Consider the following 144,179-nt stretch of genomic DNA (forward strand, 5'->3'; position numbering starts at 1 on the left):
GAGAGCAGAAGACCCCTTTCAAGGTTATCGGTTCTGCCCCATGTTGCAACTTCCTCCTCCAGATCTCTAACGCAAGTTTCCAGAAGGGCAACCCGCTCACATCTGTCACAGAGGCATCCATCCTGGAGCTGTTGCTCCATTGCTGCATTCATGCGGCACACTGTGCACTGCACCAAACCTTCCACCCTGCTAGCACACATTATCCCAATTACAATATTAATAGGAAATATCAGTTGTCACTTACAGATTAGTAGACTCCAGTTATAATCTCCTGTTTTCCACTCTGGTTTTTTAACTCTACTTATTAAATGTCCACTTAGTCAAACGTCCAACAAGCAAAATACAGGCAAGCTCAAAAATAAGCAAGTGTAAGATTGCTTTATTAAAATGTTAAAAACAGCAACTGCCCAAATTGCGCACTTACATTTGGTTAACACACATGCTTTCGCCAGCCCTCTTCCAAGATGGCCATGTGTTACAAACAGCAGATGTGATGTCACAGGTAAGCCTCACTCGTGTTTTGTCTATTGGGTGCCTGTTTCTGAATATTCTACTGTGTGCTTTCTTAGTGCTCTAATCCTATACATTTGTGATTGGTAGCATATGTGTTTTTATAAAGTCTTATTTGACACAAAACTAAATTTAGTGTGGTTGCCACCAATGTATATCTTGTGCTAGCTTCTTTTGTTTCTTGGAACACCATTGGCAAGACATCTCCAACAGAATATTCGGTTCTATGTCTGCAGAAATTAGAAAAGCCACAAAGAAGTTTTATATTCAATTACTGTGAAATTAACAAATATTCAGAGTGTATGGAGTATTCTTTCTTGAGTAACACATTATGACCTTGTGGGAGAAAGTGGATACAAACAAATACTAAATGCAAATCTCATTATTGGTATCACCAAGAGATATAGGAAATTTAAATAGTTTTGATGTAAAAGTGTATAGGTAGATCAGCTCAGCTCCACCTTTCCCCAGAATTAAGTCTTATGATTAAGACATTCTTGCAAAATGTGTCAAGGCACTTCTAATCATACTGTGTGGTTTTGGTTTGTGTGGTTTTTGGTTTTCATTGCTAGGAGTCAATGTACAGTCTGTTTATTTTAAATACATTTTCAATTGAGTAAAACATGTTTCATTTATTTAGTAGTTTTCTCCTTAATTCTCTTTATTATTATTTCATTTAAATATGTACAAAAATGTTACAATTACAATTAAATGTATTACAGTTTTATAGCTTCACTTCAAATCAACTGTAACCAGCAACACCCCAACCCCCCCCCCCCCCCAAAAAAAAAAGAAAACACTCCCCTGGGTCCCATGTCCAGCTATACAATCATTACATGATTCTTTAATTACTAGCTCCCTAATAAAAGCCCCTCACAGTATACTAGCTAGGGAAAATACCCAATAATCTTGTATACGTGTTCCTACTTATTATATTTCCTTCATATTCATGTTCTCCTGTATTCAGTATTTTGGTAAAAAAAATGTGCATGCAATTCACATTCATGATCTGTCAGAAATGTATTTCTAAACCTCACCTTCTGCCCGCAGAGTAGCATTGGGAATATTTAATGGTCAGATCATGCTCCAGTGTATCTGTCCCTCACCCTGCTGGATCTTTTTTCGCAGGAATGGACATGGAGATTAAATGATTTTTTTACTCCGTGACAAACCTTGTATGACTGATTTTAGAACTACTATAGATAATTTCCTTGTGGACTATCATAATAATGATACCCCTGCTTCTATTAAGTGAGAGGCGCTGAAATGTGTGATATGCAGTGTCTTTGTTAAGCATGGGTCCTGCCTCTAAAGGGAAAGTGCCTCTCAAGTTAAGGATCTGTAATTTTTTTATTGCTAGACTGGAGAAAAACCACAAACTGAGTCAATCTCAAAGTACTCTGCTTCAGCTCTCTGATGCTTGGCTCTAGCTTTTGGAGCCCCTTGACCTGAAAACTAGGTCTATCAGAGATATACTGCAGAAGGTACAGTATCAGGGGTGGACTGACCATTTGGGCATTGCCTGAGGACCAGGGGTCAGAAGGGGGCCCGGTGAGAGGCTCACGGGCACTATTCACTAAGCAGTATCTTACCGCATCCAAATATGCGGTAGGATACCGCATAGCATTTTTTTAAAAAAAGTTTGAATTCAGCAAAAAATGCTACTAAAATACCGCATGAGTTATTTTATGAAGTCATGCGGTATTTTAGTAGTGAAAACCATACGATAATGTTTCAGCTGTCAGTGGGGTTCCCCACTGACAGCTGAATGTAACAGGAAGAATTGCCGTCAATTCAGGTCTGTTATGGATTTACAACCGGTGGTTGTGGGGGTCTGCAGGTGGGGGCTTATCGGAATCTGCAAGCCCACTTTAGCAAGGGGGCCCCAGATCCCCCCCCATGTGAATGAGTATGGGGTACATGGTACCCATTCACAAAAAAAGTGTAGTGTAAAAAAAGACAGGAGACAGTCTTTGACAAGTCCTTTATTAAAAGAAGAAAACTAAAAGAATGTCCCCCGAAGTAGATCCAATGTCAATCACGATGCCTGCCACTACCCAAAAAAAGAAAAAAAATAGAAGGCTTCGCTTCCAACGCTGGCTCCTGGCCATCTGACTGCTCTGCTGGCTTGACAGTTCTTAAACATGTGGGAGTCAGGGCCACCCGGGGACATCACGTGTGTCACACTGCCCCTTGTGGCATCATCAACCGGGGCATGCTGGGTCAATGATCTCACAAGGAGGTGGGGCCACATGCGTAATGTCACTGGGTGGCCCTGCCCCTTACATATTTAAGAACTGTCAAGCCAGTGGAACAGTCATACGGCCGGGAGCAAGCATTGGAAGTGGACCCTTCCATTTTTTTCTTTTTCGGGTAGTCAGGACTGTGGGGAAGAGGCCCTTATCCCCATAAACATGGGGACAAGGTGCTTTGGGAAGAACCCCCTCAAAGCACCCCCCCATGTTGAAGGCATGTGGCCTGGTATAGTTCAGGAGGGGAGGGTGGCAATCGCTTGCCCCCCATTTCCTGATCTGCTGGGCTGCATGCTCAGATAAGGGCCTGGTATGGTACTTTGGAGGGACCCCACTCCATTTATTCTTAATTTTGGCATGGGGGTTCCCCTCAAAGCCCATACCAGATCCGATGGGCTTGGTATGGATGGAGGGGGGACCCCACGATGTTCTTTTATTTTTTAATATATTTTTAATGTACTTTCTATGCAGCTGAGCTGCGATATGTAGGTGGGGTGTTGTGTGGGTGTGGTTTTGGCTTTATGTAGGTGGAGAAACAGGGGGCCGCATTATCTCTTATTGCCCGGGGGCCCCATGAGTTGTCAGTCTGCCCCTGTACAGTATGTTCACACTAACAAACCGGCCAGATTGTTAGTTTGGGCCTTACATGCTGAAAATGGCCTTCCCTCTACCCCTAAACTTAAAGACTGCAAATGACAGAAGAAATGAACGAGCGGTGGATAAAAACCAAAGAGCAGCTAGCATGAAAGGCAAACCACAAAAACCTTCGTAGTAAATATATACATAAAACATGCGGCGCTAATAAAAACTAAAGATAAATGAAGCATAAAAATCATAAAAATCAACCAACAAACTCATAAAAACTCGGTCCTCTACATAGAGGGAAAAGTGACTAAATAGTAATGAGAATATAATGGAATAAAATGACGCTCAATGGCCTAATCAATAGTGACAAGTGCAAAGGTCCAGAATCAGCGTTATACAGTACACAGTGATAACGATGATAACTCTCAAGGCAGAGTAATGAAAACTGGTGACACTCTGTGTGATTTTTATGCTTCATTTATCTTTAGTTTGTATTAGCACTGCATGTTTTATGTATATACTTAAAGACTGCAAAGACCGGATTACTCACTATCCTAAATAAGTTAACGGTTTACTTCATGCATTTTATAATGACCTATAAAATTTACCATCCTGCCCCCCTAATTTGACACCGGAAGAATTTACCTCTCGTATCATTCACTACATTGCCAAAACTGCCCTCCCAACTCTTCCCAACTCGACCATACAAGACCTTGAACAACCATTTTAAAAAGAGGAGATTGCTATTGTGATCTCCCCTCTTTAAAATAATAATGGTGCAGGCCCTGATGGGTATACTGCTCAATTCTACAAGAACTTTCATACAACCCTAATACCAATCCTTCTTAAAACTGACAATGCAATCTTGCTTGACTCTCCTTTTCTGCTGTAGCCTCTAGAGACCCATGTCATCGTTATACTCAAACGAGGCAAAGACCCCATTTTATGTGGGAGCTATCATCCTATTTCCTTGACCAATATTTATATATGTTTATGCTCTGAAATGATAACTACCCTTACTAATGGACCTGATTCACCTTGATCAGGTGGGCTTTATCCCTGACAGGGAAGCAAGGACAATACCCTTAAGAAGCTTCTTCTCATGTAATATGCCCAAAAATGTAATATATCTGCATGTCTAATCTTGGTGGTTGTCAAAAAGGTATTTGACCAGGTTCATTAGACGTTCTTGAACACACATTACAATAGATACTGTAGGTCTAGGCTGGAACCTACTTCAAATCTTAGCCCTTTATGGATGTCCATCCGTAAGACTCTGATCTAATGGTCTTCTTTCAGATCCTATTTCGATCCACAATGGCACATGCGACAGGGATTCCTCCCTTTCTCTCCTGCTGTATGTTCAATCTATCAAGCACCTTGCCATTGCTTTGTGACAAGATGCCAATACTCAAGGTCTCTCTGTAGAACAGTACCAATACAAAGTCTTACTTTACACTGGCGACCTTTTATTATACGAGACGAACCCCCAATTTCGATCCCTTCAATAATAGACATTGTTTTATTATGCATATAATCTCAATAAATATGATTAAACATATAAATGTACCTCACAATAAAAAACAGATTAACCTCTTTTTTTTTCTTTTTAATATCCAAATAAATATTTTTTACATTTTTTTCGAGCTAAGTATTAGTTTCAGCAGTTTTGTTTGTGAAGCTTCTTTGGTCAGTTTTAAAGCGGTAGTACACACTGCTTGTTCACTTGTACCTACAGGTAAGCTTATAATAAAGCCTACCTGTAGGTATTTATTTATTTAATTTACTATTTATTACAGGTACTTATTTAGCGCTGTCAATTTATGCAATTCTTTACATATATAATGTACATGCACCCTCAAGGGGCGTACAATCTAAGGTCCCTAATTTACATTCATACATACACATACTAGGGCCAATTTAGACAGGATACAATCAACCTACCAGCATGTCTTTGGAGTGTGGGAGGAAACCGGAGTACCTGGAGGAAACCGATTTATTTTTCTTCTATGTGGGTAATGTGCTAGTAAGCAATGCATACTAGCACAAATACAATATTGCCATGTGGGGGGAGATTTTTTTCTAACAGCCTTTACTACTGCTTTAACCACCTCAAATTTAGAAAATTAAAATTTTTTGAAAAAGGGAAACTCATCCAGATGGTTTAATTTTCAATTTTGTGCCATTTTAATGTTATTTACCCTCCATCTCTGTATAGCAATTTCTCATGTTAAAAATAATACTTACTTATAATAATTACTTATTTCACCAACCTTGATAGGCCCTTAGATCTTCTGAACTGATTTATTTAGCATTGTCTCAACACGGGTGTTTGAGGACATTTTTTTCAAACTGTAAAAAAATTATCCACTACAGAAACCTCTTCACTTTTTTTTATAGTGCTAGAAAACAAAATTATTAATTTAAAACAAATTTATTGTATATTTGAGGGGACTAACATGCTTTAATATATTATTAGTCTAGACACACGCTTACATATTAGGGATATCCTATTGTAACATACAGCTTAATAGGGATATCATATTGTAACATATAGCTTAAAGTGGATGTAAAGGCTAAAGTTTTTTGTTTGTTTTTTTAATACGTCGTAGTAAAAAACCTTTTGAGTTCAGCTCCCCCCAGCCCCCCCTCCAAATACTTACCTGAACCCAATCTTGATCCAGCTCTGTGCCCAAGAGAAGCAGTGCTGCTCTCTCTTTCTTCAAAGGTGAGTGCAGCAGGAGCCATTGGCTACTGCTTCTGTCAATCAAATCCTGTGATGAGGAAGCTGGGGGTGGGGCCGGGCTGCACTGCGTGGGTCAATAGATACACACAGCCCAGCTTGGGATTGAGCCTGCATGTGTGCTAACATTGGAAGCAACTTTCTATAGTGGCACACTGAGAGGAGGAGCCAAGAGTGCCAGTGAGGGACCGAAAAAAGGAGGATGGATTGGGAAGGATCAGAGCAGGTAAGTGTAACATATTTGTTTTTAAAAAAGAAAGAACCTTTACTATCATATTACCCTTTGTTTTTGTTTTTAAAGTTTACATGCATTTTGAACTTGTGGGTGAGCATATGGCAGCTTGTTAACCCATGATTACAAGCACTGCCCTTGGATACCTGCCATGTGCTCAGCCACAGTTATAGAAACATGACTGAAGCTGACTCTCCCAACAGTATGGGGGAGATTTGCTAAAACTGACGCCCACATAATCTGGTGCAGTTGTGCATAGTAAGTAATATATCAAAGATAGAAGCAGACACGAGAGGCTGGGAAAGCTTGGGACAGTGTTTTTTTTCCCCGGAGGTAGAGCATATGTTGTTTCTCTCTATGGAATAAAGGTATTGCTGTATTTTTATATAACCCTGCCTCCACTGCACATAGACACTACTGCTGATGTGTGATTTATTTATCTAAAACACCATGTGCTGCATACACCTTCTGCATGTTGTCCAGATACTTGATGAAGAAACATGTGTTTTGTGCATTGTGTTGATTTGTTCAACCAGTGGGTTGAAAGAAAAAAATTGTCTCAATTCCCTTACCCACACTCTCAATGTGGATGTGGAAATCCTCCCCATCTGAGTGATTGTATTTTGACAGTGGGGAAACTTCTCTGTTGTCAGAATACACTAATCAGTGTTGTAGGCTGTGAAGGAGATCAGAAATATTATTATATTTTTGTGTTGTTTTGCTGAAATCATCAAGTGTGTCAAGCAGTCAGCCTGTCTGCTTAATTAAATCTTGGAGTTGCTGTGCCCCACAGGGGGTGAGAGATGAGGTTGATCTCAGCAGGAGGCACAGACAACATGGTGTCCTGCAGCTGGGAAAAGCCAGACATGTCGGCACCAGGTGTTTGGTTTGGTAGAATTGAATGCACAATATAATGTCCCTATGCTGGCAGAAAGGGTCAGAGAAAAGCGTTCAGAGCTTAACCTCTTAGCGTTGGCGCCAATTAAGAGTTTCAGAAGCCGGGAGGCGGGCAGGGTTTTAGGGTCATGTGACCGCTGTGATTCGCTGTCACGGCCATCACATGATTGGAAAAGGTCCCGATCAAAAGTGGAGATCGGGACCTTTCTGTGAGTCTGGGAGAGCGCAGGGCGCGCGCTCTCAGCACATATGTATTTTCTAATTGCATGCAAATATGCGGTCGCTCGGTGTCAAGGTCCAGACGCCGAAAGGCCGCATAGTTGCGTGCTCTTGGCGTTGAGGGGTTAAGTCAGTGATGGACAGAGGAGCTCATGGCTGCAGGCCTTGCTAGGAGATGCATTGAACTGCTGAGATAGATCTGTATGGGCTGTGTGGCTTTCTGGACACCGGGACTTTATTCTACCCTCTGCTCTTCCATCAACTGTTGTCTGTGTGGTCTTGAAGCTGCAGCCAGGATACACCGCCCTCTGAAGACCCATGAGGAGTCTGCCCGCTGGACCTCCTTCTTCATGCCTATCTGCCTAGACTTCCTCTGCTGAGGCCACTGTTGACTAGTGAGTGTTTGAGTTGCTGCCCTGTGCCCCGGACTTTGCTGTATCAGTGTGTGACCTGCTACTTGTGGGCCCGTAATGGTGATTTTGATTCTGGACTAAGCCCTGCTGTACTGGAGTGCCACCCCGTGCCAAGGATTTTGCCCTGTGTGCTGGACTTAACCCAATTTTGCCCAGAACCCTTTGCCCTGTGTGCTGGACTTAACCCGATTCTGCCCGGAACCCTTTGCCCTGTGTGCTGGACTTAACCTTATTCTGCCCAGAACCCTTTGCCTGTGTGCTGGACTTAACCCGATTCTGCCCGGAACCCTTTGCTCTGTGTGCTGGACTTAACCTTATTCTGCCCAGAACCTTTTGCCTTGTGTGCTGGACTTAACCCGATTCTGCCTGGATCCCTTTGCCCTGTGTGCTGAGGACTTACCGCCCTATTGTGCCCTCACTGCTCTGCCCTGTTTGCCCTGTGGACTACCTGCCCTCTGCTGCCATCCTGAGAATCATTCTTTATTGCGGTGTCTTGTGTTGTTCTGTGGACTAGTTTTCAATTGTCTGTACCCCGAGTCTTCCCAATAAATGCCTGCACATTGGGTTTCGTGTGACCTGCCTCGATGTGCTCTCTCTCTGCGCACCTAGTTCATCACACAGGCTATAGCTTGCAGCGCTTATTAAGCGGATAGAATCTGACAGGGAGGTTGTACAGAAGCCAATCAGTAGATCGACTTCTGTACTACTATAGTGCCCATACATGGATAGAAATTCAGCCAGTCCCTGCTGAACCAGTTGAATTTTGATCTGTGTATGGCCAGCTTAAGAATTGAAGACAGTGCTCAATGTCCAGATTTCTATTCCTTCAAATGTTCTTTTTTAATCATGGGTTAATTCCATCAACATGGTCAACAAAGTCAATGCAGGATAATGTTTTCTGCAGAGAACACGCATACAGTATATACTATATATATGGTCAATCTATACCTTTACTGACTGAGCTTGGTAGGGTGAAGCCTAGAAAATTAATGGATGTACTGTATGTAACCTTGATTTCCACATTATTTGAACCATTATATAGTTGCTGATAACAACTTCAAGTGGCAAGTCTTCACAGACACCAAATTTGCACTCGATATCACAATTCATATATACATTTTAGCTAGAAATAAAGACAATTATCCATGGTCTCCTTATATTAATGTATTATAGAAAGTCTGGAAAAATGAAATGCATTCAATATATACAAAATAGTCAAGGATCTCTCCAGCTTGAGACATGGGAATAGGAAGCAAACTGATCCAATATGGTTACAGCACTCTTGCTGCCACAACTTCCATCCTATTGTGCTCTCTCCAAATTGTGGATTAAGGAATTCTAAAATAGAAAGCAAAAGAAAAAGAAAGAAATCACATTGATGGACAAATTTAAGTAAGATGCACGCATCTTCCACAGCTAATAACATAAATGAAAATTACTTTTTCTTAAATTCAAATATTTGCTACTTGCTTGTGGCTAAATGATGCATCTATTTTTCCTATCAGTTGCTACCACAAAATTAGGGAAATTGCATTTTTGCTGAAAAACATGGGCAAGTTGTCCCAGTCGTTCTTTTTTAACTTCTTTATGACTGTTTTTCAGCAGCTTTCACATTACTGTGCATGTGTGATGAACTACTGTATGTAGTTTGCTGTTGACTTGCCCACTATCAATAATGCATACTAGCATAGGATTGGATTGTTGTTAGATATCTAAAAGGAGAAATAAAGTGTCAATATTTATTTCAGAACAGGGTGTTCTGGTGCTGGAAATAGCTCTATAATAATCCCAGCAACTCATCATCTTAATTGTAATGTTCGCTCACAATGTCTGTGTCAATACATAACTTTAACCACTTCAATACTGGGCACTTTTACTCCCTTCCTGCCCAGGCCAATTTTCAGGTTTCAGCTCTCTCACACTTTGAATGACAATTGCACGGTCATACAATGTTGTACCCAAACTAAAATGTTATAATTTTGTTCACACAACTACAGCTTCCTTTTGGTGGTATTTAATTACCACTGGGGTTTTTATTTTTTGCTAAATTAACAAAAAAGACCGTAAATGTTGGAAAAAAAAACAAGTTTATTTGTTTCTGTTATAAAAGTTTGCAAATAAATAATTGTTCTTCAAATTTTAGGCCAAGATGTATTCTGCTACATTTCTTTGGTGAAAATAACCCAAATCAGTATTTATTATTTAGTCTGTAGGAAAGTTATAGAGTTCACAATCTATGGTATAGATCTGAAAATTGATCAATCCTGAAGTACTGACGGCCAATCTAATTTCTTGAGGCCCAAAAATGTCAGAACAGTACAGATATCCCCCAAATGACCCCTTTTTGCAAAGTAGACAGTCCGACGTATTTCATAAGAGGCATGGCAAGCTTTTTGAAGTTGTAATTTTTTTGGCATAATTTTTGGGAAAATTAAGAAATGAAAAAAATTATTTTCACAAATTTTTTTTTTACATAATGTCACCAGTGCAGTACAGCATCATCATATAACTGGTATGGCAGTGATCAGGAACACTGACTGGTGACAGTGCAAAAAAATTGATAAATTGTTTTTAATTTGTTATTTTGTTTTTATTTTTTATTACTTTTTTTCTCTTTTTTAAGATTTTTTTCATATTACACTATGACCAAAGTAGTACAATGTTACCATAGTAACATTGTACTACTTTGGGGAAGTGATCAGTATTTTTTTTTTACACAATTTGATTGCTTATAGCAAAGAATTTCTTTGCTATAAGCAAGCATTTAACTGAATGAAATAGAATAATTTAGGTTTTTTTGTTGTGATTGGCTGTGATTGGCCACGGCTAATCACATGACATAGATGGGCTGTGATTGGCCCAGCCTGTGCATGTGATCACTGTGACCATTCACAGCTAGACACACTTGTATACAATGGATGGCATGAAAGGTAGCCATCCATTGTATACAACTGTCATGTGACCTAATGTGATTGGTCACAGCAGGTCACATGGTACTGGCAACAGCGCTGGTACACAAATCTGTCATCGGCCATGTCAGAGGTATATAGCCGGTGACAGATCTCGCCACAGTGCGGCCCTGCGGGCAAGCACAAAGCGCAATCCGGTAAGGATGTCATATGATGCCCTACTGAAGGGATGAGAGGCTCGCCCGGCCATCATTTTACTATAGACCAGGCCGGAAGTGGTAAACAATATGATGAATATGCAATATTGTCATATCACCTATTCACTGTGCATGTCACTACAGGAAAAGCATCCCCATCTGTAAACAACAAAAAGCATGAGAACACATGTAAAATGCACAAAAATGCAAGAAAGAATGCAATGACAGTGGCAGCAGACAGAGCCGTCATCATTTTTTTCATAATCTTCATTTCTCATTGCTGTAAACATAGCAAAACTTGTTTACAGTTAAGAAAGGAAACGCCCTATAACACATATGACAACACAGATGTACAAGGCATGATGCTTTGATGGTTCAACCCTTCTAGATAATGAGTTTATGTGAAATCTACATTAACAGATGTAAATAATATTATAATTAGAAATATATTTTAGTTCGATGGACATGTACAGTATTTAAAGTGTTACAAAACCCAGGATCCTGAATTCACTATATGTGGTCTCCAAAGCACACAGAACATGGAAATGCAATTATTTTAGTAAATATAAACTGCTAAATACCTTTTCTCATCAGCAGTTAAGAGAGGTCATGTGACTTCTATCAGTGTTCAGCAGAGCACATGTTAAAGCTTGTAGGAGGAGTTTTCATGCTGCTCTAGGAGGATGCAGGACCCCTGATCTCTGTCTGGACAGTGCTGATTGGCTCTGTGCTGATCACATGCACTTTCCCAAGCAAAAAAATAAACCTCTCTAGCAAAACACACTAAACCTGGCATGTGCAGAGTGTCTCCACACGATATGTCTTATCAGGAGATAGGAGGGGGACACTGGAGGATCAGAGAAGTCAGGATCAAACAGAGTTTTTAAACAATGCAGAGGATTAACCCCTTAGGTTCCACAGTGAGTGTAACAAGCATGCTTTACTGCATATACAGACTGATTTTACTGTTGTGGGTTTAGTAATACTTTAACCACTTCTATACCAGGCACTTTTACCCTCTTCTTGCCCAGACCAATTTTCAGCTTGAAGTGCTCTCACACTTTGAATGACAATTACTCATGCTACACTGTACCCAAATAAACTTTTTATCATTTTTTTACACAAATAGAGCTTTATTTTGGTGGTATTTAATCACCACTGTGTTTTGTTTTTTTTTGAGGCATAAGCGAGAAAATACTGAACATTTTGAAAACAAAATAAGTTTTTCTTAGTTTCTATGATAAAATTTTGCAAATAAGCAATTTTTCTTCATAAATGTAGGCCAAAATGTATACTGCTACATTTCTTTGGTAAAAATAACCCAAATCAATGTATATTATTTAGTCTGAGTATATAGAGTCTACAGGCTATGGTACTAATCATTGAAAATGTATCACACCGGATATATTAAGGGCCTATCTCATTTCTTGAGGCCCTGATATGCTAGGAAAGTACAACTAGTCCCAAAATGACCCCTTTTTGGAAAGTAGATAGTCTAAGGTATTTAGTAAGAGGCAAGGTGAGTTTTTTGAAGTTGTAATTTTTTCCCACAATTCTTTGGAAAATGAAGAAATTATTTTTTTCCCCACAAAATTGTCACATTAACAAGTTATTTCTCACACCTGGCATAGGCATATTTGCAATTTCACCCTAAAACACATTCTGCTACTCCTTCTGAGTATGGCAATGCCACATGTGTAAGACTTTTCTACAGCCTGGCCATATACAGAGAACCAACATGCAATTAGCACCTTCTAGGAGCATAAAAGTGGCACACATCTAATTTCCTGACTACCTATCACAGTTTTGAAGGCCCTAGAGCACCAGGACCGTGGAAACACCCACAAAGTGACCCAATTTTGGAAAAAAAACATCCCACGGTATATTCTATCAGGCATAATGAGTCTTTTGAACATGTGATTTTTTTGCAAAAGTTTTTGGAAAATGTGGAAAGAAAATTAAAACTTTTTTTTTCACACAAAATTGTCAATTTATAAGATATTTCTAACACACAGCATGTACATACCAAGAATTATGCTCAACTTTTTAATACCAGAAGAGGGACATCCCCCATGAATCAATTGTAATTGTAGATACACTCTGGCTTTTGGATGGGACCTCGTCTACCGTGAATTTCCACCATGGTGTTATTGTGGATGGTGGACATGGCGTAAACATCTCTCCTATCCCTCCACTTCATGGTCAACACTTCCTCGTTCCTCAGACTTGCAGATTCCCCCCTCTGTAACCATGTGTTGACTAGATTTTGTGGGAAGCCCTTCCTGTTTGTTCGAGTGGTACTGCAAGCCATCGTTTTCTCAAGGTACAGGTGGCCGAAAGAAGGTAGACTTGTGTAATAATTATCTAGGTAGATGTTATACCCCTTTTGGAAAAGTGGAAAAGCCAGGTCCCAGACAATTTTTCAACTTGTGTCAATGTAGGTTGGGCTACCAGGGGGCTGAAGTTGGGAGTGTTTGCCTTCATATGCGCAGCAGGCACATATCCGGTAGCACTTTTACAGGGTTTGTTGAGCTTCAGTCCATACCAGGAACTTTTGCTTTGAATGGATTGCTTGATTTCCCGGTCAGCCAATAAAGTAGACGAGATTCGTCCACACAGATATTTTGGTCAGGGACATTAAGTTCAGCAAATATTTTAGAAAAATAAATTAATTAGTGGGCGAATTTTATAGAGTTTGTCATAGCCGGGCTGATGTCAGGGAGGGTACTGTGAATTTTCCCTGAAATGCAGGAAGCACATTATCATGTCATAGTGTGCCCTGAACATTACAGCTGAAAAGATGGAAATGTGATGGATGGGGTGGGTAGACCAATATGAATGTAATTTTTTTTTGTAAGCCCTATGTTGACCATAAGGCCCAAAAACAATTTACACTCCTCTACTGTTAGGCATCTCCATTCAAATGGACGGACATAGCATGAATTGGGGTGGTCTGAGATAAATTGTTGGTCAATAAGGTTAGTCTGGTCAACAATAAATTGAAGAAAATTATCAGGAAAAAATACATGTAAAAAATCGGGAAACATTTTCTGTGTTGGGCTGCACTCCTGGCTGTTTGGTGAAAAGAGGGATTGTAGCTGATCCTGAGCTGGAAGGCAGCCATAATGGGTTTGCCAGAGCATCTGGGAGATATGTTTGGGCCCTGACTCTTGGGGTCTGGAGTGATATTCCAGTGCTGGTACTAGGCCTTTCATCCTGGGATCTAGCTTTGTTGGCATTTGCCGATTGACCATTGGGGTATCTGGTGATGCTGGTGCTTGCCTGCTCTTCAGAGCATCTTATTCTTTTAGGAGGGACTGCTTCCTCACCAATCCTTTACTTTCTACTGGCTCGTATTCTGAATCGGAATTGGATGCTGCTCTCATCTGTCATATTTAGGATTTTAAATGCCTCCTCACTAGTGTAATATTTTTTGGACATCTTGGCTGTATGACAGTTAAATTGCTGATGGGCAGCTGTGATGGGTACACTGCTGATGGATGGCAGTGAGGGAGGCTCTGTGATGGGTACGCTAATTAGGTTGCACTGATGACAGGTACACTGATAGGCTGCACTGGTGTATGCATTGACAGGTATACTATTAGGCTGCACTGATGGATGTGCTGACATGTATGCTGATGAGCTGCACGACAGCTACACTGATGGGCTGCACGACAGCTACACTGATGGGCTGCACGACAACTACACTGATGGGCTGTGCTGACAGATACACTGATGGGCTGTGCTGACAGATACGCTGATGGCCTGTACTAACAGGTACACTGATAGGCTGCACATAAGGTACACTGATGAGCTGTGCTGACAGATACACTGAATGGCTGTGCTGACAGGCTGCACAACAGGTACACCGGTGGGCTGCATGACAGGTACACTGATGGGCTGTGCTGACAGGTACACTGACGGGCTGTGCTGACAGGCTGTACGACAGGTACACTGATGGGCAGCACTGCAGGTACACTGATGGGATGCACGACAAGTTCACTGATGGGCTGTGCTGACAGGTACACTGATGGGCTGTGCTGACAGGTACACTCATGGCCTGTACAACAGGTATGCTGATGGGCTGTACGACAGGTACACTGATGGGCTGTGCTGACAGGTATGCTGATGGATGTACAACAGGTATACTGACGGACTAGCGACAGGCACACTGATGGGCTGTGCTGATAGGTACACTAATGGGCTGTGCTGACAGGTATGCTAATGGACTGGCAACAGGTACACTGATGGGCTGAGCTGACAGGTACGCTGATGGGCTGGTGACAGGTATATTGATGGGCTGGTGAAAGGTACACTGATGAGCTGGCAATAAGTATGCTGATGGGCTGTGCTGACGGGTACACTGATGGGCTGGTGACAGTTACAGCGATGGGCTGGTGACAGGTACACTGATCTGATGGGCTGCTTTGTACACAGGGCAATCAGGGCAGTGTGGTGCACAGTACAGTGTTTGGCAACTCACTGTTCCCCTTCTCCTCCTCAAGGAAAAGGTGAGACCGTTGAGTTGTGTGTTGCATCATCAAACTATTTCTAGTGTCCACACTGGTGTTACTGTAAATAGTTTTCCACTTTAAGGTCTGGCCTTTGGTTGTCCCTTATCACATCTTATATGAGTTGCAAACAATATCCTGCTTTGAATCCTCCAGTCAGGCTGTGCTCAATATACATTTAATAATTGACACAGAAAGAAGGTGAGAATATAATGCTTTGTCTCCAAGCTGTGGACTCTTTGCCTTGGACACACAGTAGCCAGCATGACCAGACCTGAAGTTCTGAGATATACTAATTTAATAAATTTATATTGCAGGTGGAACTCCCAGATCTAGTTGTGTATATGTAAATACTCCTACAATGATTGGGATGTACTCACATATACACATAACCTAGAATAGGATAAGAGACCTCAGCGCAATCACTCTAAAAGAATTTTGTGAAATTATCTGTAAATGTGCAAACTTAAAAAAGAAAGACAAATGAGACTATTCCTAATCTTTAGCGTTTGATGTTGTGTAACTAATGTTAGTAATGCTGCTCACACCATTTTTGTTCCCATAAAACAGCATAAACAATACAAATGAATAAGTGCTGCGCAGTACAAATATTAAAATATGTGATAAAACATAAAACAGTATGCTGTGCGCTACTATAAAGGCATCACATCTTCTATCTCTATCTATCTTCTATTCCACCATTTACTGTGATGAAGCATAAAAGGGTCCCATGTGTTCATATATTCTCATATATATCCTTCTTGTCCAATAATCCAACAGTGCCATCAATCACTCTTTCATTTTGTGTTAATCATTCTCCTTTTATATAGTCACCACATGCAGATAACTCTTCACTGGCAATAGTATGCTCTCACCTTTTTAATAGACCTCACAAGTAGGTCTAATGTGCTGTAGTGGGGTCTCCTATACCACAGATGAGTTGGCTTCCTCCAATCCACTAGTGCTTCTCAATTTATTTCCATCCTTTGCAATCCTTGGGTGGATTTTGGTAATACACTCAGAATAAAGAAGAAAATATAGTGCTCAACAAAATGGCCGACCATATACTTCCAATTTGTGCAGCATGATGTCACTGGCTCCTCTCAACATGTTACGTCATTGATCATGTGACTTTATCAGAGGATGTTAACAAATTTAAACACGTTAATTTTTACAGCTGTCAGGATTCTATCTAACTTCATTTTACTTCTCACTTACATTTTTTAAATAAACAGGAACTAAGCGCTGATCCTTTTTTCTCTTCTCCCCTTTTTTTTCTTATTCTATTATTACCCTTTATTGGTCTATCGTTAAAAAACCTCAACAGGATGAAGACACAAATACTATGTCGAGTCAGTGTATACATGTTTACAAGGGACATGATGTTGGACGTTGCACAAAAACCGGTAGTGGCGGAGCGGCCATCTTAAGTGAGGTTATACTACATTTGGCATTCCAGGAAGCTGCTTGAGGTGGAGTAATGGGAATATATGCGTTTTAACTATTTCTAAATGTAAGCACATTAATTAAAGTCTGAATCTTTCTATAAATCAAATATGCTACACTATATGGCTGTTATTTCTTCTATATATGAGTGACACGGAGAGAAATGAAGGCATGAGTATAAAGGATTCATTTGGGATCTGAAGGTATTCCTTTGGGAAGTTTGATATTGAAGTGAGGTTCCACTGGATTACTATCTCTGGATTACTATCTTTGGAGAATTGTTTAATATTTATTTAAGGTAAGGGTATGTTATTCAGCCACTTAGATGTATTCACAGAGTGTTCACAGATGAATGTGTATACAGAAGTGTACACAGAGTGCTTCACTATCACATGTGTTTTTTCACGTTTTTGTATTTTTCGATTTGCACATAAAAAGTTTTTCTTTTTGGATTTAATTATTATAAATATGATTTAATCACTGTTTATTGAGGATAATACGCTATTCGTTTTTTTTCTTCTTTTGGAGGTACAAGGCAATTTTGGAGTTACACAGTGGTTTTGAATCAGAACTTGGATGAAGAATTTTAGAATTTTGAATTTTGTGAATTTTTTAGTAATTTCACTGACACTGAAAAGGTTTATATACTAAGTTTACAGAACCAATACATTTTTTTCTCTTTTTTTTGGTCTGTTGCAGATTGAGTGTTTTTTGTTTCAAATGATGGTAATGGTAAATGTCTATTAACTTGATGGGAGCTGGACTAAATATCTGATTGCCGTAAGATGTATTATTTACCCGGGATCTGGTAAGATTAAATAAAGTCTTTTTTAAAAAAAGTGCTGATCCTTAAGAACAATAAACCATAGCAACAAATCAGAATTCATTTTGCTAAAGTTATTCCAATACATTATTGATTTTGATTTGTTGTCAAGGGGTTTTGTATGAAAGAACTAATTTTTTTAGGTTGTGCTAAGCTGTCTGACTCTTCTTTGCAAGGTAAAAAGCTCATTGCTGATGACTCAGGATAAGCATTAACAGAAAAAGGCTATATAAGCATTATGTTTGGTTTATTGCCAAAGAGTTAAGCTGTCAAGCCCCAGTGCTTGATTTAATTTTTATTGTGGAAATGCGGTCCCAGGTTGCAAAGTGCTCGCTAAGCATCTCCTTACCAAATATTATACAGTGAGTTTATATAAAATGATAAATAAGGGATTTAAAAATTCAAACTGCCATCCTTAGTTGTAATGGTGGTAGTGGAGGCCTGGCAGGGTGAAAGAAACTAGTTCATGAATTATGATGACCACTAAGAGAAGGCATAAGAGAGGAGATAGAACCAATGTGTTCTGACCATAGAACTATGTTTAATGATGTAGAAGAACATTGTGGTGGTAATAGGACAAAGGATAAAACCGTACACACAATACACAGTTTGCAATGTGCAATGCTAAGCATCGCCTCACCAAATATTATACAGTGATTTTATTTAATGTTATCAGTACAGGTGTATGGGTTCTAAAATTCAAAATGACATCCTTAATGGTAATGATGGTGGGTGCAAGGAAATGGTTTATGGATTGTGGTGATTACTAAGAGATGACATGAGAGAGAAGATAGACCCAGCACAACATGTTCTGGCCATAGACCTGTATTTTAAAGTGGTTGTAAAAGCAGATTTTTTTTTACCTATTCATTTACCTTTTTTTACCTATTCATATACCTATTTTTTTACCTATTCATGAAGGTAAAAAAACCTTCTGTGTTCCGCTCCCCCCACAGCTCCCCTAATACTCACCGAAGTCCCCTCTCAATCCCACAATGTCCAAGAGAGCCCCTCCTCATTGTCTGGGGCAGCAGCGAGAGCTATTGGCTCCCACCAACTCTGTCAATCACAGCCAGTGAGCCAATGAGGGAAGCAGGGGACGAGTTCAAGCTGTGGCTCTATGTGTCTTATGAACACATAGAGCTGGGCTCGAGAATGAGCATGCACTAGTGCCCCCATAGCAAGTGGCTTGTTATTGGGGGCACTGGTCAAGGAAGAGGGTCCAGGAGTGCCGGCGGGGGACCCGAAAAGAAGGGGATTGGGGCAGCTCTGAGCAAAACCATTACACAGAGCAAGTAAGTATGACATGTTCGTTAATGAAAAAAAAGCTGAACATTTAATACCACTTTAAGCATATAGGAAAACAGTGATATAATAGGACAAAGGCTGAAAGTGTACACATGCAGTACACTCTTCAACCCATATTTTATTTAATGTGAGTATAAGACATTTGGCACACAAGGGTTAACAAAACTGTGAATTTGGTTGCATGTAAAAGAATAAAGGTCTGATCCCCACACATAAAGATTCTGACTGTACATTTTAATGCCTTTGGGAACATTCTATGGGACTGTGTTTTAATAATTCTACAGTTTTTTATGATTAAATTAAAATCCAGTCTCTCCATTGTTATTTTTTTTTTCTAGAATGCAATCTTAATTTAATAGAACATTCAATGTGAATGTTCCAAGTGATGTCATCTTATGGCCTTTTTCTTTTGTGTGTTCCCTCTGTAGTTGGAAAGCAAAGAAGACAGCGCAATCCTGGTTCCACAACACTTCAAAATTTATTACAGAAGACTGAGAACATCAGGATGATTCCATTTATCAAGTGCTTAACGAAAGAAACAAACCCAGCCCCAATATGCTGTATACAGTATCACACATGCAACAAAGTGCAATTGACAGCCTGGCAAAGACCAATGTTTATTCAGAAGACTTCTCCTAATCTTACATACCTTCCTTTATGTGTCCTACAGCACAATAAACAAAACACTATGATGTATTAACATAGCTAAACAGTAAAAAGTTCAGGAAATACAGTGCCAAGTAATTGAAGCATATTAAATGTAATTCACACACACACAGCTCAGGAAAAACACTGATAGTTATAGTCTTCATTGTAGATAAGGTATAACAATTATGTCTAAATCTTGCATTTTAAATCAGCTGCTTGGACCAATCATGTAAGTAACATATTATATTCGCTAGTTTAATATGGTTTTGGGATATCTTTTAATTTCAGTAGAACTGGGTACCGTAACGAAGTCTGCTTCTTATGATGACACTGATACTAATTTAATCACATTAAGAGATGTTAGGCTTGTTCACTAGTGTGGGTTCTCGCAATGTGTAATGTCAACATATGGTTTGGCTCATGCATTTAACATATCAATAACACCTGTTGTTAAACAGGCAGCATCATTTTTTAGATTAATATTATGACACTTAGACGTACAGTTTATAATGTCATTCTTAATGCTAACCCTGGTAATTAAGACATAAAAGTCCACTTTTTGAAGAGATCTCCCAAGTGTTATTTTTATCCACGAGATCATTATATCATTTTTAGAAAATATACTGTAGTCTTTTGCATTCTGTGAGGCAGTATACGGGTGAGTATCTAGGCAATCTTTCAAATATATCACATCATCAGATAAAAATTCCCAAAAACAAAATTTCTACAACTTGGAAGCAAGCAAGCTTTAACAGCAGTGTAGTTTTTATTAGAAGAGAACAATATCGGACCATCACATTGGTATCCAAAATGTGTACATTCTTTATTAACCGAAGACTAAAATAAAAAATGACATAGATGTTATACACTAGCATACATCAATGTTTTTTCAATCAAGTTCCTTTACATTATAGTCAACTCTTAGTGAATGCAAAGATTGTATTAATTCAGATTGAACAGTCTTGATTGAGTCTTTAGCCTACTCAATGGGATTTTAATGCTTTCTGTGATTGTATTAAACCATTTTATGTTGGTCATTTTCTTCTTCTTTTCTCTTTCTTTTCCTCTTTTTTTCAAGCTTTATTGTTTTTTATTTTTTTTCTAGTGATTATTCTCATTATACATCAGACATAGAACAGCTTCAAAGTAGTCATCTATATATGAATGGTTGGGATTTATTTGTTGAAGGGTCCATGTGTTTGTTTTCTTTATTGTCAATGCTATTCTTAGAAATCTTCAGCACCACCAAAGTTCAAAGACCTCAGTACTTTTTCTGTCTTGCTTCTTCTTTTTCCAGCTTTTACATGGACAGTTACAGAAAATTTCATAGCTTGGAGAATTCTGATATTTGTTCTTACAGTCACATCTATACATTTGACGATGCTCTTCCAAGTAATCACCATATTTCTTGACTGACTGCTTGATCCTTTTTTTTAATAATTGATCCAAGAAGCAGGAGCTTTTTACTACTTGAACGTCTTTATCAGCAATTCTAATTTTTTTTAAACTTTCTTCATGAGGTTCCCCAGGTTTTCTATATTTTCAGCTATGAAAGTAGTGTCATCAGTATATCAAAGGTATGTTTTTTCCACTAATTCTAAAACTTCAATCATCTTGTTCCTGTCCTGCTTCTCTTACTATATTTTCAGCATACAGGTTAAACAAGTGTGGTGAAAGTATGCATCTAATTTTCGTATCTGGAACCAGTCCGTTTCCAGTTTTGACATGACTGCAGCTTCTTGATGAGTGTAGAGTCTCAGAAACATTCAGATCTGAAAAAATGCCATAATTTTACAAAAGTAAAAAGTCAGCACATGTTGACTACTTTCTTTTACTTTTTGCTTCTTAGCTTTTTAAACCCTCTGACATGCATTTACAATAATGTCTCTAGTTCCTCTGCCTTTTCTGAATCCAGCTTGTACACTTAGTAATTCTTTTTTCAATGTAAGGTTCTAGTATGTGTTGAGAAAAGGAACTGGAGAAATGCCTCTAAATATAAACTCACAGACAATTTATTTGGATCAAAAGGTAGACAACTGACATTGTAAAAAGAACAGAAAGGCTCATCCATAAAAATCACCAGGGCAAAATCACCAATTCTCTGAGGAGAACACCACAGGTCTTGTAGTATGCCACTGTCTGGTAAGAGGAGGCAGGCTGGGAACCATCCAGCATTCGGAACTGAGGGCTGGAATACACCGCTAATGTACACTGCTGACGTAATGAAGTCAATGGGGAAAGAAGCAAAGCATTTCCAAGCATTCGCACTGCCTGTAGTGGGCTTGCGTGTTCCTTTGTCACACTGATGAAAGGGAACTGATAGAGCTATATACACAACATAATAAGACCTGACCTTGAAGTAAATTATGTATTATGCTAACAAGACTCCCAATAATTTGAAAATGTTTGAAATAAACAACCAGGTACTCATTGACTGACAATTTTGTGTGTATGATATGATATATTTTTGTCAGTCAATGAGTAGCTGGCTTTCAAACATTTTAAAATTACTGGGATTCTTATTAACATAATACATATGTATGATGATATATGTTTATTTTTAATACTGACCATAGTGTTAAGTAGGTGTTTGAAATAAAAAATAATTTTATCATGATATCAGTAAAAGCATAATAATAATGTTAACATAATTATTTATAGGTTTATTTCAACCCTTGATTGTCATGGGTCGTCTGGTTTTACAATTATGAGTGGTCTGCTAACATAAGCAGATCAATAGTAAGTACAAACAACATATAATACATATTATGCATTTGATGTGTTTATAATCTGTTGGAATTTTCTTAACATATCTGCTATACATTTATACTACTTCCTTCAAGGTCATATTTTATTATGTTCTGTGTTTTTTAACTGTAATTGACCATTATGCTGGGCATTTAGTCCCGAGGCCAATAGAGTTTGTTTTAATCTAAACATTTTAAAATATTTTTTACATGTATAATATTTGTTATTTGTTTCAAGGTCACATTGTATAGTTATGAAGTGCCATTGGGGTCCATTTTTAAAGTATGAATAAAGGCAAACAATTTTTAGTTTTGGATAGGATGCAGGGGGATTAGAACACCTGTCAGATTTTATTGCTGTCTGTGCCCCCATTAAGGATATTCACCCTCTCTATTTGTCCTGTTTGTGAAAGTAAGAGAAAATCCTGATTTTTCTTGGGTTTGTTGAGTTGTAAAAGTTTTTTTCTAATTATCTACACTCCCTTCTGACACCACCAACTGTGGAAGGGAGTTCCACATCCTTACTGCTCTGACTGTAAAAAACCCTTATGCTGTTTAAGGTTAAACTATTTCTTGCCTAACTTCACCCAGTGGATGTATGTCTTTCTAAGTTACCTGAGACTGAATAGTTTTCTCCCTATGCTAGGATCACCATTTAGATATTTGTATATTGTGATCACATTTTCTCTTCTCCAGGGAGTACAAGTTTATGCTTGTAGTCGTTCCCCATAACTGAGGTCCTCCAGCCTCTTTATTAGCTTTGTTGCTGGACTCTCTCCAGTTCTAGCATATAATTCCTGAAGACTGGTGATCAGAACTGGACAGCATACTCAAGATGTGGCCAAAGCAAACTTTTGTAAAGAGGTAGAATTATAGTTTTATCTCTTGAATAGATAATTTAATTAATGCTAATAGTCTGCTAGCTTTGCTTGCTGCAGCTTGGCATTGCATGCTATTGCTGAGCCTGTGATCTACTAGGACTCCCAAATCCTTTTCCACCCTTGTTTCCTTCAAAAGGTCTCTCCCTAGCAAGTAACTTGCATTTAAATGTTTAGTCCCTAAGTGCATTACATTTTTCAATATTAAACCTCATTTGGCATGCAGTTACCCACTCCTTTATTTAATCAAGGTATTCCTGTAAAGTGTCTATATTCTGCTGTGAAGTTATTGCCCTGCTTAGCTTTGTATTGTCAGCAAACACTGAGATTGAACTACTTATACCAACCTCAATATAATGTATGAACAAATTAAACAGAGTTGGCCCCAGGATAAAGCCTTGGGGTACCCCCACTTACCAGACCATTTAGTATGTACACTATTTATCACCACCTTTCCCTTCTTCCACCTTGCCTGTCCCCCTGATCAAGGAATACCCTTGGACAGTCATGAACCAGTAATGAGAGCTGGCAAACAAGGTTTCTGATACTCTCATGAAGTCGAAATCCTCCTCATGTATCAGCAGTTCCAGTTTTTTCATTTTATTAACTAAAATTAATTTACAACATATTCCTGATTTTAGCTTCTCTTCTTTCTAGGTCAACTTTCAATACATCTTCTGTCATCAACTTTTCTTGTTTTGGTGATGTTTTAATTTGAATATTAATTGATATCGTATGGCAGGCAAATTTCCTTGTTTTTTGTATCTGTTTATTATCTATAAAATCTAACAAAGTGGATTGGAAATAGAATAATTGATGATGTACAGTATTTTGATAACATTCATGTTTCATCTGGTTCCCTATCAATTATGTCTAATATCTGAAGTCTATTTCTGATATTGTGGGCATATCTTCCAGACTGTATCTTGGAAGACTCATAGTTTTGTTGTGCTTTTTAATTTTACTTGAAGCTTGCACATGAAAAGTTCATGATCTATTTGATAACCTGTTCCAGACCATGTATTTGCAATTACATTTGAGTTCTTACAACATTTACATATTTAGTCTGCTGAAAAAAGACAAATGTTTATCTAGGTCACCCATAAAAAAAAGTAATAATCCTGTACCCACAATTGATTCAGAAAAAGGCAAAAAAAAATCCAGGAAAGCAGGAACGAATTTGCTCCTGCAGGGGAAAAAATTCCTTCCTAATCCCTGAGAGGCAATCGGACATTCCCTGGATCAACTTTGCCTAAAAATGTTAGTATCTAGTTATATTATGTGTGTCTATGAAAGAATCCAAACCTTTTTTAAAGCAATCCACTGAGCTGGCCAGAACCAACTCTTGAGGGAGTCTATTCCACATTTTCACAGCTCTTACTGTGAAGAAACCTTTCTGTATCTGGAGATAAAATCTCTTTTCTTCTAGACGTAAAGAGTGCCCCCTTGTCCTCTGTGATGACCTAAGGGTGAATAACTCTACACCGAGTTCACTATATGAACCACTGATGTATTTATACATGTTGATCATATCCCCCTTAATCTCCTCTTCTCAAGAGAGAATAAATTCAGCCCCTCTAATCTTTCCCCATAACTGAGCTCCTCCATGCCTCTTATCATTTTGGTTGCCCTTCTCTGCCCTTTCCCCAGTTCCCCAATGTTCTTTTTGTGAATTGGTGCCCAAAACTTAACTGCATATTCCAGATGAGGTCTTACTAATGATTTGTACATGGAGGAAATGATCTCTCTCTCTCCAGAGTCTATGCCTATTTTAGTACAAGAGAGGATTTTGCTCACTTTAGCTTTGCATTGCATGTCATTATTAAGCTTATGATCTACCAGAACTCCCAGATCCTTCTTCATCATTTATTTCACCCAGTTGTACTCCCCCTAGTATGTATGATGCATGCATATTCTCTTAGATTGTGAGCTCCAAGGAGCAGGGCCCTCCTAACCCTCTTGTATTGAACAGTATTGTTGCTGTATTGTCTCTCTTTAAAGCGCTGAGAAAACTGTTGGCGCTATACACATCCTGTATAATAATAATATTATTCTTAGCCCTCAAGTACATAACCTTACATTTATCAACATTAGATCTCAATTGCCACATAGTTGCCCAATTAAACAGTGCATTGAGGTTGGCTTGTAAGAACGTTATTCCACTGCAAAGCTTAGTATCATCTGCAAATACTGAAACAGTATTTTTAATCCCAGACCCTATATCGTTTATAAATATCTTAAAAAGTAAGGGTCCCAACACTGAACCTTGGGCACAAAATTTGGCACAAAGAATATAGTCTATTTGATTTAAAGGCGGTTCTGGTGATCTAGTGATTTCCAGGTATATAGAGAAGACTGTGGTTGCTTAAAGAATGTACTGGTAATGAAGAGGTCATTGTAGTTATAGAAGCTGTCTACTCCTTCTCCTAATTTGATTCTTTGTCCATTACCATTTGTCTCCAGTTGCCAATCACGAGCATTATATTGTCCTCACATGTCTTGTGAATCTAAGCCTAGTTCTGATAATAAAACTGTTCAGCTTCTTCTTCATCTGCATCAGTTGTTGGGACATACATTTGTATAACTGTAATGTTGAATGGCTGTGCCTGAAATTTAAGTTATATTAGTCAATTATTCCTGGCATTATGCCAAATGACAGTTTTGCTAATGTGTTGCTGACTATGAAAGCCTCACATTTTCATCTTTGTTTTTCATGAACAGAATAGTAAATTGTATGGTCTTCTGACTGAGATTTTATTAGACACTCTCTGATCATGAAGACAATGATGTTTAAATTATCTTTTTCAGCCTTCACCACATTTTTGCTAATACTTTTTTAAAATTTTCCCATTTTCTGCTCTATGGAACTATAAAGATTATTTTATATTACTATTAGAGTATTACTCTATTTCTTGTTTTTTTTGTAGTGTTAAGAAAAAGCTAAGCCTTATTAAAAGCTGCAAAACTTTTATGAATATATTATCCTGTCTACATGTAGTGAAAATGATCATGAAAAAAATACCAGGAATAAGAAACAATTGAATAATTGCGATTTTCATATTTATTTTTAAAGAAAAAATATTTAATAAAAAGGGGGCATTCTACAAAAAAAATTGAATCATTTTACCACTTGCCCTCCAGAGGATTTCCCCCCCCCCCCCCTTCCTGACCAGGCCATTTTTCACGATACGGCACTGCATTACTTTAAGTGACAATTGTGCGGTCATGCAACACTGCATCATATCAAATTTATGTCCTTATTTCTCATTAATGGAGCTTTCTTTCGGCGGTATTTGATTGCCTGTGTATGTTTTATTTTTTGCACTATAAACAAAAAAAAAGGACGATTTGAGAAAAAAAACAATATTTTTGACTTTTGCTATTAAACACGTCCAGTAAAAGAATTAAAAAAATCAAATTTTATCATAAATTTAGGCCAAAATGTATTTTGCTACATGTCTTTTCTAAAAAAAAATCTCAAAAATGTGTAAGTTATAGTGTCTACAAATGGCATTTGGAATTTTTTTTCTATACTAGTAATGGCGGCGATCAGCGACTGATGATGGGCATTCTGACACTGGGGAGGAACTAACTAACTGTCATTGACATCCCTAGTGACTTTAATACAGTGATCAGTGCTAATAAAAAGCACTGACACTGTACTAATGGCACTGGGCAGGAAGGGGTTAACATCTGGGGTGATCAAAGGGTTAACTGTGTTCTGTGTGCTGTTTTACTGTGTGCTGTGTTTGTCTTTCACTGTGCTGTGTTTGCTGTGTATTGCTCTGCTATGCTATGCAGAGCAATACAAAGCAATGTGCAGGAGATGACAGGGAAGAGACAGCTAAGGCCGTCAATGGTCAAGCAGCTGCATCCAAGCCTTACATTACCAAGTACAATGCAAAGCGTCGGATGCACTGGTGTAAAGCACACTGCCACTGGACTCTAGAGCAGTGGTGACATGTTCTCTGGAGTGATGAATCACGCTTCTCTGTCTGGCAATCCAATGGACATGTCTGGGATTGGCAGGAGAACGGTACTGGCCTGGCTGCATTGTGCCAGGTGTAAAGTTTGGTGTGGGGTTGTTTTTCAGGGGTTGGGTTTGGCTCCTTAGTTCCAGTGAAGGGAACTCTTAAGGCGTCAGCAAACCAAGGCATTTTGGACAATTTCATGCTCCCAACTTTGTGGCAACAGTTTGGGGATGGCCCCTTCCTGTTCCAACATGACTGCGCACCAGTGCACAAAGCAAGGTCCATAAATACATGAATGAGGAACTCACAGCCTTCACAGGGTCCTGACCTCAACCCGATAGAACACCTTTGGGATAAATTAGAGTGGAGACTGTGAGCCAGGCCTTCTCGTCCGACATCAGTGCCTAACCTCACAAATGTGTTTCTGGAAGAATGATCAAACATTCCCATAGACACACTCCTAAACCTTGTGGACAGCCTTACCAGAAGAGTTGAGGTGTAAAGGCAGGCATCCCAATACGTTTGGCAATATAATATAATATAATATAATATAATATATATATACAGTGGGGATCGAAAGTTTGGGCACCCCAGCTAAAAATTTGTATTAATGTGCATAAAGAAGCCAAGGAAAGATGGAAAAATCTCCAAAAGGCATCAAATTACAGATTAGACATTCTTATCATATGTCAACAAAAGTTAGATTTTATTTCCATCATTTACACTTTCAAAATAACAGAAAACAAAAAAATGGCGTCTGCAAAAGTTTGGGCACCCTGCAGAGTTAATATCTTGTACTGCCCCCTTTGGCAAGTATCACAGCTTGTAAACGCTTTTTGTAGCCAGCCAAGAGTCTTTCAATTCTTGTTTGAGGTATCTTTGCCCATTCTTCCTTACAAAAGTCTTCCAGTTCTTTGAGATTTCTGGGCTGTCTGTCACGCACTGCTCTTTTAAGGTCTATCCATAGATTTTCAATTATTTTGAGGTCAGGAGATTGTGAAGGCCATGGCAAAACCTTCAGTTTACGCCTCTTGATGTAATCCCCCGTGGATTTCGAGGTGTGTTTAGGATCATTATCCATTTGTAGAAGCCATCCTCTCTTTAACTTCAGCTTTTTCACAGATGGCATCAAGTTACCATCCAAAATTTGCTGAAATTTTATTGAATCCATTTTTCCTTCTACTCCTGAGATGTTCCCTGTGCCACTGGCTGCAACACAACCCCAAAGCATGATTGATCCAACCCCATGCTTAACAGTTGGACAGAGGTTCTTTTCATTAAATTCTGTGCCCCCTCTTCTCCAAACGTACCTTTGCTCATTCCGGCCAAAAAGTTCAATTTTAACCTCATCGGTCCACAGAACTTGTTTCCAAAATCCATCAGGCTTGTCTATATGTTCATTTGCAAAGTTCAAACAATGATTTTTGTGGTGAGGACGTAGAAGAGGTTTTCTTCTGATGACTCTTCCATGAAGACCATATTTGTACAAGTATCTCTTTATAGTGGAATAGTGTACCACAACTCCAGTGTCTGCCAGATCTTTCTGGAGGAATCGTGCAGTCAAACATGGGTTTTGAATTGTTTTTCTCACAATCCTGCGAGCTGTTCTGTCTGATATTTTTCTTGGTCTTCCAGATCTTGCTTTAACTTCCACTGTTCCTGATGACTGCCATTTCTTAATTACATTCCGAACAGAGGATATTGACATCTGAAAACGCTTTGCTATCTTCTTATAGCCTTCTCCAGCTTTGTGAACTATTTTCAGTTTCAGTTTTCTAGACAACTGCTTAGAAGAACCCATGGTGCTGATTGTTGGGGCAAGGTCAGATGAGTCTGGGCATTTAAAACCTTTGAGATTGACATCACCTGGTCTTCCCAGACGATGATTGAGAACAATCCATGACACTGGCAGGTCTCAGCTTTGCAAAGGGGGCAGTGCATACTATAAATTCTGCAGGGTGCCAAAACTTTTGCAGACGCCATTTTTTTGTTTTCTGTTATTATGAAAGTGTAAATGATGGAAATAAAATCTAACTTTTGTTGACATATGATAAGAATGTCTAATCTGCAATTTGATGCCTTTTGGAGATTTTTCCATCTTTCCTCGGCTTCTTTATGCACAATAATACACATTTTTAGCTGGGGTGCCCAAACTTTCGATCCCCACTGTATATATATATATATATAGTGACAATTTAATACCCGGAATGCCAACGATGCAGCACCTTAAAGCACACTTCTCATTCACAGCTCAAAACCATGCTGGTGTGTTTTTTTTTTTTATCACAAAGGTATAGTTCACTATGCGTTCATACAACATGGCACAACGGTCAACCAACATTTTTACTTAGAACTGTTCAGAGGAAAACACTGAAACTCTGGCCTTACAAGTGGATTCTCCATCACGATAATGTTCCTGCACATGATGCATTAAGTGACACACACACAGCAAAGTCGGTCCAGATGAGTAGTATGAATCATCCACTGACCATTAGAGTTAAAGTACACGCACAGCTTGTCTGTGAAACTGCAAGGTAAAGAACATCCAGAATCTACTGCACTCTTTAACCTTTAATGGTTATTGATAAAATCCTTATCAGAGACAGTGTCAGGGATTTTGAGCGCGCCACCTACCTAGAAATGCAAAATCATGTTAATATACGTGATTTTGCACAGCCCTGCCATCCTGTAGCAGTATTTCTGCTATAGTGCGGCGGGAAAGTGGTTAAAATTTATTCAGCTAAAATGTAACAGTATTGATGATAATAGTAATAATAATAATAATATACAGTATTTTTTTTATGTAATCTAAAATTGTAATAGTTTTGAACAAAGTATCAAAGTGGTTCTAAAGCCTAAACATTTTTTTAGTTTAATGCCTTCCCTGCATTAAAGTAACAAAAGGTTCCAGTACCTGTAGTAATCCTTAACCCCCCCCCCCCCCATTATACTTCCACAGCACTATGCCCATCTGTATCTGCTCTTCCTGGTCTCCCAGGTTTTGCTGAGGCAGGAGGAGCCATTGGCTTCCACTGCTATCAGCCAAATTCTGTGACAAGGGATCAGAGGGCAGGGCTAGCCCAAAAAGTGTGCCATCATAGGAAGTGACTTTCAATGGTAGCACACAAAGGATAACTGTGTCCAATCTGTGCAATTCTATTACTCACCATGCTTCTTTTCAAATTCCTTGGGGTGTCTACTTTCCAAAAAGGGGTAATTTGGGGGGTTTGGTGCTATCCTGGCATTTCAGGGCCTCCGAAACTGTGATAGGTAGTCAGGAAGTGTAATGAGGAAATAAAGCCCTTTAAAAGCCTGAAGGTGCTTATTGGATTTTGGGGTCCTGTACTTGGCTAGACTGCCAAAAAGTCTCTCACATGTGGTATCCCCATATTCGGGAGAAGTAGCAGAATGTATTTTGGTGAGTAATTCCACATATACCCATGGCATGTGTGAGCAATAAATCATTTAAGTGACAATTTTGTCTAAAAAAAACTATTTATTTTTTTAAATTTTCCAAATCTTGTGGTAAAAAAAATTAATTCTTCTATTAACTCAACATGAAAATAGTTTGGGGTGTTTACTTTCCAAAAAGGGGTCATTTTGGGGGGTGGGGGTATTTTATGCTCAGCATTAGAAGTTTATGCCACACATCACTCACTCTTCTAACCACCTGAAGATCAAGCTTTTTCTGACATTTTTTGTTCACGTGAAAAAAATTGTGTTTTTTTGCTAGGAAATTACTTTGAACCCCCAAACATTATTTTTTTTCAACGCAGACACCCTAGTGAATATAATGGTGGGTGCTGCGAATTTTTATGTCACATAGTACTCTCGCAGCAATTTTTCAAACACAATTTTTTTTTTTAAATACACTTTTTTTACTTTTTATGCACAGAAACACAATAGATTTGCCAATTATTTGGTAAATGATAAAAGATGATGGTGTGCCAAGTAAATAGATACCAAACATGACATGCTTTAAAACTGCACATGCCCCTTGCAATGGCACAAACTGCATACATTTTTAATATCCATAGGCACATGCCCCTTGCAATGGCGCAAACTGCATACATTTTTAATATCCATAGGCAAGCCTTTAAAAGCCATTTTAGATTTACAGAGGAGGTCTAGTGCTAGTACTGCCCTTGATATGACTTTCGCAGCGCTACCTCACATGCATGGTGCAACCGCTGTTAACATACAGACACGGGGTCAACGCTCGCGCACGCCGGTGCACATGTGCGGGGGGTGGGTTTCAAGTGACTTAGAATTTTTTTAATGATTTTTACACTGTCCCTTTTGTTTATTTTTTTTTGGATCACTTTTAATGCTATCACAGGGAATGCAAATATCCCCTATAACTTCAATGGGCATTGTCATATATTCTTTTTTTTAAAATCCGGGGTCTATCAGACTCTGGATATCTCCTCCGCCCTTACATTATCTAATCTCACCAAGATCGGTGTGATCAGATGCTTTCCCAATTTACAAATGGTGCTGTTTATATCCTGCAAAACTAAAGTGATGAAATGCTCGTAGCTTCCGATTTCTTAGACTATAGAGATGGTTGGCACCATTCTGGTCTCCAATCAGCTCTATGGTCAGCTGGCAAAAACACCGGCTGCATTCTCAGGTTCCCCCGATGGCATGGGATTGCCTGATAAGGTCATGGAAGGCAGCAAGGAAGGGGGGGCATCTTCTCCCGCTGCTTGTAAATGCAATCCTGCAGCTAATTAGCCACTAGGATTGCTTTTACATGAAAGCTGATCGCTGGCTGAAAAAAACTATGTCAGAATGATGCCTTCTACTCAACATCTATAATGCGGCATTTATTTCTCCCATAGAACGCCAATGATGGGGCATTTATTCCTTCCATTGCCACCAATGATGGGTTGCCTAATGTACACAATGAGGTTACTTTACTAAAGGAAAATAGAGAGCTCACTTTGCAAGGGAATTTTCCATCAGTGAATGTTGTGAAAATTCACTTCAGTTTTCCATTAGCCAATCACGAGCAAGGGAAATAAAACACAGAATCTTTGCTTGAAAATGAATGAATGATGGAAGTCAGCAAAGCTGAGGCTGAGGCAAAATTCCCTTGAAAAGTGAAAGGTCTATTTCCTATTAGTAAATTAACCCCAATTAATCAAAAATCAGACTTGCTGCATTTTTGACAGTACAGCATATGTATGTGTTACTGCCCTTTGTATAAATGTGTGTGTTTCAAGAGTGCAGTGGTGTAGGTGATAAATAGAGATGAGCGAATTTCTCAAAAATTCGATTCGGCTGATTCGGCGAATTCCAGTGTGAAATTCGATTCGATGCGAATTTCTTCGCTACGAAGATGACTTATAAAAAGGGTTTCTAGGCTTCAGAGAGCCTTTAAATTAGTGCAGAACACTGTACCTTTAATTTAAATGCCCTTGGAGATGAGGAAAGAGAAGGAGAAGGAGAAGGAGAAGGATGAGAAGAAGGAGAAGGATGAGAAGAAGGAGAAGGAGAAGGATGAGAAGAAGGAGAAGGAGAAGGATGAGAAGAAGGAGAAGGATGAGAAGAAGGAGAAGGAGAAGGATGAGAAGAAGGAGAAGGATGAGGAGAAGAAGGATGAGAAGAAGGAGAAGGAGAAGGATGAGAAGAAGGAGAAGGATGAGAAGAAAGAGAAGGATGAGAAGGAGAAGGATGAGAAGAAGGAGAAGGAGAAGGATGAGAAGAAGGAGAAGGATGAGAAGAAGGAGAAGGATGAGAAGAAGGATGAGAAGAAGGAGAAGGATGAGAAGAAGGAGAAGGAGAAGGATGAGAAGAAGGAGAAGGATGAGAAGAAGGATGAGAAGAAGGAGAAGGATGAGAAGAAGGAGAAGGAGAAGGATGAGAAGAAGGAGAAGGATGAGAAGAAGGAGAAGGATGAGAAGAAGGAGAAGGATGAGAAGAAGGAGAAGGATGAGAAGAAGGAGAAGGATGAGAAGAAGGAGAAGGATGAGAAGAAGGAGAAGGATGAGAAGAAGGAGAAGGAGAAGGATGAGAAGAAGGAAAAGGAGAAGGATGAGAAGATGGAGAAGGAGAAGGATGAGAAGAAGGAGAAGGAGAAGGATGAGAAGAAGGAGAAGGAGAAGGATGAGAAGATGGAGAAGGAGAAGGATGAGAAGAAGGAGAAGGATGAGAAGAAGGAGAAGGAGAAGGATGAGAAGAAGGAGAAGGAGAAGGATGAGAAGAAGGAGAAGGAGAAGGATGAGAAGAAGGAGAAGGATGAGAAGAAGGATGAGAAGAAGGAGAAGGATGAGAAGAAGGAGAAGGAGAAGGATGAGAAGAAGGAGAAGGATGAGAAGAAGGAGAAGGATGAGAAGAAGGATGAGAAGAAGGATGAGAAGAAGGAGAAGGATGAGAAGAAGGACAGTTCTGTGACAGTTTCTGTCTATTTCTGACAGTTCTGGGACATTCACTTCATACAGCTGTTTCAACCGCTGTATGGAGGGAATGTCATGGAACTGTCAGAAATAGACTATTAATGACAGTTCTGGGACTGTCCTTCCATGCAGCGGTTGAAACATTGTATGTATTTGTTTCCATAAATGGATCCATTTATGGAAACAAATAGATACAATGTTTCAACCGCTGTATGGAAGGACAGTCCCAGAACTGTCATTAATAGTCTATTTCTGACAGTTCTATGACATTCCCTCCATACAGCGGTTGAAACAGCTGTATGGAGTGAATGTCCCAGAACTGTCAGAAATAGACTATTTATGACAGTTCTGGGACTGTCCTTCCATACAGCGGTTGAAACATTGTATGTATTTGTTTCCATAAATGGATCCATTTATGGAAACAAATACATACAATGTTTCAACCGCTGTATGGAAGGACAGTCCCAGAACTGTCATTAATAGTCTATTTCTGACAGTTCCATGACATTCCCTCCATACAGCGGTTGAAACAGCTGTATGGAGTGATTGTCCCAGAACTGTCAGAAATAGTCTATTTCTGACAGTTCTGGGACATTCACTCCATACAGCTGTTTCAACCGCTGTATGGAGGGAATGTCATGGAACTGTCAGAGTCCCAGAACTGTCATTAATAGTCTATTTCTGACAGTTCCATGACATTCCCTCCATACAGCGGTTGAAACAGCTGTATGGAGTGAATGTCCCAGAACTGTCAGAAATAGACTATTTATGACAGTTCTGGGACATTCACTCCATACAGCGGTTGAAACATTGTATCTATTTTTTTCCATAAATGACATTCTGCAGATACACTTAGAGGAGCGCTGCAGATACACTTTTTGCCGGCTTGGAATTATTCTTATTTTCATCCTACTTCTTCTTTTTCTTCTTATGAGGATGAGGATGAGGATGAAGAAGAAGAAGTAGGATGAAAATAAGATTAATTCCAAGCCGGCAAAAAGTGTATCTGCAGCGCTCCTCTAAGTGTATTTGCAGAATGTCATTTATGGAAAAAAATAGATACAATGTTTCAACCGCTGTATGGAGTGAATGTCCCAGAACTGCCATAAATAGTCTATTTCTGACAGTTCTGGGACATTCACTCCATACAGCTGTTTCAACCGCTGTATGGAGGGAATGTCATAGAACTGTCAGAAATAGACTATTAATGACAGTTCTGGGACTGTCCTTCCATACAGCGGTTGAAACATTGTATCTATTTGTTTCCATAAATGGATCCATTTATGGAAACAAATAGATACAATGTTTCAACCGCTGTATGGAAGGACAGTCCCAGAACTGTCATTAATAGTCTATTTCTGACAGTTCTATGACATTCCCTCCATACAGCGGTTGAAACAGCTGTATGGAGTGAATGTCCCAGAACTGTCAGAAATAGACTATTTCTGACAGTTCTGGGACTGTCCTTCCATACAGCGGTTGAAACATTGTATGTATTTGTTTCCATAAATGGATCCATTTATGGAAACAAATACATACAATGTTTCAACCGCTGTATGGAAGGACAGTCCCAGAACTGTCATTAATAGTCTATTTCTGACAGTTCCATGACATTCCCTCTATACAGCGGTTGAAACAGCTGTATGGAGTGATTGTCCCAGAACTGTCAGAAATAGACTATTTCTGACAGTTCTGGGACATTCACTCCATACAGCTGTTTCAACCGCTGTATGGAGGGAATGTCATGGAACTGTCAGAAATAGACTATTAATGACAGTTCTGGGACTGTCCTTCCATACAGCGGTTGAAACATTGTATGTATTTGTTTCCATAAATGGATCCATTTATGGAAACAAATACATACAATGTTTCAACCGCTGTATGGAAGGACAGTCCCAGAACTGTCATTAATAGTCTATTTCTGACAGTTCCATGACATTCCCTCCATACAGCGGTTGAAACAGCTGTATGGAGTGATTGTCCCAGAACTGTCAGAAATAGTCTATTTCTGACAGTTCTGGGACATTCACTCCATACAGCTGTTTCAACCGCTGTATGGAGGGAATGTCATGGAACTGTCAGAGTCCCAGAACTGTCATTAATAGTCTATTTCTGACAGTTCCATGACATTCCCTCCATACAGCGGTTGAAACAGCTGTATGGAGTGAATGTCCCAGAACTGTCAGAAATAGACTATTTATGACAGTTCTGGGACATTCACTCCATACAGCGGTTGAAACATTGTATCTATTTTTTTCCATAAATGACATTCTGCAGATACACTTAGAGGAGCGCTGCAGATACACTTTTTGCCGGCTTGGAATTAATCTTATTTTCATCCTACTTCTTCTTCTTCATCCTCATCTTCATAAGAAGAAAAAGAAGAAGTAGGATGAAAATAAGAATAATTCCAAGCCGGCAAAAAGTGTATCTGCAGCGCTCCTCTAAGTGTATCTGCAGAATGTCATTTATGGAAAAAAATAGATACAATGTTTCAACCGCTGTATGGAGTGAATGTCCCAGAACTGTCATAAATAGTCTATTTCTGACAGTTCTGGGACATTCACTCCATACAGCTGTTTCAACCGCTGTATGGAGGGAATGTCATAGAACTGTCAGAAATAGACTATTAATGACAGTTCTGGGACTGTCCTTCCATACAGCGGTTGAAACATTGTATCTATTTGTTTCCATAAATGGATCCATTTATGGAAACAAATAGATACAATGTTTCAACCGCTGTATGGAAGGACAGTCCCAGAACTGTCATTAATAGTCTATTTCTGACAGTTCTATGACATTCCCTCCATACAGCGGTTGAAACAGCTGTATGGAGTGAATGTCCCAGAACTGTCAGAAATAGACTATTTATGACAGTTCTGGGACATTCCCTCCATACAGCGGTTTCCGGCAAAAAGTGTATGTGCAGAGTTCCTCTATTCTGCAGATACACTTAGAGGAGCTCTGCAGATACACTTAGAGGAGCTCTGCACATACACTTTTTGCCGGCTTGGAATTATTCTTATTTTCATCCTACTTCTTCTTCTTCTTCTTCTTCATCCTCATCCTCATCCTCTTCTTCTTCTTCTGAGGATGAGGATGAGGATGAAGAAGAAGAAGAAGAAGTAGGATGAAAATAAGAATAATTCCAAGCCGGCAAAAAGTGTATGTGCAGAGATCCTCTAAGTGTATCTGCAGAGCTCCTCTAAGTGTATCTGCAGAATAGAGGAACTCTGCACATACACTTTTTGCCGGCTTGCAATTATTCTTATTTTCATCCTACTTCTTCTTCTTCTTCTTCTTCTTCTTCTTCATCCTCTTCTTCTTCTTCTGAGGATGAGGATAAAGAAGAAGAAGAAGAAGAAGAAGTAGGATGAAAATAAGATTAATTCCAAACAGGCAAAAAGTGTATGTGCAGAGCTCCTCTAAGTGTATCTGCAGAATAGAGGAACTCTGCACATACACTTTTTGCCGGCTTGGAATTATTCTTATTTTCATCCTACTGCTTCTTCTTCTTCTTCATCCTCATCCTCATCCTCAGAATAAGAGGATGAGGATGAGGATGAAGAAGAAGAAGAAGAAGAAGAAGAAGAAGAAGAAGAAGTAGGATGAAAAGAAGAATAATTCCAAGCCGGCAAAAAGTGTATGTGCAGAGTTCCTCTATTTCTGACAGTTCTCTCACAGCTTTTTCACATGTACAGCGGTTGAAACATCTGTATCCTAAATGGAAACTAATAGATACAAATTGTATCTATTAGTTTCCATTTAGGATACAGATGTTTCAACCGCTGTACATGTGAAGAAGCTGTGAGAGAACTGTCAGAAATAGAGGAACTCTGCACATACACTTTTTGCCGGCTTGGAATTATTCTTCTTTTCATCCTACTTCTTCTTCTTCTTCTTCATCCTCATCCTCATCCTCTTCTTCTGAGGATGAAGATGAAGAAGAAGAAGAAGTAGGATGAAAAGAAGAATAATTCCAAGCCGGCAAAAAGTGTATGTGCAGAGTTCCTCTATTTCTGACAGTTCTCTCACAGCTTCTTCACATGTACAGTGGTTGAAACATCTGTATCCTAAATGTAAACTAATAGATACAATGTTTCAACCGCTAAACATGTGTTCCTTCTGTCAGAGAACTGTCAGAAATAGCGGAGCTCACTGCAGGGACACTTTTGCCGGCTGATCGGGAAATGTTCGATTCGCGCACCCGAAGTAGGCAAAATTTCGGTTTCGCCGCGAATCGAATATTTCCTGAAATTCGACTCGAATTCCGGTTCGCCTGGTTCGATTCGCTCATCTCTAGTGATAAAATGCACTACAAAAACTGATTGCATCCATGCATAATAATGATCAATACATATAGATTAGTGTTACAGGACTTATGAATGCTTAGACCTGAGAAGGGCCTTGGGTTTGTATTCATATATTACAAGGACTCATTTAGAAAAGTAAACTTATCAGCGGTGTAAAGTTGCAGAATATTGTCAAATTAATCATGATTTCAAAATCAAAATGTACGTACAAATGTTTAAGTAAACGTCTACTTTGATCTGACATCAACAACATTGGTAAATATGTAGCTAATTAATTGAGAGTACCTTTGAAGAATTTTTTCTCATTCCAGTCTAGCACACATGGAATACCATGCTTGTGGACAAGCTTTAATAGTGTTATAATATGTTTATATACTGTAAATTGTGAATAATATATAGAATTGTTCTATTTTGTTAGAAAGTGAGCCCTGTACATTCTTGGTCTTTTTTTTTAATTTCACTGTTTTTTTACCTAACATTTTTCCAAAAACTTCCACGATTTTGCTGAAAAATAGTGCAACTCCTTGAATTTATTTATCTTTTTAAATATTATTAATAATAATCTAGAGGTTAATTTTTGTTTTTAATTTTAACCAAAAAGGATGCATTAAATAGTAGTGCTGTGTATACTGCATCACACTCCTGGCATGTGGCCATAGTCCTGAGTGGATTTTGAACTTTGCTAGCCTCCATCAGATTCATGTTTAATGGACTGGATTGTATATGTGATTTTGCATAAAATGGTTTAGGATTATCTCTCTGTTATGAGCCATTGAAAAAAGGATTTATCCTGAAATAGTCTACAACAGTCTTCTGAATTAAATTTTGCACTGCAGGCTTGACAAGAAACTTAATACTATGAAAGTGAAAGAGATAAAAGTGTATTTAAAATCAAAACCTTTTTGTTTTGGACAGAGTAGGGAAGTGATTAGTCCCTGTCAGGCTTTTATTGTTGTCTGTTTACCTGCTAGGGAGATGTAAAAATTTACAGTTTTCTCCATAGCATGGTTAATAGTGGAATTTGTCCAATGGGGACATCTGTTAAAACTGTCAAGAAGGGATTTTTCCCTTACTTTGAAAATATTGCATTTCACTTCCTGTTGTGTCTACAGAACAATAATTGAAGGGAAGACTTCCCAATAGGACACAGACTGAAAATAAAAACAATGTGACAGAGATTTTAATAGCTTTCCACTCTACAAAATGTGTTTACATTACCGATGGCCAGCTTAAGGTATATCTAAAGCCATCATACAATATATACACTATATTGCCAAAAGTATTGGTCAGTCTGCCTTTACACGCACATGACCTTTAATGGCATCCCAGTCTTAGTCCGTAGGGTTCAATATTGAGTTGGCCCACCCTTTGCAACTATAACAGCTTCAACTCTTCTGGGAATGCGGTCCGCAAGGTTTAGGAGGGTGTTTATGGGAATGTTTGACTATTCTTCCAGAAGTATTTATGAGGTCAGGCACGGATGTCGAACAAGAAGGCCTGGCTCGCAGTCTCCGATCTAATTCATCCCAAAGATGTGCAATCTGCTTGAGGTCAGGACTGTGCAGGCCAGTCAAGTGCCTCCACCCCAAACTTTCTCATCCATGTCTTTATGGGCCTTGCTTTGTGCACTGGTGCAAAGTCATGTTGGAAAAGGAAGGTGCCATTCCCAAACTGTTCCCACAAAGTTGAGAGCATGAAATTGTCCAAAATGTTTTGGTATGCCGACGCCTTAAAAGTTCCCTTCACTGGAACTAAGGGGCCAAGCCCGACCCATGAAACTTCACATCATAATCCCCCCTCCACCAAACTTTACACTTGGCACAATGCAGTCAAGCAAGTACTGTTCAAACCCAGACATGTCCATCAGATCGCCAGACAGAGAAGAATGATTCATCGCTTGATTGAACACATCTCCACTGCTCTAGAGTCCAGTGGCGGCGTGCTTTACACCACTATGCACTGCACTTGGTGATGTAAGGCTTGGATGCAGCTGCTCAGCCATGGAAACCCATTCCATGGTGCTCTCTACACATTGTTGTTGTGCTAATCTGAAGGCCATACAAAGTTTCGAGGTCTTTAGCTATTGACTCTGCAGACAGTTGGCGACTTTTTGCGCTGACCATGCTCTGTAACTTTATGTGGCTTACCACTTCGTGGCTGAGTTGCTGTTGTTCCCAGTTGCTTCCAGTTTGTTATAATACCACTCAGGGGTGTATTTACCACAAGGCAAACAATGCATTTGCCTAGGGTGGCATTTTTCAGGGGGGCAGTGGCATTTGCCCCCTAAAAAGGAAGGGATGGAAGCAGGGACACATGCAGCATGGGAACCGGGTAGGATCTGAGAGGGGCTGCTTGATGATGTATGCAGAGCCTGACTCTTGTTCCTGGGGATGTCCGAAACTGTGAAGGTGAGTGTCTTCTCTCTCACAGGGTCGGGGGGAGAGTTGCCAGTATATGTGGGGCGGTAGTAGTGGAAGGCTCTCTCGGGTGGGGTCCACGTTGGTCAATGTCAAGCTTTCTTTGTGAGGGAGGAGGGTGCTGCTCGGTGTCAGGGTCTCTCCGTGGGGGGGAGCCAATTTTTGTGTTGCCTGGGGCAGCACGACACCTAAATACACCGTGGATATCACTAACAGTTGACTGTGGAATATTTAGTAGCAAGGAAATTTCACGAATGGACTTATTACACAGGTGGCAACCTATCATGGTACCACGCTTGAAATCACTGAGCTCCTGAGAGCAACCCATTCTATCACAAATGTTTGTAGAAGCAGTCTGCATGCCTAGGTGCTTGATGTTATACACCTGTGGCCATGGAGGTGATTGGAACACCTGAATCCAATGATTTGGTGGGGTGTCCCAATACTTTTGGCAATATAGTGTATATGAGGAGATTTTCTGTATATTCCCATTGTGTCACTGAAAGAAAATGAGGAAAATCTGTACAAAGGGACACAGATTTAAATCCAAATACATATTCACTACCAGCAAACAGGTACAACCTTTTTTGGTTGTAATCATAACATGCTTTTTTATATAACATTTTTTATTTCATTTGTTTTCATGTCGCATAGTTTGTTTCTTACATCCTCCTGAAGAAATGCCTTCAAAATGCAAATGTGTTTTATGTTTTATGTACAATCCATGTCTAATAAACATCCACTTTAATGAAGAAGCAGTTTCCATATATATCTCTTACTGATGGGTGCCTCCACTGATAGCACTTTGCATTTCTTTGAGGACAAAAGATCTTTCACTATACATCATACAGATGTCCACAGACCAGGCAGCTAAAGGATAACTGCGCTATCATGGGAAAAAAATAGCAAATAAAAAAAATAATATTGCGTATACAATTGCTGCACAAGTCATATTGTAATTGAATGTTATTAAGAATTAACTTTCCTTTTCAATCTGCAATGCTGTCATTTTTATAAAATGTAATGCAATATAGCAACCTGGAGGCATTCTGTACAGAACACTCCTCAGAAATGTCATTTCCTTCTTGGCTTACTGATTTTCCTAGAAGTCTGCACTAAGATGCAAGTCAGATTTTGGGCATTCCCTGCAACAAAAATTTAATTTTTGGTGAGATACTCCCAAAGAGCAATCACATCTATGTAAATGCAGACCCTTACACTTTCTTCATTAAAACTCTCCAAGTGTAGCAATTAGAATTCTCCAAGTGCAGTAGCTGATTGATAATTAAAAAGCCACTCCCATTCACATTCGTTTTGCACATAGACACAGACAAACAAACAACTATTTTTTTTTCAGGATAACAAAGGGTAGGAATCTGCAACACAGTTTGTTAAAATCTCTGCAATGTTTATATATCATTCAGAGGGGAATGCTTTTTCTCAACAAAAGTGGAGTTACTGTTTAAGGATTGTCTGGATTACCTGACAATCACTGAATGCAACCTTTCTCTGCATGGAGACAGATATTTTCGGCAAGAGTTTATATAAGGTTATCTGATTTCTTTCAAGTGTTCAGCATCCTCACAGATGTCAGTACACTATTTCACACAATCGCCTATCTATTTTTTTTACTTTTTATGCACACATTTCAACTACTACACTATAAGGAACTCTCCTGTGAGTTTTAGTATTTTTTTTTTCTTTTCCACTTTATGAGATTTTCAAGCTACACAGAATACATTTTATTGGGAGGAACTGTTTGAACATCTTTTGGGTTTTTCTTGTTACCTGTGTGCACATTGAGGAGATTTACAAGAAATGTTAGGAAATCTCCTCATTAGGGACAGAGACAGCAATAAACATTCAACAGAGGTTCTAGCTCTTTCCCTTTCTATGCAAAACGATACAAATTGTTTGGCTGGAATTTTAGTTTAAAACTCAAGTACAGGTGAATATAAAATACAAAATTAATGCAACTCTGTAGCCATTGACACACAATTAAATGTATTTTTGAAAGTGGTTCTAAAGGCTTAAGGTTTTTTTTACCTTCATGCATTCTATGCATGAAAGTAAAAAACCTTCTCTATGCAGCATCCCCCCCAGCCCCCCAATACTCACCTAAGCCCCCTCTCAATCCAGCGATGTGTACTGGAGTCTCGGCTATCTCAGGACTCCCTCTTTTCATTGGCTGAGACAGAAGCGGGAGCAATTGGCTCCCACTGTTGTCAATCATAGCCATTGAGCCAATGAGAAGAGAGAGAGGTATGAATGGATCCTCAGAGCAGCGGGTGCCCCCATAGCAGACTGCTTGTTGTGGGGGCACCCGACAGGAGAGAGGGGCCAGGAGAGTCTGCAGGGTACCCGAAAAGCTGAGAATCAGGAATCAATGTGGATATGCTTTTGTGAAGACAAAATAGTAATATTGTAACAACCTTTTTTTTTGCTGTTCTAATTATGAATACTATTTAAGTTATACCTATTCAGTAATGTGCACTTAAAAAAAAATGCTTACTACCCCCACCCCTATTGTTTCTTTAGAAACCAGGAGGTGAAAACCCTATCTGATGTTTACCTGTGGCCAGGGGCGGACTGACCATTTGGAAACTCGGGCTCTGCCCGAGGGCCCGGGGTCCCCATGAGATGCCCCTGGTACCTTTTTCGTAGGCTTTTTTGAGTTTGGGCAAGGACACAGGGGCCCCATGATCCCCTATTGCCCGGGGGGCCCATGAGTTGTCAGTCCGCCCCTGCCTGTGGCTCCAAATATTGGTGGAATACAGACAGCTTTATGCATTTTTATGGCACAGTGCAATACAATAAAAATTCCTATGGTAATTTTTATCTCAAGGGAATTTCTTTATCCACTTCATCATAGGAGACATAGATCAAAGTCTTAGTGGAAAAAAAAGGAATTAGCTAAACAAATGATTGAAAAAAGAATATATATACACACTGTGATATATATATATATATATATATATATATATATATATATATTTTTTTTTTTTTTTATTAATAGATATATTCAGTGCATTTTTAATGTAATCATTTAATTAGCTAATGTATGTGCTGTGACATTCCACAACCTTTTACATTTTTTATTAACATTCAAGTTAAATAACTAAATTGTATTCAGTTATATATAAAACATATTAGGGAATTCTATACAGCTGCTGCACCACTTTTCTGGCATTAATCCCTCTCGTTAATGTATTGTGCCAAATTCATGAAGCATTTTTGACACATTTGGTCCTGACTGCGACTAGTGCACCAAATTCAGGTAGTTCTAGAATGTGCTACTTTTACATTGTTTCACATTGAATGTGGCACTTTTACATTGTGTCTCATTGAATGCGCCAAGTGTAAAAGTGGAATTAATTAAGACCAACTCTCTTTTGGCATACAGAGACAAGAACTGGCTCAGATGGATTTTGTGAAAGTGTCTTGAGTGCATTCTAAATGTGGTGCAGCATAAGCCAAATTCAAATATAAGTCCTAGACATTCAGCACCACTTTTACAAATATATGAATGCTAGATTGTAATTTAATTTTATACATTGGAAAACACATTTCTGAACTCTTGATATTAGTAATTTACAAATAGGAAAATGGGTTCATGTGCTTTGGGCACTTTTTCTAGATTATCTGCATAATACTTAAAAGCACCCAATCTGTTACAGTGCTTTTTTCAACTTTTTTAATAATGCTTGCACAATCATACTGTAACCTGTATATGGCTCTGTTGAACATTGTATAGTGTAGCAATATCAGAGATATTAGTCTTTACTATTTATACTGTTATCATAGACTTACATGTTTAAATTGTGGTTAAAATAACTAAAAAGGAAAGTTTAAATTCAAGCACATTAAATATGTATTCAAGTAAAAATGTAGGACTAATTTTCATGAAGATGGCAAGATACTCAAATTTTACCAGTAAAATGCTTAAATTCTAGTTGGAAAATAGGTAGCTTGCAAAATGTCCATATCTTCCCAGTTCTTTAGTGTAGGGTGATTTTTGTGTGATTTATGTTGTGTAGGTTTTAATTTTTAATTTCCTGATATCCTCACAGATAAAATAGGTTCTGTCCTATCTGAAAGAAATGCCAGTGACAACTTGGGTTTATTGGTACAATCATGGTAGTTGGTATAATTAGGACACAGCTAGAAACACTCGGATAACCCTTCCTCAACACTTTTATTGAAAATTCATGATTGTTACAGTGTATTTGTGCTTGCGCCTGCCAAAAATCATGATGAACAACTGAAATGCTTGTTTCTTTGTTGTAATTCATTCTACCCAGCATATTAATGCTCCTTATGTCTGGAAAAAGTAAAACGTGGTTAGCTCCAAAAAGATATTTGTACAACTTTTTTAGTTTAATCTTTGGATTTGTGTAAAAACCATGTCTCTTACCTGCTTCTTTGTCAGTTGGGGACCTGCTGGTTTCCCATCTGCTGGTCCCTGTTACTAAAACTTCTAGTGTCCTCCTATGCACATGACCTGCTTTTACCTTCAGATGTTCCACACAGATGCATGTTGAGTATGCACCTAAAGGGACTACATGAATATGCATAGCTGGTGATTGGTAATACTCTACACGGCTATCAGACAACAGAGTTTGGTTTCCTGCTATACAGCTAAGCTTCTCAAGATGTTTATTCTGTGATCCCACCTTTGTCCCTGTCATTTTTCCCTTTGTCCCTGTCATTTTTCCCTTTGTCCCTGTCAGAGTTGTTCCTCCTATGCTTGCCTTATTCCTCATCTTATCCCTGTTCTCCTCCCATTAGTACCTGACCTAGTCTCTTGTGTTCTGCTGGTGCAAATAAAAGGAATGCAAGCTCTCCACTCCACCAGGAGGGACAGTACCTGCGTCCAGAGGAATATACAATACCACAGCAATCTTTACAGTATGAACAGGGACAATTCACTAAGCAGTATCTTACTGCATCCAAGTATGCAGTAAAATACCACATAGTTTCTAATATACCACATGAGGTATATACTATGTCATGCAGTATTTTAGTAGTGAAAACATTCTTTAATGTTTTAGCTGTCAGCCGGTATCCCCACTGACAGCCGAATGTATAAAGAATTGCTGGCAATTAAAAAAAAAAATTTAAACAGTGTGGGGTTCCCCCCCAATCCATATCAAGCCCTTCGGATCTGGTATGGATTTTGACGGGAACCCCACGCCAAAATTTTAAAAGAAAATGGTGTGGTGGTCCCCCTAAAATGCATACCAGACCCTTATCCCAGCATGCAGCCCAGCAGGTAAGGAAAGGGGGGGATGAGTGAGTGCACCCCCTCCTGAACCATACCAGGCCACATGCCCTCAACATGGGGGGTGCTATGGGGCAGGGGAGACTCCTCCCCAAATCACCTTGTCCCCATGTTGATGGGGACAACGGTCTCTTCTCCACAAGTGTGACTGGTTGTTGTGGGGGTCTGCGGATGGGGGACTTAGATCCTGGAAGCCCTCTTTAACAAGGGGGCCCCCAGATCCCAGCCCCCCCATGTGGTACCGGTACTCATTCACAAAAAAAAAGTGTAGTGTAAAAAATGACAGAAGACAGTCTTCGAGAAGTCTTTTATTAAAAACAAAAATGCTCAGCTCTCGAAGCTGGCAACTGCCATCTCACAGATACGCCGGCCTAACAGTTCCTAAATAGTGTGATGATATCACAAGGGGTGGGGTCACCCAGTTGTCTCTGGGTGGCCCAACCCCCTTGTGATGTCATCATGTGCTGTGATTAGCTAAAGCATTGCACCTGACCTGTGGTCAGGTGCATTGCTTTAGCTAATCACAATGCACTGTCAGGGTGTAGTGGACGAACAGCCTGTTGAACGCCCTTACCATTCATGTGTTCGACTCTAACATCAAGCCCAACTCTACTCAGGGCTAATAATAAATATATTTGCCATTAATAATAATTATTTCTAAATATGTTTTAAACATGTTATCATCAAAAACATCAAATCTATTAATATCAATGGTAAATTATTTCAAATATGTTTTTTTATTAGCCCTGAGAAAAGAGAATGCAGATCCTTAAAACACATTGTTTCTCTTGGAACATTCCAAAATTATGGCATTAAGATGTTTTCTGGCAGGGGTGTCTTCTCCAATTTGATACCACTGAGTATGAAAAATGTGTGCAAAACAATGCAGGAGGTGAGTTCACAACAGAATAAAAGAAAGTGTTGCTAAGCAATATAATGATTTTCACTAATTCTTTAAATTACTTAGCTGTAGACAATTGTCATTACATTGAGTTAAAAATAGTGGTACAATGTAAAAAAGCCTTTATATTTGGGTATATCTGAAGTCTAGCTCATTTTAAATTTACCTACTTTGTTTAATTTTCTTCATTATTCAGTTCCACAATCTGTCTGAGCACGATCTCACACTTTAACCAATGTATAAGCAATTTCCCAGTCTTGCTCTGTAATGTATATGTGCAAACTTCTGAGGTTTGCTGGCAAGCCATCACTGCCAGGCATTTCTTTGATAACCCTGTGAAAAGATTCCCTTTTATGATGCAAGGATGGTTGAGAACCAGTGCCAACCTATCTAACAGTATGCAGAGTTTGACAACCATACTCTTTTCAAAATCAATAGGAACAAAAAGAATAGGAAGAGGGGAATTTAAATATAATTTAAAATGATATTTTAACTGTCTATAATTGCATGTATGAGATCCAGTTTATGCTATAACTACTTCTACAGTAAACAAAAGTTTACTTGTAAATATGGTAAATGAAAGGATGCATCTTGGATTTATTTACCAAATGTACAATTATACATTTTGGTTTATTATTTTACAAATTGAGCATGATTCTGATTTAAAGCAGACCTGACATCGGGTATATTTTTATATTAGGTGCATGCATACTAAATAGTGTATAGTATTTACAGATATTTTTGATCTTACATGAAACTCTCAGTACTCCTCCTAACATTGCCTTTATATTTCCTTGTTATCAGAGGGTCAGAACCATCTTTTTTTCAATAATTATGCAGGATCAGCATCTACTGCTTGGATCAAAAATGCTGGCTGAGATGACAGGATCATGTAAATTCAGACGTCTGTGTAGTTGTCATTGGGGATGATTTTGTAAAGGAGTAAGGACAGTTCATTCTTGCAAAGGGAATGTATGCTTAGCTTAGTAAATAATGTGAATCTGTGTTCACTCTGACTACCTAGTCATGTGAAAGGAGAAAAAAATCTGGATTTTTGCTTTTACATGATATGATGATTGAAGTGAACATTGCTTGGCCTTATTTACAAAGCGAAGGGAACATTTACTTTGGTTAGTGAACAGTCTCTACTCATTTAGTATATCAACCTCATCATCTTTTTGGCTGTGTGTATATAGCTAACACAGCTAAGCACAATCATTTATACTGCTTTCAATTTAAACTAGTTCATAAATAAAACATATTTCACAACAGTGAAACATGAGTTCCACCAACTATTTACTCAAACCACGCCTGCATTTTTGTTCTCAGGGATTGGATCTGCCAATTCCCCATTGTTTTTTCTGTTACCCAAAATCAATTGGCTCATGCCTAAATTGGTATGTATATATATGAATGTAAGTTAGGGACCTTAGATTGTACGCCCCTTGAGGGTTAGGGACTGATGTGAATGTACAATATATATGTAAAGCGCTGCATAAATTGACAGCCATATATAAGTACTTGAAATAAATAAATACCTTTATACCATGAAAATATTAGCCCAATGCACCAAGTAAATAGACTGATATCTCCCTAAAAAGGGGGCTGCATGTATGAACTAGGCGGTATGCTCTTTTCATCAGCTTTAGAAAGGGACTCGGAATAGTAGTGACCAGGGGTGGACTGACAACTCATGGGGCCCCCAGGTAATAGGGGATCATGGGGCCCCTGTGTCCTTGCCCAAACTCAAAAAAGCCTATGAAAAAGGTACCAGGGGCATCTCATGGGGCCCCCTACTGACCCCGGGCCCTCGGGCAGCGCCCGAGTTTCCAAATGGTCAGTCCGCCCCTGGTAGTGACACAAAAATGGGGCTTCCTCTTAAAACCCTAGCCTACTGATGAATAAACTCTCAATTTTTGCCCATTATACTTAAAATTATTACTTATCATACTGATTTTGCAACAAGTACAGTAAAACTACTGAACATACAACAACATATTTTATAGGCCAAGTATAACACACAACTTAAAGTGAAAATTCAGCCAAAAATGTGTCCACCCTACACTTTTCATCACTTTGACAGTGGTTAAGACAAACCGTGAGCACAACGCTGCTCTAACTAGAAATAAGTTGTCTGGTATGGAGTAATACAGTAAGTGCCTTATAAATATGGTTTAGCCAGAAATCAATGTTAAATGTACAAATCAACAGCATACTATATAGCATGCAATAGAAACAAAGGTGGTGATGTCCCACCATTTAATAACCTTGGTGAAGATGTGGAGAGCAATTTTTAATAGGCTACAGGGGAGAACTGAATCCTGATAGGATGTTGTTTCTGTATTTTCACTGCTTGTTTGTCAGAGTGCTACAGGAATAAAGATGACTGTTTACACAGCCTCTGAGACAACATAAATAATCACATACAGTAGTCTCTTATTTCAACATATAGTGCATTTGTCAGCATTTTAAAATAATTCTAGAAAATGTTGCTGCTGAGGCATTTTGCCATCTAAGCACATGACACTGTCTCAAAAGGCAACATTTCTAGTTTTGACAATGCCAGCTCTTAAATATAGACTTTCAAAGATAACAGATTAGGTGCTATATAAGGTGGGGGGGGGGGTCTATGATACAGTCTATCTCAGGGATGGAATAATGTTTACAATGTGCCCTGTGCTTATATTTACTAAAATAAATTAAGTAAAATAAATCAATAATCTAAGTATGTGATCTTATTTGTGTCCTGAATCATTTGTGTGTGTAACACCTTAATGCATATACACCTATATCAAATTGCAAACAACCATTTATGCTCTATAAACAATCCACGTAATCAAAAATTAAAACAAAAAACATTAACAGTGTTTATATAAATACATTTGCAGTATTTATACGGAAAAGTACATTCCCACACTACTTATTAATTAAAGAACTCTTGTGTTCGCAATATTATTTGTTTTTTTTTTTGCTGTGATTAAAAAACTCACCCTTGTCATTTGACCAATTATTAAAAGTAAGATCAAAATGGATCCACCATGGATAGCTATAATCCACCGCCATCTCTGGCTTATTCCTCTTTTGGAACCATAAATAACTTCTGTAAACTCCACCTCCAGTTGGTCATTCACAGTTTCAAGTTACATACATAGGAAAAAAAAACATCTGCATAGTAAAAAAAAAAACTTTAAGATTTTTCTTATTAAACCCCTAAATGTGATTTATTTATTACAGGTACTTACATAGCGCTGTCAATTTATGCAGTGCATTACATATATATTGTACATTTACATCAGTCCCTAACCCTCAAGGGGTGTACAATCTAAGGTCCCTAACTCACATTCATACATACACATACTAGGGCTAATTTAGACAGGATCCAATTAACCTCCCGGCATGTCTTTGGAGCGCGAGAGGAAGCTGGAGTACCTGGAGGAAGCCCCAAACTCCAGGCAGGTGGTGCCATGGCTGGGATTTGAACCAATGACCCTAGTGCTGCCAGGCAGAAGGGCTAACCATTTGGCCACTGTGCTGCCCCTACATATCCTAGTCCCCTAATCAGCACTAGTATAAGCATTGTAGTATAAGCACTAATATAAGCATTTGTGCCCCACAGTAAAAATCCACACCTCTGGAACCTGGTGCAAACTTCCAAGTAACATAATGACATCACTAGACCTCATATCTATGTGTTCCTTATATAGTTGCATAGTTATTGAGGTTGAAAAAGGACACAAGTGCATCTAATTCAAACAAAAAGTATGATCCCATTTGCTCTAGAGACAGGGAAAAAATCCTTCCTGATCCCCCAGGAGGCAATCGTATATTGACTGGATCAATTACCCCAGGTGTTATTACCTATAGATGTTAGTATCCAGATATGTTTTGTGTATTTAGGAAAGCATCCATCTCTTCTTTAAAGCAGTCTACTGAGCTGGCCAGAACTAGTTTGTGAGGTGGTATATTTCACATTTTCACAGCTCCTACTGTGAAGAAACCTTTTCTTATGTGGAGGTTACATTTCTTTTCCTCCAGACGTAAAGAGTGCCCCCTTGTCCTCTGTAATGACCTGAAAGTGAATAACTCTACACCAAGTTCACTATATGGACCACTTCACATTCACTCCCTCAGTTGCAGCATCACCATCACCCCCCTCCCTCCCTCTTATGCATGTTTGGTCTGTCCATACGCCTCTCCTTCTTTTCCTCTATTAAATTAACAAACGTATTTCCAAGCTTTTATTAACCATAATTTATGTTATGTAATTAAAATTTTAGCATTTATATCTGTTTACATATCAAGGTGGTTGATAAACTGCATTAGGAGAGATTTGTTTTATTTTTTTTTTAGTTTAGGTTTTCAATGTTAAAGTAACACATAAAGAACAGACAGCAAGCATTAGATTAGAGTCTTTCTATTAGAGGTGGCACAAAAATGTTGTCATCACAGCTAAAAGAAATTGTATTGAGAGCACAAGAGAACTAAAGTTATTAAGCCCTGGGAAAGTGTGCTTTTTCAGTAGAATTTAAATTATAAATACTGTGTATGTATGTGCATTAAGGTGTACACACACAAACAACACGCGCACAAATAAAGTCACCTAATAATTTATTTTATTGTTTTACTTTATTTTTATTTACTCAATATAAGTGCTGAGTACATTGTAAACACTATTTTAACATATGCACAAATAAGAGCAGCTAGTATTCTTTTAGGGTGGAGTCACATTATTTTAGTTTAGTGCATAGCCACACCTAATAAATGAAAAGAGAAAGAATTTGCCCCTTCCCTTATATAACTGATGACAGATTGGGGAGCTGTCATTTGGCTATGAGTAGAATTGGGATCAGTCGTGTATTCTGAGTCATTGGGGTTTTGTTTTTCAACAAGTTGGTGGGTGACGAGCATCATGATTCATGATGGGTTTACAATGAGGGACATTCTTGGGAATTTTATTTTTTTTAATAAAGACCTTTTTAAGGTATAGGTGTTTTTATTTCTAGTTTATATCTTTTTTTTTAGAATGAATAGGGTACTATGTACCCCATACTCCTTTGCATGGGATGACAATATCTGGGGGGCCCCTATTATTAAACGGGGCTTCCATATTCAGTTAAGCCCCTTGCCCACAGATTCTCACAACCACTGGCCAGGGTTTTAGGGAAGAGGTCCTTGTCCAAAAAGGTTTGGGTGGGGCTACAGTACAGTGGGGATGCACACACAGAACAGAATATGCCATGCAGGGATGCCTACATGTTTATACGCATATCCTTAGTGCTGGGCAAACACTTATGGAATGTGAATGTTTTATGTGTTTTTATGTTTGCTATAATAAATACAGTTTAGTGCTATGGTTGTCTCCTTTCTATAGTATGTTACTTAACATTTATGTACACACACCAATGGAGCTGTATATACTGGAGGAATGAGTGGGGAGAAGTCCTCTTATACTGTGGATGCAATATGTCCTTATGCGTGGTTAGACCTTCCTATTAGTATAAGTGATCAGCATCTGGTGAATCAACCTCCAAAGAAGCTGGAGTGTGTTTTTGGTTGTTGATGGTGTTTCAGAGTGGATTGGAAAAGATGAAGATTTGATCACACTTTGTGCAAAATCACACACAAGGAATACAGCTAATTTGCACAAAGGAATTGTTTGGACTTATTTATGCACACCCACACACATATATTGTAATGTCTTGTAAATTATTTTGTAATTTATTTAATTTTTTTTTTGCTATTGTACAGTAAACAGTAATCAATTTGAGAGGTTGGAAGCATTCACAGAGACACTTCTGTAGTATAAATATATGTATTCTATGTGAATATTTAAACAGTGAGGGAATTCTGTATATTCTGAATTCTGAATGTATTGCAATATTAAGGTGCTGTAAAACAGAAAGCCATTCTTAGTTTATACATAGAGAACATAGATTATGGCAACACTATTATGATTTCTAATTACAAAATCTATAGTATAGGCTTCTGTTCTTTGAATAGATATAATAGTACAACCAACATGAAATAGTTTGTAGTGGCATTTTGTGAACAGGTAACTTCCAGTGAAAGCCTGATGTATAAACCTGAATCATTTCTGGAAAACACTTGTATGAGGCAGATAATGTAAAAATAAACTGGATGATGGGCCCCTTTTAAAATTTTGTCCAGAATTTTACAGAGCTTAGACAAATTATACATCCTTAGCTAATGTTGCAGACTGCTGAGAATAATATGCTCTTAAAGCAGAAGATGTTCAACACAGAAAAACATCCAAGAGTTTTACACTCACCACCACTCACCCTCTGCAGAACAACATGAGACTGATTTACAAAAGAAGTTGAGAATCTCCACACAAGCTATTTGTTAGTATTTCTTTTAATTATCCAATCATGTGCTGATGATATAAGTAAACAAAAGTTTGCTTTTCACATTGCTGGATAATAGAAGTGAAACTTTTCACAATTTATTGTGCGAAGGTTCTCAACCCCTTAAGTATAACAGCATCTATGCATCACTATAGAGCTCAAAAGTAAAGGGAAAAGTATCAGGGTCCCCTATTTAAGTAGTGTTCCTAACCTAAAAAGTTAATCAAAAGTACCTGTATCTAACCATGGCTTGCCTGCACAGGCCTGAAGCAGAGTATTTAGAGTATTGTGGTAATTAAATAATTAAAAGCACTGTACTCAGTTGGTAAGGAAATTATATATATAAATAATTATATATATAGGTCCATTTATATTTGGACACAGGTACAACTTTAGTTTTTTTCAGGTATTTACTAAAACATACTCAATGCAGTTGATTCTAAGTGTGGTATTTGCATTTGGAATCTATTGCTGTGAACCTGCATCATGCGTTCAAAGGAGCTGTCCATGCAAGTGAAACAAGCCATTGTAAGGTGTCAAAAATGAAACAAATCCATAGCAGCAACATTAGGAGTCATCAAATCAACAGTTTGGTACATTCTGAGAAAAGAAGAATGCACTGGTGAGCTCAGCAACATAAAAAGGCATGAACGTCCACAGAAGACAACAGTGGTGGATGATCTCAGAATCCTCTCTATGGTAAAGAAAAACCCATTCACAACATACAGACAAGTGAAGGACACTCTCCAGGAGCTGGGCGTATCATTGTCAAAGTCTACAATCAAGAGAAGACTTCACGAGAGCAAATACCACCACAAGGTGCACACCTTTCATAAGCCTGAAGAATAGAAAAGCCAGATTAGACTTTGCCAAAAACAAATCTAAAAAAGCCAGATCAGTTCTAGAAAAACATTCTTTGGATGGATGAAACTAAGATTAATCTGTACCAGAATGATGGGAAGAATAATGGGTGGAGAAGGCTTGGAACAGCTCATGATCCAAAGCACACAATATCACCTGTAAAACATGGTGGAGGCAGTGTGATGGCATGGTGATATACAAAATCTTCTTGCGCTCTTTTGTTAGATAATATTGGGAAAAACAATATATATAATAAATATACCTGTAACTGCTGACATCTAATCCTGTACCAGTAGATCTAATTGAGTATGCAAATAAAAAAATGATGTAGCGCTTAAAAAGGAATAGATAGATACTCTTATGAGATTACAGTATCATAATTAAGAAACACATAGTCAGTACAAAAACACACTTCTTAGTCTGTAAAAAGGAGAAGTAAGTGCGTAATGGAACTAAATATGTGAGGTCTTAAACACATGTGAAACCACTGCACACAGTGCACACATAAAAAAGTCCGGTGATCTGTGTCACATTCCTTCTATTCATGCAAAGTCAATGGAATGTGTATGATCCCACACACCCTGAAGTGTAATCCAAAACCGGCTGAAATGGCCTCTCACCTCCTATCTGCGACCCTGCAGGGCCGTCAAACGCGGCATTACGTGGTGACGCACTTTCGGCGTGGTGCCATCTTGGAACACCCTTCAGCCACATGTTTACACCCATGGTATGGGAACAAGCTGTATTTCATCTTGCTGATGTAAGTGTGCATTTTACATAGTTCAAATGCAGTATTAAAGCGGTTTTACACTATGGAGGATGTCTTCTTCTTTTATCCTATTGGGATTTGAGCTGGGATCCATCCTGCTCATCTGACCGTCAAGGATATTATAGGAGAGGTGGAATCAGTGTGTTGGGGATATATCTTCAAGTCATCTACTCAAGAGGAAGGTTGTCTTGATCCAGTGGTGATAGTATATGCTCTGTGGCCCTGCAGGGTCGCAGATAGGAGGTGAGAGGCCATTTCAGCCGGTTTTGGATTACACTTCAGGGTGTGTGGGATCATACACATTCCATTGACTTTGCATGAATAGAAGGAATGTGACACGGATCACCGGACTTTTTTATGTGTGCACAGTGTGATGGCATGGGCATGCATGGCTTCCAGTGGCACTGGGTCATTGGTGTTTATTGATGATGTGACAGAAGACAGAAGCAGCCGGATGAATTCTGCAGTGTTTAGAGATATACTGTCAGCCCAGATTCAGCCAAATGCAGCAAAGTTGATGGGACGGCACTTCACAGTACAGATGGACAAAACACACTGCAAAAGAAATCCAGAAGCTTTTGCAGGAAAAGAAGTGGAATATTCTGCAATGGCCGAGTCAATCACCTGATCTCAACCCAATTGAGCATGCACTTAACTTGCTGAAGGCAAAACTAAAGGCAGAAAAACCCACAAAGAAAAACTGAAGACAGCTGCAGTTAGAGCCTGGCAAAGCATCAGAAAGGAGGAAACCCAGTCTTTGGTAATGTCCATGGGTTCCAGACTTCAGGCAGTCATTGCCAGTAAAGATATCTCAACAAAATATTAAAAATCAACATTTTATTTATGATTATATTAATTTGTCCAATTACTTTTGGTCCCTTGAAAAAGGGGGGATGGCTACTCTTAAGAGCTGTAATTCTTAAACCCTTCCTCCAAATTGGATGTACATACCCTCAAATTAAACTTGTGAGTTTGCACTTTCAGCCCACATCAATTATATAACTATAGCTTGAATATGTTTTGGTAAAAACCTGAAAAAAAAAAACTAAAATTGTGCTTGTGTCCAAATATATATGAACCTAACAGTATATATATATATAGTGACAATTTAATACCCAGAATGCCTACAGTACACCACCTCAAAGCATACTTCTCATTCTCAGCTCAAAACCATGGTGGTGTGTTTTTTTTTATCACAAAGGTATAGTTCACTGTGCGTTCATACAACATGGTACAACGGTCAACCAACATTTTTACTTAGTTACATAGTCTGGCTGAAAAAAGACTGGAACTGTTCAGAGGAAAAGACTGAAACTCTGGCCTGACAAGTGGATTCTCCATCATGATAATGCTCCTGCACATGATGCATTAAGTGTTTGTGAGTTCCTGGCCCAGAAACCCTTTCCAAAACTTGACCAATCACCTTTTTCCCCTGACTTAGCACCCTGCAACTTTTGGTTGTCTCCAAAATTTAAAAATGCTTTAAAAGGACATAGATTTGATGACATTTTGGACATCCAGCATTCCTTGTTCCAGAAAATAAATTCCAGAAATGTTTTCGGCCAAGGCACAGTTCATTAGAAAAGTGACTCAGTTCACAAGGGAACCACTGTGAAGGTGACGACAGTTGCTAGTGTACAGGCAAGCAAACATTTTTTTTACAGTCCATTCCTTGTGCTTGGAGGGATTTGATGGGGAATTTGTGTTAGGAGGGGGGATTTGAGGGGGTTGAGCTAGGAGAGGGGATGGGGGGAGGGTTGGAGCAGAATTTGTACTAGGAATGGTGATTGGGGAGCAGGGGTTTTTTTTGCTGGGGAGGAGGAATTTGGGGGTTGTGCTAGAATGGGGAATTTGGGGGGGTGGGGTGCTAGGAGGGGGTATTTGTGCTAGCAGTGTGAATTTGGAGGGAGAAGAGTTAGAACCTAAGATCATTAAACATTAAAAATATAAATGTGCATACATGCGCTCAGACGCACCTCGTGGTGTAAACAAGCCCTCAGACTGGTGTGCCCCAGGATTGTACACAGATCTAAAGGGTGCCTTGCCTGAAAAAAGGTTGAAAAATGCTGCTTAAATCTGACCTGGCTGCACTAAACAACCCAGCAACGTGCGAAAGTGACTGGGTTGAGATTGATTTTCCAAAGGAGTAATGATTATTTACTTAGAAAAGTGAAAAGTCACAACAATCTTGCTTTCTCTCTTTTCCTTGCACATATGGAGATATTCTTTGCAAAGCTTCACCTCAATCACTAAACTAAAACTCACTTTTTCAAATAAACATGCTCTAATCAATCCTAATTGATTGAACTGTAAAGGGCAAGTCATAGAATTGCCAGCAGTGCAAATTATTGATTATTTTCTTATCTTTTACTTTTATAAATCATTTATAGACTTAATAAGAAGTAAGCAATGTGCAAACCTCAAATTAAAATCCCCATTGTATCTTTCAATGGGGATTTTGTTTGGATTTCTAGTCAATACAACTATTTAAACAAAATTAACTGATACCCATAGCGTATGGCATCATAATCCTCACACACGAAAATCTGAAAGAAAATTAGACTCAGTTCATATGTCAAATAATAAACAAGCACATCAATTACATATTTTGAGACCTTTTATTTTTCATATTATTAGTTCACCATTTTTCAACAGACAATTGCAGCATATTAATTTTTAAAGCCGTGCTTCACGTAAAAATGTCTCCATTTTCTCCTGTGTTTTTCTGCAATTCCCATAAGAATATCACTGAAAAGTTGTGCTGAAAAATAAGACACAAATAATCCTTTTACAAATAGGCGTCTACTATAATGAGGCTGAATATAAATGTGGTGGAGAAGCAAGTCCTCGGGGCCACAATGTTACAAACAACTCTCTAGAACACAGACATTCAAATGATTCTTTGCATATTCATACATAATAGTTTCACTAGCTGGAAAGCTGCATTGCTTCTCAATGAGCCACACACTGGGCAGAAGGAGGCTATGGATCATCTAGAGTTGAGCCCATCTCTGAATAATGCATTAAAATCAAATTCCAATAAAATTTCAGACAAACCTTTCTGTAGTATATGTTTTGGTATATACATATAAAATATATATGCATATAGTAAATAAACATAATTATACTATCATTATTAATTAAAACATACTACAGGCATTTCTAAACTATTTATCTATTTACTATTGCCAGTGTCCAGAAATACAACATATTAGGCTACAATGTTTGATATTTTTGGTTTTGTCTACTGTAGTTTGTGACTGTCAACATATTATCATTAGAATCTTAAAGTGGTTCTAAAGTCACAAGGTATTTTACCTTAATGCATTACTTGCATTAAGATAAAAAAAAACTTTGACTAAATGTTTGCTTTCCCCTCTTCCAAAAAATACTTACCTGAGATCCAGTATCCATCCAGCGCTGTGCCCCTCTTCAGCTGAGGTACTTTTTCTCCCTTGCCTCACAGAACAGATAGATAACAGCTGGAACCATTGGCTCTTGTTGTCAATCAAATTCTGTGAGGATGGAGCAGTGGTGGGACCAAGCCGTGCTGTGTGTCTATGGATGCACAGAACCCGGTTTGGGAGCAAGCCCCCATTCCTACCCCAATAGCAAAAGGGCTTGCTATTGCGGCAAACACAGAAGAGGAGGAGCTGGTGGTGGACCCCAGAAGAGGAGGTTTGAGGCCACTCTATCCAATACCAGTGCACAGAGCAGGTAAGAATATTTTTTTTTAATTTCAGGTAGAAAAAAGCAAATATAGAGTAGAAATCTTCCAATAGGGACACTTGTTGTGGTGACTCTGGTGATACCCAAGGATTTCCTCACTTTGGGGGGAACTCCCCTTACCTCCCATTTTGGATATGGGACAGGAAGTGAAGGGAAATCACACAGATGGGAAAACAAACCTGACAGGAGTTATAACCCTCCCTTACTGTATCTAAAATTAAGAAAATGACTTTAGTTACACTTTAAAGTACCAATAACCACTAACATTAATGTTTTCACTACCATTGATGTATGACTTACATTGGTGGGAATAGCTGCTTTTACATACACTCCTGAATGAGATAGCATTTAGGAAAAAGTATGTACTTCACAAGCCAACTGTTGGTTCTCTGGTGGAAGCGATTTGGGTAATGATACTGCCAGTTTTAAAGCTTAACATGGGGGGTATCTCATTTGTTATATTTATTTTACCAAAGAAATAGGTAATATATTGTTTCTGCATACACTAAAATTAACTTTAATGTATTTTTACTGAAAATGTTAAATTGATAAACCATTGCACTAATATCATGTGAAATAAAAATTTCAACTACCACCATTTTATTTTCGAGGGTCTCTGTTACAGAAATTGTATAATGTATAATAGGGATTTTAACTTCAGGCATAAAAATGTGTGTTTTAATATGTGTGTAAAAAAAGTCAAAAACAGCTCTGGCAGCAAAAGGGTTAAAGATATCTAAACCTTTGCATGGATGTCTGCATTCTGTTCCCTTTTCAGGCTAAGAATATTTTCAGCAAGTACAAAAAATATCTATGACTAAGCACCTGTGTGTGTGAAAATGTTAGAAGTCTTTGCTCATCCTTATTAATCAATTTTATAGATCAATAAAGAAGTTGCTTTGGAATTTATTGGTGTGCTGCTATTCATCTTCCTGTAATGATGATTGCCAGCGTGGACTAATCTGGAGGGACAAAATGGTATATTAATACAAAAAATACATGTTGATCTTCCAGAAATGCAGTGTCCCTTACACTTTCTGTGAGCTGAATTGAAAGCACAGATAATGGTATCCCAATGTCCTTTTGTGAGCTACTAATACACACATTACATTAAATGGAGATGAAGAGTAGAAGGCATGTTTGAAGTCCAACCTTAGTGACAACCATGGATCCCTCTATAGAAACAATGGGCTTTATTTGCTAAAGCCAGGAGTGCCATTGGGGGACCCAAGAAGAGGAGGATCCGGGCTGCTGTGCGCAAAACCACAGCACAGAGCAGATAAGTATAACATGTTTGTTATTTTTTTTAATTGCCTTTAATGTCACTTTAAGGGAAAAAAATCCAAAGCAACAAATACTAGATGCACACAAGACATTTTATGAACTTAACGATACACCAGATATATCCATACCCATTCTATGGTCAACTTATAAAGCATACATGAGAGGTATTTTGATACAAGTAAACGCCCGCATCACCAAAAATAGAACCCAAAAAATAGATGAACTTCTCGCCTCAATCAAAACAAATGAAGAAAAAAACAAAAAATCCCCAGACCCATCAATCTCTTCATCTCTTACAGTAGATAGAAACAAATTAAGATCCCTCCTACTTTACAAATATGATCTAAATCTCCCAAAAATTAAGGCAAAATTCTACTCACTTGGTAATAAAGCCAGCTCATTATTATCCAAAACAATAGAACAAAAACAGCTGAAATCCAAAATAGCCTCAATTAAACACCCATCCACGAATACCCTAAACACAAACCCGCAAGATATAGCTAACGCTTTTGCAAAATATTACCAAAACATATACAACCTCAAGAATGATCCAGACACCATCCAACCAACAAACGCATCCATACAACAATTTCTCTATACGACCAACCTCCCTCAACTATGCCCAGCCCAAATTTACACCATCTCTATCCCAATTTCCCCCAAGGAAATAAAAACGACCATTAAAACACTCCCACTCAACAAATCTCCAGGAAGCAGTTTTCCACAGACCTATCACCATACCTGACCAAACTCTTCAACCATGCTGCCACCACAAGCTCATTTCCCAAAGACATGTTACAATCCATCATAACGACTATACCAAAACCTGGCAAAGACCCACAACTTATCCAAAACTACAGGCCAATCTCGTTACTTCATACCGACATAAAACTATATGCGGAAATCATATCCCGAAGAATTCTCCCATACCTCCCCACCCTAATCCACCCAGACCAAGTAGGTTTCATCCCAGGTCGCCAAGCACCCAAAGCTACCAAAATAATTATCTCCCTCCTACACAACTTAGAAAACACCAAAAGCCCCTCCTTACTCTTATCTTTGGATGCAGAGAAAGCATTCGACCGGATACATTGGCAATTTATGCAACTCAATTCGGTATCACAGGTTGGATGCTGAATGCCATCCTGTCACTATATTCACATCCCTCCATCAGAGTGTTGGCAGATGGCACATTATCTGACCCCTTTGACATCTCTAACGGCACCAGACAAGGCTGTCCACTCTCCCCGATAATATTTACACTCCTTATTGAACCCCCAGCATCCAAACTCAGAGACGACCGGTCATTTACAGGAATCAAACACCTCAACGTGGAACACAAAATTAGCCTATTTGCGGACAATATTATATTAATGGTGACAAATCCAAAATCGTCCCTTAAAACGATTCGCTCACACCTCTATACCTACTCAACAGTCTCATAATACAAGCTTAACGAACCCAAATCTTCCATACTAAACCTTCGCATCTCACCCCAACTCCAAACTCTACTAGCTAAACAATTCCCATTCTCATGGAAAACGAATAACATTCCTTACTTAGGAATCAGACTCACACCAACAATGGACCAACTATACACCGCAAACCATAAAACATTACTTGAAACTATTCCCTGACAACTAACCACACTCCGCACCTCAGAACTCTCCAAACTAGGTCGAGTGGCAACCCTGAAAATGTACATTCTACCCAAAATCTTATACATATTCCGTACACTCCCCATACCAATCCCTAACTCATTCTTTCTAGCCTACAAACAATCCTCACAAAGTTCTAATGGAACTTGAAAAAGCCCAGATGTACCACCATCTCTTAATGCGCCCTACAGCTAAAGGAGGAGCAGGACTCCCACAGTTACTACACTGCTACTCTTTTAGACCAAATATACTTTTGGTGGAACCCATCGAAAGAAAAAATTTGGTCCACAATGGAAACCCTTCCTTTTCACCCGCTTAAACCCCAAAATATAATCCTAATTCCACCAACCAACCAAATAGAATACCAACTAAAACACCCCTGCATACAAGCTTCCCTACAAGCTTGGCGTGACCTCCTATTCACTAAATTTAAGGACATCAAACATATCCCTATTCCAACCAATATATTACACCTTCTTATACCCTCGTTAGACCTATCTCATTGGACAAAACAAGGTATAACTAATATAACAGACCTCTACACCAAAAAATCTATATGCCCCTTCCAAATTCTCCAAACCAAGTATAATCTCCCTACTACTAAGTTCACATACCTAAGAATTGCTCACTGTCTACAAACAACAATCTTACCCCACACCACTAAGATACCAATTACAGCCTACCTCTTCCTCACCAAACCTCAATACTTAGGTAAGGGTATCTCCACTTTCTACACATACCTCACAAACTTACAATTCACACTACAAACAACTTCTCTAACCAATTGGGAAAAAATCCTGTCAGAACGAATAACTTTACAATGTTGGGAAAACGCCTTCAACATTACTTATAAAGCTACCCAATGCAGCTCCCACTGGGAGTCATATCTAAAAATACTCCACCAATGGTACCTGACCCCGGTCAAACTTTCCCTCTACTACCCGAAACAGTCTCCTACATGCTGGAGACAATGTGGTGAGACATTCTCAACACTACATATTCTTTGGTCATGTAAGTCACTTAGATTCTTCTGGAATACTACCTTCCAATTAATATCTGACATAACCAAAATTTTGATAGTCCCGAATCCCTCATTAGCACTCCTACATATCGGGATCGAGAAATTCCCTCTTCACTCCCGAACAATTATTACCACACACTTTTCGCTGCCAAAATAAACATCACCAGATTATGGAACACAAATAATATCCCCTCAATTACTTCACTAATTACAGACCTCAACACCCAATGTGAAATGGAGAAAAAATCCGCAATCAACACTTCCTCTCACCATAAATTTAATCAGCAATGGACCCGATGGTTAAATCACCCAAAATGCTCTGTACAACCCTGATGACATTTAAACAGTAAAAATTACCTCCTAAACCTAGACTGGTATATTCTCAGTCACCCAGTTATATATTTTCTCCCCTAATCCCTACCTCCCTCATCTCCCCCACCAATACCCCCCTAACATCCCAAGCTCCTCACCAAGGTTCATCATACACATATGAATACCTCTGATGATATTGCTAAATAAGACCAATGCCACCACCGCCCAGTGAATGGAATAAAAACAAAAATGCTCAACTGTATAACATTTTATTGCAATACTGTATGAATGAACCATATCTAATTTTCTTGTTTATCTCTGAAAAAATTCAATAAAAATATTGAAATATAAATAATAGTATATATTTTTGGTGAGCACATAGTTATTTTTGCAGTGTTTACCATAAAGTAATGGAAATATATTTGTTCTTGTAATAAATGTAGGGATTTTTGAACATTCACTACACTGATTTCACCTGTCTAGCAGTTGTTGTAATAAGATCCCAGTCACTCTGGGAGTGTTGTTGGATGACTCATTGGGGTTGATTTACTTTAACTGGAGAATGCAAAATCCGGTGCAGCTGTGCATGGCAGCCAATCAGCTTCTAACTTCAGCTTGTTCAGTTAAGCTTTGACAAAAAAACAAAATTAAAGCTGATTGGTTTCTATGCAGAGTGAAACAAGATTTTGCAGCTAGCAAGTGGTAGGAAGAAGCGATCAGGGCTGCGGCTTGTGGGGAGGATTCTCTGTATTCCATTGCCATCCTCATGGTTGTGTGGTCTGGCACCAAATCTGCATAAGGATTAGTCCATATCGAACACCATACAAGTATTGGAGGCATGTTGGGAGTTCCTATTCCTTAGCTTACGGCCATAAACGAGTGCTTCTGGAGGGGAGTTATTTTCTGAAAGGATGGTCTGCTATATGACCGAAAAGTGCATCTGACCACCTTAATTGGGGTCAAAAGGTCTGGTGAGTGAGAAATCTTTACTTTCTCCTGCTGGCACGTGGTGAAGATAAAAGTCACTTTTTCTGGTTTGGGTCACAGTATAAAGAAATTGAAAGGACTGTCACTTTTACTCTGAGAATCTATTCAATTATAGTGGTTCTATTTAGTGGCATGTAGTGATACTAGCCTATTAAGTACTTGCACATTTCACATATTTATATGTAGTGCCTACCTATTTATAATAAACATTTGCACCAGCGTACTCATCCACCATATTAGGGGCAGCTTCATATTTTATATATACATATATTTTTTCCACATTTGGCACCTCAAATAATTATTATTTTTGTTCACTTATATCAATGTGAACAGAGTGTTCACAAAAGAAAAGCGGTTACATTAAGGACAAAGCGATACACAAAAATGTAATCATATAATGCTTTTATTACAAAATTGCAGTATAAAACAGTTTAATGAAGACTGCATGATAGCCATCACCTCAATCAATGACAATGCAATACAACCTAAAAACAAAAAATAAAAAAGAGAGACATTATGGCTAGTCCAAATACAGAATATGCTGAATAGGCAACTGCTAAATAGTCTTCTGCCAAGACAGCAAACAAATCGGGGTGCACCACCAGGATAAATATATATAATGTAACAGCCAGATACATACCAATCTAACCAACATTTGCTGCTTTTTCTGTTGAGCTAATGAGTTATGAGGGTCATACAGTTTGACATGACATTTCCTGCTAGGATTTCCAAAAGGTCAGTGGATACCCAATGATAGGGAAGTTGCAAAATTAATCCTATGTGTCTACCAGTCAATCCATGTTTGCTGTCTGTCTTTACATAATACTTATTTTGGTCATGGCCAGCCTACCCTTGGATGACAGCATTAAAAATACTTAACAGACATAAAACCAAATATTATCTTTACAATGCATTCTACAAATGGCTTCTGATTTTAAATCCAACTTATATTGGTCTTTATTAACAATATATGTGAGTATTTTTATATTGTGCTATCATTTTATTGTCATGACATACATGTATACTTTCATGTTAAATACATGTGACGGTGTTATACTCTTGTTTGTACAATTGCAGATGTTGTTCCACAAGTGGAAATATCAAAGTACAGTGATTGATATCACATGTATGAAGAAGCCAAATAAAGATTCCAAGAGGAGATTTTTCACACTCATGAGCATATTTAATCTCTTTGTTCTGGTCCACATTACCCACAGTAACCAACACAGAAATGTATCAATACATTTTTTATAAGTCTGGCACCAATCATGATAGTTACATACACAAGTTCTGAAGAAAACTGTGTTTGGAGATACATTTTATGACTTGCATGTTTTAAAAGTTAACAATTCAGAAAAAAAACATATAATAAGAACAAAAAACCCTTGTTTTCTTGCTTTTTCTATTGTAATATATTGTTAAAGAGAGCAGAGTTTGTTTCATAAAATGTCATCTTTTACTAGGAAACTGTCTGATGCAATCTACTCTTATTGCAGGCCCTAACTGATGAAATTGTATCTCATATCAGGCTGTGATCACTCTTGAGAAATTGCAAAGACATCAATTTCCTGATACTGCACCTAGCAATGAACAATTGAGTTCTAGCTGTAATGTTGAAAGCAGTTTGCACAAGCAATGTTACTAAGCTTGAATCAACAAAATTCTAAATATGAAGCTAAGTTTATTTATTGCTACCAAAAATTGGAGAGCAGGAAAATGTATCAGACATTCTTTTTTTACAAAAATCGCACTTGACTCTTCTCTTAACAAAGCAAAGGTTAAAAGGTTGTATTGTTATTTTAACCATATCAGAAATTTCATTAAGATTTCATTCTTTTATTATTACAAAGCAGGTGCAAATACAAACAACAATGCATTGTATTCTTTGGCTAGACGCCAAGGTGGGTTTGAATAATAATAATTTCATAGGGACTGCCTATGCAGTATCTGTCATGTAACTAATGTTTCTTATATACAAACTAGAATTCTCTTTACAATTACCTTCCATAAATCTAAAACATTTTAGGAAATGTATAACAAATTTAGCCATCTGGGTTAAAAAAAGTCAGCATATTAGAATGAGATCGTAATTCTAGTTAAAAAAAAAATCCTGCAGTAATTTAAAAAAAAAAAATTATTGTTGCAATACTCACCTATCTCCGCTGTCCTCTGCAGACTCATGGTCCTTTATTGTTTGAATGATGCCCAACATCTAGGACACAACCTAGTAGGAGAGTCACTAACTGCCCTGGAATCACAGGGGAAAAAACACTGTCATTGTGTAGCACTATTATCTGCAGCACTGTATACCTGACCACTGCTGGAGGAAGTAGAAGAGGACCCTCAAGTCCTATAACTGAACAGAAGACTGCTGGAAAAATGTTATGTATTTGTTGTCCTGACTTAAAAATGGTAAAACATGAACCTTTATTGGATCACATGGGTTACTGCTCTTAAAAACAAGCTTTATTTACAGGCAGAATCATGTACAAAAAGCTGCAATCACATAGTTTTTATATATTTCACAACAGATTCCACAATCAAATATATGGATGGCCACTCATATTTCTAATTTTTCACAATCAATCTTTTTTAGATGTTATTAACTCTGAGCAAAACAGTGTAAATTGCATTTGTCTGTGTTGAGGATAGATTGGATAATAACTATTATTCTCTATAAGTAATAACTATGGCTTGCCCCAAAACATGGATAATTATGAATCTAAAAGCTTATAAGCAACCTGCCCCGCCATACAGGGCAGGGCATATAAGTGGTCCTCCATCTTGCAGTTGTTCAGTCAACTAAGAGAGGCTAAAAACTGTTCAAAAATTGGCTAATAACTATGATTCTTAAAGCTGATCAGCAACCTGCCCTGCCATACAATATCAAAAACATAACATTTGGATGTTCATACATGGATCTTGCTTGTATAATTGATGAGTGTCATGTTTCACATGACTGTCAGGTTGACTGTCATATGCCTTTAAATGTTTTCAGTGTTTTGTCTCTGCTCCTCCCTTTCCTTTAGTTTAGCTAATGTTGCATAGATAGCCCTCCCCCTCTCCTTGAGATGCATTGCAGTAAGCCTCATGGCATGGAGCAGGAAACAGCATGTTCTTTTGACCTATGGAATTTCATTGTTGTAAGATTCTCTCAGTTTATGGAATAAACTTCACAAGATCTACAAGATGTCATTGAGTCACTGACTGTGGACCCCAACTGAGGTTGAAGTTATCACTATCTGATCACAATTGTAAGTTACAGAGATCACACTATCAATGCTTAGATTGGACACACAGAACAGTCAAAAGAACGGTTGAATGCTTCATCCTGGCTAATCAAAGGATCAGTGAGCTGTCTTCATAACAATCTTTGCTAACTAGTATACACAGTGAGATGTTACATGGATACTGGATATAACAGCTATAGAGAGTGCACCACCTCTACACAAGTCTGTACATGTCTCCAAGTATATCCCAGCATAACACTCATCAGTGTCAGGAAAAAGTATTGATGTGAATGTTTTACAACTACAGGTTTATACACTGCATGTGTACACATTACAATACAACTCTTGTCTGTGAACTTAGAAGAAAGAAAAAGAAAATATTCCTGCAATTATTGCTTTGAAACCTGAACTTAGCCACAGAAGAAGTTATACATTTCTCTGTAAGCTTTCTATCAACCCCTCTCCTTGCTAACATGATGTTTCAGGAAAGTGATGTACAGTCTGGGGAAACTAATATACAACCACAATCAGAGCTTCATCCAGAGCAGGACTTAGATAAGAGAGAAAAACACTTAAGATATCCATCTTGGAAAGTGCAAGATAATTTCAATACTGACAAGTCAGAATTGCTGTCTAATATTAATGACTTATGGTCTAATACTGTTAAATGCATGTCTGTTCTCTCCCAACAATCTCATGAGCCATTACAACTAGAGGGAGCTATCCAGCAATTGAATGTTGCTTATGAGAATTATCAAAGACTGTGTGTTAAATATATTGCTCTGTTAAAGCGGTACCACACTCAAGAGTCATTGGAAGAATTAAGGAGTTTTGAGGAGCTCAATCTTGAAAGAGAAAATATAGTGGTGTGAACAAAGACAAAGGCAGAGGTGAGAATAGCACAGCTTCATGAATCCAGATTTTATCGCTCTGCATCTACTAGACGCTCCTCAAGATCTTCCAAATCCCTAAAATCAAGATCTTCTACACTCAGTCAACAACTAATAAAAGCCTGTGCTGATGCTGAAGCTTCTAAAATTCAGGCAGCTTTCGCCCAAAAGAAAGCAGAAATGGAGGCTCAGGTCACACAAATGGAGGCTCAGGCCGCACATCAGAAAGCAGAGAAAGAAGCTGAAGCCACATGTCAAAAGGCAGAAACTGAAGTTTTGGAAAAACAATGTGAGCATGCCACAGCCATGGCAAGGTTAAGGGTCTTAGAACAAGCCGCTAGTGAAAACGAAAGAGACAACGGTTCCAGACACTCAGTTGTATCTTATGTCTCAGATTCTTCACACACCTCTCCAGAATGTCAACTCCCTGTCACAGCAGCCAAAGTACTCAATCAAAGTATCTTCTCTGAACCTACTGTACCTCAAGACCATTTGCCCTTATATCCTCCAATACATCAGACTGCAGCATCTCAGCTAGCCGCAGACACTGGTGTGTATTTAATAGACCGTCCATCTTACTTTGACACAAACAGAGTACCTCCTAGCAAATGCACTACTCTACAAACCAACATGCCAATGGACTTTGGGCCAGCTCCGGCATTGAATGCCTTAGCAACAACAAATGTTCCCAAGTTACTCCACGTAAGTCCACCAACTATCACAACCAACTCTGTTCCACCTGCAGTCATGCACCCAAAATCTGAAAACATGGACATGTCACAGTTTGCTAAATACATGCTCCGCAGAGAGCTTGTTAAGACAGGCCTCACCAAGTTTGATGACAAGCCTGAAAATTACAGAGGCTGGAAATCCACTTTTAAGGCCACAATGAGTGACCTAGACATCAATGCCACAGAGGAATTAGATCTACTCATCAGATGGCTAGGTCCCCAGTCTACTGAACGCATCAAAAGACTCAAAGCAGTTCATATTGACAACCTTGCAGCAGGCCTTAATGCTGCTTGGGGCAGACTTGAACATACCTTTGGCAGCCCAGAGCCCATTGAAGATGCTTTATTCAAAAGGTTGCAAAGCTTCCCAAGGATTTCTGCTAATGACAATCTAAAGTTTCAAGAACTCAGTGATGTTCTATTAGAGCTTCAACTTGCTAAGGCTGACATCAACTTACCTGGTCTCAGTTACCTTGACACCTCTCATGGCATTAAATCTATTGTTCTCAAGCTACCATACGGAATTCAAGAAAGATGGGCAGCACTTGGATCAAAGTATAAAGAAGAACATAGAGTTCTCCCTTTTCCTACTTCTTCGAGTTCATCAACAGAATTGCAGACACTAAGAATGACCCAAGTTTCTCATATGGGGACTGTAACCTTCTTAGTACACTCTCTCCAAGACCTACGAACACACGTATGTCGCACAGAGACCGTAGAGGTCCAGCGTTAGTGGAAAGGACTAATGTTCTACCTGCACTTGCTATAGTTCTTGAAAAGATGGATCAAAACAAGAAAATTGAGGACCCAAATCGCAAACCACATCCACTTAAGAAATGTATCGGCTTCAGAAAAAAAACCCTCCAAGAACGTAAGGAACTTTTGAAGAAATTTGGGGTTTGCTACAAATCCTGTGCCTCCACAGAACACTTTGCAAAGGACTGTAAAGTGATCATAAAATGTATAGAGTGTGACAGTGATGACCATGTGCAAGCTCTTCATCAATATTCGCACAACTCTACTATGCTCACAAACAATCTTCCTGAGGCAAAGCAAGACGGGGAGCACCCAGATCAAGCAGCACCTACCACCCTAGTGTTCTCTACATGGACAGAGGTCTGTGGAGAAGGATTCTGCGACAAATCCAGTGCAAAGATATGCTTGGTCCGTGTATACCCCAAAGGTCAACCTGAAAAGGCCATAAGACTGTATACTATTCTGGATGATCAGAGTAACAGATCTCTTGCAAGAACACAGTTTTTTGAACTGTTGAACATAACTGGAGACGCTCTGCCTTATACTCTAAGCACTTGTTCCGGCACTACAGAAGTCTTAGGTAGGAGAGCCAGTGGTCTTGTAGTTGCTCCTCTGAATGACAATGTGGACATATCTTTGCCCACTATCACTGAGTGCAACCAGATTCCAAGCATCAAAGAGGAGATCCCTACTCCTGAAGCTGCTTTACACCATTCTCACTTAAGGCACATACCCAACCAAATACCAGCCCTCGATAAAAGTGCCGATATCTGCTGTTACTTGTTCGAGACATCCTAAGGGTGCACAAAGTTCGTCATCAAATCAACGGTCCACACAATGCACCATATGCTCAGCGTCTGGATCTAGGATGGGTCATCATAGGCAATGTCTGTTTAGACAAGGACAGGAGGTCCTACTCAGTCACTTCCTTTAAAACACATGTCCTGTCAAATGGATGAACAACTTGTTCTGCACAACGACCACATAAATATATTGTGAAAGAAAGACTGTTTAAAAAAGGTGCACAACAGCACATCATACAAGACAATAAGAAAGCTCTTAATTTCTGGGATGACAACATTGGCAACACAGTGTTCGAGGTAACCACTAAAGACAATGAGTTAGCAGCTACCATAGAAGACAAAGAATTCTTGAAAACCATGAGTAAAGAGTTCTACCAAGATGATTCCAACAGTTGGGTAGCACCTCTACCATTTCATACCCCAAGAAAGAGACTACCAAACAACAGGGTACACGCAGAATCATGGTTTGTTTCTTTAAATCTCAGTTTGAACCAGAAGCCTGAGATGAAAAAGCACTTTGTAGACTTTATGCAGAAGGTGTTTGAGAGAGATCATGCTGAGCCTGCACCTCCTCTTATGAAAGGAGAAGAATGTTGGTACCTACCATGCTTTGGTGTCTACCATCCTCGCAAGCCTGATCAAATTAGGGTGGTCTTTGACTCAAGTGCTCGTCATGAAGGCGTCTCCCTCAATGACAATCTTCTCACTGGGCCTAATCTGAACAACAATCTCATAGGAGTTTTACTTCGCTTCAGACAAGAGCCAATTGCTGTTATGGCTGACATTCAGCAGATGTTCCATTGTTTCATTGTCCGTGAAGACTACAGTAACTTCCTCAGATTCCGATGGTACCGCAATAATGATGTCAACGATGAAGTCATAGACTATCAAATGAAGGTACATGTTTTCGTTAACAGTCCTTCTCCTGCAGTAGCAATTCATGGACTGAGGAAAACAGCTCAAGAGGGTGAGAAAGAATTTGGATCTGATGCAAGACAGTTCGTTGAAAGGAATTTCTATGTAGACGAGGAATCAAATCTCTGCCCAATGAAGAAGAAGCTATTGACCTTCTTACCAGAACATGCTTGCCACTGCAAACCTCAGACTTCACAAAATCATCTCTAACAGCGACAAGGTCATGATAGCCTTTCCATATGATGACCATGCTGTCAGTGTAAAGAAATTCCAACTAGGATCTGACCTTTCTGTTACACAACGCAGTCTTGGATTGCTTTGGAATGTTAAACAAGACACATTCACATTTCAAGCATCAGCTTGTGACAAGCCCTTCACAACGCGAGGAGTATTGTCTACAGGAAACAGCATTTATGATCCGTTAGGTTTCATTACACCTCTCACCATTCAGGGTAAGATACTGCTGAGACAACTTACTTCTAAAAGCTCAGACTGGGACACCCCCTTACCCAAGGAGAAACAACAAAGGTGGGAATCCTGGAAACAGTCTCTAAAAACATTAGAACAACTCCAGATACCACGCTCTTACACCAAATCATCCTTAAGGAATGCTGACTGCGGCAGTCATGAAGTACCTACTACTGCATTTCGGTACACATCTTGGCTATATACACCATGAAAGAAGGTTCTTCACACTTTTACTTCAGGCCTATAAAGGAACTAGTACTTCTTTTGCCCAAAGAGGAAGACAAGTCATCAACCTGATTTAAATGGAGGTAAGAAGGAATCGTGCATGTTGCTGCCTTCCCCTCTGAATATGGACTTCCATGTCTCAGCTTGGACTTTTGAGACCAACATCTGCATTATGCTTAATGTTTTGCATTCTTTTCCCTTGTTCTTCCCTTACCTCTTGTCTTGCAGATGTTTCTGGAAAGAAATTTCATTATTATATTGGACTTGAACTAACGTTTATTATAATGGAAATCACAGATTTCGACGGGGAGTGTCATGTTTCACATGACTGTCATGTTGACTGTCATATGCCTTTAAATATTTTCAGTGTTTTGTCTCTGCTCCTCCCTTTCCTTTAGTTTAGCTAATGTTGCATAGATATCCCTCCCCCTCTCCCAGAGATGCATTGCAGTAAGCCTCATGGCATGGAGCAGGAAACAGCATATTCTTTTGACCTATGGAATTTCATTGTTGTAAGATTCTCTCAGCTTATGGATAAACTTCACAAGATCTACAAGATGTCATTCTCATTGAGTCACTGACTGTGGTATCCATCAGAGGTTGAAGTTATCGCTATCTCATCACAGCTGTAAGTTACAGAGATCACACTATCAATGCTTAGATTGGAGCCAACAGAACAATGAGTGAACCTGCACAGGCTTGGTTTGCAGAACATTTGGTGAACTTGTAAAATCTTCAAATTGCAAACATTAGTACACACCCAATTAAGCTTAACGAGAAATGAATTTTGAACATCAGTTCTTTTTTAACCACCCTTACCTCATTATACATGTCCCCAACTACCACAGTCAATGTGAAGGGGTATTACTCTTAGGAGTTCAAAATATACAGGGGGGGGGGCTATTTTATTGTGTTTGTGATTATGATTGAAACACATGCAATAGTGATACAGGAGCACTCAAACATTAAAGGGGTTATGAGCAGCGGTAGGGAACATAGATGTGCCCTTTTTGCTGATCATATGTTTATGTATATTACCTCCCTGATTTTGACATTGCCTAATCTTTCAAAAAACACTTGGAGTGTTTTGGTGGGGTTCAAGCCTCAGAGTTTAAAAGGTTCTAAAGGCTTGGGTGTTTTTCTAAATAAATATCTTGTGTTGCGTTAATATATAAATAAATCAAAGTGACATAAATACCATAAATAAATACCTAGTGTTACACTAATAAATAAATTAATCAAAGTGACATAAATGAACTAATGAAAAATAAATAATTCCTAAATATACAACCATATACAATGAATAAAGTGCTCCAAGATGAACCAAATACCAAAATGAATGTGTAAAAATGTTGCCACAATTATGACAGTCCCTTTGAAAAGTACGAAACAGTCCCCTTTATAGTGAGTGATCCCAATTCTTCATTCCAGCTTGCATAAACACCAATGTGACTGAACGCCACTGATATTGCAAATTGGAGGATTTAATAGATCATTTGACCCCTTCATTATAGGAGGCCAGCATGCACTTTGTTAGTAGACTTCAGGTCCATACTACAAGCCAGATCGCATGGATCCTCAACCACTCCACAGACCATCCCGATCCATTGGAAACCACTCCACAGACCATCCTGATCACACGGAATATATATAATTCATGTGAAGATAGAAAAAATGCCTCTCATAGTGTAGATAAAATCACCAAATAGCAAGAATCTGTATCAACAGCGATGATGTCACAAGGGAGGCTCCACCCAATGCGTTTCGGCATAACAGACATTTCTCGGGGCTTGTTTGGGTGTTTTCTTACCTTATCTGAATTAAAGTGGCTGTAGGTAATAAAACCTTCTGCATGCAGCTCCCACCACAGTTCCCCTAAATGCGTACCCTAGCCCGATCTAAATCCAGTGATGTGCACAAGAGCCAAGGCTGCTGTCAGTCAGAGCCAATGATGAAGAAGTGTGTCTTATGGACACAGAGCAGGGCTCAAGTGCAAGCATACATAAGTGCCCCTATAGCAAGCAGCTTTCTGTGGGGTCACTCGTTGGAGAGAAGGGGCAAGGAGCACCAGGAGGGACCCAAGAAGAGGAGGATGGTGGGTGCTCTGTGCAAATACATTGCACAGAGCAGGTAAATATGACAGGTTTGTTATTTTAATTAAAAATGTAAGCCTTACAATTACTTTAAGGTAAAAAACACCACACTAACTAATCCCTCTCTTCAAAACGCTTACTTGATTCCTGTCAGTGATTCAGCACTGACCTGACTGCAGTCTTCTCTCACCTCTTTTCCTCTTCTCACAGGAACTCGGGCAGGGGGTGCAAGGGGCAGAGCAGAATGACGCTGTTGTGTCTATGAACACAGGCAGTGTGGCTCAGGAACAAGCCCACAGGCAGGCCCCCATAGAAAGTGGCTTTCTATGGGAACCCCCCGAGAGGAGGATGAGACAGGTACCCCAGAAGAGGAGGATCATAGCTCTTCTGTGTAAAACAATTGCACAAAACCGATACATATAAGATGTCTAACTGCCCATTGTTCTTAGTGAGACATCTGGATATTGCTTGCTTTATGCTTTAAAATACAGTAATCTTAATCAGATATGCTACCACACCAACATATTTCACTGCTACGTTTTTATTAAAATAAATAATAAAGAATTAATCAACAATGTTTAATTGCTTAGAAAGCACAATCAGCTACACCCAGAGAATTCACAAAGTGTTAAATCATTCTAAAAATGCTGCCTATATTTTTGTGAATGCAAGTATAACCCAAGCAGAAGGTTTCCTCTTTATTTTTGCTAATTATCAAAGTTATTGCTGCTTGCATTTCTAAAAGCCTAAGATCTCAGCACCTGGCAAACGTGCCTCAAAACAGGAGGCGTGTTCATTAAGTGAACTCAGGATTCAGTAAAGAATGTGGTTTGCAAGCCTTTAATAAAGCTGAACTCCAGGCAGTCTTTATTAGAGCTGAACAATACAACAGTTAGAGAGCAGCATTTGCTGATCAATTATAACTAAAAGAAATTGTGGGGTGCATGAATAAGTGGCCAAACAATAAAGGTGGGGCACTTGGTTTATACTTTATTCCAGGTATGCTAGAGCAGAAGCTTTAAATAGTAACTATCCTTACAAACGTTACTATAGCACATCATATAACAAAAGTCTAAAATTTTCTGGGGCATTGATGTTGCCCATGCATGCAGCTGTTCATGCCTTTGTAAACCTTTTCTGGCACTGGCAAAACCCCATTGTTTTAACAAAAAAAAAAAACTAAATTGTGAAAATAGCTTTCAGGAAACACATATTGGGCTGATTTAGTAAAGGAGCAGGAACTATTAATTAAGCAAAGTGAATATTCACTTACCAAAATGAAGATTTCTTTAGTATAGTGAATAAAGTGACACTATGTTCAGTAGCATCATCCATATGCAAGCAAAAATCTTTTACTTTTTAGATGCAAATGATTGGGTAGTCTAAGTGAACATAGCTCTTTACCCTCTTTATGTTAATCAGTGAACATTGCAAAGTTAACTTTTTTACTCTTTTATTAAAATCACTTGTAATGCTAGAACAATTTGCAATCTACAAGGCAAAGGAATATTGGAGTTAAGTTACTTTTTGTTCTTTGACCTTCAGCATACTAACAAACTTTTGTTGTGATCATAATTATAAATTATGTTGCCAAAGTATATTGTATTCTAACTCTTCTAGAAGGAAGAATCCATTATTTGTATGTGTCCGTAGTCTGCAAACTGTTGTGATAACACACATGCTGCAAACTGTTATGATAACAACACATAGGAGTAATTTCTCCATCTTCAATTATTCACATTTTTTGTGAAATAGAATAAACTCTTTGAAAAGACTTATCAGATTTATTATTTCATATTGTGGCCTTGACAGTTATTTGGCTTTATACCTTATAAGCAGGTAGTTGCAGTTTTTGTTAATCTCAAACCACTTTGATATAATTAGCGATGCATTCTGCTTTTTGGGAATAAAGCTTAAAAATACCTAAACAAGACTACATTTTATAAAAAAAGTTGTACTTCTTTGTGTTAGCAACAAGATGGTTAGATGCTTAGAATGATTAGAAGAACATTTAGGCGTTGATTTACTAAAGGCATCTAGGTTGTTCACTTTCCAAGGGAAGATGCACAGCACAAGGGAATTTTTCCCAGAGCTTAGTGAAAGTGATACAATTTCACTTTGCAAATACCCAATGTGTAAGGAACATTAAAACGAAAACAACAACACATCATTCACTTAGCCCTCGGCAAAATTCTTTCCTTTAGTAAATTAACCCCTTGTCATCATAGAGAAATAATTATGCATCTATTTAGCAGAAGCCATGTTAATAAAAATGTCCTGCAGATTTCCTTCTTTCAATCCATGTTGACTCTTGAAACAAATCCTTTCTAAAACAAAACCTTTTCATTGAGCAACAGACAGAACAGTTTTCATCCATACTGAGTAGGAAATGGATGCTTCACTTACAATTTAGCTTCAACATCCCTTAGCAAAAATGTATGAAGAGATGAAATCTGACTGCATTAAGAAATATTATCCAGAAATGACTTCTATGTGTTTCAGGAGTCTGCACTTTTCTGAAACTGAGGAAAATGAAAAGGAGAAAATTAACTTGGTAGTTTAATTGCTATGCTAGATTTAATATAGCTCAATTTGACACAAAAAAATAGAGAGCTCTCTTACAGTAAAGTGTCATTGGTTTATTTCTTTTACAATAATCAAGAACAGAAAATGTATGTATACATTTCCAGTGAAGAAACCATACACAACCTTTTAACCAACACTATTGAAATTCTGTGGGAACTGAGACTTTCTAATGAGCTAACATGTGAATGCTGAATAAAAATAAGATCTGTGAACTTCAGTTTGCAAACAATGGATATGGTGCTATATAGAATCTGAATATTTGTTTAATAAACTTTATGATTTTACTTTGTGGTGTCATTTTCTATGTGCCCAGAAAAAATCCATTGCTACAAGCATTTTTCTGTTTTACATGTTTTTGAGGATGTGGGCATGTAGGACAGAGACCATTTATCCTTTATATGTATAGGATTAGTATTATGAAAGAAGAGTTGCCTCCGTTGCAGTGTGTGCATCTGATCAATATCACCTCCAACTTTAATATGTGCAGTGAAAGCAGAAAGATCATGAGAAGAACGCTGAGGGCTTTGACCCTGTGATTTTTTTTTGGAATCCCTTTAAATCAATATCTATGGCAGGTAGAAATTCTTGCATTAAAACAGGCTCTCCACCTGACAGCTAGACCACCACATCCAGAGGTAATGCCTTGGAATTGTATTGCCAAAATATTGAATTTTAGAGACCTATCTTATTACCACTATCTTATTTTTCATTTCGAGGAAGATCCAGGCTTTACCAGTCATATCCTGCTACAGCAAATAAGTGCAAGATACAGCAACAGAAAGAATACTGCAACAGAATAAAAGAAAATAGCCAGTAACACAGTTGCAGCAAAACTTTAATTCGCAAATCTGACATACCAGAACTACCAGTCTTGGAAATTCAAGATGAAAATACTTTTAATCAGAGAAGGTATGTAGAAATATATAAATTAAGTCAGACCAGAACACCCTCCAGATAGGTGGGTAGAGAAAGATCAGAAAGCTCAAAGCACCATCTCTCTTAGCATAGAAGATTATCAAATATACATATATGTAAGTGTGAAAATGCAAAAGAAATGTGGGAGGATTAGAAAAGGTGCATGAAAGCGCTGATCTCAGCAATAAACTGTAGTTTATTAAAAAGCTATACCAAACTAAGTTGATAAAAGGCCAGGATCTGCAGGATAACATAAGGCACACCTTGGAAATAGTTGAACGCTTTAGAGTTATAGAAAAATAAATAAAATAATTTCTAAAAGATGGTCATGTTGCAGCACTATTACTTAGTGGTTTACCAGAAAGTAAGGAAACGCTTGTCACAGAACTTGAAGCACCCAATGATGAACTGACATTGGAATATGTTAAGGGCAAGCTTATGGATGAATATAAGCGTAAAACAGAAAGCATTATTAGTCACTGTGCTTTTGTTGCAAAGTCTGCTTTAACCATAATTCCGGGCACTTTCACCCCCTTCCAGTCCAGGCCAATTTTCAGCTTTCAGCACTATCACACTTTGAGTGACAATTAGTCATGCAACACTGTACCCATATGAAATTTTTATCCTTTTTTGAGACAGATAGAGCTTTATTTTGGTGGTATTTGATCACTGCTGGGTTTTTTATTTTTTGCTATATAAATGAAAAAATACTAAAAATTTTGAAAACAAATCATTTTTTGCTTAGTTTGTGTTATAACATTTTGCAAATAGATAATTTTTATTCATAAATTTAGGCCAAATGTATTCTGCTACATTTTAGGGGTAAAAAAAATCCGTAAACAGTTTGTATCATTTTGTATGTGTGGAAGCTATAGAGTCTACAAACTATGAGATATATATTTGAAAATTGATCAGTTGAGATCCTAAATTGCTGGATGCTGGTATGGCATATGACGGTGATAAGGACGCTGGTATGGTGGTGATCAGGACATTAACATGAGGTATGGCGGTGATTAGGACACTGGTATGGCAGTAGCCAGGACGCTGTTATGGGGTATGGGGTGATCAGGATGCTGGTATGGGGTATGTCTGTGATCAGGATGCTGGTATAGGGTATGGTGGTGATCAAAACTCTGGTATGGGGTAAGGCAGTGATCAGAATGCTGGTATGGGGTGTTTTGGTGATCAGGGTGATGGTATGGGGTATGGCGGTGATCAGGATGCTGGTATGGGGTATGGTGGTGATCAGGATGCAGGTAGGGCATATGGGGTGATCAAGATGCTGGTATGGGGCATGGTGGTGATCAGGATGCTGGTATGGGGTAAGGCAGTGATCAGGATGCTGGTATAGGGTATGGCAGTGATCAGGATGCTGGTATGGTATATGGAGGTGATCAGAGTGCTGGTATGGAGGTCATCAGGGTGCTGGTATGGCATATTGCAGTGATCAGGGTGTTAGTTTGGGGTGTGACGGTGATCGGGACACTGGTATGGTGGTGATCAGGACATTGGTATGGTGTATGGGGGGGATTTGTGTGCACTGGGACAGGTGACGGGGCCTCCCTGCATTATTTATTATTGATATTGTGGGGCAGTGATCAGTGACACAGGGGCACTAAACAGGGGCACTGGGGTGGCTGGAACTGCAGTGTGTGAGTGTACAAGCAGTGACAGCCTGACAGGCTGCTGCACACTCACACACTGCAGGATCGCTTCTCTCTACTCTCCCATTGAGAGCAGAGAAAAGCGATCTTTACTTTCAGTACCATTGTTTACTACGTGAGTGCTGTCACTGGTCACAACAGTCACATGGTAAAACACCACATGATCGCCCAAAAACATCAGTAATAGGATCCGCTGTGTCCGGGCAACACACCGATCACCAGGCTCTGGGGTGCGTGCTCTGTGAGCTGCACAGAAGCCATCGATGCCGGCTGATGTACAGAAACGTTAGCCCACATCGGCGTTGCTTTCCATCCACCGTCTATGTACAATGGGTGGAAGGGAAGAAGTTAAAGATTAAAAGTAGGAATAAAAATAGTAACATGCAAGAAGTGATTGCTTTGCATGCAAGAAACAAAGCCATTTAAAAGCAGATTGCATAATCTGGAAAGCTAGACTTAAACAACAAACAAAACTACAAAAGGCCAAACATGAAGGAAGAAACTGATTTTTTCTTCAGATAATTATCCGCTTCCACACCGGACACTTTTACCCCCTTCCTGCCCAGGCCATTTTTCAGGTTTCAGCTCTCTCACACTTTGAATGGCAATTGCACGGTCATACAACACTGTACCCAAAATAAAATTTTATCATTTTCTTCACACAATTAGAGATTTCTTTTGGTGGTATTTAATCACCGCTGGGGTTTTTATTTTGTGCTAAATTAACAAAAAAAGACGTGACATTTTGAAAAAAAAACACGTTTTCTTTGTTTCTGTTATAAAAGTTTGGAAATAAATAATTGTTCTTCATAAATTTAGGCCAAGATGTATTCTGCTACATGTCTTTGGTGAAAATAACCCAAATTAGGATGTATTATTTAGTTTGTAGGAAAGTTATAGAGTTCACAAATTATGGGATATACAGTGGGGATCGAAAGTTTGGGCACCCCAGCTAAAAATCTGTATTAATGTGCATAAAGAAGCCAAGGAAAGATGGAAAAATCTTACAATTTGTCAACAAAAGTTAGATTTTATTTCCATCATTTACACTTTCAAAGTAACAGAAAACAAAAAAATGGCGTCTGCAAAAGTTTGGGCACCCTGCAGAATTTATAGCATGCACTGCCCCCTTTGCAAAGCTGAGACCTGCCAGTGTCATGGATTGTTCTCAATCATCATCTGGGAAGACCAAGTTATGTCAGTCTCAAAGGTTTTAAATGCCCAGACTCATCTGACCTTGCCCCAACAATCAGCACCATGGGTTCTTCTAAGCAGTTGTCTAGAAAACTGAAACTGAAAATAGTTGACGCTCACAAAGCTGGAGAAGGCTATAAGAAGATAGCAAAGCGTTTTCAGATGTCAATATCCTCTGTTCGGAATGTAATTAAGAAATGGCAGTCATCAGGAACAGTGGAAGTTAAAGCAAGATCTGGAAGACCAAGAAAAATATCAGACAGAACAGCTCGCAGGATTGTGAGAAAAACAATTCAAAACCCACGTTTGACTGCACGATCCCTCCAGAAAGATCTGGCAGACACTGGAGTTGTGGTACACTATTCCACTATAAAGAGATACTTGTACAAATATGGTCTTCATGGAAGAATCATCAGAAGAAAACCTCTTCTACGTCCTCACCACAAAAATCATCGTTTGAACTTTGCAAATGAACATATAGACAAGCCTGATGCATTTTGGAAACAAGTTCTGTGGACCGATGAGGTTAAAATTTACATTTCTGGCCGGAATGAGCAAAGGTACGTTTGGAGAAGAAGGGGCACAGAGTTTAATGAAAAGAACCTCTGTCCAACTGTTAAGCATGGGGTTGGATCAATCATGCTTTGGGGTTGTGTTGCAGCCAGTGGCACAGGGAACATCTCACGAGTAGAAGGAAAAATGGATTCAATAAAATTTCAGCAAATTTTGGATGGTAACTTGATGCCATCTGTGAAAAAGCTGAAGTTAAAGAGAGGATGGCTTCTACAACTGGATAATGATCCTAAACACACCTCGAAATCCACAGGGGATTACATCAAGAGGCGTAAACTGAAGGTTTTGCCATGGCCTTCACAATCTCCTGACCTCAACATAATTGAAAATCTATGGATAGACCTTAAAAGAGCAGTGCATGACAGACAGCCCAGAAATCTCAAAGAACTGGAAGACTTTTGTAAGGAAGAATGGGCAAAGATACCTCAAACAAGAATTGAAAGACTCTTGGCTGGCTACAAAAAGCGTTTACAAGCTGTGATACTTGCCAAAGGGGGCAGTACAAGATATTAACTCTGCAGGGTGCCCAAACTTTTGCAGACGCCATTTTTTTGTTTTCTGTTATTTTGAAAGTGTAAATGATGGAAATAAAATCTAACTTTTGTTGACATATTATAAGAATGTCTAATCTGTAATTTGATGCCTTTTAGAGATTTTTCCATCTTTCCTTGGCTTCTTTATGCACATTAATACAAATTTTTAGCTGGGGTGCCCAAACTTTCGATCCCCACTGTATCTGAATATTGATCAATCCTGAAGTACTGACAGCCAATCTAATTTCTTGAGGTCCAAGAATGTCAGAACAGTACAGATATCACCCAAATGACCCCTTTTTGCAAAGTAGACAGTCCGACGTACTTCATAAGAGGCATGGCGAGTTTTTTGAAGTTGTAATTTTTTTTTTATAATTTTTCAGAAAATGAAAAAAATGTAAAAAATTATTTTCACTATTTTTTTTTACATACTGTCACCAGCGCAGTACAACATCATCATATAACTGGCATGGTAGTGATCAGGGACACTGACTGGTGAAAGTATGAAAAAAAAAATTATAATTTTTTTAATTTTTTTTACATTTTTATATTAGTTTTAATTTTTTATTACATTTTTTTTTCTTTTTTTAAGATTTTTTTTTCATATTTCACTATGACCAAAGTAGTACAATGTTACTATGGCTATTTTGAGGAAGTGATCAGTATTTTATTTTTTTTACACAATTTGCTTATAGCAAAGAATTACTTTGCTATAAGCAAACATTTACCTGAATGACATTGATTAATTCAGGGGTTTTTTGTGCTTAACTGTGATTTGGCCACAGCTAATCACATGACACAGATTGACCCAGCTTGTGTATGTGATCGCTGTGATCATTCACAGCTAGACACTAGTATACAATGGATGGCATGAAAGGAAGCCATCCATTGTATACAACTGTCATGTGACCTGCTCTGATTGGTCACAGCAGGTCACATGGTACCGGCAACGGGGCCGGTACTCAGATCTGTCATCGGCCGTGTCCGAGGTACATGGCCAGTGACAGATCGCGCCGCTGCGCGGCTCTGCTAGGCATGCAAACTGCGCTTGCTCGAAAGGACGCCATATGGCGTCCATCCGAAGGGATGAGGGGTTTTGCAGGCCACCATCTGGCTGTAGGCCGGGCAGGAACCTGTTATTATATTTTTCAGTCTAAAAGTTGCACCTCATCTTTGTCAGCATGGCATGTTGATTCAGGAGCTACAAGTCACATGACAAATTACAGAAATTTCTTTATTCACCTTGGCCAGAGGAAAACAGAAAATAAAATCACCATAGCTAATGGACAAATAATGGAATCAGAAGGAATAGGAGAAGGTTTTCTTTACTGTCCTGTTTCCCAGAGTGTCACCAGAAAGATACCTTTGGAAAATATCCTGTATGTCCTTGCTCTAGACACTAATCTTTTGTCAGTGAAGAAGCTTACAAAAACAAGGCAATGTAGTGACCTTCCAGGGTGACAGTTGTGCCATCACAAAAGGTGATATTTTACTTGTAAAGGTTAAAATTACAGATGAACTGTACTAGCTGAATTGCAATGAACTGGCTATTACTGCCAAGGAGAAAAAATATTCAAACTGCATTCACACATGACACAGACGACTTGGGCACAGAAGTCCTGACATAATAAAGAAATTAAGTGAGAATGACTATGCAAGTGGAATAAAAATTAGTCCATGTGATCAAACAACGAAATTCACCAGCTGTATAAAAGGAAAAATGACAATAAAAGCCTTTCCTTTCCTAAGCAAAGTAACAGCAGAGCTAAGCAACCTCTGGACTTAATTCATTCAGATCTTTGCAGTCCAATGGAAAAATTGACTCCAGGAAAGATGAGGTATTTTCTCACTTTTATAGATGATTACTCCAGGTATACTACACTATATCTGTTACACAACAAAGGTACCAGAAAAATTTGAACAGTATTTGGCTCAAAAAAGCCACATACAGGTGAAACTCGAAAAATTAGAATATCGTGCAAAAGTTCATTTATTTCAGTAACCTAAAAGGTGAAACTAATATATGAGATAGACTCATTACATGCAAAGCAAGATAGTTCAAGCCGTGATTTGTCATAATTGTGATGATTATGGTTTACAGCTCATGAAAACCCCAAATCCACAATCTCAGAAAATTAGAATATTACATGCAATCAATAAAATAAGGATTGTACATAGAACAATATCGAACCTCTGAAAAGTATAAGCATGCATATGTACTCAGTACTTGGTTTGGGCCCCTTTTGCAGTAATTACTGCCTCAATGTGGCAACGGCATGGAAGCTATCAGCCTGTGGCACTGCTGGAGTGTTATGGAAAACCAGGATGCTTCAATAGCGGCCTTCAACTCTTCTGCATTGTTTGGTCTCATGTCTCTCATCTTTCTCTTGGCAATGCCCCATAGATTCTCTATGGGGTTCAGGTCAGGCGAGTTTGCTGGCCAATCAAGCACAGTAATCCCACGGTCATTTAACCAGGTTTTGGTGCTTTTGGCAGTGTGGGCAGGTGCCAAGTCCTGCTGGAAAATGAAGTCAGCATCCCCATAAAGCTCGTCTGTGGAAGCAAGCATGAAGTGCTCCAAAATCTCCTGGTAGACGGCTGCATTGACCCTGGACTTAATGAAACACAGTGGACCAACACCAGCAGATGACATGGCTCCCCAAATCTACACAGACTGTGGAAACTTCACACTGGACTTCAAGCTTCTTGCAGTGTGTGCCTCTCTATTCTTCTCCATACTCTGGGTCCTTGGTTTCCAAATGAGATGCAAAAGTTGCTCTCATCAGAAAAGAGGACTTTGGACCACTGAGCAACAGACCAGGTCTGTTTTTCTTTAGCCCAGGTAAGACGCTTCTGACGTTGTTTGTTGTTCAGGAGTGGCTTGACAAGAGGAACACGAAATTTGAAGCCCATGTCCAGGATCCGTCTGTGTGTGGTGGCTCTTGATGCACTGACTCCAGTCTCAGTCCACTCCTTGTGAAAGTCCCCAACACTTTTGAATGGCCTTTTCCTGACAATCCTCTCCAGGCTATGGTCATCCGTGCTGCTTATGCACCTTTTTCTTCCACACTTTTCCCTTCCACATAACTTTCTATTAATGTGCTTTGATACAGCACTTTGGGAGCATCCAACTTATTTTGCAATTACCTTTTGAGGTTTCCCTCCTTATGGAGGGTGTCAATGATGGTTTTCTGCACAACTGTTAGGTCAGCAGTCTTTCCCATGATTGTGATTCCTACTGAACCAGACTGAGAGACCATTTAAAGGCTCAGGAACCCTTTGCAGGTGTTATGGCTTAATTAGCTGATTAGAGTGGGACACTTTGAGCCTAGAATATTGCACTTTTTCACAATATTCTAATTTTCTGAGATTGTGGATTTGGGGTTTTCATGAGCTGTAAGCCATAATCATCACAATTATGACAAATCACGGCTTGAACTATCTTGCTTTGCATGTAATGAGTCTATCTCATATATTAGTTTCACCTTTTAAGTTGCATTACTGAAATAAATGAACGTTTGCACGATATTCTAATTTTTTGAGTTTCACCTGTATTTGGCAAAATGCTTAGTGTATTGCACGCAGACAATGGAACTGAATATACAGGTGATAACACACAAGCAATTCTCAGAAAGCATGGCATAATATTTCAATTTACTGTACCATACAACCCATAACAAAACAGGATTGCAGAAATAATGAACTGTACTCTATGTTATAGTGGAAGAACTATGCTGTTTGATGCAGATATGCCATAACTAGAGATGAGCGAATTATTCAAAAATTCGATTCGGCTGATTCGCCGAATTCGCGGAATAAATTTGATTCGAGGCGAATATATTCGCTGCGAATTTAACTTATAAAAAGGGTGTTTCTAGGCTTCAGAGAGCCTTTATATTAGTGCAGAACACTGTACCTTTAATTTAAATGCCCTTGGAGTCTGCTGGGGAAGAGAAATAATACTGTCAGTCAGTATGACATGCAGATGAGTGCCGTCGATCTTAGAATCACCGCACACTTCACTCATTTGGGCAGTCACGGGGCCAAAACCAGAGTGTGGAGCCACAGTGTGGCGGTGGAGGCAGCAGCAATGGGAGGCCATACAGCACCCTATGACAAAATGGAACCCACCAGCAGTGTGAGGAGACCTGAAAGTGGCACATGGCAGAGTGTGGTGATGGAGACAGCAGCAATGGGAGGCCGTACAGGGACCCATGACACACTCTGGACCTGGCAGCAGCATGAGGAGGCGGTACAGGGGCCCATGACAGATTACGGTCCTGGCAGCAGCAGTGGGCGGGCGGTGGATGCAGCAGTATTCGGAAGCCAAACACAGGCCTCAGTTAAAAAGCGGAAGCCATCAGCAGCGTGAGCAGATGACAGAGGCACATGGCGCAGGGTGGCGGTGGAGGCAGCAGTATTCAGAAGCCATACACAGGCCTAGGTTAAAAAGCGGAAGCCGCCAGCAGCGTGAGCAGACGACAGAGACACATGGCGCAGGGTGGCGGTGGATGCAGCAGTATTCGGAAGCCAAACACAGGCCTCGGTTAAAAAGCGGAAGCCGTCAGCAGCATGAGCAGACGACAGAGGCACATGGCGCAGGGTGGCGGTGGAGGCAGCAGCAATGGAAGGCCATACAGCACCCTATGACAAAATGGAACCCACCAACAGTGTAAGGAGACCTGAAAGTGGCACATGGCGCAGGGTGGCGGTGGAGGCAGCAGCAATGGGAGGCCATACAGCACCCTATGACAAAATGGAACCCACCAGCAGTGTGAGGAGACCTGAAAGTGGCACATGGCAGAGTGTGGCGATGGAGACAGCAGCAATGGGAGGCCGTACAGGGACCCATGACACACTCTGGACCTGGCAGCAGCATGAGGAGGCGGTACAGGGGCCCATGACAGATTACGGGCCTGGCAGCAGCAGTGGGCGGGCGGTGGATGCAGCAGTATTCGGAAGCCAAACACAGGCCTCGGTTAAAAAGCGGAAGCCGTCAGCAGCGTGAGCAGACGACAGAGGCACATGGCGCAGGGTGGCGGTGGAGGCAGCAGTATTCGGAAGCCATACACAGGCCTAGGTTAAAAAGCAGAAGCCGTCAGCAGCGTGAGCAGACGACAGAGACACATGGCACAGGGTGGCGGTGGAGGCAGCAGTATTCGGAAGCCATACACAGGCCTAGGTTAAAAAGCGGAAGCCGTCAGCAGCGTGAGCAGATGACAGAGACACATGGCGCAGGGTGGCGGTGGAGGCAGCAGTATTCGGAAGCCATACACAGGCCTAGGTTAAAAAGCAGAAGCCGTCAGCAGCGTGAGCAGACGACAGAGACACATGGCGCAGGGTGGCGGTGTAGGCAGCATTATTCTGAAGCCATACACAGGCCTAGGTTAAAAAGCGGAAGCCGTCAGCAGCGTGAGCAGACGACAGAGACACATGGCGCAGGGTGGCGGTGGATGCAGCAGTATTCGGAAGCCAAACACAGGCCTCGGTTAAAAAGAGGAAGCCGTCAGCAGCGTGAGCAGGCGACAGAGGCACATGGCGCAGGGTGGCGGTGGAGGCAGCAGCAATGGAAGGCCATACAGCACCCTATCACAAAATGGAACCCACCAACAGTGTAAGGAGACCTGAAAGTGGCACATGGCAGAGTCTGGCGATGAAGTCAGCAGCAATGGGAGGCCGTACAGGGACCCATGACACACTCTGGACCTGGCAGCAGCAAGAGGAGGCGGTACAGGGGCCCATGGCAGAGTGGCAAAGCGTAAGCAGCTTAAATTGAAGGCCATACAGAGGCCTATGTTAAAAATAATAACATGTTTGGGGCATGATTCATGGCGGATTTAGTCAGTTGTGTCAGGAACTGGTGGTTTGAAATCCAGACTAATCCATGCCTGATTCATTTTCACAAACGTGAGTCTCTCCACACTTTGGGTGGACAGTCGTGTCCTCCGCGGAGTTACAATACCTCCTGCCGCACTAAACACGAGCTCCGATGCCACGCTACTGGCCGGGCATGACAGCCTTTCAAGGGCAAATTCAGCTAGTTGGGGCCAAAGGTCAAGTTTCGTTGCCCAGTAGTCAAGGGGATTGTCTACCTCGGTTGGCAGGGTGCTGTCCAAGTAGGCCCGAGCCTGTTGTTTGAGGTCCTGCTCCAGGTCCACCTGATGCTGCTGCTGCTGCGGCTGGTTAGTAGTTTCCTCACTGCGCTGGTGAAGAAAGCTACTCATCATCGACTGCAGACTGAGGCAGCCGCTGCTGGTGGAGCTGCCACTGCTCCTACCACCCCACCCCTCCCCTGCTGCCATGGCAGCGGAACGCGAGCGCACAGGGCCCACAGTGTCTGAGGATGGACGTTGGCGCACAAAGGCAGAGACCAACTGACTACATAGGTGGTTTTTATAGTACTTTATTTTGGCCTCCCTCTCAGCAGGTGTGAAAAAGGCCACCATTTTTGAACGGTAGCGAGGGTCCAACAAGGTGGACAGCCAAAAGTCATCCCTCTGTCTGATGGTTATTATTCGGCTGTCGCTACGCAAGCAACTGAGCATGCTATGGGCAATTTGTACCAAGGAATGCGAGGGACTCCCTGCCTCCATCTCCACAGCATACTGCCACGGTGCGTCTGGGTCCTCTGTCTCCTCCTCCTCCTCCTCTACCAGATGCTCCTGCTCCTCCACTCCTGTCCGCTGAGTGGAAAAACCACCCATTTCACTCAATAATTCCTGAGCACCAATGTCCTCCTCTACCTCCTCCTCTTCTTCCTGTCCTGCCCCCACAGGGGTCATGTGGCATTGAGATCTGTGCGCCACGTCTACCGCACCCTGACCAGCCATTGTTAACAGCATTTGTTCCAGGACGTGCACCAGAGGAATGACGTCGTTCATCCCATAGTCCTGCCGACTCACGAATAGCATGGCCTCCTCAAAGGGCCTGAGCAAGCGGCAGGTGTCACGCATGAGCTGCCAATGGCTGACATCTAAGTTACACAGGGGAGTACCTTTATCCGCTTGTAACATCAGGAAATCGGTGATGGCCTTTTGCTGTTCGTAAAGGCGGTCTAACATATGTAGGGTTGAATTCCACCTTGTTGCAACGTCGCAGATCAGGCGATGCTGTGGAATTCCGTTCTGCCGCTGCAGCTCAAGGAGGGTGTGCTTTGCGGTGTAGGAATGGCTGAAATGCATGCAAAGTTTACGTGACATTTTAAGGATGTCTTGCAGTGGGATGGTGGATTTTAGGAACCGCTTGACAACCAGATTGAACACGTGAGCCATGCATGGCGCATGGCACAACCTTCCTTGACGCAGAGCAGACACCATGTTCTTTCCGTTGTCGGTCAACATGGTTCCGATTTTCAGTTTGCGCGGAGACAGCCATCTGTCGATTTCTCTGTTCATTACACTCAGAAGTTCCTCCCCTGTGTGACTACGTTCGCCAAGGCATACCAGGTGCAGCACAGCGTGACACCGTTGCGCCCTGCACATGTGATATGCTGGTCGGGTAATGGGACTTGGCACGGGGGTGGCGGCTGAGGACACGGCGGAAGAAGAGGTGGTAGAGGCGGACATCTTTGCTGGACCAAGGACGTGCAAACGTGGAGGCAAAAGCAGCGTGACCTGTCCAAGTTGCTGGTGCGGCTGTGCCGGCACCACGTTCACCCAGTGGGCCGTAAATGACATGTACTGTCCCTGACCGTAGTTACAGCTCCACACGTCGGCGCTGCCGTGCACTTTGGCAGAGACCGACATGCTCAAAGACTGGCCCACCATCTCTTCTACCTGTGAATGCAGGGCTGGCACTGCCTTTTTGGCGAAGAAATGCCGGCTTGGCACTCTCCACCGCGGCTCGGCACAAGCCATCATTTCTCGGAAAGGTGCTGAGTCCACCACTTGGAAAGGGAGGGACTGCAGCACCAGCAACTTGGACAGGAGGACGTTCAGCTTCTGCACCGTCGGGTGCGTGCTCGCAAACTGTTGTCTCTTGGAAACGGATTCCAAGAAAGACTGCTGACGGAATCCGTGAAGAGGAGTAGCAGGAGAAGGAGCATCTGAACGAGCGGAAGATGCCAACGAGCGACAACTCCCCTCAGCAGAGGTGTTGGAGCCTTGACTGGCTGATAGAGGGCGATTGACGTCGGGTGACGGAGCAAGTAACGGAGCGGGTGATGGAGCGGGAGCTGGGGCAGACAGAACCGCCGTATCTTTATCACGGTTTTCCCAGGCCACCGAATGGCGACGCTGCATATGCTGACGCAACGCTGTAGTCCCAACATGGGCCCCCTGGCCACGCTTGACTTTCTGGCCACATAGTCGACATACGGCTACGTTTACTTCCTCGGACGGCTTGACGAAAAATTGCCACACCGCCGAGTAGGAAACTTTGCCCCCGCTACTCCTCACTGAATGACTGCTACTTCCTCCGTGCACACCGGCACCACTACTGGCCGTGGTGGTAGGCTGCAGTGGAGCTGGTGCTCTACTCCGTGGCCGTTTGGCTCCACTGACACTGCTGCGACCCTGCTGCCTCCTGGGCAACCCACCGACTGTTTTGCTCGCTGGCAAGCTGGCACCCTCTTCTCCTGATGATGCGGAAGCAATAGCCTGATGACGACGAGGCTGCCAAGTGCGATCAGCCTCATCATCATCAATTAGGGTCTCCGCGTCACTACTAGCCCCCTCGGCTGCGTGTGAGTCAGGAGACAGACCTGTCTCTAGACCGGCTACCGAGCCACTCTCCTCGCCAGTACTTCTTCGCCTGGCTGCTGAAGAGGCGGATGTCTCCCCCCGTTCCTGACCGCCCTCTGTTAGCTCTTCCTCACTGTACAGTGGGGCTGAGCCCACAGCATGCGATACTTCGCTTGGTGAGGGAACAGCAAAGGACAGGGGCAGGTCGAGGACACGTGATTTCAGTGGGCTTGCTCCCGGGCCATGCCAACTAACGGTTGTGTCTGACGTACCCACCGACCATTGGCTGTAGGTGTCAGAGGTGACCTGGGAAGAGGAAGATGACCGAGTCAACCAATCGATGACGGCAGGGTTGTCGGTGGAGACACGACCGCTGGATGACACCGGGACCACTGGCCTCTGGCTGCGACTAGTGCTGCCTCGACCCCTTCCTCTGCTGCCACGTCTGCTTGCTCCTGAAACATTGCCTCCTCTGCCACTCCTCTGCGTGTTGTCTGACATACTCTTTAATTCAATAGTGGTTGTGAAGCAGAAAGTAACGATTCTGTGTCCCTGAGTAACAATTCTGTGTCCCCGAGTAACGATTCTGTGTCCCTGAGTAACGATTCTGTGTCCCTGAGTAACGATTCTGTGTCCCTGAGTAACGATTCTGTGTCCCTCAGTAACGATTCTGTGTCCCTGAGTAACAATTCTGTGTCCCTCAGTAACGATTCTGTGTCCCTGAGTAACGATTCTGTGTCCCTGAGTAACAATTCTGTGTCCCTGAGTAACGATTCTGTGTCCCTGAGTAACAATTCTGTGTCTGTCCCTGAGTAACGATTCTGTGTCCCTGAGTAACAATTCTGTGTCCCTGAGTAACGATTCTGTGTCCCTGAGTAACGATTCTGTGTCCCTCAGTAACAATTCTGTGTCCCTGAGTAACAATTCTGTGTCCCTGAGTAACGATTCTGTGTCCCTGAGTAACAATTCTGTGTCCCTGAGTAACAATTCTGTGTCCCTAAGTAACGATTCTGTGTCCCTGAGTAACAATTCTGTGTCCCTGAGTAACGATTCTGTGTCCCTGAGTAACAATTCTGTGTCCCTGAGTAACAATTCTGTGTCTGTCCCTGAGTAATGATTCTGTGTCCCTGAGTAACAATTCTGTGTCCCTGAGTAACAATTCTGTGTCCCTGAGTAACGATTCTGTGTCCCTGAGTAACGATTCTGTGGCCCTAAAGTCTCTGTGGCCCTAACTCTGTCCCTAATACAGACAGGTCTGTCTCTCTTGAATGACCGGAGGCTAATGGAGAATTCTAAGATGGCCGCGATTTATAGCTCCACCATTACACAGTGCTGGCTGGCTGGCTGCTGATTGGCTAATGCGATCACATGTCATGAATGAATGCATTATGGGTCAGCGCGCCTTGTCTGCGCGCCTTCCCAGAGATCCCCGCTCCGTCGCCACACATGTCGCCGCCATTTTTGGGAAAATTCGATTCGTGCATCCGAAGTTTGCTAATTTTCGGATTCGGCGCGAATCGAATTTTTCCTAATCTTCGAAACGAATTCCTCTTCGCCATGTTCGATTCGCTCATCTCTAGCCATAACTTACTGGGGGAAAGCAATTATGGTCACATGCTGTCTCCAAAATCGACTACCAGGAAAATCAACTGAGAAAACCCATATGAACTGTGAGACGGAAAAGCCCTGAATTTGAACCAACTAAATATTTTTAAAGCAAAATCTATGTGCACATCCCAAAAGAAAAACATACAAAATGGGATGCTTGTGCAAAGGAAGGTGTACTTGTGGGGAACAGGGAATCTCAAAAGGAATACAGAATTCTACACCAAGACACAAATGTGGTAACCATCAGTAGAAGTGTAATTGTCGATGAAACTTCAGTGTGTTCAAAATGTCATGAACTAACGCAAACGCTTCAAACCGAGGGAAATTTCACATCATTGTCACGTGAAGATAACAACAACAATGTGACAGAGAAATGCAAATCAATGCAGACAATCCAAATACAGTAATAGAAGAAACCAGGCTACAAGAGGCTTCAACCAGGAAATCCACCTGAAGCAATAAAGACATCCCAGCCAAACGTTTTTCTATGTTGCTTGCATAGCATTCAAACAGAGCCAGATTCATGGGATGAGACGCAAAGACTTCCGACCCATGAGAAACAAAAGTGGATCAGATGCTTTGAGAAAATCACTTACAAGAAACAGACTTATAGAACTGAGATCCAAAATGTATATAAGTTGTAGAAATTGAGTGGAGTTTTGGAATACAAAGTTCATGTATTTTGTGTAACAACTACATCAGTATTCAGTAGAGATATATTCTTCAGCCAGTAGATGGCAATATATTCAAAACACAGGTGGCATGAAAGGTGCCACACCCTATTAATAACAAACACAAACTACTAAAGCTTTCGGGCTTTTAAGGCACCAGGTATCAAATAATGACAACCATATAGCAACATATATTTTTTTTACTTTTACACAATAAAAAAGATTGTACATGAAACACATTAATATGGAAAAGATTCTGAATCATTAATATAGGTTTACCCAAAACAAATATCCAACCCTCTATAAGCTCATTACAATTGTAAATCAAGATAGCCAAATGCTCTGTTAAAAAAAAAGGATCATGTACAGTACTATAAATAAATTCTATACAAAGAGGGAAGAAAAGAGGGTCACCAATAATCTCTACACGTTTTGCGGTCCAAGCTGCTTCATCGAGAGCAGTACATATCAGAATCTACATTACAATCTATAAGACAAAAAAAACAAAGTGTATACAAGGACAAGGTATAACAATATTGATACAAATACACGTCACACTTTTTTCTTTACCATTTAATTTTCTTATTCAAGATGCATGTGGCTAATCAGGCATAAGCATCAGACATCCCTGGAACAATGTGCCATCCCCAAAGCATGACAAGCGGAGCATACTAGGACAGACTGGGCCATCACCTCATCAACCTCCAACATTTGCAATGTACCCTACATGTTGGTATAAATCTCACCAGCATGTAAAATCTTTTTGTATAAAAATAAAAATTTGTATGTTCACATATGGTTGCCTTTGACACCTGGTGCCTTAAAAACCCAAAATCTTTAGTATTTTGTGTCAGTAGATAGCAGTGTTTATACATTTGTAGCTGCATCTATGATATACTCTACCTCTGTAAAAGTAAAGTTCCCTGTTTCCTGCTTGCAGTGAAGAAAGCAGAAAAACACTGTTCTAACACTTCTCTGTCTTGCTGTTGCTGGTACAATTGATACATGATGCTGTGCTTTACCCTGCAAGATTGTGAGTTATAGATGAAGACTGCACATTTCTCTTTAATAAAGCTGAGTATGTGTTTCGCTGGCTGGAGCAGATTTAGTCCCAGAGAGGTGAGCCTGGCTAAATAATACTCCTGCTGGAGGATAAGGCATTTTCCTATTGGATTAGTACTCTTATTTTGTTCTGCATTTCCCTTATTTTGTTTTTACTGGGGAATTGTCTCTCCTTCAGACCAGGTATCAATAGACCATACCATCGTGAGATAACTAATATTATGCTGGATCTCTACCTGCAAATCTTTCTTCCTAATCTTTGTCTTCCTGAATTGTGAAGGTATTTGGATGCTCAGAGGGGGAATTTCAAGACATGTCTGGATCAACCATCTTTACCATTTATAATAAATGAGGACATTGTACTTTTTTTCATGTATATGCTTCTCAATGTCCTCATTACTATGATTCTAGGTGCAGAGGCCACTGCATGATTTATATAACACTGTATATTTTGTTTCTACAAGTATATGATTGTTGTCTCACTACATGCTTTGAACAGATCTTTTTTTTGCTGAAGGCCCCACTGACTTTAATTGAGACTAAAACCGTAATTTCTAGCTTCACCAGAGCCAAGTCCCCATGCACTGATGGCCTACTTGTGGCCACATATATGGAGTCTTTGACTACTCTGCTTCTTACCCTTTATGAGCAAGCTTATGAATGTTCATAACTCTTGATATATACAGTATGTATGAAGTTCTTTATATTCTCATAAAAAAAACAAATAAGGATCTACCTTATCTTGAGTTATACAAACCCATTTCGACCCCACAGACAAATGTTAAGATCATGGAAATGATTTGATCCCTTCAGCCTAATCAAGTTATTTATACTGTTTTAAATCAAGATCAGACTGGGTTCACACCTGGTAAAATTCTGTTTGTGGACATGTGAGGCCACTTTGGGGAAAGCGAATGTCTGATACTTTTGCAGAAAAAAATCTGTAAAGAGGATGCCAAAGCTATACTGAAAATAAATTTTTAGGGGATTAGATAAACTGTAGGTTACCAGTAGATGAGGATTTTTTTTCAACACCAAATCTCGATAAGATCTCCAGCAAGGGCCAAAGCACGGCCACCTGAGGTTCTGCTTTTAGAGGAAGAAGTCCTATCAAAACCTGCTAAGCTATGCTTAGTTTTCCAAATAGCATTGTCAGGGGCGGACTGATAACTCATGGGGCCCCCAGGCAATAGGGGATCATGGGGCCCCTGTGCCCTTGCCCAAACTCAAAAAAGCCTATGAAAAAGGTGCTAGGGGAATCTCATGGGGCCCCCTACTGACCCCGGGCCCTCGAGCAGTGCCCGAGTTTCCAAATGGTCAGTCCGCCCCTGAGTGTTGTGCAGTCTGCCCATGAACAGAGTGAAGTATTGCAGAAATATATGAAGGGTGGCATTTTTATAGCATATCTGCCCCCATGGTTCACATGTACCCCTTCAATGAGAAAAAATAAGGACTTACTTATCAGAGTAGTTTTGCCTCTAGCATTGGTGGAGTAGGTGGCATGAAAAGCATTATGAACCCAGGGTTGTTAAATCATCATGACCTTACTCCCTGTCAGCGGCATCTCCAGCAAAATGATATATTTGAGGGTTATATCATTTCACTAGCTGGATCAATAAATTTGACATTTAGACCTCTGACATCTAAGGGTAGCAATTTTCAGTTTTATGTGCATATATGGGATAGATTATGTTGGTGTTTTCCATTTTGTTATGTATGTAGTCCTTTGCAAGTGTTGCTGATTTTGAGACCCTCCCCATGGCTCGGTAGGCGCAAGTCATGGGACACACATTGATTTTGCCTCACAATTCAGAGCGGGTATTTATTAATTTTTGATTTTAATTACGTTAACTATGTATATGTCATGTAATTGTTACATATGATTGCTTATAGTGCTATGACTGTTATATGATGTCATTAAATATATATTTTGTCCTAGTTTTTGTACAAACAAGATCCAAGGCCCTGAGGAAGCAGATTTTCTGCAAAACGCGTCGGCCATTTAAGACTAGGATCATTTGAACAACTATATGGTTATATTCCAAGCAACATTATTCATCTTATTGGCTTTTTATGATGTGTATTTGTGATACTTATATATGTGGCTAAATGGTTAGCACTTCCACCTGGCAGTACTAGGGTTGTTGGTTTGAATAGCAGCCACGGCACCACCTGCCTGGAGTTTGCATGTTCTCCCTGTGCCTGCATGGGTTTCCTCCGGGTACTCCGGTTTCCTCCTACACTCCAAAGACATGCTGGTAGGTAAATTAGCTCCTGTCTAAATTGTCCCTAGTATGTGTATGTATGAATGTGAGTTAGGGACCTTAGATTGTACGCCCCTTGAGGGTTAGGGACTGCTGTGAATGTACAGTATATATGTAAAGCGCTGCGTAAATTGATGGCGCTATAAAAGTACCTGAAATAAATAAAATAAAAATAAATAAATAAAATATTGCTTTTATGTACTGATATCTGTTCTTGTTTTATACCTCGGGAGGTACATTTACAGTCCCTACTCTAAGTGCTGTTGTCTCCCAGAACCAAGAAAAGCAGACAGGAAAAGATTTTTTCCTGATATATTCATGGAATATTATTTTTAATTTCAAGCAGCATACCCAAAACAATTGTGAATATTTTTTTCAACTTAAATGGTGCTTATATGACTGCAGCTACTACATACTACATACATTTTCTACTGATTTAAGTTTTTCTTGGAATGTTTTTAAGATATTTTTTCAATTCACTGACAAAATTAGATTGAATGCTAGTTTTTGTTGGGCGGTTGTACAGAGAATAGTTGCATATTTCCACATTCCTTCAGTGGTGATTCGATAGGCTGCTTTACACAGCACTCTGAATAAACACCATTCATAACACATTTAAGCCCTCATTTTGAGTAGCTGATGAGCCAAGAAACCTCAATACACAGTGTAGGAGCTTTTTCCTGCTTCCTTTTTTCATGCTGCAAAATTTCTTTTATTGAATGGTTGTGTTCTCTCCCCATCCCTGAGAAGATTACTTATTACTGTCATCTACAGAGATGACTTTTTTCAGTGTAAGTATTCAATACCTGTAACATAGAGCTGTTGCAATACCCGTGACATTGGCAATGCAGTAAAATCCAAGACAGAAAATAGAATTAGGCATCATGTTTCTACACTTCACTCTGATGAATACAGATTTAATTTTCTGAGCCTATTCTAAGACTATACCTTTTAAGAAAAAAGTCTTTAGATAGTGGCATATCTTTAAATATTTTGAAGTTGCCAGTGACATAAAATGTATTTTTTCTTTCTGTCCTTATTTTAAGATAAAAAGAACCACGCTGTATATTTATTTATCTCAGCAGATCAACAAATACGCCCAATTAAAACAAGAGTAAATTCCCACATGACATTTGAAGAAAATACAGATTTACTAATCTTGTGAGCATTTAGTAAATTACTCTCTTTGTATTAAAATGTGCGAAATAACGTGAAATAAAACTGGATGTAAAAATGATCTAAAAGCCAGCATTCTATAAAAATTGCAGGAAAAGGTGTCCTCGGTTAGCCACGATTCAGAATTGAGTTAAGCTTAAAACCCAACTGAATTTTCAGTTTAAATCAGCAAAAATTTTCCAAAAGCATTAAAACAAAAAGCGTATAAAGTCTCATGGTTTATTTTCTTTAGAAAATAGCCACAGCCTGAGCAGAAAAGATTGTCACCTGCCAGTATGCTGCTCTCTATGTGGCAGCAGAACTTGCAGAGGTTTAACACAACACTACTGTATAAAGCCAGGTACACAAGTACTTAAAGAACCAGCCGACTTACGCTTTTTGTGTACTCCTCTCTGTTCAAAAGAAGTTGGTCTAATGAAAAAAAACAGCATTCAATCAGCACTTGCAGCCAAAGGCTGCAGCGCTGATCTGTGTATTCTGACAGGGTTGGGAGTGGGCACACACTATGAGGATACAATAACACAGCAGGGGAGATCCCTACTTCAGCTGAGAAAAAAAAACTGTGCATGTTTACCCTGCTTTAGAGCTAAAATGCCCCTATCAGCAAGGAATTGTGAACTTTGCTCTTCAGAGAGCTTTCTGCACAAAAATCACTGCTTCCACATAGAGAGCAAGTATCCCTCATTTCAGAATGCTGGCAGTGAGCAAACATTTCTACTATAATTTATGATTATGTCTTATTTTGTAAAGATTAACTTTAGGACTTTCAACATTTTTTGATGCACCTGGATGCAGCATATGTATCTTGTATGTGTAATATAGAGTATACAGTTGCAAGAAAAAGTATGTGAACCCCTTGGGATTACGTGGAGTTTTGCATGAATTGGGCATAAAATGTGCTCTGAACGTCATCTAAGTCACAACAATAGAAGAACACAGTCTGCTGAACATAATACTACACAAACATTAGATGTTGCCATGGTTTAATTGCACATAACATGTAAACATGCACAGTGCAGGGAGGAAAAAGTATGTGAGGCCCTAGCTTAATGACTTTTCCCAGAGCTAATTGGAGCCAGGAGTGAGCCAACCTTGACTCCAATCAGTGTGATGATATTGGATGTGTTGCTGACAGCTGTACTGCCCTTAAAAAACACACACCTGTTTTGGGTTTACTGGTTTCAAGAAGCACTGTCTGATGTGAACCATGCCTCGCAGAAAAGAGCTCTCAGAAGACCTACGATCAAGAATTGTTGACTTGCATGAAGCTGGAAAGGGTTACAAAAGTATCTCCAAAAGCCTTGATGTTCATGTGTCCACGGTGAGACAGACTGTCTACAAATGGAGAAAGTTTAGCACTGTTGCTACTCTCCCTAGGCGTGGTCGTCCTGTAAAAATGACTGCAAGAGCACAGCGCAGAATGCTGCATGAGGTAAAGAAGAATCCCAGAGTGTCAGCTAAAGACCTACAGAAATCTCTGGCACATGCTAACATTTTTGTTGACACATCTACAATAAGGAAAACATTAAACAAGAATGGAGTACATGGGAGGACACCACGGAGGAAGCCATTGCTGTCCAAAAAGAATATTGCAGCACGTTTGAAGTTTTCAAAAGAGCACCTGGATGTTCCACAGCACTACTGGCAAAATATACTGTGGACAGATGAAACCAAGATTGAGTTGTTTGGGAAGAACACACAACACTATGTGTGGAGAAAAAAAGGCACAGCACACCAACATCAAAACCTCATCCCCACTGTAAAACATGGCGGAGGGAGCATCATGGTTTGGGGCTGCTTTGCTGCCTCAGGGCCTGGACGGATTGTTGTCATTGATGGGAAAATGAATTCCAGAGTTTATCAAGACATTTTTCAGGAAAACGTACGACCATCTGTCCGCCAACTGAAGCTCCGCAGAGGATGGGTGATGCAACAGGACAATGACCCAAAGCATACAAGTAATTCAACAAAACAATGGCTGCAACAGCACAGAATACGCCTTCTGGAGTGGCCCAGTCAGAGTCCTGACCTCAACCCGATTGAAATGCTGTGGCATGACCTTAAGAGAGCGATTCACACCAGACATCCCAAGAATATTGCTACACTGAAACAGTTTTGTGAAGAGGAGTGGTCCAAAATTACTCCAGATCGTTGTGCAGGTCTGATCTGCAACTACAGGAAACGTTTGGTTGAGATTATTGCTGCCAACGGAGGGTCACCAGTTAATAAGTCCAAAGGTTCACATACTTTTTCCTCCCTGCACTGTGAATGTTTACATGTTATGTGCAATTAAACCATGGCGACATCTAATGTTTGTGTAGTATTATGTTCAGCAGACTGTGTTCTTCTATTGTTGTGACTTAGATGATGTTCAGAGCACATTTTATGCCCAATTCATGCAAAACTCCATGTAATCCCAAGGGGTTCACATACTTTTTCTTGCAACTGTATACTAAGTATACTGTAATTCTAATGCTGTCAGCACTGGAAATCGCAAACGTACTGGGAACTTCGGTTTTCGTGCGGGCTGCTATTTCCAAAGTAGTACAGGGACTTCTCTGTGTGTCTTGGGGCATGGGAGTCCATTTAAATGAATGGGCTCTCGTGCCCACGTAAATCGTGGGCAGCACGAATGCACAGATGTTAACCAGGGCTTAAAGTGTGACAGCACTGAAAGTTGAAAATTGGCCTGGGCAGGAAGGGGGCGAAAGTAACCAGTAGGCAAGTGGTTAAAAAACCTGGCCCCTAACTTTTTTAGCTGGCTACTAGATTCAAAGGAAATTTGTCAAGCCCTGATATACAGTATGGGATTTTATAGACACATACATGGAAACAACATTTATGTACAGACAAATGTTATTTTGTTACTATAATAATAAAACAAAAGTGCAACATAAAAATACTGGCTGATCTAGTTTAGTTCCGACCATCCCTATGAATTTAAATCCTCCGTATTCTACAAAGTCAGTTCAAATATAATGCATTGCTAGCATCTGCAGGAGAAACCCTAAACATTTCTAACGCATCTTTATCACGGAATGGAGAGTGACCACATCTACGACATTTACATGCTTTTAATAAATGTTGCAGATAAACATTTATTACACCTCTATTCTTTAAGAGGATGCTGGTTTTCAACTTCCTGGAAAATCATTTGTAGAGATAAGTGTATGGGCTCATGTACACGGGGCGTTTGGAAAACTCTTCTGACCACTGGAAACTTTTATGCGCATTTGCGTTTAGAAGCATTTTTAAAAGATAACCTCAGGAGACCTTCCAAAATGCCCAGAATGCACTGAATAATAGTAAATAATTAACTATTTCAGACATTTTGAGAGAAATAGAGAGAGCAGAAGCAGAGAGAGCAGTATGTGTTTAGATTACCTATCTTTTCTGGTTGTATTCATTATGGATCCCATCAAGAGCATAAAGCAGCACGTTCTACCTTTTTTTCCTTTATGCGAAACCTGGAACTGACTGCACTGGTGTACTGGGTCCATTTTAATACATGAAAAACAATTTGCATGCATTTTTGATGAAGAAAAAAGGCTCTGGACAGCATCTAGATATGGACCTGTCAAAAAACGCATCTAAACGCAAACGCTTGTAAACGCGGTTAACCGCATTTACAAGCATATGGCATTTAAAACGCCGGTAAAATCTACTCCTGAATGCAATTTTGGTGCATTCAAGAAAACGACTGTAAACTCAACTGCCTGTAAACTACTGTAAATAACTATATGTACATGGACACATAGGAAAACATAAAAGAGAGTTCAGGGGCTGCTGAAAAAAACGCTCAACAACTCCTGAACGTCAGTTTAGATGCTGCAGTGTACTTGAGCCCTATTACTTATAGTATGTATATTTTGTAGATATGGTCACACTCCAGCCCCGGATGAAGATTTGTTTGAAACATTTTGGACTCTTCCCACAGATGTAGGCAATACATTATATTTGAATTGGCTCTGTAAAATATGAATGCTTTAAATGCATAGGAGTGATTGTACCCAGTATTTTATGCTGTGCTTAGTTTTATGAATATTGTACCATTGAAACATTTGTTTTTACATAAATGTTGTTTCCACGTATGTGCCTATAAAGTCCCATATATATACAGTAGTACCTATATGAATATATTGGAGATGAAAGTTTTTGGGTGTCTTATAGATCCCTTCGTAAGGCTTTATACATTTCTGGAAATGCGTTTGGAACTCACATATCTTATTACACAGAGTAATAAGGTGGAACAATGAAATATAAATATTTTAAACAATACAGCTGTTGCTTCTTTGCTCATGTGGGTGGTAAAGGCTGTTATAACGGTTAAGCCTATGAGATAGAGCTCAGCTTAGAAGTATTTTTGCATCAATAAAGAAAAGAAAAAGAAAGAAAAGATGCCCAGACATTATCCTTAGCTTGCATGAGAATCCTTTTAAAATGTCCACATAGCAGAACAGCAATAATGTGCAACCATTAATGAAATGAAACTATTTTTCATGACACAGTTGAGTAGTAATGAATATTACAAATCGTTAGTATAATTATATAGTTATCAGAGTTTAAGAGTGTTAGCTGACTAACTAGGAAATAAAATGTCCAGACAAACGTGAGGATGAGAGTCCTTTTGAAGTGACCAGAAACTTTTGATGAAATGCTTGAGGAAAAACAAAAAGGTAATATTGTCATAGCTCAGAAATCCAGTTAAAATCACAGTGGAATTACATTTCTTTTCTTATTTAGGCCAGCATTTAGAGCTTTTCATTTTAGTATGAATTTACACTCCCATTCCACCTTCTTTTACTGTGATTTGAAGTTTCTTATCGGTACCATAATCTTGAAATGATTTATAATTTGGTGTGCAGAAATGGGCACTACAGGAAGCTCCATTTGTTGTTGTTAATTGTGAATCTTTCAAGGTTCATTCATTGGTGGAGGGTTTGACTCATCTCTCCAACATAGAGTTCTGTAAGGCATTGTGTATACAATATCAGGTTTACCACATCTGACGTTTTTGCAGCAAAAGGTATCTTTTATTGTGTACTCCTGCTGTTAACACCTTCTAGCACCCTGTTGATTTGTATTTGTATGCAGGTTTCACATCTCTTCTGCATACAGACAGATGTTCCATTTAGTAAGGGTTTGTTTAGGGAACTCATCACAATATTCTATCTTAAGCTGGTAATAGATGGGTTGAATATCGGCAGTTCAACAGGGAACAAATGATAATTGACACATGTATGGGCAAGCTGATTGTACCCAAGTTGATCCATCAATCGGCATGGGTACAACCAGAATGTCAGATTTCTAGGATGCGATCATTGCCAGCAGCTATAGCTGCTGGCAATGATCACTGTGTTCTTCCAGCAGGGACTACTCCCAACCCCCCAACCTCCAAGGGATGGAGACTATAATTTATTTCCTGCAACCATGGGTTGATGGGTCAGTCAATGTTGATGGAGGAATCAACCCATGGTTGCAGGAAAGAAAATTGCATAATCTATGGTCAGCCTTAGTGTGTATGTTTTTGATAAGCTAGTGGAGATGGTTACAGGAATATTTTTCAAATACTTTTAAATTTGTGCAAAAGAGAATCTTTTATGGTCTTTCTGACTCCTGCCTGCCTATCCACCCAAGATCCTGCATCTGACTGCTTACTGACTGCTGTTCTGTACCTCCTTCAATCCATCCTCTGCTCTGCACCTGCTGCAAGGTACTTCTGGCCAGGATCTCCTACAAACAAGGCACCTGTGCCACTCTGTGCCCTATTATATCCTGTCACCACCTCCAAGAGAAACAGGACAGAAGATGTAAGAGAAAGCCCTCTCGTCAGCTTGGCCTTGAACAGATACGAGATAAAACCTCTTTTTTATTTTTGCGCGCGAAACATGTTGTCCCAGCAACCGGCCTCTTCCTTCTAAAGCTGCGGCTCCAGCAAGAGTTCCCCCCCTCTGTCTCTCCACATCGTGGTGACGTCATCCAGGACGCTGGGACGTCGGGTAAACGTGGTCCCTGCACTGACAGGCATTCTACTCCACTGCTTCCCTCTGAGCGGACGGGCCGTCCATCTTGGAACCTGGCTTCCTAAAGCCACAGGCTGGTTATTTATTATTGTTTTACCATATGACTTATTAAAGACACACCTCCATACAAGGTGTATTATTTCTATCACAAAACTACACAGCGCCTGGCTCCTGTTCATAACAGGGATTATATCCCTGTTTTATTAAATCTCTTTTGAGATGTGCTATTTGGGCATTTCTGTCTGTGGTGTATGAACAAATCCAGTTGTATCTTACAGCCTGACTATTGTAAATGAAAGATTCTCTTTGTGCATCTGTGGGGTTTTTGCAGATTAATGTTTGCAAACTTGTTCTTTTATTTATTGTAGTGTCCAGGACGTTTATTTATTTTTTATTTGTTGTTCAATTTAGGTTTTATTATGGTGTGGAAGTTTTTGCGGTTTCCTTTGAAAATGGGAAATCTCTTCCTTACTAACAGTCCAGATAAGAAAGATTTCATTAATGAAGAGAAAGTAGGCTATGGGTTCTTTGGGTATGTAGATACAGAAGGTACTCTTCCACTATTGGAACCATAAAACGATTTACTTATTGGAAAGAAAACTATGATTCCATTGCCACTTCCATCTGTTGAAAGTAGAGATCCTGGCCAAAGAAAAAGTAGTTTTGTGTTAGAATAAACTATATTTTATAAGTAAGTGTTTCAGCAGGTCGGTTTAGTTTCTGAGGATACTGTAGATAGGCTGTAACATCATCATCCTAGGGCACATTGAAGCTTGTAAAAACATCCCACGCTTCTCATTTATTAGGTTCATCTGATCTATAATGGTAGGATTTTCACCATGATATCTCCCATTTGGTGTGGTATGTAGTGAGTAATAACTGCTAATATGGCATTAGTGTGCAATAATGGCTCAGGCACATTACTTGGAATCAATCGAGGTGACCTGTCAGAGCAGTCTACTGTTTTAGCTGCACTTTTTTTTCAGTTGTGCTCATGAGTGGGATAACAACCAAGTTTACCTCTTTATTGGCATTTTGTGTGGCTGCCTATGTGCCCTCAACTACCATCAAGATACTCTTTTATACTGTACTGTCTGTCCCCAAACTCTTAGAGGTAATATAGGGTTCTGAAGTCTTTGAAAGTGTCCATCTTTTTTTTGTAGATACATCACCTTCATATTGGTCCAAACACACCATTGATTTCAGAGTTTAGGGCTTCACTTCTAAGTTGTCCAATTGCCCTGCACAGGGGTGGACTGACAACTCATGGGGCTCCAGGGCAATAGGGGATCATGGGGCCCCTGTGTCCTCACCCACACTCAAACCACACCCAAAAAAGCCTATGAAAGGTACCAGGGACATCTCATGGGGCCCCCTACTGACCTCGGGCCCTCGGGCAGTGCCCGAGTTCCCCAATAGTCAGTCCGCCCCTGGCCCTGAACATTAGTGCAGTGCTTCTATTAGGGAGACCAGGGCACAGTAAATTCTTCCAAAATTGTCTATACCCCAGCATGACTGTGATCGACTTGTAGATCATGATCGACTGGTTGCTGGCCCACATTGTAAACATTCCCTACTCTATACATAACAAAAAAAAAGTTTAGGCTATAAATACACATTACATCTACAGTATACAGTATCTTGTTATCATAAGAAGCTGTAGGGCTGATCAGTTTTACCTGATGAGAAGTTAAATTAGCATACAATTGCAGTTGTATACCACAGCAACCAAATTATTGTTTATTGTTTTCCAAAAGATACATTTTAAAGCTTGAATTCACTCAGCTTCTGAGAGTGACCCATTCTTTCACAAATGTTTGTAGAAGCAGTGTCAGGAATGGAGATTTTTTATTTATGTATTACTGGCATACATAAACCAACCCCATCAATTTTAAATATAAAAGTACAAAAACATAAATAAATAAATAAATAAATAAATACAAAACTCAACCAAAGAACTGAAAAGTCCCAAAAAGTCCCTGGGGGAAGAAAAACAAACCAATAATAAACTTAGCCTTTATGGCTATAACTTAAAGTCCATCTCCTGAAAAGGAATCACGTAACTATATACTTATATATAAGCAAATAAAAAGTCCCAATCCCGAAAGGGAACACTTAAACTTATATACACTATATACAATATGTACACAAGGGCCTTTATGGCCAAGACCCCTGCAAAGGAAGGCACAGGAGAAATCCCCCAAAGGAGCCTTTATGGCCCTGCACAGACACATAAACAATTTCCATACTAACTGCTGCTTGCGCCCTTTATGGCCCAAACCATACAGACCATCAACCGACTAACATATCAGAATATATACACTGCAGGAGAAGGACTAAGGAACCCGCAGACCTTCCACGTCTGACCCCTACAACCTACCAGAAAAGGCTACCAAGAAAAATCCGAAACGCAAAATCTAGGGAGTGAACAGAGACTGAAACCAGGGACAGATCCCACCCGAGATCAACAGACCGCAGCAACAGGCTTGATGTTCCTCCACGCCTCCATCCAAGTCCTGCCCCGCAGCCTGTCTTTCTCAAGACCCCGAATTTTCCCCACCTCACCAAGGATGTCACTCGCCACCACCTGAACAGGGAGGACCTTCTGCCGAATGGAGACCTGACACCGTGCCATCCAAGTGTAATAACGAACAACTAAGCTAACTAAAAACAAGGTGTCCAAATCAAAACCCATGCGACACTCGAATGCTCCATACACCCACTCCGCATATGACATGCGATGGAGGAAAGGAACACCCAGAGCCCCTCCCACCTGTTTATACATCTCCACGTTAAAGGGGCACTGAAGCAAGAAGTGGTCCATAGTTTCCACTTCACCCCCACACTCCGACCTCGGACAACCACGGTCACCCGGAGGACAGTACTTCAGGTTACCCCTCACGTAGAGCCTGCCGTGGAAGGCGAGCCAGGCCTAGTCCCGCAACTTCAGGGGGATCCGCTCCAGATTTATCAACTGCAAACCCTCCCTCATTACATGGCCCGGGCAATCTCTCAGGGCCAGCGGCGCATGGAAAGCAGATGCTACAATCCTCTCACCCAGGAGCCTCCTGGGGAGGGACCGGACCTCCTCCACAGTCACATGCCACCGCCGGAGTAACTTCAGGCACGGGGCCACATAAACCGGGAGCTTACCATGCTTGACCCGCAGGCTTCTCACTGGCCCGCCACTCTCCCAACTGTGCAGAAAGGGTCCAAACCAGATCCGGAACAGTCCTACCCATGCAGGCGGTCTCTCTGCCAGCATGTTACCAAAGTTATGTTTCAAGAACATCAGAGAGAAAAAGACCACCGGGTTGACCATACCTAGGCCACCCTCCCGCCTGGATGAGTAAGTCACGTCCCTCTTGACGAGGTTCAGCCGATTCCCCCATAACATCTGGAAGAAACAGCTATAGATCTTTGTATAGAGCGATTCTGGCAAGAGGCAAACGAAGCTGACGTACAAAAAGACTGGGAGCAGGAAAGTCTTGATCAAATCAACCCTTTCCCTCAAGGAGAGCCGCCACCCCTTCCAGCATCTCACTTTGACCTCGGCATCCGACAGCTTGGATTCCCAATTTGCTTGCTGTAATCAGCAGAGCCAAAATTGATGCCCAACACTTTGATGTTCGGCTGAGGCACCGGGAAGGTGTGCGGGAGTGAGAAGCTCTCACCCTCCCTACCCATCCAGAGAACTTCACATTTGTCCTGATTGACCTTGGAACCTGATGCCTCGGCATACTGATCCATTACCAAAACCACCTCCTGCTCCTCCTCTGGTCCAGAAATGAAAACAGAAACGTCATCAGCATAAGCCACAACTCTCAAAGGAGGACCTCCAGTGGCACCCACCGGCACCCCACTCACCGCCCCGCCATCTAGCCTCCTGACGAAGGGGTCGATGGCAAAGGCATAGAGCAAGGGACTCAGCGGGCACCCCTGGCGCACCCCAGATCCAACCTCAAAGGGATTCCCAACCCAACCATTCACCAACATGAAGCTCTCCGCCCCTTGGTACAATGTCTTCAACCAGCCGATGAACCTCCCCTTCAAACCATACCGGTCCAGGAGATGCCAGAGGTACTTGTGATCAACTCGATCAAAGGCCTTTGCCTGATCCACCGCCAGCAAGTACTTTCCCCATCCTTCAGCCTTACATCGCTCCAGAGCCTCCCGGACAGCTGACACCGCTGTAAAGGTACTCCTGCCCTGGACCGAGCAATGCTGCTGACGAGAAAGCAAACTGTCTGCCACTGACGACAAGCGCCAGAACAAGATCTTCACCAGAACCTTTCTATCGACATTGAGGAGGCTGATGGGGTGCCAGTTCTCAATAGCCGAAGGATCCTTACCCTTTGACAGGAGAATAACTGCAGACTGTCTCATGGAAGGAAGGAGAGATCCCTCATCCAGACAGCTGTTATACACTTCCACGAGACGAGGTGCCAGGCGGGATTTAAAAGCCTTAAAAAATTTGGCTGTCAGACCGTCTGGCCCAGGAGTCTTTTTAATGGCCAGACTATCAATCGCTCTGGACACCTCTTCTGCAGTAATCTCCCCAGTCAAACTCGCCAGAGGGACATCACTGTCCAGACCAGGCATGGATTCCAAAAAGCTCGACATCCCTGTCCGGTCAAGGTGCTTCTCACTCAGTAAATCCGCATAAAAGGACCTGGAGACCTCCAAAATCCCTGACCTGGATTTAGTCAGGGACCCTGTACTATCCCTCAGAGCAGAGATCATCTTAACTGCTGCACTCTGTTTGCAATTTTGGAAAGGGTCGGGTGAGTGGTATTTCCCATAATCCCTCTCCAGAACCAAAGAGGCACGCCGATCATACTGGAGTTTCCTAAGGAGAAGCTTCACCTCCGAGATTGCCCCCGAATCTCCACCGCTAGAAACAAGGCGGTCGAGCTTCCTCCGCAACTGCTGGTAGGCGTTATACTGTTTAAACTGCCGTCTCTTACCAACGGCCTTGAAAAACCTGCTGATCTGCACTTTGGTGAGCTCCCACCACTCAGACTTACTGCCGCAGAAATCCAGCACCATCTCCTGCGCCTGAAAGAACTCCTCAAAAGATCGTCTTACCTCCTCATCCTCCAGCAGAGACAAATTCATCCTCCAGATACCCTTTCCTCTCAGCGGCGTGTCTGAAATATTCAAGGTGACAGATAGCATAAGGTGATGGGAAAACTCCACCGCCCGACACTCAGGTGCCGAGAAGGCAGAGTTCTCCTTCAAAAAAAACCTGTCTATCCTACTCTGGCTATTACCTCTCCTATAGGTGAAACCCGTGCCGTCTGGGACACTTTGAATCCAAGCGTCAACCAGACCTGCCTCCCTGACTATAGCATTTAGAAAATTGCTATCATATCCCAGCCTGTCAGTGAAGCCTCTCCTGTCCTTGGGCCTAGTAATGGTGTTAAAATCACCTCCAAAGACTACCAGCCGGGATGTAAAGAGGTAAGGTTTAATCCTCGCAAAGAGGTTCTTCCTGTCCCACTTGGACTGTGGGCCATAGATATTAATGAGACGGAGCTCATGCCCCCTTACGAGAACATCCAGAATCAGACATCTTCCGATCTCTACCTCAATTATCCGCCGACACGTTACCATGCCGGTAAAAAGCACCGCAACTCCGCTGTAAGGCTCAGCCGCAAGAGACCAGTAGGAGGGCCCACGCCTCCGCTCACGCTGGCCAGATGGACATCAGCCAAGGTGGGCAACCTGGTCTCCTGCAAAAAGAAACTATCAGCTTCCATCCCACTGATCAAAAATAAGGCTGTTTCTCTAGCACTTACAGACTTCAGGCTGGCAACATTAATAGTTGCCACCTTTATCGGAGCGGGAACTGCCATTAAGATAATTGAGAGGGACGTTTCTTAATCCTCCTCTTGACTTTCTTGGCAGGGTCCCTCACTCTCTTAAGAGACCCCCCAGCATCCTCGTCCTCCATCGGGGAAGCGGGATCACCTGACCCCTCCTCCTCCCCCGACAAAGCCCCAAACCTATTCCCCAGGGCCACATCCCCCACCTCTAAAGAGGACACCAACCCCGCTGAGGACAAAACTGGCTTACTCCGCCTACCCACCAGGGACCACCCCTCCTCCACCTGAGCCCCTACTGGAGCAGAACCTTGGGACTCCCTACCGGGCTTCCCACTCCGCCGCAGCGGCAAGAGCACGGGGGGAGCAGACACTGAGGGACTAGACCTAGCCTCAACCATCCCGGCCCCTTCAGCAGCCTCCCTCAGCTGTTTCTTGCTCCTGGGAGGAGGAACCGGCACACAAGGAGGAACAACAGGGGACTTCAAAGGGGTAGACCAAACAGGGGGGACAGAGACAGGAGGGGCCACAGAAACCTCCCTTTCCCTCACAAGGGCCGCCACAGCAACCGAAGCCGCTCTCTCCAATGCCGCCTCCGCCTCTTCAGCATCTATCCGATCCAACTCTGCTTCAAGCTCCCCCACCGGAAGGTTGTGGAGGGCCTCCAGGCACTGGTTGTATGAATGCCCGAGCTCCCTGCAGAGATCGCATCGGATGACATTGCAGTCCCTGGCCAGGTGTCCTATTTCCTGACACAGGGAACATCTAATGACGGGGCAGGTGGCCGCAAAATGCCCCCGCATAAAAAATTATCATGTCCTTCCCTAGAAAAGCGGAAGGGGGAATGTCCACCCACCTGTCCATATTCCCCTCTCATCCTTGATCTTCCCAAGGGGCCCCATCACATCCCCAAATCTGCTTAGCCAGACCACAATATCTGATGCTGGGATGGATTCGTTTCTCACCAGCACCGTTATTTTTTTAATCAGGGACTGGCAAGAGACGAGTCTCGGGGTTAGGCCCACCCACCTAGGGCTGGTGACAAAGGTGGCCTCATACCTCTGCCAAAAAAGGTCCAACAATTCCGGCCGCATGAAGGACACGTCATATTCTCCAGTACTAACTGGAGCAATAAACGCGAAAATATCTGCGGCACGGAAGCCCATTTCTAATATGCGGTCTATGACCTCTCTCCTGCTAAGGGGGGGGCCCTCCCCTGACCATTTCAGCTGAACAACATTTCGCCTTGCGGCGGAAGTGGGTAGGTTACCTGCCCTTGCCCGGGCCGATCCCACTGACCCCTGACCTCCCCTAACTGCAGCAGAGTAACTGAGCCCCGATCTAGCCCCAGGGGCACTCAACACCAAGGGGGCATGACCAGGGGAAGCCGCCACACCAGCAGCAGCAACTGAAGGGGCAGACGCTGATGAGCCATGACCTGGAGGAGCCCGGGGCTGGGGACCACCCATACCAGCAGGAGATCCCACCTGAGCCTGACCCGCAGGAGCCTGGACCTGAGAACCTGGAGCCCCCTGAGGAGAAACCGGGGGGATCTGCTGGTTGCACACCAGAGGCCACCATGCCCCCAAAGGGGCGGGGCCTAGTGGGACCACCACCGGAGGGGAAACACCCTTAGCCAGGACTGTAGGGCTAACCTGCACCTCAGACAATTTTGCAGGCATTATACCCGCTACCCCAGTGTCCAGAACCATCTCACCAACACACTCAACAGAGTCCTTCTCCTTCTCCCCTTCCAGTGGCTCCCCTGCCTTTGCCAACACGTCCTTGGGGATGCGTTGCAGCATGACAAAGGCAGCATGCTCTTTCACCAACGGCTTAGCCGGCTTGCGGGGGGATGACATCACTTTCAGCTTCTTCCTCCGAGTCCTCGGACGTAAACCTGAAGTCGGCTCCACGCAGCTCTGCAACCGCCTCTGCCAGGAACTGCAATCCGCTCGCCATCTCCGCCTCCTCCACCTGGGTCCCCCAATCCACAGGCAGCTGCCCAGGGGGGAGGGACTTTGATGATCCTGCGACCACGCTGTCTTCCATTTTAGGCGCCATTTCCTCTGAGGGTGCTGCAGGCTCAGCCTGCCCCTGCTCGCCCTCCACCAGCAACTCCCCCGACAATTCCTCCACCGAGGAGGCCTCCTCCACCGGACCCCGCATCGCCGCAACACTGCGGCTTCTTGCAGCCTTAAATCTCGCTTCATTCAGATACTTCTCACTTAGGACGCCGCTCTTGCGCTGCAGCGCCGCCACATACCTCCCCTGCTGTGACACACGTAGTTCCAGCACCTCCAGGCCTGGTTTCATGGCCTGCCGCTTTGTAGACCATACACGGTCGTAGGATGACCGGAGCTTCTTTAGCTCCAGAGTCAGCTTCTGGAGCTTGGCTTCCTCCTTCTCTACTAACCTGGCCCGAGCAGCCACACGGTCTCGGTAGGCAGAGTAAGCTTCCCTCTTCCTAGGGGCCGTTCCCAGGTCCTCCACTGGTGGAAAAGAGAGGCCGGTACTAGGCCCCTCCAGGGCCTTCTCCTCGCTGGACCCAGGTCCAGGATCCGCCATCCTGCCTGGGCTGGGCAGGGCACTTTAGCCCCAGGCTTCTCAGGCCTTTCTGGAGCTCAGCAGACAAGTGCAACACACCCTCTCTCAGGAATGGATTCACCACTGGTGGTGGGACTCACCTGCCGTGTGGGCTGCAGTACCAGGGCTGGCCAGTGGGTGCTCTCAGCAACCAGAAGCTCACTCCTGCTGTCAGCCATCAGCTGAAGCTGATTGCAGGAGGTGTATTTAAGCAGGACCAGGCCTGTGATCAGTGCCTTGGTGTAATGTTTCCCATGAGCCCCTGTACCTGGTATCCTGTGTTCCTGCCTATCTGCTGACCCTGCTTTGATCCTGACCTCTGCTGACCGTCTCCTGTTGAACCCTTGGCTTGCCTGACCATCCTTCTGCCTGATCCTCTGTACCACGCTGCCCGTGAGTTACTGAACCCGGCTTGTGACCCTGACTATTCTCTACCTGCTCCTCCGGTACTTCACTGCCCGCTCGTTGCTGACCTGGCCTGCCTGACTACGCCTGACGCTACCCAGACAATCCATCCATCCCGCACAGATCCAGTCACTACTGTGCAAACCTGCCAGCCCCTTCACATCAGGCTTTCCCACAGTACATACCCTCGGCGGACCCCTCTACCACAGTTGGGTGCACTCAGGGGCTGCGACCTGGTCTCAGTCCTGCGCCAAGTCCATCCCCACCATCAGGGGCTCTGGTGAAAAGGCAGACTGGGGCTTAGACTCTGCGCCCTGGGGAATCCTGTTCTGTGGGTCACTAGAGATCCCACCGGGCGGTGCCTGACGGTACCTTACGGCCCGCCTGACCATTCCACCTCTCCAGCCCTGACTACGCCTGGGTTCCTGAAGCCTGCTACTTCCCTGTGTCAGTCCACACATTTCTGGTCACACCCGGATCCCTAACAAGCAGTCTGCATGCCTAAGTACTTGATTTTATACACCTGTGGCCATGGAAGTGATTGGAATGCCTGAATCCAATGATTTGGAGGGGTGTCCCAATACTTTTGGCAATGTAGTGTATATATTTCCTTTACTGAATTGACTTTAACCACTTGTCCTCTGGAAGATTTAACCCTCTTCATGCTGTTCGGCACTGCACTATTTCAACTGGTAATTGCGTAGTTGTGCAATGCTGTACCCAAACAAAATTTATGTTCTTTTTTCACACAAATAGAGCTTTCTTTTGGTGGTATTTGATCACCACTGTGGATTTTACTTTTTGCACTATAAACAAAAAAAGACCGAAAATGTTGAAAAAAACAATATTTTTCACTTTTTGATGTAAAAAATATCCAATAAACTCAAAGTTAGTCATCAATTTAGTCCAAAATGTATTCTGCTACATGTCTTTGGTAAAAAAAAATCCCAATACATGTATAATAATTAGTTTGTGTGAAAGTTAGAGTGTCTACAAACTTTGGTATATATATTGGAATTTCCACAGCGCTTACTTTCTGACTGCCTATCACATTTCTTGAGGTGCTAAAATGCCAGGGCAGTAAACCCCCCCCCCTTCTGGAAAAACACCCCAAAACACATTCTTCTACATCTCCAGAGTATGGGGATACCACTTGTGAGAGAATTTTTGGCAGCCTAGCTACATACAGGCCCCCAAAATCCAATGACCAGCTCAAGGCTCTCAAAGGGCATATTTCCTCATATCACTTCCCCACTACCTATCAAAGTTTCGGAGGCCATAAAATGCCAGGATAGTACAAACAACCCCCCCCCCCCCCCCAATTACCCCTTTTTGGAAAGTAGACACCCCAAGGAATTTGATAAGAGGCATGGTGAGTATTTTACTGATATCATTGTTGTCAAAGGGTTTTGAAAAAGAAAAAAAGAAAAGAAAAAATAAATTGGTTTCTTTCTTCGTTTTCCAAAAACATGTGGCAACAAATCAGATCTGCAAAATACTCACCATGCCTCTTAGAAAATACCTTGGAGTGTTTACTTTCCAAAAAGGGTTAACTTGGAGGGGTTGCTTCTACTATCCTGGCATTTCAGGGCCAACATTAGAAGCTTATGCTACACATCACCCACTCTTGAAGACCAAGCCTTTCTGACACTTTTTGTTCACATGGAAAAAACAGGTGTTTTGCTAGAAAATTACTTTGAACCCCCAAACATTCTATATTTTTTTTAAAGCAGAGGCCGTAGAGAATAAAATGGTGGGTGTTTAAATTTTTTACGTCACACAGTATTTGCGCAGCAATTTTTCAAACGCAAATCTTTTGGGAAAAATACACTTTTTAGAATTCTAATTGGTACAAATCTTTCATGAAAAACAGTGGAGCAAATGGGGCTGATCCTGCTAACATTGCATTCTTGGGGACTCTATACAAAGCAGGCACTAATATAGTTCTGTTCATGATCATTATATTGATCCGTACAAATACTATACTAGTAATGGCAGTGATCTTCGACCTATAGCGTGAGTGCAATAGTGTGTGGGCCATCTAACGCCAGATGTCTGGCTGAGAGGGGAGCTAACTGACCCTGATGTTATCTGATGTTGCTAGTGGCAGTAATACAGCAGTGAAAAATTCTATATAATGACATTGTACTAATGGCACCACTGGCTGGGCGACGGGGCGATCTTAGGGTTTATTAGGTGGCGGCCAAAGGGTCAAATGTGCTAATCTAACGTGTGTGTATAAAATGTAGTGCTTTTACCCGGTGCAGTGTTCTCTCTTCTCTCCCTGGACCGACCAGGGGGGGGTAGTTGGGGGTGCAGGCATGTTCACACCCTGAAATAGGAAGTGACGTGAGATTGCATCGCTTTGACCAGAGCCACTGCTCCAAAATATGGGTAAGCGGTCAGCAAGTTATTTTTTCTTAATTCTCAATGGTATTTTTTTTTTAGCATTTTTTTTTTTTTTTTTTTCAAATACTTTTATTAGAATAGTATAATGTTACCATAATAACATTGTACTACTGTGAGGGGGTGATCAGGGTTTTTTTTTTATATGCTTTGCAGGAGAAATAAAGATAATTTCTTCTGCAATGTAAAGCTTGGTATCATGACATGACAGCTCTGTGATTGGCTGGAGCTGGTCACATGGTACAGGGTGCTGTGATTGGACCCATGTATCATATGACAGCTGTGGGCCAATCACAGCTCACTAGGAAGAGAAGCAGAACTGTTATGAATCAGATTGATTCATAGCAGCTTTGCTAACATTTTGATCATGTGACCACATAGCGATCACATGATCATCGGGTCCCATTCACTGAGATCTTCATTTCACTGTATCCGCTGGACACAGCAGTTGCATGTGGGGTGCCCCCCTGTGTTAGTACAGCCAGAGCAATGTACCCATATATTGCTTTGCCTGTAGCTGCCACCCAGCAGTACTACATTGCAGGTGGGCGGGCGGGAAGCAGTTAAAGCCGGTTTATCAGGTATTTATGAAGCATTTTTGTTTTTTGAGGTAAATACTGCATAAAGGGATAGTGCATTGACATTTTTAGCATTCCATGTGAAAAAATGTGTCAAGTCACCTAAATACCTCATGCGATCTTCTTTAGTGAATGAAGCCCCAAATTGACCAGACCAAAACTCTTTGATCACATGTAAAAATCTGTATTTTTTGCTAGAAAAATTTGTTTAAAATTATATATTTATTTTTATAAAGCAGAGGACCTAGAAAATAAAATGGTGGGTGTTGCAATTTTTTATGTCACACGGTATTCGCACAGCGGTTTTTCAAACACCATTTAGAAAAAAACCCAACCTTAATGGATTTTAATGCAGAAAAACACAATATAATACCCAATAGTTTGGTAAAATATAAAAGATGATGTTACGGCAAGTAAATAGACTAAACATGTCACACTTTATAATTGCACATGCCAATGGAACTTTGACAAACTACATACAGTGAGGAACAGAAGTATTTGAACACCCTGCGATTTTGCAAGTTCTCCCACTTAGAAATCATGGAGGGGTCTGAAATTCACATTGTAGGTGCATTCCCACTCTGAGAGACAGAATTTAAAAAAAAAATCAGGAAATCACATTGTATGATTTTTAAAGAATCTATTTGTCTTGCACTGCTGAACATAAGTATTTGAACACCCAAGAAACAGCAAGAATTCTGGCTCTCAAAGACCTGTTACTGTGCCTTCAAAAAGTCCACCTCTACTCCACTCATTAATCTAACTTAGTAGCACCTGTCTGAGCTCTTTAAAGACACCTGTCCACCCCACAGTCAGTCAGACGCCAACTACTAAAATGGGCAAGACCAAAGAGCTGTCAAAAGACACCAGACACAAAAGTGTGGACCTCCACAAGGCTGGAAAGGGCTACAGGGCAATTGCCAAGCAGCTTGGTGAAAATAGATCAACTGTTGGAGCAATTGTTAGAAAATGGAAGAGGCTAAAGACGACTGTCAGTCTCCCTCGGACTGGGGCTCCATGCAAGATCTCACCTCGTGGGGTATCACTGATGATAAGAAAGGTGAGGAATCAGCCCAGAACTACAAGGGAGGAGCTGGTCAATGACATGAAGAGAGCTGGGACCACAGTTTCAAAGGTCACTGTTGGTAGAACACTACGCCGTCATGGTTTCAAATCATGCATTGCACGGAAGGTTCTCCTGCTCAAGTCATCACATGTCCAGGCCCGTCTGAAGCTTGCCAATGACCATCCGGATGATCCAGAGGAGGCATGGGAGAAAGTCATGTGGTCAGATGAGACCAAAGTAGAACTGTTTGGTCTAAACTTCACTCGTCGTGTTTGGAGGAAAAAGAAGGATGAGTTGCATCCCAAGAACACCATCCCTACTGTGAAGCATGGGGGTGGTAACATCATGCTTTGGGGGTGCTTTTCTGCAAAGGGGACAGGACGACTGCACTGTATTAAAGAGAGGATGAATGGGGCCATTTATTGTGAGATTTTGAGCAACAACCTCCTTCCCTCAATCAGAGCATTGAAGATGGGTCGTGGCTGGGTCTTCCAACATGACAACAACCCGAAGCAAACAGCCAGGATAACCAAGGAGTGGCTCCGTAAGAAGCATATCAAGGTTCTGGAGTGGCCTAGCCAGTCTCCAGACCTAAATCCAATAGAACATCTTTGGAGGGAGCTGAAACTCCGTGTTGCTCAGCGACAGCCCCGAAACCTGACAGATCTGGAGGAGATCTGTGTGGAGGAGTGGGCCAAAATCCCTGTTGCAGTGTGTGCATACCTGGTCAAGAACTACAGGAAACGTTTGACCTCTGTAATTGCAAACAAAGGCTTCTGTACCAAATATTAACACTGATTTTCTCAGGTATTCAAATACTTATGTTCAGCAGTGCAAAACAAATAAATTCTTTAAAAATCATACAATGTGATTTCCTGAATTTTTTTTTTAATTCTGTCTCTCAGAGTGGGAATGCACCGACAATGTGAATTTCAGACCCCTCCATGATTTCTAAGTGGGAGAACTTGCAAAATCGCAGGGTGTTCAAATACTTCTGTTCCTCACTGTATACATCATTTGCTGTATAAACCTCTCAGTCATTCCAAACATAATACAATGTCCATGCACATCACAATGGTCTAATCCTTTGTTAGAACATACTGTATGCTATAGTATGTAGTGGGAATACTTTACTTTTTCACAAATATCTTTGAAGATATCTTTGGCAAAAATGTTTGCAAGATGAAAGAAAATTAGGAATAGACAAGAATTCTTACAAAGGTGTGGAGCTCGAGCTGTTAGGAGAGGGTTGCCATTAATTTGAAGGTTTAGCAGATGGATACCAGAGTGACACTTTCAAGAACACCAGAGAATGATGCCAAAACAGACCCATCCAAAGATATAGCAATGACTTTGCCAAATATCACAGGAAAAATTATTTTAAAGTGTAACTAAAGACTAAATTTTGTTTTTTCATTTTGGATAGAGTAAAGGAGGGTTAAATCCCTGTCATTGGGGAGACTTCCCCATTATTATTGTTCAACGTCAACCCAAAATGTTGGAATTTCTTTTCCTTTCACTTTAAATGATAAGGAAAAACAATAACAATAGAGAGAGTGAGTCTCCCTAATGGAGACACAGACAGCAATAAAAACTGACAGGTGTTCTAATCCTTCTCTCTTATATCCATCCCACAGGATGTCATCATGAAATAAAATACTGAACGGTTTCATGAGATAAATACCGCACATTTCAATGAAATAACACGTCTTATATTAGTTTTTAGTGAACTGCAAAAAAAATTTGAAAACGCTAAAACGTATTTTAGCATGGATCTTAAAGCAGTAGATACCTCTTTCTGAATGGTGCCCCAAGTGGTTAAGAAATAGACTATATTCACTTTGCAACTTTTCACTTGGTATAGAGCATGTGCTTATATGACAATTAGGAAGGAATACACAATCCCCTGAAAGGACAATTTTGATAAATTGCTAAAATTACTGAGGCAAGCTAAGGTTCCTCTTATTTACCCAGCTATGTAAAAAAGAACTGGAAAATTCTTTAAAAAAATATGCTAAGTGTCCCGTAAGAAATTCCATCAACAGACAGTAGTTTGTGATGGTGGGGAGGGGGGGGGGTGCAGGGCAGTAACCCCTGTCCTGTTTTACTCCACTCCTGAGGAAGTGAGGCAGAAAAAAGAAGTTGACACGGGTTAGAGCAGGTTGCTTGTTACCGTAAAAAGGGTTTTTTTATTTGTGTCTGATTTTCAGTCACTTCCTGTTATGGTGTTATCAGAACAGAAAGTGATGGCGATTATCAGTAATGGAGCCCAAGAATGCTCAAAAAGTGTACATGGCTTCCCTACTCCATCCCACGTCCCAAGTTAGGTAAACACACAAATAACTATACATACTCTTGAAGGGAATTAGCAAGGGCTTTAGATCCCAGCTTAGGGAATGAGGTGAAGCTCTGCTGACCCCCATCATCCAATCATGTGCCAACAATAAAGAAAATGTCATTGCCTAGTGGACATTCCCTTGCAAAATGCAAAAACCTTTATGCCTTTAGCACATTAACACCAAAGTCTTGTATACAAATGAAAGAGTGTTCCACTGTGAAAGTCAACACAGGTCAGTGAAGAAATGTACAGCAACATATAGCTACTAAATAAAACCCCAGAAGACCAGTATTCCCAAACCTACATTCCCTACGCCGAGCATGCACAAAACACAAAAATACTCATTTTCTTCAAGGTGAATGCAAAGAGCACTAACGTTAACTAATTTTCTACCACCTAATCAAAGGCACATTAGAAGTGTTTGATATTGCTTTTTCTTTGGGAGCCATTAACAGTATCAGAGCATGGCTTGAAAAACTGTGACATCACACAGTTTCCCTTCACTTTCTGCCCCGTATTTACTACTGGAAAGTAGAGGAAATTGAATTTTTTTTTTCACTTTCATTCTTGATGATAACAGACACCAAGGCACATAGAGAGAGAATATGTTCCCAACAGGGACAGAGGCAGCAATAAAAACATTTCAGGGGTTCAAATCTTAAGACACTCTGCCTCAAAATAAACCAACCATTTGCTTATATAACATTGTAACATTTTTGAATGTTATTAGAAATTTCAAGCCATTTGACAAAGCTTTGGTTTGCAGGGACAACATTGTCAAATAGACAAAAAGTTTTGTAGAAAACTCTGAAATGCAGCTAAAGAGATAATTAATAAGCCAGCATGATTTGTAAATCTGCGACACTGAGTTCAAGGCAACACATTACTACAAGGCTTGTTGATAACATATTCTTTTTTGTGGGGTGCTCCAATATAATAAAGATGATATTTTCAGAACATTTATTGAAGATATCCTAATACTGAATTGGAAATAACATGGGAACAGAAACTCACTGGTCACCCAGTAGAATGAATGCTTACTTAGCTTACAGAAGAATCTGAAGCCAGCTTCATTAAACCTAGTCCTGAAAATCTCCAGACATTTTTTGGTGGGGGTTATGGTGTACCATTAACATGTTAAAATTAACTGCCCGTTTGTGGGGGGTTTTTTTACTTTCAAGGAGGCAGGATATCCCCACAGCTGGCAAAGCTCATTGACTTCAATCAGGCACCCTGGGGCTGAAGCAGAGCATCTCTACAATAAGGCCTTGTAGAGAATTGTGGAGACCACAATCAGTCTTGTCAAATCCCAGCTTCTCTGCTTGGCCCAGCCTTGAGTTTAACTTCTTCTCAGAAGGCTTCAAGGATTATTCTAGCTTGCTGTGTGCTCCATAACACTTGTCATTGAGCAGCATAATTCCTGGGAGATAATTGAGAAAACAAAGCCTGAGGTGCACCAGCTGCCTGTCACAACAAGCCACAGCGCTGAGGATAGATGCCTGGTGAGGAATGAGCTCATAGTCAGCTTTATCACTTGTAGGTATCAGTTCTAAGCAGCTCAGGTTAAACATTAACAAAGACCATAAACCTTTGACCAAGCTAAGCTGTTTGTGTTTTTACATTCTAACAGCTCATTCTCTTTCTTGCTCTAATTTCTCTCTTTCTCTTTCATGTTATCTTTGTGAAAACACTTTGGGATTTTATATGCATTGGATTTTGATGGGGGAGATGCTTACGTAGTGGTATAGGATAAAAGGTATATAGGAAATATACATTATATACTGTAGGATATATAGTATATAAAGGGAATAGAAGTTGGATCCAGAAATTTTGAGAGTTTATAGAGTTATCTATAGGAGGATAAGATTTGAGTTAGATTAAGATTAATATTTAGTATGTCCTTAAAATCTGATTCTGTTCCTTTTTAGGCTGACAACATGCAAGTGTGTGAAGAAGTCATGGCTTTTACCATGGAAAGTCTGGTATCATGAATCTAGCATCACAGATATGGTACTGCTTGTAGTTCCAGAAAACACCATCTACCACAGTTGAGGCCTACAAAAACCCCTATAAATTCAGAGTTCTAGTAGGCATACTATAACCAAATGACCACAAGCAAGAAACTACTATAAGTGGACTGTTACAGACTTCATTGAAGATATTTAACTAACCATTAAGTAATACATCAAAAATAAGTACAGCTGTAAAAAATAAAGCAAATCAGACAACATCCAAGTCCCCTTAACCCTTTCGCTGCCAGGGCCATTTTTGCAGTTTTTTATTTTGGCACTCATGTTTCAAAAATCATCTTGGGCCTCAAGATGTTATAAAACCCCTAAAATATTATACATTTTCTGAAAGCAGACACCCAAGAGAATAAAATAGTTTTAGTTCCACTTTTTTACATCAAACAATATTAGTGCAATGGTTTGTGAAAAACAAAAGTTTTGTAAAAAATACACTAAAGTTAATTTTAGGGCACATAAACACAATATATTACCTATTTTTTATTTTTTTTGGTAAAACATAAAATATGAGGTTGCAATGAGTAAATAAACACCCAAAATGTGAAGCCTTAAAATTGTATGTGCCTTGGAAATGGCAACAAACATTGATATCCTATATTTTCCATAGGCAAAACTTAAAGCCCTCATCAGATTAGAGTTCACCGTGATTAATGGGCCTAGAATTATTGCTGTCACTCTAAAAGACCCCTGATGTCTCATTTGCCTTCCAATTAATCTAATGGCATGTAAATTGACCGTCATTAGATTCTTCCCAAGCCGAACCCGGAACCCGAGAAGTAGAGTTTTACACATCACTTCTGGGTCAGTAGTATGAAGAGGAGATTACTGAAGAATTCAATGATTCCTCCTCCCATCTATTTGGCAGCACCTGCCATGCTGGTCCTAGGTCGGCCAATGGGCACGTGGGCCCCAGAAAGCATGGGTGGGACAGTTGCCAGGGTGTATGGAAGAGATCAGTCGGCTGCACAGTCACTTCCATCTGACAACTGACTGTTGATTTGTCAGATTTACACACAACCCGCTGAGGCTACTAATGTACTACAAAAGTTGGTGGCAGTAAAAGAGTTAACGAGCACTTATTTAAAACACAGTGTTAAAACTATATAGGTATACTTAATTGCCATTAAATCCAAGCCACCCCCCCATTTCCCCCACATCCACAAAGATCCACAAAGTACACCCCCAATTAATGTATATAACAGACACCCAAATACTGTATATTCAAAAGTAATGATAAATATTATACAAAGCATATATTAAGTGCAGGCTGCAAAATACAATGGTTTATAGCCCATGTTATGCCATTTTAAAGACCAAAACTCAGTATGCGTAGCATGGCCAGTCTATTTGAAAGATAATCCACTATTTCCTCACAAAGTGAATGTGAAATCACCAAGATAATGAGAATGATTGTCCTCAAGGGGTATGTACTGTATATATCCCTAAATATATCAACTTCAAGAGGGAAATTAGTATCTCAATAAAAAAAACAGGGTGTCATCTGACACTTTATACAATTCTTGAGATTACTCCTCCAATATTACAATATGTTTCCACATATTAACCCCCTCTCCCTCTGATCAATCCTCCACCTTGTGACAGCGGGTAGGGATCTTCTCCCTGCACCCACTATCAGAATTTGAAAACGGTGCACCCCTACTGGGCTCCCCCACACAGCCTCATCACCGTCGGCAGCTTGTAGTTCTCAATAAACTGTGAGGGTGCTGGAGAGCACTCTCATAATTCATTGATCTTCCTGCTCTTAAGTAACTGCCTGCCCATACAAGATACAGGCAGACAGCTAACCTGAAAGTTTGTAGGAGTTTGACATTGCACCCGCAATCTGCTGTAGTGGGTGCAATGCTTTACAGGCTCCTTAAAAAAAATAAATAAATCCACATTTTTACTTGTGAGCTTAGCTTTTAAGCCTAGTCTCACAAAACCTGGTAACGTCAACATAGTGTGCTAGGGATGGTGCAGTAAATTGCAGAAAGCACATTTTATACAAACCAGACATAGTCAGATTTCTCTTGTTCTACATGATGGACTTAACAAGAGAAATCAATTTCACCATCTAGGCAGTTGAACTGAGCAGTGCCTTGTGCTGTAAGAAAACATGGAAATATAGTCCTCTGAAAAAAAACATTTAGCCAAAAGACGTAAGAAGAAACTACATGCGTTTCACATTCCAGTTAAAACAGACAATTATCAATGCATACAGCATGACTGAGCAGGAAAAAGAGGGCAAGGAGTGTGCAGCTAAGGGAACCACACATAAAGCTGGTACTGTTACGTCATCAACACAAAATCGGAATGCGCTTAACTCATATCAAAAATTTCATATATCGTGCAAAGAAAGTCCAAACGCTATAAACTTATATTATCAAAAAAAGGTCCCCAGTGAACCAATTTATAAATTCTTATTCATGTACAAAAGTCCCACATCCCAAAGAATTTCTTCTTAAGACAAATAAATCCACCGTGCTCAATCCACCACCAGATGAATGGAATAAACTCACCAGAGCTTAATGCTGATCAAATTATAAATCAGCACAAACGTATTTGCTCTGGGAGCGATGAAAGAATCCAAAGAAGCAACCCTCTGTAATTTGAAATCCAGACACCAAGAGCAATACTCTGCAGCCACTCTGCGATATGGCCAGAACTTTTTATACATCGATCATCCTCCACATAAATGGCAGTATCACTCAGAAATAAAGGAAAGGCATGATGGTGCAGTAAGTAAAAACTGTATATATTTATTAAAATGTCATCTTACTCACAAAACAAGTGTCCACCTGACACTGGTATAACAAGCGGCAGAATATAAGGAAGCATATAATGGATGAACTCCGTTCACCGCGGACACCTCGCCGACAGCTACAGGGAACGTCTTGACGTCATCCAATAAGCTCCGCCCTACGCGTTTCGTCACACTGACGTCAGTGTGACGAAACGCGTAGGGCGGAGCTTATTGGATGAGTTAAGCACATATTTAACCCCTTGATTGCCCTAGATGTTAACTGCTTTCCAGCCAGTGTCATTAGTACAGTGACAGTGTATAGTATTATCACTGTATTAATGTCACTGGTGAAGTCAGTGTCAATAAGTTATTTCCCCCCAGCATCAGATTGCTTGTCGCAGTATCACAGTCTTGTTTTGCTGATCACCGCCATTAGTAGTACAAAGAAAATAAAAAAATAAAAATTCCAATATATATAGCATAGTTTGTAGGTGCTATAACTTTCAAACAAACCAGTTAGTATACACTTTTTGGGTTTTTTTTGCTCCAGTAACCTTTGATTAAGAAAAATTGTAATGAGCAGTGTACATCTTATATAAGACATCTCAAAGTAGACATAAATTAACATACAGTTGTGTTCAAAATAATAGCAGTGTGTTGAAAAAAGTGAATAAAGCTCAAAATCCTTCTAATAGCTTTTATTTCCATACACACAAATGCATTGGGAACACTACACATTCTATTCCAAATCAAAACATGAAGAAAAATATATCAAATTTGTGTTGTTCCTCTAAAAAAATTGAAAAAAAGTGAATACTAGACTATTCAAAAAAATAGCAGTGTTTGTATTCTTTACAAACTCAAACATTCACTATATAAACTGAAAAATGTTTGAAGATTTTGCTTTCCTTTGAATCACTTAATTAATATTTAGTTGTATAAACACTGTTTCTGAGAACTGCTGTACATCTGTGTTGCATGGAGTCAACCAACTTCTGGCACCTGTGAACAGGTATTCCAGCCCAGGATGATTGGACTAGATTCCACAGTTCTTCTCTATTTCTTGGTTTTGCCTCAGAAACTGCATTTTTGATGTCACCCCACAAGTTTTCTATTGGACTAAGATCCGGGGATTGGGCTGGCCACTTCATAACGTCAATCTTGTTGGTCTAGAACCAAGATGTTGCACATTTACTGGTGTGTTTGGGGTCGTTGTCTTGTTGGAACACCCATTTCAAGGGCATTTCCTCTTCAGCATAAGGCAGCATGAACTCTTCAAGTATTCTGATGTATTCAAACTGATCCATGATCCCTGGTATGCGATAAATAGGCCCAACACCGTAGTATGAGAAACATCTCCATATCATGATGCTTGCACAACCATGCTTCACTGACATCACAGTGCACTGTGGCTTGAATTCAGTGTTTGGGGGTCGTCTGACAAACTGTCTCCGGCCACTAGACCCAAAAAGAACAATCTTACTTTCATCAGTCCACAAAATGTTGCGCCATTTCTCTTTAGGCCAGTCAATGTGCTCTTTGGCAAATTGTAACCTCTTCAGCACATGTCTTTTTTTCAACAGTGGGACTTTGCGGGGGCTTCTTGCAGATAGCTTGGCTTCACATAGGCATCTTTTAATTGTAACAGTACTCACAGGTAACTTTAGACCTTCTTTGATCTTCCTGGAGCTGATTGTTGGCTGAGTCCTTGCCATTTTGGCTATTCTTCTATCCATGCGAATGGTAGTTTTTCACTTTCTTCCACGTCTTTCAGGTTTTGCTTGCCATTTTAAAGCATTTGCGATCATTTTAGCTGAGCAGCCTATCATTTTCTGCACTTCTTTATATGTTTTCCCCTCTCCAATCAATTTTTTAATCAAGGCACGCTGTTCTTCTGAACAATGTCTGGAATGATCCATTTTCCTCAGAATTTCAGAGAGAAAGGCACTGTAACCAGTATGTACAACATTTGCTGCCTTCCTTCCTTAAATAAGGGCAATAATTGCCACCTGTTTTTCAAAGAATGAATGACCTCACTAATAGAACTCCACACTGCTATTATTTTGAACATGCCCCTTTCAATTAGTGATTCAATTACACAGAATCAGCAGCATGCATGTCATGACTGTTGGGTCTGTTGGATTTCTATTACTCTACTACACCTGCTAGTAAATTATTTGCCATGTAGAAATATCATTTCTACCAAAAACAGTGATTGATCAGGTTAGTGATGTCTGACTGCTATTATTTTGAACACAAATGTATGATCAAATATCCAGCATCAATACACTTATTTTTTTTTATCAAAAACATGTAGCAGAATACTTTGTGGCGAAAATTTATGAATACATTTGTTTTTTTTATTGGATACTGTATGTTTTATAGCAAAAAGTAAAAAACATTTTTTTTCAACATTTTTTGTCTTTTTTGTTTATATCGCAAGAAAATAAAACTCCACTGGTCAAATACCACCAAAAGAAAGCTCTATTAGTGTGAAAAATGGTACAAATTTCATTGGGTACAGCGCTGCATGTCCGCGCATTCGCCAGTTAAAGTAGCACAACACCGAATAGCAAACAATGGCCTAGTCGTGAAGGGGGTAAAATCTTCTGGAGCTCAGTTGGTTAATAAAAGTAGCCTACAATTACATGTTCGATTGAGCATGCAACCTCATAATGATGTTCTTTTTAATACATTTTAAAAAACTCCAAAGCAACCACAAGCAGGCCAAGAAAGAGAAACAAATGTTATGATGCAAGAGGGAAGACTTCTGATGTGGAACGTCAGTGTCATTTTAGATCAGTTCTCTGTTGCCTTATAAGAAAGCAGAATGGTGAACCTCATTGACAACAACCTTCTTGACCCTTTACAGTCTGGCTTTCGCTCACTCCACTCCACTGAAACTGCCCTACTAAAACTCACTAATGATCTACTAACTGCTAAAACTAATGGCCACTCCGTACACTTACTACTACGGTTGACCATCCTCTCCTCCTCAAAAAACTCCACTCTCTTGGCCTCCGAGACTCTGCTCTCTCCTGGTTTTCCTCCTACCTATCGCAGTGCTCTTTCAGGGTTACCTATAATGCTGCCCCCTCATCTTCACTCCCTCTCTCTGTAGGGGTCCCTCAAGGTTCTGTCCTTGGACCTCTTCTCTTCTCCATCTACACCTCCTCCCTTGGTCACTTGATAAACTCCCATGGCTTTAAGTACCATCTCTATGCTGATGACACACAAATCTATCTTTCTACTCTTCATTTCACTCCTTCAGTCTAATCTCGCATTACTAACCTACTAAGCGACATATCGGCATGGATGTCACTCCACTTCCTCAAACTCAATCAACCAGTCCATCCCCCACAGTTACTACCTTTTGTACCACTAGCCCCTCCCTCCTAGATTGTAAGCTCCAAGGAGCAGGGCCCTCCTATACCTCTGTATTGTTGCTGTATTGTCTCCCTTTATATTGTAAAGCGCTGAGCAAAATGTTGGAGCTATATAAATCCTGTATAATAATAATAATAATCAGTTTATGACTGGTTCAAAGTCATAGTCAACCTACGCTGTCTACGTGAGGTACGGAAAAGAAATAAAACTGAGAAATGTTTCACTGTTTTCCCGTGTGATATCAGTAAAGTGATTATAGATGAAATTACCCAGCTTGAAGCCTTTACCAAGCTTAGGTAATGTCTTCATCTCAAAATGTGGTTTCTCTCCATTATTATGGACTCACTGAAACCTTTCCAAGTGTTAGTGTGACTCTTAGAATATATTTAAGCATGATCTTAACTATTTGTTCAGAAGAGAGATCATTCAGCAAATTGTCACAGATAATTATCTGAGAACCACGATGACCCATGAACATTACCTGTGCCTACTGAACAGTGCTCTAAGAATGATACAGTTTGAGGGGTACATTAAAGATTTTTCAAATACAGTTGTAAAAAGAAAGACTTTTGGTAGATATTGTAGTATGTGTGATGCACATAGTTGTATGCTGGTAAAATTTACTGTACTTCGCTTAGATAAACATAAGTTTTGCATTGAAGGGATAAGAGTTTAATTTAGTAGTGTAAATTGTTGTGTAAGCCATTGTTTCCTCTATTTTTTATATTGTTGTACCAATAAAGAGTGAATATTGTTTACGTAATATTGTCTAAGATGTAAAATTTTTCCCTATAGTTGCTAGTAAATTCCCATTGATGAGGGTTTTTTCTATGAACATGCACTGTAGCTAAGGGATGTTGGCAACTGTTGAGCTTACTACAAAAATTGTTATTTTTTTTCTATGGACTGAAAACAGTACAAGGTAGCATAGCTATGTTCGCTGTGATTTTTCTTACCTAAAAATCTGTTTGGATTTTTGCTGGCATGTATTTACATTAATACATATATTTACTTCAGATATATAACTCAATACCTTTCTATGTATATATAGTGTATTAGATCTCATGACATGCAACAAACAGACTTTGATGTGTAAACTAGGTCATTTGCCTCGTATTTCAGCTCCTGTGTATGAAGGGCCAGCTGAACCTAAAGTGCCCCAGACCCACCAAGGTCTAAATCCTGTCCTCTTTCCTACTATGGCAATTGGTTATCTGTTGACATTATAACATTATTTTTGGCCAGTTTAGACAACATGATATTCTGGCCCAAGGTATCTTCTCAGTTCATTTGGCATTTTGGTTTAAGAGACAATTCATTCAATGAAGTAGACTTTAAAAACATTAATAACATAATAAAAAATTACTAATTATACATTTTGTAGGATTACCTCTCAGTATTTGATTGAATAAAAATGCTATGCCAGGCATGATTTTATAAATAAGTATATTAATAATTATTCTCAAAAAAATCAGGAAGCACATTGCATTTTTTATTTCTATTATTGAAGCATGACTGTTGGCAATAGTGCTTATATGCTGTTATGTGAGAACTGTGTGACCACATAGCCGGCCATTTCTAGCAAGAGAAGATCTGTGCTATGCTTGTTACCCACTTGACATTTGGGTATGACTAGGTTGTGGCCAAAGAGAATAAAAATGTTGGATGTTGTATAAAGTGACTTATTTGTTTTGTAACCATGGACAATTGTGCTGTCAGTCCATGAACAGACAAAAAAAACATGTATTGGTTACATACTGGAACTACAGTATATAAATCGCCTGACCTTTGCTTTTTCGTGAGCATCCATCTCAGGCTTGCACCACTGTATAGCAAGATGAGCAGAGAACAAGCTAGAATTTTAATCAAAGCTGGCACTCCCACAGATCCATGAACTGCAAAACGAGGGGCACACTGCCAAAAATCAAAGTATGGGTGATGGTATGAGATATTATTACCTCTTTAAAATAGTGTCTGGGAAGAGATTGTGAATGTTTATAAACGTACTCCTTGGATATAATAATATAAGTGAAAAGATTGTTGTTTTCCTTTTTTTTTAATACATTTTAACATTTACATGTAATTTGCTAATTCTTCTTTTTTCCACAGGCTCAGGAGAGCAGAAGAACATGGAACAAAGCCTTGCTTTCATTGCATTCCACAAGAGGTTTGCATTCCATGGCCCCTGCCATAGAAGCATTTTTTCATGTATCTTCATATAATGACTTTCTTACAAACTACCTTTCAGTCTTTCTGTGTTTGTCTCAAACATTTTGTTGTGCATCTATTAGTTGCTGCAAATAATATTATTTTTTTGTCAAACAAAAGAATGCAATTGCTAAATGATTACATATTTTTATTAAAAGAACTCTGTTCTGAGTTAATTCCGTTTGGAAAAGGAGGAGAGAAAAGGTAAAGAGCAACACTTTAGACAATGCTGTGTCATCAAAATGAATGCTGCTCTAACAATACTTCTTGAAAAGACATAGAAAGGCCCACTACCTTTCACTGCAATCTATGTTTGGTTTCCAGACTCAAAGCACTGTTTTGTTGTCTACCTTCTAACAGACATAAAAACAACACAATTTACAAATTTATGACTACCAGTAGTCTGACATTCCAGTTCAGATACCATTAGCAGGTAACTCACTATAGAATGATTAACCTGAGGCCTCATTCATACAAGATGCAGTCCAGTGGATTTTTATTATGTATTAAAAAAGCATGGGCACTGTTTAAAATGGGTTCCAATGGCCCTACTTCACACTAGTGCAGTGTGTTACAATGCAGTCAACAAAAGTAGAACATGTTAATTTTTATTGCATGGAATGTTTCTGGAACAAAAACACATAAAAAAAATGGAATGCAAATTTTATCAACTTAGATGAAGAGAAAAAAGAGGTGAAAAACAAACTGGAACATATCCAAAACACATTCTATGCATTAAGGTAAAAAAAAAACCTGGCTGCAGATTCTCCCTCAGCCCCCCCCCCCCCCCCCCCATCCTTATACTGAGCCCCATCTCACTCCAGCGATGTACATGAGAGCTGCAACTCTTCCAGATCTCTCACTCCTCATTGGCTCACACAGCAGCGTGAATGTCTATTCACAGGGGAGTAGCTTGAGTGCCCCCACAGCAAGAAGTTTGATATTGGGAGCAGTTGGCTGGGAAAAAGAGCAGAACCTTCGTGGGGGACCCAAAAAAAAAAGAGGATCAAGGCTGCTCTGAGCAAAACCATTGCACAGAGCAGTTATCATAGGTATAACATGTTTGTTATTTTTTTTTCTAAAATCCAACCTTTAGAATCACCTTAATATAACCTTGCACAGAGCTCCCCCTTACATCTGTGGACCCTGATGTAAAAGGGAACACTGTGGACTCCAATGTAAAGGAGAGCTCTGAGGACTCTGATGTAAAGGGAAACTTTGATGTAAGGGGGTCTCTGGTCACCAGACCTTATACAAGAATCCACAGAGCTCCCCTTTACACCACAGTCCACAAAGTTCCCCCTTACATCAGACTCAAGAGTTCTCCTTTACATCATAGTACATGAAATTTTTCCTTAAATCAGAGTCCACAGAATTCCCCTTTACATCAGACTCTACAGGGTACCCCCTTACCATGTAGCACAGTTACCTTAGTGTATTCACTCTGACTTCTTCCACCTTACATCGGTGACCCTCCCCCCCTACAGACTTTGTGTGGCCTGGGCATCTAGAGCTGTCACTGACCTGCCTCCTCCATAAGACTGCTGGGGCACAGGGCAGTGGGAGCACTGAGGGCAGGCTCAGTAAGTCTACGGTCCTCCTCTCCTTCTTGATCCTCCATCTGGACTTCTCCCCCATCCTGACACTCCTGCTCCTGCTCCTGCCACTGAAGGCAAGCTCAGTCAGACCACAGTCTTGGTCCTTTTCTGCTTCTTGATCCTCCACTTCTGCCCCTTCCTGGTGCTCCTGCTCTCATCTCCCCCTCCAGCTATTTGTAAAAGGTGCCAAGTGGCCCCATGATGCCCACAGAACCTCTGAAGCCAGCCCCATAGCCATCAATAATGGACATTTATGGACAGTGCAAAAAATGGCCGATTTTTATAAACTGTCTGTAAATTTATGGAAGGTTGGCAACCCTGTTACCCACTTGGAAGTGGAAAAATCTATCTTGTTTATCTGAAGTAATTTTGAATTATTCTGTTCTGTTTGAAGACTGGAGTGTATCAACTGAATGAATCTCCGAGTCAGCTGACTGCTAGCAAGGCTCTTGGTGCATTGCTCGGGCTATCTACTTGGATCTTTGTAGATACATATGTAACTGAATTGCAGTTTGGGCCAAGTCTCCTTTGTAGTACTGAAGATTCAAAGCCTTTGGAGCACTCACTAGAATTCTCCATATGAATCAACATTAGTGTTTGCCGTTTTCAAGTGTAGTTCTGTTGGTGAAAGGACTAGCTCAAGGTTGCACCTGGGTCACTGTGATCAACTTAATGGTTTACTGTGAGCAACTTAATGGTAGGTGGTGGCTTAGAGTCATTAGTTACACAGTTCATGGAGGTACAAGTTTTGAGAGATGAAGATGATGTCTTGAGTTCTCTCAACAATCATTTGTAAGTGTGCACATTGATTCAATTCTGTTTCTTTGTAAAGTGAGGAGTGCCAAGAGCCACCCAAGTTAGTTCTGTCCTTTGGGCATAAGGAACATTACAAAGGTCACTTGTATCTTGTGGACTCTTTGAATGTCTCTTCCTAGCAGAAGCATAATTTTGATGTTATCTTTTGCTGGTGGTATGTATATTTGCCTTGAAACTTTAAAGTCAAGTATATAATGTTTATCTTTCATGTAGGGATTTCCTCTTTGTCATTAGGTATTTGATTGCACTTGATAAGTGTAGGAAGCTGAATTCCTTTAGTCACATTTGTATCTGAAATTAAGAATTCCCCACAATTTCTTTTGTGGTTTCTACTGTGCTAACATACAGTATGTGTGCCAGCTGTATGACAGTACTCTTCCCATTATGTTGGAAAAACAAAAAACACTGAAATGGCAAACAAATGACTGCTTTGGTCATCTAAGCAGCATGCATCCTGACAGGATTCTCTGGTTGACCCAGAGGAAACACTTAGCAGACATATTTTAGCACTGCTTTTCATCGAAGTCTTTTGTGATGTAACTCACTATATTTAGAGATGTGACTATTCCCCTCCATGATCTGTCACTGTTTTAAGATCTTTGGTGGATGTAGAGTAATGTTTAAAGCAGCCTCAATGTACAGTAAAGCTAATACATGCCTGTCGCTGTCACAATCTGAGCAATTAACTTTAACCTTGCGATCTCTGGCAAAGTGCTCTGTGGATGTGAAACATCTGAAGCAAATGTCCTGGTTCCTTAGAAATGCCTTGCATTCTTCAAAGGGCTTTTCTTTGAATGAATTACATTGTCTGAGGTCATGTGGTTTACTGTGAATTAGACAGTAGGAGTCTGGATCTTTTTGCCTTTCTTTGCAGTCTCTGCTGGTAGTGGGTGTAGCTCCCATCTTTCTAAACAACATTTCTAGAGTTCCTGTATTTAGTTTTGACTTTTTGTAGTTGGAGGACTAGAAATACTCATGTCAATAATAAAGAAGATTGGATCATTCTTAACTCTGTCTAAGTTACATAGTTAGGTTGAAAAAAATCCATCTAATTCAACCATTAAAAAAAAAAATAATAGAAAACCTCCATATACACAATCCTACACTCACAGTTGTTCCAAAGGAAGGCACCCAATAAAGCATGATCAAATTCACTTCAGCAAGGGTTAAAAAAATCATTCATTATCCCTCAGGAGGCAATTGGATATTCCCTAGATCAACTAACCCCCAGTGTTATTACTTAAAGTCATAGCTAAAAATATTGGCACCCCAGCATTTCTGTCAGATAACACTGTTCAACAAATTTTTATTTTTTGCCAGTTTTGGAAACAAAAGGATCCATTTCTTAATGAATTTCACATTCTGAGTTCAAATATAACAATGAAATTTGTCAATTGGCTCTAGTTTTTCTGTAAACGGAAAGTTTTCTACTATAGGCGTAATGACTACATAATGCACAATAATTATATAGATAGATGTCTTTCCACAAATATAAAGCAAGTGATATTGACTACATAACAAAGCCTAAATGGCATAATATATTGCATAGGATTACCAAGAAAAATTATAGCCATAAGCTAAGTTGAATCATTTTAATACTTAGGATTCTCACTAGTTTTGTCTTCAGTTTGTGTCGGTTTTGCTTCTCTTGGCTTTTCTCTTGTATTCGAGGAAAGGGCTATCTCTTACAACTGCATGTGACTACACGCTTCAGGTTCTTCCTCACTTGACTCAACCACGAAGGATTCTGGTGCTTTAGGAATTGGTAGCCCCTCTCCATGAGGAACTGGACGTATTGCCGATGGAATATTTGGATAGTGCACAGATAACTTTTTCTTCTTATTTAGCCCTTTTACAATTGGAGGCACCATACAAAAGTAACAATTACTAACATGATCTGTTGGCTCTCTCCAAATCATTGGCACAGCGAAAGGCATAGATGCCTTTTTTCCATTCAACCATTGCTCCAGTGCCGTCCCACAAGAATTGCAGCATATATGTGGTGCCCAGCTCTTGTCCTGGTCTCCTATCTTGCAGCCAAAATACAAGTTGTAGGCTTTCTTAATCATTCCTGTTATCTTCCTTTTTTGTGAGATAAAAGTTATTTCACCGCAGATATAGCAGAAATTATCTGCTTTATTCACACAAGTTCGAGGCATTACTGAGTAGCCTATATAAGCATAAAACGAAATGTAAAGACGCTGTCGAACTACAATCAGCTACAGATACTGCAGCTTTTATGCAGTGAAGTGATGCAATTAAAGGCTAATATTGCATCATCTCAGTATACATGCAATTTTCTATTGGTCACCAGTATCGATTGCGCAATATGCAGCTGAAGTTGCATCATAATTTTGAATGGCTTATGTCATTAGATGGGTGAATATATCATGGAAACTAGAGCCAATCAACATTTTTTAGGGTCATTTTCGTTTTCAGCACCCCAAAATTATGTAAGATTAGCTAATTTTATGCCCAAAACTTTTTACCTGTTGAACAGTGTAATGCACCAATTCACCCAAAAAATTGTTACAATTTCAAATGTTTAGGCATTCTCATGTTTATTACTTTTGTTTGTATTGCATGACACAAAAAAGAGAGGAAACAAAAAGTCGAATCTGACACATTCCACACAAAACCCCAAAAATGGAGTGGACAAAATGATTGGCTCCTTCTAAAAATTGTAAGGAATAATGGCATTGCAAGTTTGTGATGCTCCTGTAATTTGTAATTAAACTCACCTGTATCAATTAACAGATCTTAATGTTCCTGTATCCACTGTGTGCAACATTGTCAAGATGTGTACAGTGCATGGCACTGTGGCTAATCTTCCTGGACATGGACGAAAGAGAAAAACTTGAGCAAAGATTGAAATGAAGGATTGTTTAAATGGTGGATAAAGAACCTTGATCAACTTCCAGATAAATTCAAGCTGACCTTCAGGCACAGGGTACAACTGTGTCAGCTCGCACTATACGACACAATCTAAATGAAAAGGGATGCAAAGGTAGGAGACCCAGGAGGACCCCATTACTGACACAGAAACATAAACATAAAAAAGCCAGACTGGAGTTTGCCAAAACTTACCTGAAGAAGCCAGAATCCTTTTGGGAGAATGTGCTGTGGACAGATGAAACACAATTACAGCTTTTTGGTAAATCACATCTTTCTACTGTTTTCAGAAAAAGAAATGAAGCCTTTAAAGAAAAGAATTCAGCTCCTTGACCGTGTGCATGGCATTATGAAATCTGAAGACTACCAAAGAATTCTGGAGTGCAATGTAGGGCCCAGTGTCAGAAAATTGGATCTCCATCAATGGTCATGGATCAGCAGGACAATGACCCAAAGCACACTTCAAAAAGCACCCGGAAATGGTTTCAGACAAAGTGCTGGAGAGTACTGAACTTGCCAGGAATGAGTCCAGATCTCAATCCCATAGAGCACCTGTGGAGAGATCTCAAAACAGCAGTTGGGAAAATTAACCCTTCCAATCTGAGAGACCTGGAGCAGTTGGCGAAAGAAGAATGGTCCAAAATTCCAGTAGAGAGGTGTTAGAAACTCATTGATGGTTTCAGGAAGCAATTGATTTCAGTTATTTATTCCAAGGGGTGTTCTATCATGTATTAAATCGAGGGTACCAATAAATTTGTCCATCCCATTTTTGGAGTTTTGCATGGAATGTGTCAGATTTGGCTTTTTGTTTCTACACTTTTTTGTCATACCAATAAAAATAAAAGAAATAAACATGAGAATGTCTAAGCATTTGTAATTGCAACAATATTTTGGGCAAAGTGGTGCATTATCTGACAGAAATGCAGGGGTTACAATATTTTTGGCCATGATCGTATAAGGCTTGGTTCATGTATGTGCGGGTCGTGCCGCTGTGGGACCTGCACAAGTACCTGCAGTCGCACCACCCACAGAGAAGAATGCAGAACCCGCGGGTTGGTGCCATTAATTCTAATGGCATGCCACCCACACTGGAAATCGCAACTGTACTGAGAACCTCGGTTCCCGTGCAGGCTGTGATTTCTAAAGAAGTGCAGGGACTTCTTTCCTGCATGTCCTGGGGCACGGGAGTCCATTCAAATGGATGGGCTCTCGTTCCCTGCACAAATCGCAGTCCGCATGGCCGCACATATGTGAACCTGGCCTCAATGTTAGCATCCAGTTATATTTTCCTTATTCAATATGTTAGGCAAGTTACACATGAACTTTAAAAAGAAGGAGAAAGGTGGAAAGGAGACTTGATGCTGCTCTTTCTACCTTGAACCCACTGTTGCCAATTTTTCTTGGATATTATAAGGCCATTTTGCAACTACCAGGTTAACACCATGCACAGTGTCTAAGTAGCTAAGACCTGGTAGATGTGGGTCTTCCTTGGTGATTTTAAACTCAAGCAGAAGATAGATTTGTTCCTGGGACTTCTGGTTGTCTTTGTTGGATAGTTTCAGAAAGTTCTGCAGGCCCTTAAACAAGGCAAGCTCTAAAAGTTCAGAACTCCTATAAATTTGCTCTAATCTTTCCCATGTGAGATTAAGGCCTTTGTCTGGTTCATTTACAGCTGCAAGAAAAAGTATGTGAACCCCTTGGGATTACGTGGAGTTTTGCATGAATTGGGCATAAAATGTGCTCTGAACGTCATCTAAGTCACAAAAATAGAAGAACACAGTCTGCTGAACATAATACTACACAAACATTAGATGTTGCCATGGTTTAATTGCACATAACATGTAAACATTCACAGTGCAGGGAGGAAAAAGTATGTGAGGCCCTAGCTTAATGACTTCTCCCAGAGCTAACTGGAGCCAGGAGTGAGCCAACCTTGACTCCAATCAGTGTGATGATATTGGATGTGTTGCTGACAGCTGTCCTGCCCTTAAAAAACACACACCTGTTTTGGATTTACTGGTTTCAAGAAGCACTGTCTGATGTGAACCATGTCTCGCAGAAATGAGCTCTCAGAAGACCTACGATCAAGAATTGTTGACTTGCATGAAGCTGGAAAGGGTTACAAAAGTATCTCCAAAAGCCTTGATGTTCATGTGTCCACAGTAAGACAGACTGTCTACAAATGGAGAAAGTTTAGCACCGTTGCTACTCTCCTTAGGCATCGTCATCCTGTAAAAATGACTGCAAGAGCACAGCGCAGAATGCTGCATGAGGTAAAGAAGAATCCCAGAGTGTCAGCTAAAGACTTACAGAAATCTCTGGCACATGCTAACATTTTTGTTGACACATCTACAATAAGGAAAACATTAAACAAGAATGGAGAACATGGGAGGACACCACGGAGGAAGCCATTGCTGTCCAAAAAGAATATTGCAGCACGTTTGAAGTTTTCAAAAGAGCACCTGGATGTTCCACAGCACTACTGGCAAAATATACTGTGGACAGATGAAACCAAGATTGAGTTGTTTGGGAAGAACACACAACACTATGTGTGGAGAAAAAAAGGCACAGCACACCAACATCAAAACCTCATCCCCACTGTAAAACATGGAGGAGAGAGCATCATGGTTTGGGGCTGCTTTGCTGCCTCAGGGCCTGGACGGATTGTTGTCATTGATGGGAAAATGAATTCCAGAGTTTATAAAGACATTTTGCAGGAAAACGTACGACCATCTGTCTGCCAACTGAAGCTCCGCAGAGGATGGGTGATGTAACAGGACAATGACCCAAAGCATACAAGTAATTCAACAAAACAATGGATGCAACAGCACAGAATACGCCTTCTGGAGTGGCCCAGTCAAAGTCCTGACCTCAACCCGATTGAAATGCTGTGGCATGACCTTAAGAGAGCGATTCACACCAGACATCCCAAGAATATTGCTACACTGAAACAGTTTTGTGAAGAGGAGTGGTCCAAAATTACTCCAGATCGTTGTGCAGGTCTGATCTGCAACTACAGGAAACGTTTGGTTGAAGTTATTGCTGCAAAAGGAGGGTCAACCAGTTATTAAGTCCAAAGGTTCACATACTTTTTCCTCCCTGCACTGTGAATGTTTACATATTATGTGTAATTAAACCATGGCAACATCTAATGTTTGTGTAGTATTATGTTCAGCAGACTGTGTTCTTCTATTGTTGTGACTTAGATGACATTCAGAGCACATTTTATGCCCAATTCATGCAAAACTCCACGTAATCCCAACGGGTTCACATACTTTTTCTTGCAATTGTATGTGAATGGTGAGTGCAATCACATTACTGGTCTACATCACAGCGATCACCAGCATGGAGCACGGATCACCTTGAAATTTGGACTTTTTTACCCTATGTATTTATAACGCACTTCAGTCACTTTATTTTAGTTGCTTTTATCAGGCACATGCGTCATTTTATGACGGTTCACCATCTGCATTTTAATCACTTGTAGCACTTTTTAGCGCCCACATTATCATTACTATTTATTATTGTCATTTTAAGCGCTGCATTTGTATTTATTTGAGGGTAACCTATGTGGTTGGATGCTGTAAGCTCTCCTGCTCATGAATGTACTGTGATTTGGTGTACAGGGTTTAAAGCATCCAGTGCAATTGTGTGGTCATTGTTCTGGCAAAGGAAAAATTATAAGGTTAGTCTTGCAGGTCATAATGGGGAAAAGGACAGCTTCTTCCTCAACTTCTTTTTCTAGGACTTCAAGCTTGGGTACAGCTTTTGCTTCTTTGTTTTTCCTTTAAAGGACTTTTAACAGTGCTTTTACCTAAACCTGTACAGTCTTTGTTTCTGATTTAACCTCTGCTTGAATCATTGTAGCTTATACTTGGACCTGTAGGTTAGTGCTCTGTGCTTGAGTTTGTGCTGTAATGGCTTCTGCTTGGGCTTGTTCTTGAACAGCTTTTGCTTGGGCCTGTGCCTGCATATATCTGTCTCTTGCAACTTCAGGCTTAAGAGCCACTACCCTCTCAATGCAGCATGGGATGTTATAAGTAGATTACTCAGTGTGCATCACTGACAGCAATATCTTAGTGATGATTGCTGGGAGTGGGACCTTAGCAATCTGTAAGGTGCTTTATTCCGGATACACATGGGCTGAAAATCGTCCAAGAACAGTGAGAACTTTCGGCCTGTTCGTACAGTTCCCTTTCCCACAGAAGCTGAACTCGCAACCTGTTCTTTCAGACAGGCATGCTGGATAACCAGCATCCTATCAGCACTGCGTGAGTCCTGGGGGGGGGTCTCCCTGTCAGAACACAATAGCACAGCAGGAAAGATTGCTGTGCTAACATCGCTTGAGTTAGTAAAGTGATCTGTCAGGTTTTTTCCTTCAGCCTTCTGGGTTGTATGAAGAAAAACTTGAAGAGGGAGAATAGCAGAACACCATTTCATGCAATTTTGATATTTTGCTGCCTATCAGTGACCTGGTCATCAAAAATGCAATGTTCTTTTTTTTTGTTAAGGGCAATGAAGCTATTTAACTCTTGTTGAGACTCTTCTGCACTGATAGTTTAGAAAAAAGAAGAATGTTTTTCAGACTCATAGGCCCCATGTACACGGGACGTTTCTGAACGATGGAAACTGACTGCTGGAAAACATAGATTAAAAACCATCCGTTTAGCCACGTTTGCATAACGCGTTTATGTGCATTTATGCATGCTTGCGTTTAGAAGCTTTTTTTTAAAGATAAGCACAGGAGAACCTCCCAAATGCCCAGAATGCACTTAAAAGTGGTAAATTATTAACTATTTCAGACTGTTTCAGAGAAATACAGAGAGTAGAAGCAGAGACAGCAGTATGTGTTGACATTAGCTAGGTGTGAGTTGCTCATTAACATTTCTTTTGTTTCCAAGGGTGGGAAAGGTGTCTGGTGGAGTGAGTCACTAATGCCACCTGGCAGGGGGTCTTCATGAGGAATTTGAGGTGTGAATGGTCATTAACATATCTTTTGTTTCCAAGGGTGGGAGAGGTCTGAGGTGTGAATTGGTCATTACAATGTGTGACAAGCTTGGTAGGAACATCCTGTGTTCAGTGTTTTGTCCATCTGAGCACCTTGAAAACTCTTTGCATGCATTTTTCATGATGAAAAAAGGCTCTGGACAGCATTGGGAACTGGACGATTTACAAAAGAAATTTCAATGCAAACGCCCTATATATGTGATTTGCTGCGTTTAGATGCATTTACAAACATTTTGAACGCTAATAAAATCGATGTCTGAACGCACGTTTGTTGTGTTCAAAAAAATGACTGTAAACGCAACTGCCTGTAAACGACTGTAAACGAAGATGTGTACATGGACACATAGGAAAACATTAGGGAGAGTTCAGGGACTGCTGAGAGAAATGCTGAACAGCTCCTAAACGTGAGTTTATCAGATGCAGTGTACATGAGCCCTAACTATGCATTTTGGGTCTAGCAGATATCTGTCTCTGCCGCAATTCATTTTCATCTTGGGAATGAAAAGACTTCTCATTGTCTGACTGTAATAGATGCATAGATCCTTGTTCAGGCATGTTTTATTTGTGAGCAGTGTAGCTATATCGGTTTCCAGTCACATGTTATGTAGTGCAGGGCAGAAATCAAACACAGTCTATCACAGAGCAGAAATTCCCCAAGCAAATTCATTACATGGATAACGCCTATACATGCAGAGCATTCCGAAGTGCAGAAAGCCTATAATACACCATGTGCTCAAACAGAGCGCAGATAAGACCATGGCTTACTGAGACACTGGTAAAACTTTACAGAGTGTGTAGATGGCTTTACAATTCTTACTGCCCTGTTTAACATGCTACGTTATGCATTGACATACCACCTTTGACCCAGTTTGTCTATATAATATGGTTACCTGCTGACTTGGCACCATCCACAGGCAGCGTACCTCTTCAATAAGGCACAGAAGTTAAATCCAATACAATTTTACTTCAGATAATTTCAGTATGAAGGATGTTTTGAAAAAGATAATGACTTTCCTAAGCCCTGTCTCTGCAAATAACCAACACTGATGAAGGAACATGAAAGAAATAGGGAGGGTCTAGCTAAGACTGAGCTAACTAGCTTTAAAGGATAAGTTCCTCCATATTCAGGGTGTAACATGTAACATGTTACGATCTGAGCAGCCCCCGATCCTTGCTTTGACAGTTAGCGGAGGATCGCCTGCCCGACTGCGTCTCTCATTCACAGCATTCTGTGAATGAGAGACTACAAGTCCCGGCAGCCTTAGCGGCTGTCAGCTTGTGGAGCTCTGGAGCTCCGTGGTAGTTCATTGATTCTTTTTGTCAGTATATCTGCTTGTTCGTACATCCCGTACATGCCTTGCCCATTGACTCCAATGCATATCTCTAAATTATAAGCCATGTCAAAATGTCCTTGTTTACACTGAAATTTCAGAAATACTCCCAGTTTCACTCATCTCTAGTCTCGATATTATATCCTAATTCATCCTATAACCAGTTTTGGACCGCCTACCACAGTTTCATTGCAACAGTGTGGCCCGCTGTGCCTGATCACATACACATATATGACCCAGTATTTCCAGGTAAGGGGTGCACACGTGTGCACCCACCACCCGATCTGTGCTGTCATTTGCTACAGCACAAGTCCATCAGCAGACCCTGGCTAATGATTTATGACAGGGACTTGATGATCAGCATAGAGAATGATTGGTCTTCTCTTACCGCATTTTAACCTTCCCAATGCTATCTTAAACAACAAAAACACATTTTAGCTGAAGTTATACTTCAAATCTGAGTAAGAGCAGACCACTAAGCAGACAAATTGTCATGTATGGCGCATCAGTTTGTACCCATGTCCCAGCACTATAAGATCTCACCACAGGATATTGAGGTCTTGAGAAGCATAAGCTTAGCATACAGTTTTAGAGTTTAATTTTGTGAGGCAGTAGGCTAAAAGCTGCCATACAAGACTTGAATTTGGGCTGAGTGGACTCATGTTGGTGCCACCTGTCTTGACAGAAGTTGATTGTTCAATCGATTTTTGTCAATGGAGTTGGATGGAAAATTGTAGGCTGAACAGCACCTGCATCCATTCAGATGCAGCTACTGTTCTGGTATTTTGACAGACATTGGGTACTGGCTGTCAGAATACAATAGCCAGTAGGGGAGATTCAACCACCTGCACTGTTTAGTGTTGATGGAGAAATCTGTTAGATTTATTTTGTTCAGTCCACATGTAAGGGTAGACGGGTGACCCCCCTCATGTTCCCCTCCTCATTGTGTGCCAATTATGGGTGACATAGGAGGCCCACCCAGGGTGGGTTCATCTGGACTACACTAGGCACCTTGAACAGAGTCAGTGCCTCACACATGGGGTACCTTTACTTGAACAGAAGACTGAACACCAAAAACTCGCTTGATGCTAGTATACACCAACATGGTCACTGTTGCATTTAGGAGGGACACATAGAGCCAATGCCCTCTCCACCTGTCCAGCATATCTTCGCTATCTCACTCTCAGTAACAGAAGGGAGCCCGCTGTGCACCTAGCATGGAATCCATGTGTGCAATCACTTAACTCTTCTCCTTTTTCCATACCTGTGCACAGGCTGAAGACCTCTGTAGTGCTGATCAGCTACTGTTGCTATGAGAGATGGATCTGCTCATGGGAGAGGCTATCCCACCTACCACATGTACACTCTTCATGACAGGCTACTTGCTAGACCTCTGTTGCCCTTGGTAACCACATGCTTGTACTCCATACTGTGTTGACTCTTATGGAGCTATCATTATAACCCAGTGTGCTACTGACTCAAGTTGGAAACTACATGTGTCGATTACTTGTATTACACTCCTTTAGTAACTTCAGAACAGGCAAAGGACAAAGTTTCAAAAGCTTTGCTTAAATAATATGGCATGAAAGTAGAACAAAAGCAACAGTTCTTCCTCTAAATTAATCCCTAGCTAGGCTTGTGGCTGCCCCAGCATACCTGCAAAGGTTGAAGTCCATTTATGGCAAAATTCCAGGATCCGTGTCATCAGGCGGTCTGTCACTCTCAGTGACCCCTCGCTTCAAAGAGGTTCTTTGATCCAGAGCTATTCTGAAGCCTGCAGACAGCTGTGTGGATGGATCCTGGTGATGGCGACATGACAGATAAGATGCACACCTGCTCACTTATAGTGTACGAGACTCGCCGAGTTGAAACCCTGCCCAATTTTATAATGTACAGTACCAGTGGGTTGGCTCCAAGAAAGCCTGCCAAGAGAGACCCAGGAAACATGTTAACACTAATCCTCCTGGCTGAAGCAGCATAAAACTCAACCTGCCTACGCACAGACTGAACAAAAAAATCTATGTGTGTATGGCCAACTTTAGGCTAGCCATGCATGCATAGATTTCTCGTGTTCAGCCAGCAGGCTGAATGAGAGAAAATCTAATAGCAAAACAGTGTGGATAGAAGATTCTCCACTAGCAGATATTGCATTCAAGCAACTTCAATGCTTGTGGCTGCTTGAATAACCAGACAGTGACTGCTTCTGATAGGATGCAGTCACTCTTTTGGCTGAAAATTTTAAACCTAGCTTGTTTGGTTTTTCAGTTGACATTTCATGAGCTGGGTGGGTTGTGCTGATAGGGTCGTCCATATTTTGGCTAATTCAACAGGAATCAGTCAAAATTTAGCAATGTATGGCCAGCTTTAACATTAGAAGGTCAATTTTATAGGTCAGAGTAAAAACTAATTTTGGAGAATGTAGCTGAATTTTATGTTGGGACAAGTTAAATGATTGAGACAGGCCATAGATTGGGGACATGTTTTCTGTGTCAAAAGCCCATACCAAAAATAACTGCACTGGAAAAAATGCACCATGGGTGTAGAAATTGTGCTTTCCTTCATGCAAATGTTTGCATATGTTTGCCATGCAAAAGAAACAACCCCAGTACTTCCCTTTTTCGGAATCTAAATGATGGTTGAATATTGCAAAAAACAAAGTCTCAGGGAAAGGTAGCTATAGATATTGGCAATGTCCTTTTTTTAGTTAAGTGCAGACCTTTAACTTTTCATGATTCTCTAGGATGTGGGTCCCCTTAGATATTTCCTTTAGATAGGGTGAAGAGTAAACTAGATTTCATTCAACCCATATGAGAGAGGAAAAACAAGCACCATCACGGTGTAGTATTTAAATAACCATTTAATAATCAAAGACAATTGCACTCACAAGAAAAGAATTAGTCAATGCATGTGTAACAATAAGGGTTGTCATCAGTGTCGGTCCCGGATCGCAGGAGATGGAGGCTGTGGGCCAGCTGGCAGGATGTTCTGGAGGCTCCCAAGGCTTCCTGGTCGATTAGGTGACGTCAAAACTGGAAGTGACGATCAAAGATGGCGACGCTTTATGGAGCATGCACTTCTTCTTCAGGCCATGATGGAGCCATCTTAGCGAAGGTACTAACACCTCCCCTCCCTTTAGCATGGTTCAAAACATTGGCTAGGGACACAAACTTTTCCAGTACATTATGAAGACAATATAATGTTGTAAGTCTTGTTATATCTGAGGACAGCGTTCTATCAGATGATTAATTACTCCTCTGGAGGTGTCCTTTTATTGCTGTGAAGGAATAGCTGTTTGTTCCAGCAGACTCTCATTGTTTTTGCCTAGTAGCGCTCAATTTGTTTGTTCTGTTTATACCCATTCAAATCGTATGGTATATCACAATAAAAGTACTTTTTTCCCCTTTGGTTATTAAAGCACACTTTAATTGTAACTGTACTTCTTACATAGTTGCATAGTTACACTGTTTAAGAAACAAGTCCATTTAGTTCAACCGATAATAATGCTTCTGATCTTATATTTTACTTAGGGTAAGGTAGTTCCACTGTTCTTTGCTTGACATGCACACTAGCAATATTTTATTTTTGTTAAGTTTTGTTAATATTTTTTCATGCATTTTTCTTGGATACATTCACAAGTTCGACAATTTATTATTATTTAATATTCCTTAACAGTTTTACAATTAATTAATATGACTGTGTAGGTTAATAGACCAATTGCAGGTACCTATGAAAGTAGACTATTCATTCACAGCAGTTGTGTGGCACCATTTTGTTTCCATATATACAGATTATTATCTTTCTGCTGGACATTTTTACCTTATAGTTTTGTCCGTTTTTACCTCACAATTCTGACTGCTATATTTCCTCTATACATATTGATTGATAACTCTTTAGGATTATAATGGCAACTTTTATTGACTTTTTTTGGGTGTTACAAAAGTGATGATCTCCTAAAAGGTCAGTACTAAAAGCATTAACTCTTTATTAGAAGTTATACAAACTATCTCTTCACAATATACACATTTGGGCTAATGTTTTTTAGTACATAGTAATAACCTAGAAAAGGTAAATTTTCTTCCAATTTCAAATTCTCCAAATGCCACAAATTAAACTTGTTTATTCTTTCCAAGTAAACAGCTAAATACATAGTTGATACATATTTCACTGTTGTACTTGAAATAATGTATGTTTAATTTGTATTTCTGGTCAGCCAATGTTTTGATTTTCAAACCTCCCGTCACAGCCAGATAGGTAATACACCTATTTCCTGATTCAACAATTCAGCTTTCTATGTCATCTTTCATAGCCACAGGAAAA

Source organism: Staurois parvus, unplaced genomic scaffold, assembly GCF_062004578.1.
Source record: "Staurois parvus isolate SC_StPar_1 unplaced genomic scaffold, SC_StPar_1.0 ptg000292l, whole genome shotgun sequence".
In the NCBI taxonomy this organism is placed as follows: Eukaryota; Metazoa; Chordata; class Amphibia; order Anura; family Ranidae; genus Staurois; species Staurois parvus.